The sequence below is a fragment of the Nansenia antarctica genome, assembly GCF_963989245.1.
Source record: "Nansenia antarctica genome assembly, chromosome: 2".
NCBI classification, from domain to species: Eukaryota; Metazoa; Chordata; class Actinopteri; order Argentiniformes; family Microstomatidae; genus Nansenia; species Nansenia antarctica.
In genome coordinates this window covers 44,013,242-44,157,420 of record NC_137675.1, presented here as the reverse complement: position 1 = coordinate 44,157,420, position 144,179 = coordinate 44,013,242, and the positions used below count along the sequence as shown (strand labels likewise).

Here is a 144,179-nt window from a genome sequence, read left to right as displayed (position 1 = left end):
TCAGGTACCACACCCATACTCCTCTCTGTCTCTCTGGCGTCCATCTTTGAACCTGAAATGTGTTGTGACCTCCTCTAACTCTGTGTTGTGACCTGAGTCCTCCTCTAACTCTGTGTTCACCTGAGCCCTCCTCTAACTCTGTGTTGTGACCTGAACCCTCCTCCGCCCCCTTGTGTACCTGGTCATCTAACACATGGTTTATTATGATCAGACCCTGGTCATCTAACACATGGTTTATTATGGTCAGACCCTGGTCATCTAACACATGACAGACAGTCATCACAGCGGTCTGGCTGGCGCAGTGGTTAAGGCAGCCAGCTAGACTTCCAAAGGTTGCGAGTTCGAGACTTGACTAAGTGATTTATTTATTTATTTTTTACATTTAACCGAAGATTTCATGCAAAGGCTTCAAACACCATTGTAATCGTGTCAGTTCTTGTAAATTAGCATTTACAATTAGCACCATAATTTTATAGCCTACATACTTTTTTAGATGAGATTTTAGATTAGATTCAGACAACGAAATGCAGTAAAAAGTGTGTCCGAAGAGGGATTCGAACCACCGTCTAAAAATTACGAATAAATCCTATAGCAGCGGTCGGTACCACTAGGCCTCAAACTCTTGACCCAGGCACTGGTCATCTCCCGCCTGGATTACTGCAATGTACTCCTGGCTGGGCTCCCCGCTTCAGCCATTAGACCTCTGCAGCTCATCCAGAATGCTGCTGCCCGGCTGGTATTCAACCTCCCCAAATACTCGCATGTCACCCCTCTCCTTCGCACCCTGCACTGGCTCCCGATAGCAGCTCGCATCAGATTCAAGACCCTGGTGCTTGCATACCAGGCAGCTAAAGGGACAGCCCCTGCCTACCTGAAGGAAATGGTAACCCCCCAAACCCCTGCCCGCTCACTCCGTTCCTCCACCTCGGCTGGCCGACTGGCCCCACCTCCTCTACACAGCAGTCGGGCTGCCCGATCACGTCTCTTCACAACACTGGCTCCCCGCTGGTGGAATGAGCTCCCCACGGCTGTCAGAACGGCAGAGTCACTACCCATCTTCCGTCGTAGACTGAAGACCCATCTCTTCAGGTTACATCTTAACTGCTCCTCCTGAGACATCTTCTGACCCTCACCACTACGTCTCCTAAAGACACCCGCTTTCCCCTCTACTGTGTCCCTAAGAACTTCTATTGCCCCCCTTGTACTGTTTCTCAGTTTCTCCAGTAATATAAAAAAAAAAAAAAAAAAAGTTTTAGTAGAAGGCGATAATAGGGAGAAGGTTTTTCCTTCTATCAGTGGCCCCGGGCCCGAGCTAGAGTACTCTTCCTGCAACGAATAGTGGACTGCTGATTCACATGCTTAGTATTCAAATGTATTGATTGTAAGTCGCTTTGGAATAAGGCGTCTGCTAAATGCCTAAAATGTAACAAATGTAGGCCATTGTGACTGTTTGTAGCCTGCTGCTGATATCACCACAGTAGTAAATATTCATTTATTAAAATATGAACATATAACAATAACTGGGGCTAGTATGACCTACGCATTTAATCGGTCAGCAATTTCTTGCCAAACCATTTCCCTCGCCTTGTTAATTGCGGCAGTATTGCACTATTTTAATTCGGAATGCTGCGCAAATGTAGGACCCCTGCAGAGTGGAGTATCTTCATTTCGACAGATCGACTCTTCGGGGCTCTTTATGTCTGCGTGCACGCGCCCATATCGAAGATTTGTAAGCCTGTCTTCTGTGAACACTCATCACACAAGCCTGATCCTCGTTCGAGGAATCACCTGAGGCTTGAATTCCAATCCCGAGTTGCCTGATCGCCGCATTTATTTCAATCGCAGATATACTAAGCCACCTATAGTGGAACGGCCCCCTGGTCATCTAACACATGGTTTATTATGGTACCTGGTCATCTAACACATGGTTTATTATGGTCAGACCCTGGTCATCTAACACATGGTTTGAGAAGGTGCTATATCACCTCTTGTTGCTCGCGGAAGTCAAGAATTTCAGCGGGCCTTATGTCTACAAATGAGTTATATTTAAATGTGTCACTTAGGGCTTGCAGCAACATGAACGGTCTTCCATCTATCTCACCTTTTTGCCCTCACTTTTTCCCTCACTGCAGGAAGAGTTGGACTTCTGCAAGCGTTTGCGGTCCGCTTGTTTCAGCGGCCGACAACCTGACGACAACGGAATGGATCGCTGAAATCCTACTGGTCCTCCACCTCTCCCCTCACGCTGTCATTGGCCAGGACATTGGATCTCAGATAACGGTCTCACCATCAAGACCCCCGTTACTGGAGGACGTGGGCTGAGGATGTAGCGCCTTTCAGAGAGCGGGAGTGCTTTTATGATTCAGATTAAAGAAGCCTTGGTTTTGGATGCTGGATGATTCAACCTCAGATGCTTTGCTTCAGAGAAATGTTTCTAGCCATTGAACTAAAATGTCAGAATGCAGCGGACAACCTTCAGCATACTTTGATGATATACTGTATTTTTCAATGTTTTTATTGTTGTGTACTCTCCCATGAAGATTGTTTTCTTTCCCATACAATACATGGCTTCTTGGTGTTTAGTTTACATCATTTCCTGTCAAAGTATTCATCATTTGTAAATGTATTATTGTAAGGTGTCTAAGCAGAAGTCTCTATAAACATATTGGATTCACTTTTGCTGAATTATTTTATGGTGTGAAACATTCTGTAGGATTGGTTATGAAATGTACAGTTTCTTTCCCCATATTTATTATGAATTAATACATTAATACATACATGCTAATTTTGCCTTAATCATATAATTCATCTCACATATAGAAAACACATCAACTTATTTTTAAAGCAGCTTTCAGTGATTTCTTTTGTCATACAAAACAAATGAAATACACTTTTTGGTTAACATGAATAAATACCTTTTATTAGAGTAGTACAAGTGTAGTACCTGATCATAACCAAAGCAATAAGGACTTATTATAGTTTGTCATTGTTGCTATTTTGTTAACAAATGATGTATAGCATGCTATTTACGTGTTAAAATGCATTGTTCCTATTGTTTTGTTGGTGAGCCTGCATGCAGAAATTACTGAGTTGGTTTAAGTTAAACCAAATGTCCTGATGACACCAGGGGGCAGTTTAACTGACATACAGTGAATACAGACTCCTGAAAATGTGGAAGCTTTAACATGGTTTGTGTACACAGCCTGTATTGAGTCCTGACATGTCTGCTAAAAAATAACTGTTGAGGACTTACAAGCCTAGCTCTATCATAATTTAACATAGCTCGATAGTCAAGATTGAGATCCCTCTAAAAGTATGGGTCTATTTGTGTAAAAATAGCCCAATTTAGTGTGCAGAAATGGTACTACTTATAATGTCCTGTCTGATACTGAAATAGTTTTTATTTCCTAGGGCTTGTTGGGGAAATCTTTATAATTCACCTCATTCCCCCTTTTAGTCCCATATACAGTACAGCTTTTAGTTATTGGCCGCTGACTAGCTAGTGGGGTATCCCATAGTCTGGTGTCCTCTTCTGGTTACTCTTTTCTTCATCTGCTGCTGCACAAATAGCAAAAGGAAATGGTTGGACAAAGAAAAATGGACTAAATCCTTTGGGGACGTTGCTTTCACTTCTCCAGTTCTTTCCCATTGGCACCTATGAGCTGTGGCCCAGGCTGCTGACTGAGCCACAGGGATGACCTTTAGGACCTCTTCCACTTGTCCTCGCTCTCCTTTGCCTTGACGTCGCCCACAGCGATAAGCAGCTGCGCTAGGTAATATGTCGTCATGACAACGGCCCTGCCCTGCTCCAGTGGTTCCGTCACCTCAAAGGTCTGTAGAGCAAGCGTTAAGTCAGAGACCATGAAGACCAAGCTACCAAGCAAGGTGAGTGGGCGTCTAGTGCGAATCGCCAGTATCGCCATCAGGATGATGAGAGCTACGTACACGCCCACGCCTGGAGTTAGGACGGCCGCCTCTGGCGTCTTCTGAAGGAAAGGGAAGAGGAAGGTGTACAGTCCGCCCCCCAGCAACAACAAGATCAGGTAGGCGATGTAGGACAAGGAAGAGGAGGATGTGGAGGAGTATCGAGTGGAGAGGAAAGTGAGAGAGTACAGTAGGTGGGCCAAGGCGAAGCAGGCCATACCTGAGGAGGAGGAGAAGAAGGGGAGAGATACAGATGAGTGCATGTCTGCCAACATTAGGTTCAACTCCATAAGGTTGTCCAAACCACATCTACGGTTTACAATTTGACAGGCGTCTTCTCAGTATGAAACCACTTTCTGAGGACAGCTGAATAACTTTGGACTGAACTACAAATGATGTCAGAATTGGTAATGCAGCACTAACCACAGTACTATGGACCCTAATCAGAGATGCGATACCTGCGTTAAGGGAATAATCCACTCCAGGAGGCATGTGGTTTCTGTGTCATCTATATTCAGTAAGTGAGAAGAAATTGTTTTTGAATGGTAATCTAACAGGACACCTTAAGCCAAAAGGAATGACATCACTCAATTCGCTTGGGCCTGCGATTGTACCACTGTTGTTGCAACAGAGCAGCATCTTGCAAAAACCAATTGGTCAGAATTGTCATTTACAAGTCTGTCTAAATCCATCCATAGTTTATTAATAATGTACACTGACACTTATTATGCCGCTGAGTTTTTAGCGGGTTACGTGTCTCTTTAGCAGTTGGTCCAGGCTATTGCTATACTGCAGTGTTTCCTGAAATAGTACTGACAAAGATGTTCCAAAGCTAGTTTTGGTTCAAGATGCTCTGATGCGCAGAAGATGTTGTCCCTAAAACTCCAATACAGACTATCCTGGTAAAATAATGTGTGTGCCTGTATAACTGATAACTGGATTGAATTGGTGTAACTATAGTGGAACTTTCCAACCAATCCAAAGGCAAGATGGAGCTTTTAGGATATTTCTAATATCAAATAATCTCAGATCTAAAGGAGTGGCTGTAGCTGGCAAATAACAGGGCAAAGGCATGACATCTGGACAGCTTCAGTTACCATGAATAAACATCTCCGGCCATATGAGGCAACAGTCGCCACCAGCCGAGAACACTAGACCGCCCGCCACGCCTACGAGACTCCAACCCCCATTGTAGCTTAGCACCAGGAGAGCCAATGAGAGCACAGGTGCGGCCTTTACACCTGCAGCAAGGAGGGAAGGGGAGGAGTCTGGGATCCACAGGTAGAAGTAAGCAGCAGTGGTCAGGAAGAATGGCAGAAGAGAGAGAAAAAGAACACAGGACTGAGAAAGAGAAAGAGTCGAAAGAGGAAAAGGGGAGGTGACATTAATTACTGTATGACATGATGGCAACACTGTTGGTCAATAAATACATAAAAACACACCCATTATTTTGGGTGGATTGCAACCAAAGGAGGCAGGTCATGGTAATGAGAACAATGGGTGATTATCATCACCTGAATGCAAAATTAAACTTAATTAGGAAGAAATCTGTGCAACTAATGCTGGGGATCAGCTAGTCTTGATATTTGCATGTAAATCAAATCAAATCAAAATCAAAATTTATTTGTATAGCGCATTTCTTACAAGATGCAACTCAATGCGCTTCACATAATAAACATTCTCAATCAATCAGTCAGTCAATCAATCAATACTGACAGAGCCGCAAGCAGGCAAAAGTAAAAACCTGTACACTATGTCGCCAGGAAAATTCCCTTGCAGGCCTCTACACATAGAGCGAAATGTAAATTGGCTTTGATTTCAAACAGTGGAAAAAGTAATGTGGGAGGTTCTGTACAAACAGCCATCTGAATGATCAGAAACCAGAACATGCTCCTCTGTCTAGCTGAATGGTTCATGAACATCTATCATCTCAGATAATAAAATAATGGAACATTGGAATCGTTTATCACTAATAAAATCATTTGTAAGGACAAAAATTACATGAAAAGCCTTACATGTAGTCGTTCTAAGCTTGTAAAATTCTAATAGAATGGATTTGATCATAGCCTATTGTCAAATTGTTGGGGATGAACATTTTATAATTAGTTTTGGTGTATTCTATCCCTTGATTAGATTGAAATTGGCAAAAGTATTAAATTGCAATCGTAAAAAAAGTGATATCTTCTGACGAGCTCTGGAGTATTGGAAAGAGGAAGCATTTTGTCTTCTTTTAGATCTATGCTCCAACAGTTTGGATTTGAAATCAAACAATTACTGTGGAGTTAAAGTAGAGATTCTCAGCTTTAATTCAATGGGGTTTTCTCAGATTGGCTTCCCCCTATAGAAATTAAAACATTGTTTAAACATATTCCTTCTATTTCATGACTCCAAAAGTGGAAAAAATCATATAATGCCCAAATGAAGTACTCACACTAAATACTGTATTTAGTTAACAATACTTTGCATGCAATTACTGCCTGAAGTCTGTGACCCATTGACCCCACCAGACCCTGGATGTGTTCTCTGGTGATGCTCTGCCAGGCCTGTACTGCAGCCATCTTCAGTTGTTGCTTGTTTTGAGGATAAGGATATTTTTTGCATAAGATCCTATCATCAGGAAATGAAATGAATGTTGGAAGTTGGATTTAAATCTGATGATCAAGAACTTCCACTTTTTGTGCCCTTGCTAAGGCAGTATGTTTGACGTTCATAGTCTTATTGTATGATTAAGTGCCATCCAATGAATTTGGAGGCATTTGCTTGAACATAAGCAGGCAAGAATCAATTAAGACAAGTTATCCTGTTCTAATGGTAGCTATACATCCTTAAACCATAGCACTCCCTCCACCACGTTTCACAGATGAGGTGGTATGCTGTAAATCTTTCCTCTTGGAATCACTCTGGTACGTTATCTGGTCTTATCTGTCCATTCTTCAGTCCTCTGCAGGCTTCTTAGCTACTTGCTTCCTTGACAGACACCAATAGCAAACTCCAAAGGCAAAAGCCTAATACTAGACATTGTCAGCTTTCTTATGACTGCACACATTTATGGTATATGTGTACATAATTGGTTTCACCATTAAGAAACTCCAACACTTTTTATGCATAGTCCCCCTATTTTAGGGTAGGCAAAAGTCATGGGACAATTGCCTTTTTCTGGTAATGAATGAATGAATGAATGGTCTTTATTGTCATTGATATAGTACAGGTACCATACAACGAAATTTGGGAGGGGGGGCTCCCCTGGTGCTAGGAAAAAAACTAAAAACAAGAAGGGAAAAGAGCAGGTTTACATAAATAAAGGCTATGTACACTATCCACTATACTATACTATACAAATAAAACACTGTGCTGTACTCTATGCTATGCTATACCTATTCTAACATTTCCTATCTCTGAACCTTATGTACCCGAGGGTTGTCATATTGCACATAGTGTTATTGCACATTCATTTAAAGTGTCGCAGTTTGCAGGTTTGAAATGTTCACAGTTGTGTTTCAGTATTGCACTTGATTACAATCTAGTAGCTGCCATCAATTTGTCTAGATTGTCCAGGGCCTAGAACCTAGGTCTTTGCTGTGTTCAGGGCCTGAATGGCCCTGGGGTAGAAGCTGAGCTTCAGTCTATTTGTCCATGCGAACATGGTCCATGTTCCATCACATCTGACTTACCAGAAAAATACAATTGTTTCTGAATGGTGAAACCAATTATGGACACAAATACCATCAAATATAAGCTTAGAATCTCTACTTTAACCTTTATAATTGTTTGATTTAAAATCTATTTGGAGTGTAGAGCCAAAAGAAGAAAACATGCTTCACAGTCCCATTACTTCACTCAATTGTCAAAATTATTTAATTTGATAAATGCTGCAAGATGCATGATTCCCCCAAATGTCATCAACACTGGCCCAGTGGGATAAAACGTGTGATGAATGGACAGAGACTGAATCACAGTCCCCTACTCGATTTCAAACTGACCCAATTTAAAATGTCCACTGGAGGGGGCATGTCACTTGTAAAACTTTGGAAGAAATTAGGATCTAATAATAAGATGTTCTCTAGTCACAGGGGGAATATTGGCTGTAATTAGGACAATCTCTTTCACAGCACATTGTCCCATTCCCCATTTTGGTTGAAATTGAGCTAATTTACTCCAATGAATGGATGGATGAATGAATACACAGCATGATGGTAGCAACAGACTTATATATTTGTAGTACACACATATTTGTGGCTACAGTATATAGTGTGTTGTGTTGTAGTGGCTGTTGTAGTGGCTGCGTAGTTTTATGAGAGAGAGAGTGTGTGTGTGTGTGTGTGTGTGTGTGTGTGTGTGTGTGTGTGTGTGTGTGAAAAAAGAGAGTTGCAGACGTACCGTGTTCCTGCGCTGTCTGCGGTCATAGTCGTATGTTTCAAGGATGTCCATCTCTCACACACAACTCAGAAGCCAGATGTGTGTGTCAGTGTTGTAATGCCTCTGTAGTATATCCTTAATATGTTGTCTTACACTTCCTTCCCTTCCAGTCCTGTCCTCAGTGTATTTATGTCTCTACTCTATCCGACTCTTTCTGACCCTTCCTGTCTCTCCTGTCGGTCTCTGTCAGTGTGTCTCTCTGTCTCTTGGTGTTTGTCGACACTGAACTTTGGAGCAATCATGGTGACACGACAGATTGTTCTGTCATAATCAATCCTCTACCCCCCCCCTGCCTGTTTTCTGAAATAATGATCGTTGACCCCTTCAACTAGACCACATAGGTGACATCATCAGCCGGAGAGCGAAGTTTAACTAGTTTTATGCTAGGTTGCATGTTACTTTGTACACTGTAACAAAATCATCTGTGAACAGTACACCACAATCCAATATCGTGTGTGGTCAAAACCATTCACCAGTGTCTTCTTCAGGTTTGCCCTGATTACCAAAAATATTGATGTATGATCTCAACACATCACAAAACATTTCATTGACAACACATTTACATATTGTTTTTACAATCATTCATATCAACAATAATCCTCCACCAAGAAATCGACAACCAAGTTTCTGAAATGGCCCAGTGAAACTAAGGCATAGAGTAACCAGCAACTCATTTCTTGGCCACAGGCAAGGCAGTTTTACTCAGCTCAGAGAAGAACACGTTGGACCTCAAGGACTAACCAACCTTGAGACCACTTCTGATAAGTATTGAATCACCAGGTGATAAGTAAAGTAAGATAGCATGGGTGTTTATGGATTATAGCTTTATATCCATATAGAAACCAGTGTTGGGTCCTTCCAGAAGTTAGGGAGGGCCTCCACACCACCTGATATTAAAAAAACATTGATGAGAATGAAACATATCACCTTTAATAAAATGAAGTGCTGCATAATGGACTGAATCTAATTCTTTAATGTAGAGCAGGTCACATTCATATAAATATGTCCCCCAAGTCTTTCTACTATCAAGTGACACACATGACCTATTCCTATAGAGGAAACCTAGTTTAACTCTCAAAAAAGTATTTCTTCTTAATTTAACTATATGTGTTTTAAATGAAAGGTTGACATTAATCCAGATGCCAAGATACTTGTAAGTGTATACTTTCTCTATTTGGCAACAACTCAATAACGGACCCAAAATAGAGCCTTGTGGCACTCCCTTTGTGACCTCTAGACATTGAGAATTGAACATTGTCAGCAACTACACACTACACACTACACACACACACACACACGCCGTCGACATATCCTGCATGTCATCTCTCTCAACCGTCCTTCCTGTCTATCTCTACTGTCTCTATCCCAATAAAGCAGAAATGCCCTAAAACACATATATATATATATATATATATATATATATATATATATAAAAGGTTTGGATAGATCAATAAACCGGGCAGTGTAATGTTTTCTCTAATCACTGACACAAACAATATCATTGACTGGGATAAAACTGAGATAGTACAGTGTCCTGGTTGAGAATTTACCAAGGATTCTAATATTTTGGAAAGGCAGGATAGTTTGATATTGGATGATAGTTAGGTCTGAGTCATCACCTTTATGGAAAGGGAGCACATGGGCTGCTTTCCAGATCTTGGGATAATAATCAGGTGTAATGAATGATTCTGCAATCATGCGGGAAGAGATCTGTAATAACTGTTTTCCAAATCACCAGCAGTATCTGAGATAACAGCTTTGTTTCTCAACAAAAGGAGATCAGAAAGATCTTTCTGCCAAAAACCAAGGATTCTTTCTATCCCTAATTCTAAGGTGATTAAAGGGGGCAGATATAAGTATAGATGAAAACATTCTAGAGCCAATTTGGGGTCATGTATGCAGCTGATAAATGAAAGATCACAACAGTAAAGATCATGTAAAAAATATTGCTAGTTAAAATGTTGATACTTCAGAATGTACATGGGAGGATAGAAGTTCAGCTTACGTTATCAAGAGCGCAATGGTGAGCAGATGTAAATGTAACAGGTAGGACCTTAGTAGCAGGGAGGGTGCATAAGGGAGTGGGATCCCATGAGATTTCACAAAATCACGTTTGTCAGGAAGTGATCCTTTGACACCACGGGCCCTATTATGCACTTCATAAGTCTTAAGCAATAAGACGAGGCGGTAGATCTAAACTTAAGACGTGGAGGCGTGGTCAAGGCCACTTTGCTATTATGCGTGCGGTAGTGGGCGCCTAAAACCCGGCGCTAAGCAAAGAAATTAGTCATGGGTGTGTTTTGGGCGTCTTCTCAATCAACCCAATCAGCGTGCCAGGTGCCATTCCCTTTAAGAACCGGCTGCGTTGAGTCTTTAGCGCTATGCTATTATGGAAGTCCTAAGAAGGAGGTCAGCGCGCTTCTCTGCAGAAGAAAGTAACAAGCTCGTGCATGAGGTCATTGCTGACCAAACGACATATGTCAGTTACTGCCTGACGGGTGAAGCGCAGCTCATACAAGCATTGCTGCTCTGTAAACAGAATAAAAGAATATATATATATATAGGCTATATTATACATGTTTTAATAATAGGCTATAATATAATTGTAATTGCAATATATTATAGCATTATTAACACTTGGATCACCAATTGAAAGCGCTAAAATGCTTAGATCACGAATCTAGGATTGATTTGAGATTTGGCCTACGCTGCCGGTATATGCGCTCGGCGCGCCGTCTTCGTCTATCATAATTCCTTCCTAGGATATATTCCATTGTTCTCTCTCTCTGGCTTAACATTTGCCAGTGGTGGCATTTATACTGTGACCGTAATTGACGTCTTGCCGTGGAGCCACGTGCGTGTTCATGTGTGCCCACATGCATGCGCAAACCGCGGAGGCGCGCTCGTGTTTCAAAACGTGCATGAAGTCTAAACTTAAGAACTTTTCAAACCACTTCTTAGCGCTAGGAGCAAAGTCAGATCGCATAATAGCAGGGGCGCCTAGTGCACTTCATTAACATATGAACACTCCCACAATGAGTAATATATGCACGGGAGTTTTACGTCTTATGTGTGGGCGCCTATCGACACCTGCATAATAGCAGTAGCGCGTATGAAGCGCATAATAAGGGTGGCGGTAGGTCTTAACCTGGCGGTGCGTCTTAATTAAGACTTAAGACGGCAAGTTAAGAAGTGCTAATAGGGCCCCACATGTCACTGGTGTTGAACCCTGTGAAGGAACTTCATACTTACCCAGTGATACAGCAGAACATAGTGAGACTTACCTGGTGATACAGCAGAACATAGTGAGACTTACCCAGTGATACAGCAGAACATAGTGAGACTTATCTGGTGTTGCAGCCATTATGTCTGTGCTGGATGTCATGTTTACTGTTGACCACTGAGTGGCGAGGGCATAGGAGTGCACAGGTATATAGGTGAGCTCACCGGTAGCCACAGGTGTTACTGATTGAACTGGTGAGCACACAGTCTTTGACCGTGTTGCCACACGCGAAACTTTGTAGTGTATCATGTTTTTATAATAAAGTAAACAAATGATTGCAACGTACAGAAGTCGTCGGTGTTGGTATCACGAGTCAACTAAAGTTTACAGTTCAACAGTCGCGGTGACTAAGGAGGAAACAGTCACCACATTTAAGTCAAAGACTTGCTCATTTGGGCGAATGGACTAATTGGTGAAGTGTTGCGCTTCAAGAAAGAAGAATTGGAAACCGATGTATGGAACCGAGCGGACCAGTGGACAACTCGACTTCAGTAGGCTATCCATTTCAGATCCACCCGTTTCAGAGCTCTGGGTGAGTGATTGAATTGCTACAGCGGAAATCTGCCGTTGAGTGGTGAGTAGCCAAGTCGCTGGAGATAATTTTTTGAAAACAAAGCGTAAACAAATGACTGAATACAATGGCTACAGCGCAAAGTAACAATTGTGATGACTCACAGCTGGTGGGCGTGGCTACTGCCAGCCCTGTGGAAATGAGCCCAGAGGATTTAAAACGCAAAAGGCAGCTCACCACAAAAGCTTTGCTAGACAAAATAGACACTTTGCAAACAAAAAGAAAATGTCATTTGAACAAAGCAAACAAACTAAAGGAGACTATTAATAAACTGATGTCTAACAGCAACAAGGATTGTAAAGAACCAGTGAAATACGAGTTTGACAAGTTTAAACTGATGTGCCATGACGCACAAAATGCACACACAACTCTATTACCCTTGCTGCCAGCCGATGAAGCTGACAAGCATGAAGTGTGGTATAAAGCCAAAATGTTGAGTGTCAATGAATTTACAGATGTGGTTACAAAATGGTTGGAATGTGAAATGGATAATGAATCGACTGGTGCAGTTACAAAATGGTTGGAAAGCAATAATGATGTTGATGGAGCTGTGAATCACTACAAAATTGACGACGAAGATGAGGTGCATCCTTATGACAGTGTTTCTAATGTGGGAACGCAGGTTTCAAGTAAACGATCACAGAAGAGCCGTGGCAGCTCAAGGAGTGGCCGATCTTCTACATTCTCATTAAAATGCATTGAAGCTGCAGCCGAGAAAGCTGCACTAGAAATGCGCGCTGCTGCTTTGCGTGACAAACATGTATTGCAGGAGCAGGCTGAGCAGCTTCGGAGGAAACAGGAACAGCTTGAACTTAACACCGAGATTGCAGTGTCCTCTGCTAAACTAGCAGTGTTTATGAAATCTGATGGAGGGAGTTCAATTAAAGAATCGTACACAAAGAAAGGTGCAAAGACAAAGGAAAGGAAAACACCTCTCAATCCTGGGGCCAATGAATTCAATCCATTTCCAAGCACTGTTATGAAAAACATGTATGTGCAGCCAAAGCAAAATATAGGCCTACAGTCTCATTCACAATCCAACCAGAAGGCATCAAGGTTAAAGAGACATGGAACAACAAACCAAATGATGGATTCTGGACAGGTCATGGAATCTTCCCACATTCTGGATGCTGCACAGGTCATAAAATCTCCTCACATGCAGATTTCACACAGTCAGGATTCTGAACATGCCGTTCAATCTTCTCACGGTCAGGCTAACCGTGGTGTTGTACCTTCTCCTAACACCCAGGATGGCAATATTTACAGTCTACTTCAATCACAAAATCAAATAACGGCGCTCTTGGTGCAACAGCAAAACATGAATTCCCTTCCAATAAGAGAAATTCCAGTGTTTTATGGAGATCCTCTGTCATACAGAGCTTTCGTCCGAGCATTTCAACACTGTGTGGTAAATAAGACCAACAACAAAGGTGATTGTTTGTACTTCCTACAGCAGTACACAAGAGGGCAGCCTCAGGAGCTAGTCCGCAGTTGTCAACTTATGCCTCCCGACAGAGGTTATGAAAGAGCAATGGAACTGCTGCAGGAGCATTTTGGGGATGAGTTGAAAATTACCGCTGCATATGTGGACAAGGTGCTTGGCTGGCCATTGGTGAAGGCTGAGGATGTCAAAGGACTGCAAGCATATTCACTCCTTTTGCGTGAGTGCTGTAACGCAATGGAAGAATTGAAATACATCAATGAACTTGACATGCCAGCTAACATGCGAGCCGTGATTCAGAAACTCCCCTACAAGTTGAAAGAAAAATGGAGAACAAAGGCGTGTGAGCTTTGGGAGCGCCATCAGCGCAGAGCTCAGTTTTTAGATATTGTTCTTTTTGTTGAGCGCCAAGTGAGAATTGCATCCGAACCTATTTTTGGAGATTTACAGTACAGTAGCTATGAAAAAACAACTAAGCCTGTAGAGAAGAAACCATTTGGTGACAGGAACAGATCACCATCAAGGATCAAGGGAAATGCCTATGCTACAACTATTGTAAACACTGAACAGAGTGATGTTGCAGAGTCTACAAGTAATGACAGAAGCAAGAGACAAAGTGTACAGTACAAGACTACAAAATCAAATCTGTGTCTGTGTTGCTCCCTTGAGCATGGGTTGGAGCAATGCCCACAATTGGAAAAGAAAGCACACACACAGAAGATAAGTTTCCCGAAGGAGAAAGGCGTTTGTTTTGCTTGTTTGCAAACTGGACATATGAGCAAACACTGTGAAAGGCGCATGAGTTGCAAGGTGTGTGGTCAGAAACATCCAAGTGTTCTCCACATAAACATGGAAAAGAAAATTGACACAGATGGGCTACAGGAAAAATCAAGTGACCGCACACACATCTCTACCTTTTCTGGACATACAGGAGCAGGTAGCAGTGACGGCATTCTCTCAATCCTCCCAGTGCAAGTTAAGTCCTCCAAAGGTGACATAATAATTCAAACATATGCATTTTTGGACCCAGGAAGCACTTCAACATTCTGCTCTGAAAGCTTGATGACAAGGTTGAAAATGACTGGAAGGAGAGTAAAGGTTCAGTTGCGTACCATGGCGCCAGATCAGGAAGTTTCTAGCTTTATTCTTCAAGGTTTGGAGATTGCTGGCTGTAACGATGGACAGTTTTACAGCCTTCCTGAAGTTTTGACCCAAGAGAAAATGCCTGTGTCAACATCTAATATAATCTCAGATGAAGAAGTGGCGAAGTGGTCATATTTGAATGGCATCTGCATCCCTCACATCCAAGCCCAGGTGGAATTGCTGATTGGCACCAATGCCTCCAGGCTAATGGAACCCTGGGAGGTGGTGAACAGTGTTGGAGAGGGGCCGTACGCTTTTAAAACCCTGCTGGGATGGGTGATAAGTGGACCCCTCCAAGGAATCTGCATCGAGCAAAATGACTGCTCTCCGGTGGTTGTGAATAGAATTGCAGTGGATAAGCTGGAGGAGCTGCTTGTCAATCAGTATAATACAGATTTTAACGAGAAGACCTCAAGTGAACAAGAGGAGATGTCCAGAGAAGACAGGAGATTCATGGATGTCGTATCCAGCTCAGTCCAGTTGCAAGATGGACATTACAAGATGAAACTCCCCTTCAAGAGAGATGTTGTTATGCTTCCAAACAATCTCAGTGTGGCTAAACAGAGAATCTGTGGATTACGGAAGAGGTTTCTGCGGGACCAAGCCTTCCATCGTGAATATGTCGTTTTCATGGAGGATGTTATCAGCAAAGGATACGCGGAGAGAGTACCCCAACATCAGTTGAATCAGCCTGATGGTAAAATGTGGTATATACCCCATCATGGAGTACGTCACCCCAAGAAGGGAACACTGCGGGTCGTTTTTGACTGTGCGGCCGAGTTCAGGGGAACATCGCTAAATCAGCAGCTGGTGCAAGGGCCCAATCTGACCAGCTCTTTGGTGGGAGTGCTGACCAGATTCAGACTGGAACCAGTGGCAGTCATGGCAGATGTGAAAGCCATGTTTCACCAGGTCAAGGTTGCAGATGAACATACTGATTTGTTGAGGTTCTTGTGGTGGCCAGCAGGTGACATCAAACAGGAGCCGGTGCAGCACCGTATGACTGTTCACCTTTTTGGTGCGGCCTCCTCACCCAGTTGTGCGTGTTACGCCCTTCACAAGACAGCGGAAGATAACAAACACAAATTCCCTGCCGAAGTGATTAACACCCTTACACACAACTTTTATGTGGACGATCTGCTTAAGAGCTTGTCAACGGAGGAGGAGACTGTGCACATGGTTGAGGACCTAATGGCACTATGCAAAGAAGGAGGATTCCAGCTGACAAAATGGACTAGCAATAGCCGTAAAGTGTTGCAGGCCATTGCCAAGGAGCACAGGTCAGCACCTATGCATGACCTGGATCTTGACCAAGACAAGTTGCCATTGGAGAGGGCTTTGGGCCTACACTGGTGTGTTGAGACGGACACATTCACATTCAAGCTCGCCATCAAAGAGCAGCCGCACACAAGACGTGGAATCTTGTCCATGGTCAGCTCTGTGTATGATCCTTTGGGATTTTTAGCACCACTTACACTCGTGCCAAAAATGATGTTGCAGGAGCTTTGTCGCATGAAGTATCAGTGGGATGATCCAGTGCCTCAGGTTCTACAAAAGAAATGGAGAAAGTGGTTGACTGACCTTGAAAGGGTGACAGACTTCAGAGTCAGTCGATGTTTTAAGCCAAAAAGCTTTGGACAACCAACAAGTGTTCAGTTGCATCATTTTTCTGATGCCAGCCAGGATGGATATGGCACTGTCAGCTACATCAGGATGCAACATGAAGAGAGCAGTCACGTCGCCTTCGTCCTTGGCAAGGCAAGGGTGGCGCCCCTGAAGCAAATGACGATCCCTCGCATGGAGCTCACAGCTGCTGTTGTCGCAGTCAGAGTTGACCGAATGCTTCAAGCAGAACTGGGCCTTGAACTGGAGAAATCTGTATTTTGGACAGACAGCACCTCAGTTCTCAAGTACATCAAAAACGAGGATAAAAGGTTCCACACATTTGTTGCCAATCGAGTGTCCACCATCAGGGAAGAATCTGACATATCACAGTGGAGATATATCCCTACGGCACAAAATCCGGCAGATGACGCCTCAAGAGGACTGAGAGTGGAACATCTTTTGACACAAAACAGATGGATTGAAGGACCAGAGTTTCTGAGAATGTCAGAGGGGAAGTGGCCAAGTGAAAGATCAGACTCAGTCATTGTTGAAGGTGACCCAGAGCTAAAGAGGGATCTCATGGTAAACGCTGTTGTGGTTGCCGACAGCCCTAATGCCACTCACCAGCTAATGACATACTTTTCAGACTGGAAGAAGCTAAGAAACTCTGTTGCATGGTTCATGAAGGTGACAAGGACTCTACTAAAGTTGAGTCAGAGGAGAAGGCTTTTACAGGAAAAGGCCCAAGTGAATCCTCATGTTCAAGTGGAGGATGAAATGCAGCAGCTGAACTCTTGGTGGACAAAGTCTGTCGGTGAAGGATCTTCAGGAGGCGGAAACAGCCATAATGTACTTCAGCCAGCAGGAAACGTTCCACAAGGAAATTGAAGCATTGACATCTGGTAGTTCTGGAGTAAAACGGGACAGTGCTATCTACAAGTTGGATCCTGTGCTGCAAGAGGGGTTGCTGAGAGTCGGAGGGCGTTTGGGCAAGGCGGCAATGCCTGAAACCACAAAACATCCCGTCATTCTCTCCAAGGAGCATCATGTGTCCTCTTTGATTCTGAAGCACATCCATAACCAGCTGGGTCATGCCGGACGAAATCATATGCTCTCCAGGTTGCGCAGAAATTACTGGATTACAAATGCCAATACTGCAGCGAGGAAAGTGATTTCAAACTGTGGAGTCTGCAAGCGACAAAGGGCACAACCAGGTGAACAGAAGATGGCCGATTTACCGAAAGAGAGGATTTCTCCCGATCTTCCTCCTTTTACAAATGTGGGAGTGGACTATTTTGGACCAGTGGAAGTGAAAAGAGGACGCAGCAAAGTGAAACGCTACGGGGTCATTTTCACGTGCATGGCAAGCAGGGCAGTCCATCTGGAGTGCGCCTACTCATTGGACACAGACTCGTGTATCAATGCTCTACGAAGATTCATCTGTCGGCGTGGGCAAGTTGTGCACATGAGATCGGATAATGGAACGAATTTCATCGGAGCAGAGAGGGAGTTGAGAGAGACGCTGGCTTCTCTGAACCACAGCAAAATCCAGAGAGCTTTTCTGCAAGATGGAATCGAGTGGAGTTTCAACCCACCTGCTGCGTCCCACCACGGAGGTGTGTGGGAACGAATTATCCGGATGATAAGGAAGATACTTACCTCCGTTTTTCAGCAGCAGACATTGGATGACGAGAGCTTTCACACAGTGTTGTGTGAAGTTGAGGCCATCTTAAACGATAGGCCTATCACAAAGGTATCTGATGATCCAAATGATCTTGAAGCTCTTACTCCCAGTCACCTGTTGACAATGAAAGGACTGCCTGTATTACCACCAGGATTGTTTAAAGATGAAGACTGCTATGGCAGGAGACGCTGGAAACAGGTGCAATACATCTCAGACTTGTTCTGGAAAAGGTGGATGCGGGAGTATTTACCTTTACTCCAGGAGCGTTCCAAATGGAATAGAGAGAAGAGGAATCTTGTTCCAGGAGACGTGGTTTTGGTAGCTGACTCTACCGCTCCTCGCAGTTCTTGGCTGTTGGGCCGAATACAGGACACGTTTGCGGACAAGCGTGGATTTGTACGTTCTGTGAGGGTCAAGACCAAGACTAGCGTTCTGGTCAGGCCCATCACCAAGCTGTGTCTTCTGCAAGCGGCACAGTAACTGTCGTTTTTTTGGGATTATGGACTATGATTTTTTTAAGAAAAACCTCTTGCTACAGTATGTATGGTGTTGCTGCATAATGGCTTTGTTGTTTGAATTGTATTTGTTAGTGTCTCTAGCCAATGAACAAATAGGAGCCGGAGTGTTGCAGCCATTATGTCTGTGCTGGATGTCATGTTTACTGTTGACCACTGAGTGGCGAGGGCATAGGAGTGCACAGGTATATAGGTGAGCTCACCGGTAGCCACAGGTGTTACTGATTGAACTGGTGAGCACACAGTCTTTGACCGTGTTGCCACACGCGAAACTTTGTAGTGTATCATGTTTTTATAATAAAGTAAACAAATGATTGCAACGTACAGAAGTCGTCGGTGTTGGTATCACGAGTCAACTAAAGTTTACAGTTCAACCGTCGCGGTGACTAAGGAGGAAACAGTCACCACACCTGGTGATACAGCAGAACATAGTGAGACTTACCTGGTGATACAGCAGAAACCTGATCAGCCACACAGCCACTGTTTTCCCTCTGTATAAAACAAATCATTTTAATTGCTTTATTCAGCTTTTTGTCGTTAACCTCTGGTGCCTGGGCAAGGTTTTGTGCAAACAAAATGTTTATGTTCTATTTCCCTTCTTCTCTTTTCACAATAATAGCCTCTGTACACCCCTTAACCCAATATGTGTAATATGTGTATAACCCAGTGTGTAGTATATAACCTAGTGTGTAGTATATAACACAGTGTGTAGTGTATAACCCAGTGTGTAGTATATAACCCAGTGTGTAGTATATAACCCAGTGTGTAGTGTATAACCCAGTGTGTAGTATGTAACCCATTGTGTAGTATGTAACCCATTGTGTAGTATATAACCCAGTGTGTAGTATATAACCCAGTGTGTAGTGTATAACCCAGTGTGTAGTATATAACCCAGTGTGTAGTATATAACCCGGTGTGTAGTATATAACCCAGTGTGTAGTATATAACCCAGTGTGTAGTGTATAACCCAGTGTGTAATGTATAACCCAGTGTGTAGTGTATAACCCAGTGTGTAGTGTATAACCCAGTGTGTAATGTATAACCCAGTGTGTAGTGTATAACCCAGTGTGTAGTATATAACCCAGTGTGTAGTGTATAACCCAGTGTGTAGTATATAACCCAGTGTGTAGTGTATAACCCAGTGTGTAGTGTATAACCCAGTGTGTAGTATATAACCCAGTGTGTAGTGTATAACCCAGTGTGTAGTGTATAACCCAGTGTGTAGTATATAACCCAGTGTGTAGTGTATAACCCAGTGTGTAGTATATAACCCAGTGTGTAGTGTATAACCCAGTGTGTAGTATATAACCCAATGTGTAGTATATAACCCAGTGTGTAATGTATAACCCAGTGTGTAGTATATAACCCAGTGTGTAGTGTATAACCCAGTGTGTAGTGTATAACCCAGTGTGTAGTGTATAACCCAGTGTGTAGTATATAACCCAGTGTGTAGTGTATAACCCAGTGTGTAGTGTATAACCCAGTGTGTAGTATATAACCCAGTGTGTAGTGTATAACCCAGTGTGTAGTATATAACCCATGGATGTTTGCCGTCTTTGTCCTCTGTCACTCTATAAACCTCTTAGGGAAAACAACAAATTTGCTCCACATGTTTTGACTGAGACGAAAATCATATCTGAACAGCCCCTTATACACTGTAACAATCATTGTCCATGCCAGCTTTGACCACACAATGGCAGTAGAAAGCCACAGTTACATCACAGTGCATCAGAGATAGAAGTGTCAATGAGAGCAACTCCCAAATATTGCAGGTCAGCCCAGCATATGACATCAAACCCATAGAAACAGATACAGACAGACAGATGGATAGATAGATAGATAGATAGATAGATACTATAGATACTGCTACTGGGTGTGATGTCATAATGGATGATGTTACGTACCCATTTGGTTTTATGTGTTTATTTGTGTTGAAGTAGGCCTATTGGTTGGTTTTGTGTATTGTGTTGTGTTTTTGTCTCCCTCTGTTGTCAATTCTCCTAAGGCCTTGTCCACACCAATACGTTTGATAAATGTTTTTTGTATATAAAAATATTACCGTCCACACCATGTTCATAAAAATGTCTGTATCCACATGCATATGCATGAACACAATATAAACACTGTCATTGAGCATTCTACACCAGTAGTCGGCGATATCATTTTAACCCCATAGGCCCTCTGGCCAATCAGACGCCTCTGTCTCTCAATGTTCTCGGTCATTAACTGTGCATTTATCTGTAAACAGGTTAAAAGTCCAGTTAACAGTGAAAGAACTAGAAGCACTTTGTACACATCCATTTTCCTCGCTTGTGACCACCGTTGCCTGTTGTAAACAAAGTAGTTACTGGTGCCAGGATATGACGTTGGAGGGAACAGCAAACAGCTGCAGTGCGCATGATCATAGAAATCTACGCGCATGATGACGTGACGAATACAAAAAACTCTGTCTATCTCGTCCACACTTCAAAAATATACGCCGTTTTTAAAAATCTTCACTCTGGCCGGAGTTTTTCAAAATGTACGTTTTCAGGGGGCAAAAACTTGTTTGCGTGTGGACGAACCCCTCAAAACGAATCTAAAAATCCATGTTTATCAAAAAAACGTATTGGTGTGGACAGGGCCTCAGATGCATGCTTGGTTCAAGTCCCATCATTCCACACCTGTTCCTGATCATCAATCAACCTGTTCCTTCACTATAAATACCTCTGTGTCCTTAGTTCTCTCTCTCTTGTTTGAGCTGTGGCAGGGCTCTGGTGGGTAGAGATCTTGTTTGGTTTTGGTTTCTTCTTTGTCTTGTTAATTTAGATGTTTATAGATGTGAAAGCTTCCACGTGTTATATTACTTTTTGTATGACTATAATGATAATGAATTCAACCAATTGTGTTTAAGACTGGTTGTCATGGTAATAATGCTCAGAGGCTAACATGGTTATTATTGCTATGAGATGTACAGTACAGTATGTTTTAAATACAGTATGGTTGGCATGGCTACCACTGTAATACAGAGTGGTTGGCTTGGCGTCTAGGTGACTTCTGAGTGGTATGATTTGTCAAAACCATAGAAACAGATGCAGATAGATAGATGGGTAGACGGACGGACATACGGACAGACAGACAGACAGACGGACAGACGGATAGATAGATACTGTTCTCTCCATAGAGATACTGTTCTAGCTCTATGGTCAAAACTGGAAAGCGTAATGTCATAATGCATGATGTCACAGGACATGGTGTCACACAGTTATCAGTGGTATTCTAGAAGGTTTGAGGGGCTATGGGTTTACATATCTTAAAAATATATATATATATTACACATCTAGCAGGGCATTTCATAACGTTTTGGATCAACACTCAATTGGCTGCTTATTGTATCATCAAACTGAATGTTCACGCTGTGAATGTGTTATGCCTTGTTGCTATAGCATTCCGTTCCTGTAGTAGCAGCCACAAACAGGCTTAACTTACACTCAAACAACCTCTTTCTCACCAATAACAGTCACTATGGAGGAGTGGAGTAATGACAGTCACTATGGAGGAGTGGAGTAATGACAGTCACTATGGAGGAGGAGTGGAGTAATGACAGTCAGGACGACTGGTGCTTTGGTGACAAGGTGGCCCTGCTACAGCAGAAGGAGAGCAGGATCGGGAAACTAGACAAACTGTTCAGGAAAGTGGCACTCAAGATCCAGAGCTTCATAAAATATATAAGGAGACATAGAGAGAGAGGAAGAGAGGAGGGGTATGAGAGGCTGGCCGAGGAGCTCCCAAAGAGGGAGGTAGAGGAGAAGGAGATAGAGGAGAGGAAGAGAAGAGACAGGATGAGGAAGGGAGTGTGAGGAGAGATGGGAGATGGAGAAAGAGGAGTTGATGATGGAGGAGAGGAGCGTGAGCAATCGAGAGAGAGAGCTGAAGGACGAGAAGAATAGGATCGTGAAATTGAAGATGATCCGGAAGCAGAGAAAGGAGGTGTATGAGAAGGAGAGATTGGGATGGGTGAGTGCGGAGGGATGGAGAGACTGGAGCAAGGAGGAGAAACAGAGGTAGAGGAACGAGTGAAAGCTAAAAGACGAGAGAAGGGCACAGACAATATTTAAAGTAAGCAACACTGTCTACAGGAGAGAATGAGTGATGAAAAGAGAAGAGAGGGGGAAGAAAGGGAGAACAGTGTGGAAAATAAGGAAGGAGTGTCCCTTGAAATGTTAATGGCACAAAAGACTCAGAGCGAAGGGATGGAAAGAACAAAGAGAGAGCTACAGAAAAGAAAACAAGAACATATGCAGAGAAAGACTGAGTTGGAGAGATTGAAGCCACAGAGGCAGAACCCGAAAGGGGGGTGTGGAGCGGAGACGGAGCAGACAACCATCCCGAAAGGGGAACAGCTGGGTCTGGCGCGCAGACGCGGCCGCGCACCAGCAGTATTGTCTGCCGGACTTTATTATTATTATTTGAGAACTCTCTCTCCAGCACGCCGACGGCGTTGCGGGACTGTGCGACTGAAATAAAAGGTGTTGCTTACACCGTTCCTCTGTGTCGACCTCCCTCTGTGCCTAGAGACCTTTACATCTGGCACCCAATGTGGGGCACAGTAGAGGAGGTCGGCACACAGAGAGGATGACGGATCCAATGCTAGGCCAGGTGGTGGCGCACCTGGCCCGTATGCAGCAGTCTCAGGAACACATGTTCATGGAGCTGACGCAGGGACCGGCAGAGCAGGCCATGCTCCGGGAGCTGCTCGACCGGACCGAACCACTCTGCCCCGACCGCTGGCTTCAGCCCCGGGCCCAGCCCCGGCCCTGCGCCCTACCCCGCACCCTACCCCGCGCCCTACCCTGCACCCTACCCCGCGCCCTACCCCGACCCCGGCTCCGTGCCGATGGGCCGGCAGGGCGCGGCCTGGGGTACGGCCTGGGGCGGAGCCACCAACGCCTGCCCCGAGGACGGGGCGGGCCACCGGCGGGAGGGACGCACACAGGGGGCCAACCTCCACCCCACAGACGGCCCCACGAACGGTAGAGGAGGGATGCTGGCGATGCGGACAGCCTGGACACATCCGCCGGGACTGCCCCGGGATGGAGGTGGGCCAGGTAGTCCGCGGCGGCGGCGGTCCGACCCCTCCCCTGTGTCCAGGACAGGCGTTTCGCATCCCAGTAAGGGTACAGTGCGAGACGCACCAGGCGCTGTTGGATTCTGATTGCTTACAGACCATGATCCACCAGCGCCTGGTTAGACCCGGGGCATTGTTAGAGGCATCGCGGGTTTTGGTGAGGTGTGTTTATGGGGATATTCACGAGTATCCGGTAGTCTCCATCGAAATTCGATATGGGGGGAAAAAGCATAGTGTTCGGGCGGCGGTTAGCTCGCCCTAATTTGGGGATTAGATTGGGCTGGGTTTCCACAGGTATTAGGGGAAACTACGGGGGGTGTGCACGACTATTGATCGTGTTCTGGTACGGCCAGACGCTGTGCGTGCCCACCCGTATTTTGTAGTGATTAGGGACAGACTGTATAGAGTGAGTCGTGACACTCGCTGGGACGAGGAAGTAACCCAATTGTTGGTACAATTGTTGGTATAACCCTATGGCAGGCCATTTAGGATACGACAAAACACTCAACCGGATAATGGCTCGATTCTATTGGCCGGGGATACGGGTGGAGGTGCGGCGGTGGTGCGCCTCCTGCTGCGAGTGTCAATTAGTCAATCCCCCAGCAGTGCCCAGGGCGCCGTTGCGCCCCCTCCCCCTGGTCGAGGCACCATTCGATCGTATTGGCATGGATATTATCGGGCATTTGAACGTTGCTCACAGGGCTATTGGTTCGTGTTAGTCCTAATAGACTACGCGACTCGATACCCCGAGGCAATACCGCTTCGTACTATCTCTGCGAAGAGTGTAGCACAGGCGTTATTTCAGCTCATCTCCCGGGTGGGGATCCCGAAAGAGATCCTCACCAACCAAGGCACTAACTTTATGTCCGGTACGGGAGACAAAGTCCTCGTACTACTGCCCACGTCTACCTCTAAACTACTCACCAAGTGGCAAGGGCCGTTCGCGGTCATACGGCGAATTGGGGATGTAGACTACGAGGTAGGGCGGTTGGATAAAGGGGATAGCACACAGATATACCATATTAATCTCCTAAAAAAATGGAACGACGTGGTCCCTGTTTCCCTGGTTACGCTACTTCCCGAGAGAGACATTTTTGGGACCTCCGGCCCGAACTCATCTCTCTCGGGAAGTAGCGTAACCAGGGAAACAGGGACCACGTCATTCCATTTTAATACTAGCGCCCCGACCTGCTTAGGCGACCATCTCTCGGCGAGCCAGTGGGCGGACGTTGATAAATTGCAACATAGCTTCGCGGATGTGTTCTCCCCTATACCCGATCATACTCGCCTCATAGAGCATCATATAGATACGCAACCGGGTGTTAAGGTACGTACGCGGCCATACAGGCTGCCGGCTCACAAACGAGACGTAGTGAGCCGGGAATTAGATTCTATGCTAAAACTGGGCGTGGTCGAGGAGTCGCACAGCGACTGGTGCAGCCCCATCGTGCTGGTGGCAAAGCGCGATGGGACTGTACGTTTCTGTGTGGACTATAGACGGGTGTATTCTGTTTCAAAGTTCGATGCCTACCCTATGCCCCGGATCGACAAGCTCCTGGACCGGCTTGGCACGGCTAAATATTACACCACATTGGATTGCACGAAGGGATACTGGCAGATATCATTATCGCCGGTATCCCGCGAAAAAACTGCATTCTCTACCCCGCAGGGTTTATTCCAGTTCACCGCGCTTCCGTTCGGGTTGTTTGGGGTCCTGGCCACGTTTCAGCGGCTGATGGACCATATTCTGCGGCCGCACTCTGCGTATGCTGCGCTGTACTTAGATGGCATTGTCATCTATGCGGACACCTGGCCGCAGCATATGCAGAGAGTGGCCGCGGTACTACAGTCGCTGAGGCAGGCGGGGCTGACGGCTAACCCGGCGAAGTGCATGATCGCGCGGGGGGAGATCCGTTAACTGGGGTACATCCTGGGAGGCGGGGAGGTGCGGCCGCAGGTGCACCTAAAACTGCCGCAATCGCGGCCCAGGACCCGGAAGGACGTGAGGCGGTTCCTGGGACCAGCCCCCTTACCGACCTCACCCAGAAGCGGGCCCCAGATCCGGTCCAATGGACCGAGCTGTGCCAAGTGGCGTTCGATGGGATTAAGAACGCCCTCTGTGGAGAGACAGTTGCTCCTAACTTTAATATTCCTTTTTCTCTGCAGACAGACGCGTCGGATAGAGGGCTGGGGTCGGTGCTGACCCAGCAGGTGGAGGGGGCCAACCCTCCGGTGCTGTACCTGAGCCGTAAGCTGTCGGAGCGGGAGGGCAGGTACAGGATATTCACGAGTATAGCTCACGTGCGCAATGCTCTGGTGGCCGAGTTCCCCCTCGAGCAGTCTCGTGACGCCACTCTACGCTGCGCCTTTGACCAGGTGATTACTTCCAAGGCACTAACTTTATGTCACGAACACTTACAACGAGCTCCTGGACCGGCTTGGCACGGCAAAATATTACACCACATTGGATTGCACGAAGGGATACTGGCTGATACCATTATCACGGTGGAGAAGGAGTGTCTGGCCATTCGGTGGGCGGTCGGCGCCCTCCGGTACTACCTGCTGGAGCGCTCGTTCGCCCTCTACTCCGACCATGCTCCCCTACAGTGGCTCCACCGCATGAAGGATACCAACGCGAGGATCACTCAGTGGTACCTCGGGTTGCAATCGTTCCATTTTACAGTGGTCCATAGACCGGGGGCGCAGATGGTCGTGGCCGACTTCCTCTCCCGTGCAGGGGTGGGGGGGAGTAGGCTATCGGCTGGTTGTGTCCCCGGCCTCGATCTGGTGGTGGGGGTGTGTGGGGAGCATGGCGCGTTCTGGCCTGCAGAGGGAGCCAGACTGTGGTGGGGGATGGATGACGGGCTCCTCACAGGAGTAGACAGGTCAATAGCGGGGATATCATCTGAAATGCATGGATGAGTATCACGAGTTATAGGCTACATAGGGACCACTACATGACCATATACCAAACAAACATTAGCCTACTAAACCATGTGCGCACTACCGACTGGGAAACTAAGGGAGACGCTGCATACCTGAAGTCAGAGTGTAGCCGTGCGTAATCAGTAGGGGTGGCCACAGCTGGTAACGGAGGAGGAGGGGAGCAAGACACAGGCACTTGTCACAGGTAAGCTATTTATAGAGAATATGCCAAGTGGGCGTGATTTACCAATTAACCCCACTGGTTACAAAACATGGGAGGAAAGGATCGTGAGAGGTGTGGAAAGAAAGTGTGAGAGGAGAGAAAGAAAATTGGAGGAGGGAAAAGAGAAGGAGGTAGAGAAAGAGGAGAAAAACATAGCTAAGGAGGAGGAGGAGGTGTGTGATAAGGAGTGGTCACAGACTGACTATGGTGAGAGAGGAGAAAGAACAAGATTCAAAAGAAATGTTGAGAGAAACAACGCTGAGGAAAGGAAAGACAAGAATAATCCGGAGGAATGCACAGACAGTGAGGATAGTGTGAGTGTAGAAATACAGCAAATGGATCACGGGAAAGAGGAGGATGAGGAAACAAAAAGATACCATAGGGAGATAGATAAGTATGACCAAAAATTGACAGATATTCAAGAAAGCAAAACGAAAAGAAGAGAGAGAAACAAGGGAAAGAGGAAAAGAAAGTTGGTCTCCAGACTGGCCAGCGGAGCAGGGATTGGTTCAACAAGCCAGCACAGAGCCAAGGTAGGAGAGGGCTATGGTTGGTTGATAGCCAAGGTAGGAGAGGGCTGTGGTTGGTTGATAGCCAAGGTAGGAGAGGGCTGTGGTTGGTTGATAGCAGTTTGATCTCATTCATGAATTGGTAGACAAGATGATTGACTAGGATGAATATGAACCTGTGGGGAGCATGGCGCGTTCTGGCCTGAAGGTGGAGCCAGACTGTGGTGGAGTGTGGATGACGATGCTGATTGCGAACAGGTGTCGGCAATCAGACTCATCATCCAGCTGGTCTTTTTAACCTGTGTGTGTTTGTTCCCCGGGGCAGTGGGGGAGATCCTGCTGAGACAGGGAGAAACCATACCAGACGGCCGAGCGAGTCCCGAAAGGGAGAGTGATAGAGACAAGGAGATATTATTTAAAAACGTGTAAACGTGACTTTTCAGTTGTTGAGAATACGGCAGCACGCAAGTAGGGATGCTGTGCAGCTGTCAAGAGACAATAAACGGGCAACGCCCAAACTATCTCTCTGTGTCGACCTCCCTCTGTGCCCGAAACCTTTACAGAACCATCAATATTTTCCTCCATCTCTCTCTCTCTGTCTCTCTCTCTCTCTCTCTCTCTCTCTCTCTCTCTCTCTCTCTCTCTCTCTCTCTCTCTCTCTCTCTCTCTCTCTCTCTCTCTCAGATGTTAGTCTTGCTGGCTGGAAAAGGGTCTTAGCTAAGGTCCTGAAGACCATCGTGAGTCAACAGCTGGAGACATCCAGGTAAGACTTCAGTCAGGAAACGTTGAGAATGGACAAACAAAATTCCATAAATACGACTAATTGTCTACTCTTTGTCTTTTTCCCAGATACATTTTCCTGGCATCTTTATGCATAATAATAATTTAAAAAAAAAAAGATCTTCGCATTAAATGTTTCCGTGTGTGTGTGTATATTGGTAGGATAAGAAAAATGAAATGCCATTTTAAGTAATGTAGCTGCCCCCCTTCCCTCTGCACACACACACATGCACACACACACACACACACACACACACACGTGCACACACGCACCCATACACAGACGCATAGGTGTATGTTAGGACACACACACAAACAAACACTAATATCACCATCCATTCCTACAACATCTAGCATTTTCAGTGGAAGCACAGCCCATTATAAAAAAAGTTATAGTATATTATCGTCCAGGCGGGAAAAAGCCAACCCAAAGCTCCACTCACAGTGTGACATTCAACCACAACTCATGTGTGTCCAGGAACTCGTGCAAATTCTGAAAGCACTCATCTTACAGTGCCTTCAGAAAGTATACAGATCCCTTCACTTTTTCCACATGTTGTTGTGTTATAGGCTCCATTTAAAATGGATTAAATTAAAAGAAATGATATGAAGAAGTCATGTCCCGGTCAAGGTTGGCGTCCGAGAGGACGTCTGCAGCACAGAGAGGAGTGTCGCAATGCACTCTGGGTATGTAAGGTGAAAGGTGTAATAACACAATGCACTCTGGGTATGTAAGGTGAAAGGTGTAATAACACAATGCACTCTGGGTATGTAAGGTGAAAGGTGTAATAACACAATGCACTCTGGGTATGTAAGGTGAAAGGTGTAATAACACAATGCACTCTGGGTATGTAAGGTGAAAGGTGTAATAACACAATGCACTCTGGGTATGTAAGGTGAAAGGTGTAATAACACAATGCACTCTGGGTATGTAAGGTGAAAGGTGTAATAACACAATGCACTCTGGGTATGTAAGGTGAAAGGTGTAATAACACAATGCACTCTGGGTATGTAAGGTGAAAGGTGTAATAACACACCATGAGACATACGTTAAGCAAACAGGAGACTTAAAGGATACTGGAGGAACGTTAAGCTCTGGTTTATCTGCATTCGCCACAACTACTAGGCTGGGCTCTGCTAAACTACCGGCAATCTCTATGTGGCGTGTCAGCTTGACAAGTGAAATGCTCTAAGATAAAAACTGGCTGATAAGAAGAAATATCTTGTCAGACAAAAAACAAAGCAAAGCATAGCATTGCCTTGATTTAAGATAGTTTCATATTATTTGAGACAGGTGCAGATCTGCATTGTGGGAATCCACTTTGTTATTGTCTGAGAGGAGCAACACTGCATGTGTATATACAGTATATGAATATTACAAGAAATTAGTATGACAGATGTTTACCAAATTCAACATGATCGGATGAAAAACATGGCTGCAACATGCCACTCAATATTCTGCCTTTCCAGTCATTTTCAAATATAAAGAAATAACACTTAAAAATCTTCTTCTCATGAACCGCATGTCCGATTGACACGAAAATGGTTACATACTAGGCCTATGCTAGTACCAGTACCAGTCCCTGCAAAGTTTGCGGAGGACATGTTCATACTTCTAAAAATACAATGTAGGCCTACCATAAATTATGACATATGCAAATAGGGCTGTCAGTCATTGTTAGTCTAATCAATCTAAAATGTATTGTGCTCTGAGACAGTGCTATAACAGAGATGTGTATTTAGTTTAGTTTAGTTTAGTTTATTGTTTATTTCACAGGGACAGTGCATATTAAAATACATATGAGACACAAATGCAATATGCCGGAGTTAGCCAATAAGGCTAGTTTAAGTCTGTAGTCTTAACCCATGCCTCCTTACTTGCTACTTTTGCTACTGCGGCTATATTTTAGTTTTGAATTTATGAACTAGGATGTTAAATACCACCTTAGTGCTGTGATTCCATGGGCAAGAAAATGGTTTGTACATGTAAAGGAATAGTGGCCTATCGTGATACTGTAAACACGAAATATGATAATTATGTATCCCAGGAGGCAAACTAAATATCCCAAAGCAATGCTATGTGGAAATCATGTTCATTTGGATCTATTTAAGATCCTTGAAAAGCGGGGGTTCAGACACATTCCAGTGAAACAGGAACTAATAATTAACAGATCTTTTCACAAGTCAAACTTTGACCCCTGCTATCCCACAATCCGTTGAGTAGGGGGTCAGCCAGTGTGTAGTGGACATAGGCAAAGATTGGAGAGAAAGAGAGGGTGGTGAGAGAGGGTTGACCGGTGAGTAAAGCTGTAAATGTTGTGAAACGGAGGGTAATGAGGTGTGTGGATGTTAGATCTGATCCCGGACCACCAGAAGAGATAGGGCTTGGGTACAAAAGGAGATGAGAGAAAAAATGTGGACGTTAAACAATGGCGGGACTGTGGAATGAGAGGCGGGGGCGGGGGGGGGCTACTCGTAGGTAGACAACTTCTCCTAATGTTGTCTTTTGTCTTTCTCAGCAGAGACCACGTTAGCAACGATGAGGGTTGGAATTGTGGGATACGGACATCTAGGTCAGTCGTCCATGTCTCCCTCTCTGTCCCCCTTTTATCTGTGTTGATTTAAATAGGCTGCCTACACAAAGCAATGACAAAAAAACGTTTCCTCTAGATTTCACCGTCGCCCTTGTTGCAAGTTGCACTTTGTGTTGCCTCCTGCCTGTGTGTAGGGCAGTACCTGGTGGAGCAGATCCAGAGAGAGGGGGCCAGGGTCGGCTTGAGTTTGGTCTTCGTGTGGAACAGAAACCCAGACAGACTCAGAGGCTTGGTGTCTGAGGAGCTGATTCTACACGACCTCACACGCTTTGCAGACAGGTAGAGAGCCACATAGTCCATGATATGATATGCACATCTATAGCTTGATATGTACATCTATAGCATGATATGTACATCTATAGCATGCAAACACTCACACGCACACACACGGGCACGCACGCACACACGCACACACACGCACACGCACACACACACAACCATATTCCATCCCAGCATATCAGTATGACAGGTAGAAAGCCACATAGTACATGATATGTACATCTATAGCATGCAAACACACACACACACACGCACACACGCACACACACACACACACAAACTAGAACCACATTCCATCCCAGCATATCAGTATGACAGGTAGAAAGCCACAGCCCATAGGCACACACACACATATAAACCCACATATACCCCACACACGTTATATAAAAACCCACACATACTGTACCACACACACACCGCTTACTTGCTTTTATGGCAGTCCATCGTTGATGATGACATTGCTCATATTAATGTTTGCATTATTGTTTTTGCACTAAAGTTCAGCTCTGAATAATTGTGAATGCCATGTTGAAAATGTACAGGACAAATAAATCAGAGGCTGTTATTCCAAACACGTTTTCCAATCGATGGCTACATGCAAAACAAACATACACACACACACACTCAAACTCACAGCACCCAAAAGGCTATATCATGGCCCGAAATGGTCACTAAACAAAAAAACACAGCAAATAAGTTACCCAAAATGTCTGTTCTGAGACAGATATTCTGTAGATAAATTGTCATTTATTGATATCAATTAAATCAGGCCAGCCTCACTGACTGCAAATTTTTCAAGGAAAGCTTGTCCCTTTAAGAGAACCCTTTTTGAGGGGTTCTTTTACATGTAGAATCTTATAAAAAGGATTCCCCCACAAGCACCCTTTTGGTTCTGATTAGAAACACTAGAACGTTTGTTTATGAGTGGATGTGCATGCATGTTTGTGTTTCTGTTTGTGTGTCTGTGTTTGTGTGTGTTTGTGTGTGTGTGTGTGTGTGTGTGTGTGTGTGTGTGTGTGTGTGTGTGTGTGTGTGCTGCAGGGGTGCTGATGTGATTGTGGAGGTGTGTCATCCTCAAATAGTAAAAGACTTTGGGGTGCAGTTCCTCTCCAAGGTTCATTTCCTGGTAAGACCCATTTTCATCCTCTGGTAATAACACCCCCGTTATTAATCCCCTCTATTAAACTCCCCCGAATGCTGTCTTTAGCAGACCACAACACCTGTCTTTAGCAGACTACAACACCTGTCTTTAGCAGACCACAACACCTGTCTTTAGCAGACCACAACACCTGTCTTTAGCAGACCACAACACCTGTCTTTAGCAGACCACAACACCTGTCTTTAGCAGACCGCAACACCTGTCTTTAGCAGACCACAACACCTGTCTTTAGCAGACCACAACACCTGTCTTTGGTACTTAGACCATTTAGCACAAAGTGTCATGGTAAGTAGAATGGTATGGTCCAGCACTGTGCCCCCCCTCCTCCTTCTGCAGGTGGGTTCTCCTTCTGCCCTCTCAGACCAACACCTGAACCAACAGCTGCGTCAGGCTGCAGAGGATCATGGGAGGACACTCTATGTCCCCAGTGGTGCATTGTGGGGAGGCCAAGACATCCAGAGGCTGAACGACAGTGGAGCGTTGAAGGTGTGGGGTGGAAGGCAGGATGTATTTCTTCATCACTATTTCTGACAGCCCATATATTGTTATATATATGTACTATATATGTACTTACAACATTAAAGTCCTGGACAAAAGAGCACAGTAATACAGCAGCAGTACACTAGGTGACCCAAAATGACTGCTTATATCCTGGGGCTGCACAATGTTATCGCACAATGATTAACGCCAGAAAATTACCATTTAGGTCAAAGTGTGTGTGTTTTGGGTGATACAATAGATTTCCGTAGCTCCTCCTAAAACGGTTTACCACATGCCATAGTAAGCTCCGAAGTGTGACATGGCTAGCTTGTAAAGTTAGTGCCCAGAGTCAAATATAACCCTCTGGACACCATGCACCAGCTTTTCAGTCAAACAACCTTTCAAGAAGTTTTATTAAGAATTGTTCCTAGCTACGACTAAGGCTGCCACGATTAGTCGACTAGTCACGACGACGTCGACTACCAAAATCGTCGCCGACATATTTGGTAATCGCCGTAGTCGCACGTTTTTTGGGAGCTGAAATAAGCGTTTTTTTTTTTTTTTTTTTTTTTTTTGCCTAGCACCAGGGGAGCCCCCCCTCCCAAATTTCGTTGTTTGGTACCTGTACTATATCAATGACAATAAAGACCATTCATTTCATTCGATAAGCATTCGTTTTTCTTCCCTGAAGCTGCCACTGGCTAGCGTCTCCCAGTGTCTTTGATGTACATGCGCAGTGTCGGTCATCCGGGGCACACGTGACTTCCCCGGAAAAACAAACAGAGAAATGTCTTCCTGTCCTCGTACCTCTAAAGTGTGGGAGCATTTCAACCACAACGTTGAAAAAAAGAATGTAAAATGTAAAATTTGCAAAGCTGAACTCGCTTATCATGGCAGCACGTCTATGATGCGCGAGCATCTAAAAAGGAAGCACGTTGTGGCAGATGACGAGGAAGACGATGGCTCGTCTCGGTAAGCTAGTTAGCTTGTTATTGGCTAACGATATCGTTACGTTAAAAGCCTTCTTACATTATTTTACGTTGTCATCAAAGCGATACTTATCAAATAGCTAAAAATTTTGTCTTAACGTTACAGTGCTAAGAAGGCGCGTTCTACTATGAGATGAGTGAAGCAAAGCAAAACTTTTGTACTCTGTACAAGTATTTATTTTTGTTTTTGTATTCTTTTGGTTGCCTAGTGCCTAGCCTACCTCATTTTACTCAGCAGTTTGCACCCTCTACTACTCTTTACATTACATTACATGCAAGTGATGCCAGAAATAAATCTGCAAAGTTCATTAAAATATCTATTTTTGAGTGAACAATCATTTTAATTGTCTTTATTTTTAGTTAGCACATGCCTACAACAACAACTAACAACTTCAAGCTAAATTTAGAAGCTGATTTAGAAGATGATAGCTAAATAAGAGCGATTGAGTAATTGTGCGATAAGCTGTAATTTATGATCCGATTAGTCGACTAATCGTAAAAATAATCGGTGACTAGTCGACTATGAAAATAATCGTTTGTGGCAGCCCTAGCTACGACATCTGGTATTACTTTCCCAAATTGCCCCGTGAAGGACTGAAGTCATAACTGGCTGGGGTGGGCCATTCAAAGTAGACTCAGTGATGTAGCCATGAATTACTGAAAGAGATTCAGAACATGCCAAATGGACGACAATTCACCCATCAGCCTTTTTGGCCCACAGCGATCATGTTGCACTCCCGTGTCTATGGAACTACCCAACCTACTGTGGTGGTACATTATGTATACCGGTACTATTATTATACAGTACATCTTTCTCTCAAAACAGCTGATAATGCAGGATAACTTTCAGAATATGGCCTACTAAGAACGTACACTCAGGGTCATACAAGCTTATGATGCCTTATGATGCATAACGACATCATCATGATGCATTACACTTAGTTTGAGTAAAGTAAAGTTGAGATGGGAATCTTCAAACAAGCCAGCATACCTCCAGGGTTACTGACTCCAAGCTTTGTAAACAACTCTTGGACAAAAATGAAAAACAACTGTATGGGGGTGGTGGTGTCCTCTGGCTCAACAGAATTTTGTCCGCAGGGTTTTTCGGGTTAGAGGCAATGGATATTTTGTTGTTGCACAACAGGCGTTGCATTGGAGATATAGCTGCTGTGAGAAGAGGTTACCAATCCTTACATCCACACCTCTTTTACCCTCTCTCAGGCTCTGTTCATCCGGATGTCCAAGCACCCATCTTGTTTCCGGCTGACGGGAGACGTGCTCTCTGATTGGACGGAGAGTGAGGGGAGGCGAGTCTTATTCAGTGGCTCAGTGGCAGAGCTCTGTCCTGTCGCCCCTAACAATGTTAACACCATGGCAGCAGCTGCTATCGCTGCGGAAACGCTGGGCTTCGCTGGAGTCCGGGGAGAGATAGTGTCAGACACAGCGTGAGTCTTTCTTCCTCTCACAATTGCCTTAAATAAGACAGGAAAAACATGGCTGCCACATGCCACTCAATATTATATATGCATTTACAGCCATTTTTGGGCCGGCTGTGGCGCAGGAGGTAGAGCCGGCGTCTAATGATCGCAAGGTTGGCAGATCGGTGGTTTGAAGCCCGTCTAGCCACATGTCGAGATGTCCTTGGGCAAAACACTGAACCCCAAATTGCTCCCAATGAGCAGGCCGGCGCCTTGCATGGTAGCTTGCCGCCATTGGTGTGTGAATGGGGCCGTTGTAAAGCGCTTTGAAATAAGGCGCTATATAAGTCAGTCCATTTACCATTTTAAATATGAAAAAGCCTTCTGCCATATTCATAACAACTGGCCATAACTCTGGTGTCTTTTTTTTTGCTTTTTGGCAGACATGTAGAAGACCCCAGGCCACACCCTCACAAGGCTATTTCGGACATATTTATTTATATTAATTAATGTGAAATTTGGTGAGCCTCAAAACTAGGGGTGGGCATCAATGATCGATGATCGATTAATTGATCGATAAGGTCTTGGTCGATCACAAAATATTTTGATCGATAATCATTAATATTTTTTAATTATTTTTTATTTTTTATTTTTTTAGAATAATAATAATGGAAATTAGTTTGTCCACGTGTCACCAGATTGCGTTCGTCTCTCACCCCTGAACATGTTAACATGATCATCTTTCTGAACAAGAACCAGTAGGCCTGCCGCCTACAGTCTCTCGCTGGAGTTTAAATGTAAGTTAAGCTGGACGCTCTTAAGGACACTAACGTTTTCAGTCATCCTCCTATTTGTGAGTAACACATTTTTTTTACTGCTCCTATGGTGAGTTACTTATTTTCTATATTTTTATTTATAATGTAAAATGTGTTTTTAAGTTAAACAATTTAGGCTACTCACTGCCTTGTTTAAGAGGATTGTTATCTGACTGTAGTGTCTAGTTTGGATGTGAATGAATGAATGTGTGCAATAGCAACACAAATAAAGTTTTTTCCCCAAGGAAAACATGCTTGTTATTTCTGCCCTATTTTTTTTTCCCGATTTTCTTTTTGATTTAAAAAAAAATATATATATATATATATATATATATACAAAAAAAGCTTATTGATTAATCGATAATTGATCGTTAATTCGTTACGATTATCTAAAAAAAATGTTGATCGTTTGCCCAGCCCTACTCAAAACACAGATCTACCAAATTCCAACATGATCGGATGAAAAACATGGCTGCCACACTTACTTACTTAGGCCTTTAAATTCCCTAGGGAGCATAGGCCATCGATGAAGCCCCTCCATCATCCCCGTTCTTATGCTCTCCGATCCAGTTGTTGCCATGACAGCCCTTCTGCCTTCATCTCCTGTTCTGTGGATCTTCTCCAGGTGGTTCTAGGTCTTCCTCTCTTCCTCCTGCCTTGTGGGTTGTGTTAGAGCCTGCTTTGTGATTGATTTGTTTGGTCTTCTGATGTGTGACCTATCCAGTTTCATTTTCTCCTCCTGATATGGTTTTCTATTGTTTCTTGTTTAGTGAGTTCCCACAGTTTGGCGTTTGAGACGGTGTTAGTTCAGTAGCTTCTGAGGAGGTGTTGGAGGTGTTGGAGGCAGCAGTTAATAAATATTTGTAGTTTGTTGGGTATGTTGGTGGTTGTCTTCCAGGATTTGACATTTGCGTTGAAGATTTCTAGTTTGGTCTTGAGTGACAGGTTTTTTGTTTTCCAGATTTCGTTTAAGATGTTAATTCTGTCCTTGCTTTTCCAATTCTGGCTTTGACATCCTCCTCCGATCCTCCGTCCACAGTAATTATACTCCCGAGGTATGTGAAATGAACTACATCCTCTAGCTGGTTTTGGTCCATCATTATTGATGTCTTGTTCTTGTTGTTGATTCGCATTACTTTGGTTTTTGATGAGTTGATTTTGAGCCCAAGTGAAGCAGCTGTTGTCTCTGTGTGATTTTTCCTGCATCTGCTGGTGGGTGTGTGCTTGTAGTACCAAATCATCATACAAATCCAGATCTTCTAGCTGTTCTGTCAGGCTCCACTGTATGTCAGTTCGGCTGTTGCTGGTTACCTGTTTCATAGTCCAGTCTATGCAGAGGAGGAAGAGGAAGGGTGAGAGCAAGCATCCCTGCCGCACCCCAGTCAGGTCCTCAAAGGCCTCTGATATGCATCCTTCATGGAGAACTTGGCATTCCATCCCTTGGTAGGTGCTCTTGATGATGCTGATGAACTATGGTGGGATGCCATAGTGCGTCATCAATTTCCACAGCATCTCCCGATCCACAGTGTCAAAAGCCATTTCAAAATCTATGAAATTCACATAGACAGGAGAGTTCCATTTGATGAATTGGTCGATGATAATCCTGAGGGTGGCTATTTGGTCTCCACAGGATCTGCTATTTCTGAAGCCAGCCTGGTTTTCCCTCAGTTTCTCATCAACCACCTTCTTAAGCCTCTCCAGTAGAATGCGGTTGAGCACCTTCCTTGGTGTTGAAAGCAGCGTTATTCCTCTGTAGTTTTTACACTCCCTGAGGTCCCCTTTCTCAGGAATATTCACAAAGTTGCCATCTCTCCAATCTGACGGGACATTTTCTTCCTCCCAGGTGATTCTCATGAGATGGTGAAGCATGTTGGTGGAGGTTTCGATGTCTGCCTTGAGGGCTTCAGCTGGTATCTTGTCCGGCCCCTTTGCCATGCCTCCTCTCAAGGCCTTAATGGCCTTCTTAATTTCTGTCTTGTTGGGGGGGGGTTACAGTTTATCTTTATCAGGTTTGCGGCTGTTGGGATCTCTAGTCTCCTTACACTGCATGTGGTGTGTGTGAAGTGTAATTGATTAATCACTGGAGAACACCTAAGATCACCGCTTGCTGTGTGCTTGCCGTGTGCTTGCCATGTGTTTGCTGTGTGTGTGTGTGTGTGTGTGTGTGTGTGTGTGTGTGTGTTCATAGATTCACGGTGTGCCTGTCCTGAGACTGCTGTGGTGGTAGCATCCCCCTCTACAGCCAGATGCCCTACCCTTATTTATCCCTACAGCAAGTATTGCCACCACATTTTGTATAGAGTAAACATTTTAAAGCATAGACGTTGGAAATAAAATATTGTTATTTAACCTTAACTCCTTTAAATGGTAAATGGTAAATCCTTCTTTAAATGGTAAATGGACTGACTTATATAGCGCCTTATTCCAAAGCTCTTTACCAACATGATCAAGTTGTTGTCTGCACAAATCTACAGTCGCTACAAATCTTTCTCCATTTTCGCTCATGGTTCCTAGTCCTTGTCTTCCCATTATCAGATTGTAGCCATTATTGTTTCCTCCTGTCTTTGCATCAATGTCTCCCATCAGAATCATGATGTCCCTTCCTTTCTTGGCCTGGAGTATGTGATTATAGTTGGTTGTAGAAGTGAGGCTGTGGTGCAGGAGGTAGAGCCGCCGTCTAATGATCGCAAGGTTGGCAGATTGGCGGTTCAAGCCCCTGCTGGCCATATGTTGAAGTGTCCTTGGGCAAAACACTGAACCCCAAATTGCTCCCAGTGAGCGGGCCGGTGCCTTGCATGGTAGCTTGCCGCCATTGGTGTGTGAATGTGTGTGTGAATGGGTGAATGAGAGGCTGTTGTAAAGCGTTTTGGATAAAGGCGCTATATAAGTGTAGTCCATTTACCAAGTGTTTCATTGTATGCATCGTTGGTGGGGGCGTAGCATTGTACTACTTGGAAGTAAAAAAAAATTGTAGTGAAAGCTGCAACCAAGCATTTCCAACCATTTTAAATATAAAGAATAACACTTCGCAAGTCTTCGCATGTCCGATTGACATGAAAATGTATACGCAGTATGCTTATGCCAGTCCCTGCAAAGTTTGCGAAGGACAAGTTCATACTCAAATACACAGCTATTATACAAATGAATATGTACCATACATGATAACAGTCAAATAGGGCTACGTCAGTCATTGTTAGTCAACGAAGCGTGCTCTGACAGTGCCATAACAGAGATGTACTTCTTATTTGGAGGTTTTTCAAATTTGAGGTTAACCTTTGCGCCCTTAATTGCCGCTTACGCCTATATTTTATATTTAGAAATGGCTGGAAATGCAGAATATAAAGAAGCATGTGGCAGCCATGTTTTTTTTATCTGATCATGTTGGAATTTGGTACACATAGTAAGTGTCATACTACTGTCTTGAGGCTCACCAAGTTTCAGCTTAATTTGCATAAATATGTCCGACAGCCTCATTTGCATATTTTGTAAATGATGGTGCTGATTAGTTTGCATGTAGCGTGGTATTTTTTTGATGTGGGAACTTTTCATTACATACTTCTTATGTACCAACTGTTATGTTGATCACACTTACTGTTATGTATTTTGGTCTGTGCTGTTTGCCGTAGCTGGAAGTGCAATGCATGTTGGGAAACGGGGTTGTTGTCTTTGTATTGAAGTACCGAGTGGAAATAAAGACGCACTATCAGAAGCTCCGTGCTCCGACTACTTTATGGTTTTATGGCAGTCATAAACCTGTCTCCGTATATAACAAATTGGCGACGAGGTGGTTTTAACTCACGCGAACGGTATGTGTGGTGTGGAGTGGAGTTAATTAGGACGTGGCTGTGTTCTTGTTAGCAGTGTGAAGCTAATGCAGCTAGTTTGCACCGCACGTCGTGCCCAGCGTCGGTTGTGATTGACACGGATGTCTGCTGGAGGGGAATTGTCAGCTGAAGAGGACCTGTCAACTGAAGAGGAATTGTCAGAAGGTAATACTGATAACCAGGAGCCTACAAGGAAGATGGCTGGAGTTATTGGAAATATTGGCCCTTTTGATGAACATGTGGAACAATGGAGCGCATACTCTGAGCGTTTTGATTATTTCCTATCAGCTAATGACATTCCTGATGAAAAAAGGGTAGCCACGTTTCTGTCAGTAATGGGTCCAAAGACTTTTAATCTGTTGCGTGACCTACTACAGCCTAACAAGCCAGGGACCAAGACCTATCAAGACATAGTGGATGTCCTGACACAACACTATTCACCCAAACCATTACTAATCGCAGAAAGGTTCAGATTTCACCGACGTGATCAAGAGGAAGGTGAATCTGTTACGATGTTTGTTGCAGCACTGAGAAAATTGTCTGAACATTGTGAATTTGGGCAAGTGCTAAATGACACATTAAGAGACAGACTAGTATGTGGCCTAAGAAATGAAGCAGCACAGAAGAAACTGCTGACTGAGAGTGACTTGACATTACAGAAAGCCATTAACATCAGTGTCTCCATGGAGATGGCCTCAAAGGAGGCTCAACAGCTACACTCAACAGGCAGAGTGCATGCCGTCCAGACAGAGAAGCAGAGTGGACAAGGGCCATGTTTCCGTTGTGGCAGAACGGGACATCAAGCCACGACTTGCTGGTGTAAAGATATGGACTGTCGCAGTTGTGGAAAAAGGGGCCACATAGAGCGTGCCTGTCAAGGCAGAAGAACCATGGAGAAAACCTCGAAGTCTGCCGGCAGACAGGAACCTTGGAAAAACAGGAAGAAAACACAAGTTCACACCGTGAGACAAAAAGAGACAGTGTCCAGTGATTCTTCGGAGGGAGAGCAAGTGATGGAGGTGCATACACTGAGGATAATGAAAGTCGATGGAGACTCAGAGGGTTATTGGGTCAAGCCCATGTTGGAGGGGCATCCAGTGAGTATGCAAATTGACACTGGCTCAAAAGCATCCATCATCTCAGATGGGGTTTACAAACAAGTCTTGAGACACCTACCACTGCGACCTTCTGACACTAGGTTCAAAACCTATCTGGGAGAACCTGTACCCATGGCAGGAATGACAGATGTCATGGTCCAGAGTAACAACAAAGTAAAGAAACTCCCCATCTACATTGTTAGAGGTGACTACCCGGCCATCCTAGGACGGGTGTGGCTAGAGAAAATGAAGCTGAACTGGCACACAGTGAAAATGGTATCACAAACTACCACCAACTTAGCTGCTATCTTGAAGAAACATGAAGAGATCTTCCGGAACGAATTAGGCAGCATGAAAGGCATCACCGTCAGACTAAGCGTTAAGCCTGAAGCAACACCAAAGTTCATGAAGGCCAGGTCGGTGCCGTACGCTATCCGATCGAAAGTAGAAGATGAATTGGATGCCCTGGTTAAGAACGGGGTCTTGGAACCAGTAGCTATCAGCGAATGGGCCACGCCCATAGTACCCGTACCCAAGAAGACTGGAGAAATTCGCATCTGTGGAGATTTCAAAGTGACACTGAACCCGGTGCTGTCAGCAGAACAGTATCCTCTTCCCCACATTGACGATTTGTTTGCAGGCCTGAGTAATGGACAAAAGTTTAGCAAGATAGACCTTAACCAAGCCTACCTGCAGATGCACATGAGGATTCTAAGGAACTGCTCACAGTAACCACACAGAAGGGGCTTTTCAGATATTGCCGGCTCCCTTTCGGAATCACGTCGGCTCCTGCGCATTTCCAACGGGCCATGGATCAAATCCTACATGGTCTCCCTGGAGTGCAGTGCTACCTGGACGATATCCTGTGCACAGGAGCTACGGATGAGGAACACCTTTGCAATTTGGATGCAGCTCTTCAGAGGCTGCAGGATTACGGGCTCAGGGTTCGCAAAGACAAGTGTGAGTTCTTTCAACTATCTGTTGAGTATCTGGGACATGTGATTGATGCTAAAGGGTTACACACTGCCCCATCCAAGATTCGGGCCATCGTGGACGCCCCGCCTCCAGATAATGTGAGCCAGTTACGTTCGTTCTTGGGCTTACTAAATTATTATGGCCGTTTCATACCGAACTTGTCATCCATGCTCAAGCCGTTGCACGACCTGCTTTGTAAGGGCAAAACATGGAAATGGAGTGACGCCTGCCAGGAGGCTTTTCAGAGAGCAAAAGAGACGTTAGTGACATCAGGGGCACTGACCCACTTTGATCCCTCACTTCCCATTCAGTTGGCCTGCGATGCGTCTCCATATGGGGTGGGGGCCGTCATTTCCCACTTAATGCCAGGCGGAGGAGAGAGGCCTATAGCATTTGCATCACGAACATTGAACAAAGCGGAGGCTAACTATGCTCAGATAGAGCGGGAAGCATTGAGCATCGTCTATGGTGTTCGCAAGTTCCATCAGTACCTGTATGGGAGGCGATTCGAACTTCTGACTGACCACCGACCCCTCACGACCATCCTAGGGCCACACACTGGGATACCTTCACTCGCAGCGAGTCGCATGCAACGGTGGGCATTACTGTTGTCAGCACACTCGTATGATATCAAGTATCGCAAGGCTGACCTTCACTGCAACGCGGATGCACTCTCTAGGTTACCACTTCCTGTCACTAGGCCGGAGCCGCGTGCTGCAGACATCTTTTACTTCAGCCAGGTGGATGATGCACCAGTTTCAGCTGCTCAGGTGAGGAGAGCCACTCGCACTGACCCTGTCTTGTCAGTGGTGATGGACGTTGTGATGAGGGGTAGATCAGGCAGCGGCGACCCCAGTGTTCAACCATATCTCTCCAGGAGAGCCGAACTGTCGATGCAAGCGGGTTGTTTACTTTGGGGGAGGAGGGTGGTTATTCCGCCGTCATTACGCAAGCTCATTCTGCAACAGCTCCATGCAGGTCACAGTGGGATAGTTAGGATGAAAGAGATAGCAAGAAGTTACTTCTGGTGGCCAGGAGTCGACAGGGAGATCGAGAATACGGCCAAAACCTGTTCCTCATGCCAAGAAGTTAGGAATACCCCACAACTAGCTCCTCTGCATCCCTGGGAGTTTCCCAAAGAACCCTGGCAGCGAGTACACATTGATTTTGCAGGGCCTGTAGAGGGCCGAATGCTCCTGGTGTGTGTGGACGCACATAGCAAGTGGCCGGAGGTGGCCATTATGAAATCCACCACTACTGCAAAAACCATTGAAAAGCTTGGAGAGATCTTCAGCCGTTTCGGGTCTTCCCTTCAGCTGGTTTCTGATAATGGACCACAACTGGTGTCACAAGAAATGACTACATTCCTACAAGCAAATGGCATCCAACACATCCGATCGGCACCGTTCCATCCTGCGACCAACGGCTTGGCTGAAAGGTTTGTTCAGACCTTGAAGAAAGCACTAAAGACATCTCAAGGCAAAGGAACACTACATCAGAGATTGCATAGATTCCTGTTAAACTATCGCAACACGCCACATGCCACTACTAAAGTTTCACCCGCTGCCCTGATGTTCAAAAGAGATCTACGAACCAACTTCGACCTCTTAAAGCCGACAACAGTGAAAGATGTAGTTCAGCATCAGCAGGAGAAGCAGATCCAACAAAGGATGCTGCGGGCTAAAGAAAGAGCCTTCTCTCCAGATGAGTCAGTACTGGCCAGAAATTACAGTACTGGACCCAAGTGGGTTCCTGCAACCATCGTCAAGCGGTCTGGTCCCGTCTCCTACACTGTCCAAACTGCTGCCGGACTAGTGTGGAAAAGACACGTCGATCAACTTCTGGCAGGATCGCCCAGAGACCAACCTTCGGTGGATGTCCCGGACGAGTCAGAGTTCAGAGCACCCCATCGCCCACCGTCACCACCTCCAGGTGCACCTGAAACCGATGGGGAGACTTCCGTGCCTGAATTCCCATTACAAGGGGCGATGATGGATGTTCCTACACCTGCGGTTGTTCCAGAGTCCCCTCACAGAGACAGTAAGACTGAACATTCTGTTGAGCAGCGTTACCCGGGAAGAGATCGTCGTCCTCCAGAACGCCTGAACTTATAGACTCTAAGTTTAAGACCACCCAAACAACTGGGACAGAATAATTCCCATGGGTATGGTCACGGGATGAGGTAGTCTACCCTCATCTCGTAGTTAGGTTTGTGTTTGGAAAACAGACTGTTTGAAACGATATAACTATACAGTATATTGTTGTTCTTGTGCCTTAAGATTTGAAGTTTAAAGTTCAGTTGTAATTGTTGGGGGAGGGCCTCTGTTCTAAGGGGGGAGGAGATGTTATGTATTTTGGTCTGTGCTGTTTGCCGTAGCTGGAAGTGCAATGCATGTTGGGAAACGGGGTTGTTGTCTTTGTATTGAAGTACCGAGTGGAAATAAAGACGCACTATCAGAAGCTCCGTGCTCCGACTACTTTATGGTTTTATGGCAGTCATAAACCTGTCTCCGTATATAACACTTACGGTATATTTGAAGAAGATTATTTAGTGTTTTTCACAAAATTCTAAATAGCCGAAAATCTATTGGGACGCATCTGTTCAGTCTTACTAGCTTTTTGTGTCTCTAGGACAAAATGATTAAAAAGTTACAGCCTCTCAAAGTTACAAAATTCAACCTTCTGGAATTCTGATGTCAAAATTGTTGTGAGGGTGTGGACAGGGGTCCTCTACGTGCCTGCCAAAAAGGAAAAGAAGTTACCAATATTTGAGGCAGTCATGGCCATTTTTTATAAAATACCAACAGAAGAATATTGCAGGGGATTTGGGCAAATATTTTTGGTCCGCTACTCACACGTTTAGCTGTGTTGCTCATTCCACAATGCATGATCCTTACAAGTTGTACCTCGTTGTATAGGTGACTAATCAGGCTTTCCAACAATATCAAATATAATACCAATTGGTATTATTAAAGGGGAGGAATAATCGACCAAAATAACGTTTCCGAACTTTTTTTGAGGAGTTTATATTTGATAGGTCAAAAATAAAATGTTCACCCAAATCTGCTCACGACAGTCATCATCTCCCTATCCACGAAGCCAAATTCCACCCTCCCACCCACCTCCCTCTCTGACTGTTTGCTGGTAATTAAATCCTGGTTCTCAATCAACTTCCTAAAATTAAACAGTGATAAAACAGAGGTTCTCCTCGTTGGCACTAAATCCACCTTGGCTAAACCTCACAGCTTCTCACTTACCATTGACAACTCCATAGTCTCCCCTTCCCCTCAGGTTAAGAGTCTGGGTGTCATCCTGGACAGCACATTATCCTTCGAATCTCACATCAACAATGTCACTCGGTCTGCATATTTCTACCTACGCAACATTAATCGTCTCCGTCCATCACTTACACCCTCCAGCACCACCATTCTTGTCCATGCCCTGGTTACTTCGCGTTTAGACTATTGTAATGCCATCCTCTTCGGTCTCCCACACAAATATCTCCATAAACTCCAACTGGTCCAGAACTCAGCTGCACGCATCATCACTAGAACTCCCTCCATTCACCATATCACTCCAGTTCTCCAACAACTTCACCGGCTCCCCATCAAATTCCGTATTCACTTTAAGATTCTCCTTCTCACCTTTAAGGCTCTCCATAACCTAGCACCCTCATACCTCTCTGAACTCCTTCTTACTCACACTCCCTCCCGTAGTCTCAGATCCTCCTCTGCTGCCAACCAACTTGTCATCCCTTCTGCCCGTCTTACTACTATGGGGTCTAGAGCCTTCAGCCGCTCTGCTCCCCGCCTCTGGAACTCTCTGCCACCCAACTTACGCAATATTGACACTCTCACCACTTTCAAATCCTGCCTTAAAACACACCTTTTCACAACGGCTTACTTGGTTTGATCTCATGTATTTTGTTTGTTGTTATATCTAAGTTTGCTTTGTTGATTTTAATGCTTTGATATGTGGTTTTACACTGTCTTGTAAGGTGTCTTTGAGAGCCTTGAAAGGCGCCCATAAATAAAATGTATTATTATTATTAATATTATTATTATCATCTCTCCTCCCTCTCTTTCTTTCTTTACTTCTACCAGGCTAAGTGATTACCACGTGGTAGACGTGGAGGTTACAGGTGCTAATGGTTTCTCAGTGCACACAGTGAGGAGAAACCCAGCCAAACTGGGAGCCGTTACTGGGAGTGCCACTTACAACTCCTTCTGGAGCAGTTTACTAGGTGGGTCCTGCTGTTGGAAGCTATACATGACACATGTCTCCAGGGTCTCAGGCAAGGTTTGTGTGTGTGTGTGTGTGTGTGTGTGTATGTTTGTGTGTGTGTGTGTGTGTGTGTGTGTGTGTGTGTGTGAACATGCAGTAGGCCTATACATCTGTATGAGACAATGAAATTGTTGACAATGAAGTTGTGTTGTATCTTAGCATCTATTGCCTTCTCTCCCTCAGTTTGCAAGGGGCACGGTGGTCGAGTTTACTTGTGCTGAGGAGGGAACAATTCCAGAAGAATTATGCTATTACATTATACTATTACACACAAACATGAAGAACATACACAAGTAAACACAGAATAAACACTCTCTCTCACACACCCATGCAAGCAGATCCACACACACGCACACACTCTTAACAGCCTTGTGGAATTGTTGGTGGCTTTGTAATTACTGGACCTTATTTCCCAAAAGTCTTGGAACTTTATGTTTATTGTTACAATTATCATTAGTGCATTGTTATTTTTCATTAATCAGTTTCCCCAAAGTGTTATTTACACTAGAAAGCACTCCTAAATGTAAGGGTGCTCCAGGCTGCTGTAGAGAAGCAACATCTCTACAAGTGAATCCTTTCTCCTTGGAGACACAGCATGTTAGGGCCAAAATTATGAAAACAAATCCACAGAATGGTTTACAAAAACAAATCAAGAGGTGTTTGTGTGTGGATAATTATATTTGTGAGTTGTGTCTTTTTTTTATGGATAATAACAAGCGTATCAAGGAATTATAAATCAAGAAGCTGTTTTAAAAGTGTTGGAACACCGATAATCAATGTATCGGGGAATGAGGCACTGAGTGTGTATGCGTTAGAGAGAGAGAGAGCGAGCGAGCGATAAGAGAGAGGGTGCACATTCATCTTTGCAATGTGTTTTTTTTCTCTGAGTTGTAATAAATCATAACAAATACAGTAAAAGAGACGACCTCTTTGTTTTCATTACTAATGCATATACTTTATTTTCAATTCCTCTGATGTATGATTGTAACACAAACAACAAATTCATAGTACAGGGCGTGTATGTAAGCTCCTGATACATTCACCTCTTCTCTGGTTACACAGAAACCAACCTACCCAGCCTCCCTCTGTGACTCTCCTTAAAACACAGCTTCTCTCTCAGGACCCCAGCATAGAAGTGCTGCCAGATACAGCACAGCACTTTCACAATTCATCACACACATAAATACTCATACAAACACACAAACACACGCACAGTCCCTCTGAGTGATGAAAGAGCTCAAGCCCAACAGCTCTTCAGCAGGAAGTTCAAAGGCATGTTTTCACATTGCACTTCTGATCACAGTTTGGGTTGTTAAAAGCCCCCTGGTACCTGTGTTGAGGGACAGATAACCGTGACGATGCGTAAACTCACACCTGTTGGGGGGGGGGGGCAAACCTGAAAGGGCTGTAAATGAACACTGTGAATGAGGTCTGGCACGGGATAGCACAGCTCAATTGGCCCCATAGAGTGTAATAGTGTGACCAGTTAGGGAAATGCTCAGGTGGGGAAGTGCTGCCATTGGCTAGATTGAGTGAGTCTCAAATAGTATATTATTGTCCTTGTTGGCTAGACAAGTTAGCCTTCATCAGTTTCTTTAGTTAGCCCTACTGTAGCTCTCTTATCTCAGTTTTAGTTGTCACTAATATTAGCCCATGCTAATAGTGATGACTAAGTACAAATTTAGATAAGCAACCCAGGGTAACCCTTGTCTATTCTATATTCAGCCCTATTGTTATCCAGTGTTAGCTCCTTCAGAAAACCAGTATTGGCTATTCGCTTGTAGAGGCAGAGTTTAGCCTTTTTAGTTTTGTCAATATAGTCCATGAACAGTTCATGTCAAAAATCCACAGACTTATGTTAGCTATTTATAAAATTCCCTGTCGGAAAAACAAGTGGGGATTTTCGACTTGAATCAGATGCAAGTTTAACAAACTAGACTGGACTGAGTGCCTATTAGCTCCTGGTTTGACTGCTGGTTTTAATTTGCTTATTCCAAGTAATATGTTTTAGAATACCACAGATATTCTCCACCTCTCTCATCCCTTCCGTTTTTAAATTTATATAAATATAAATTGCTCACACGGGCCTATAGGCACACACAGGCTGAGGCACACACAGTGTATTTTCAGAACATATAATATCATATATAATGCATTACAGATTTTGACATTTTCAAGTGAAATGTGACAACATGAGAGTGGAGTGTTTGTATTGTCTGCTGTGGAGAGTTTCTGTAGAAGCATGTGTACACTGTGAGTCTGCGTGTGCCCTGTTTGCGTGAGTGTGTCTCTGTGTGTGCGTGTCTCAGTTTTTATCGCTGGTGGCACCGTCACCGTTCCCATTGGCAGCACCAGGGAGGTTGTAGGGTAAGGAGGACAGGCCCTTGTTTTTAAACGGCAGGGAGAAGGGCTGGCGGATGTTCACGCGGTCTTTCTCAGCCTCCAGGTCTTCGTCGTAACGTTCCTCCTCATCGTTGTCTTCCGCCTCACTGTGGTGGGGGGAGGAGTGGCGGGACAGGGCCGGGGAGGGAGGCACAGAGGCTGGTCTCGGGTACCGGAAACCAGTGGTCTGAGAGGAAATACAAGGGTGGTGGGATGGCAGATTACAATTAGGGGTGAGGAACTTGGAAGGACATGCACAAGAGAGTTATATAATAATAATAATAATAATAATAATAATAATAATAATAATAATCTCATATCTTATAATATAATATCTTATAGCGCCTTTCAAGGAACTCAAGGATGTTTTACAAATGTACAGAAAGACAGTCAGACAGATAAAAACAGAAAACAGAAAGACAACGCCAAAAAATTTAACTAGGGGCCAAAGGCCTTGGTGAACAGGTGGGTTTTGAAGGCTGATTTGAAGTTGTCCAGGATAGGGGCATTGCGGAACACTGTGGGGAGAGAGTTCCAGAGGGTGAGGACTGCCACACTGCAGGCTCTATCCTCAAAGGTCCGTAGGTTGGTGCGGGGGGTGGAAAGCACACCCATGTCTGAGGACCGCAGGTTCCGGGATGGGGTATGTTGGCAGAGAAGGGGAAGCATGTAGATAGTGAAGAGGAGGGGTCCAAGTACAGAGCCTTGAGGCATGCCATGGTTGACTGGGGCTGAGGGGGCACTAGAGCCGTTGATGGTGACAAACTGTTTCCTGTTGGAGAGGTAGGACTGGAACCAGAAGAGAGCTGTACCGGTGAGGCCTAGGTGGTCAGATAGGCGTTTGAGGAGGATGGTATGGGAGACAGTGTCAAAGGCTGCCGAGAGGTCCAGGAGGATGAGGATGCTGATGCAACCAGAGTCAGCACAGATGAGGAGATTGTTGGTGATGTTGGTGAGGGCGGTCTCCATGCTGTGGTGAGTTCTGAAGCAGGACTGGAGGGTTTTATAGAGCTCATGGTCGGAAATGTGCTGGTGGAGTTGGGGCGGCAGCTGCTTTTTCCAGGATTGAGCACTCTGCGCACAAACTTACGTGTTAATGCTGATATGTTAAAAATGCAACTTAAAACTAAACTGGCAGAACAAAGGGGAAGAGATGAGAGATCTTATATTTCTAGTTCTGGTTTTTCGTCTCAAAAATTGAGGAACCACACACACACACACACACACACACACACTTACAGAGGTCGGGTCATGAGGTTCATACAGGTAGGTGTCAGGGAAGGCTTTAGCCAAGGCCATATGACGAGCAGATATGTAATACTGAAAGAGAGAGAGAGAGAGAGAGAGAGAGAGAGAGAGAGAGAGAGAGCAAATTATTAGATCATAGTAGTTTACCATTTAACAAACAACATACTCTTCAACCTCATTAACTCTGCTCCCCCTTCCTTTGATGCTCTTGAGCCAACTGAAAGGCCTACAACGCAGGATTCTTCAGACTCAGCACAGCCAACTGAATTGTTCACAGTGGATAAATTCCAGGTCTCCCCACAGTCCTGCGACTCATCACAGCCTACAGTTTCTTCTTTTCGTGTCCACAAGAGAGTCAGTTACAAGGCTTGGCTAGATGTGGTTCAACCACAGCTGAACACATTGCTGTCCCTTCTCATTGAACTCATTGAAGCCTACAGTAAAGGGCCCTCCAAACTCATCACAGCTGGCTGAAATGCGCTCTTCAGTCACCAGGGCAAGACAAATCGTTAGACAACTCGTTTAGCCCCCACTAAAGCAACGGTGCAGCCCCTGTTCTCTCCCCCCACCCTCCCAAACCACTCTACCCCAAACTCCCAGAGACACTCATCCACTGAGTCCACTGAGTTCTCCTAACTCCAACTCACGCCGTTCCTGCCTCTCAGATAGGTTAGAGAAAATGGTGAAGACAGGAGTAGAGCTCACCCCGAGAGCTGCTCCATCTCAGCCAACTTTCCATGCTACAACACCTGGCCCCACATTCCCTGTCAACAACACCCGTCGCCCTACCCCGACGCCGCAGGATATTACATCGCCCATCCCCCTCCCCCGGATGACACCCATAGTCAGTTGATGCTCTAACAGTCCCCACTTCCATAGAGTTGATACCATTGACATTCCTGATATGAAGCTGAGACTCTCAATTATTGCTATCGCTGTTCATACCAGTAACAGAACAGTTAATCGCAAGTCAGAATGCTTTATACACCCCTCAAATTTAATCTCTGTACCCTGCCACACACAGCCCACACAGAGACCAAACACAAAACCACTCAAGCTAGCACTTTTCAATGCCAGATCCTTAGCTAATAAGTCTCTTTTAATCAACTTGATTTGCTCCTATGAACTAGATTTTTTATTTATAACTGAGACTTGGTTAGATAAGATAACAAGACCACAATTCTTATTGAGTTAGCATCCCGCAATTTTAGAACCTTAGATGTTGTTAAATCCCATAAGAAAGGAGGTGGAATTGCCTCCTTTTTCAGAGACAGTTTTAACTGCAAACAGACATCATTCTGAGAATTGTTATCATTTGAATATCTTTCAGTAGTTTTTAAATGCCCCCCTCGAATCCTCTTCATAATTGTATCCAGACCACCCCAATACTCTACTATCTTTTTCAATAAACTTACAGAGCTTCTCTCCATCATTACTACTGAACGGTTTTAATCATTGCTGGTGATTTAAATATTCATGTAGATAATGTAGAGGACACCAGAGCCAAAGAACTCTCTTTTAGATGTTTTGAACTTCAACAACATGTGAAACTCCCGACTCATAATCAAGGTCATACTCTGGACCTTATCATCATCAAAGGCCTAGATATTTCAAATATTATTGTAACTGACATTGCCCTATCTGACCATTTTTGGGTTAGGGATCTATTTTCCCTGTTATTCAATCTATGACTGAAACTATTTCCAAACGACTTATAAATGAAACTACTAACGTACTGTTCATCAAGGCCTTTTCCCTAGCCCCCCCCCAAAACTTCTATTTCAACCTCAGAAAACAACCTTCGAAACGATTTCAACTTAAAAATCACAAAAGCCTTTGATGGCATTACATTTACATTTACATTTTTGGCATTTAGCAGACGCCTTATTCCAAAGCGACTTACAATCAATACATTTGAATACTAAGCATGTGAATCAGCAGTCCACCATTCGTTGCAGGAAGAGTACTCTAGCTCGGGCCCGGGGCCACTGATAGAAGGAAAAACCTTCTCCCTATTATCGCCTTCTATTAAAACGTTTTTTTTTTAAATTTTTTTTTTTTTTTTTTATTACTGGAGAAACTGAGAAACAGTACAAGGGGGGCAATAGAAGTTCTTAGGGACACAGTAGAGGGGAAAGCGGGTGTCTTTAGGAGACGTAGTGGTGAGGGTCAGAAGATGTCTCAGGAGGAGCAGTTAAGATGTAACCTGAAGAGATGGGTCTTCAGTCTACGACGGAAGATGGGTAGTGACTCTGCCATTCTGACAGCCGTGGGGAGCTCATTCCACCAGCGGGGAGCCAGTGTTGTGAAGAGACGTGATCGGGCAGCCCGACTGCTGTGTAGAGGAGGTGGGGCCAGTCGGCCAGCCGAGGTGGAGGAGCGGAGTGAGCGGGCAGGGGTTTGGGGGGTTACCATTTCCTTCAGGTAGGCAGGGGCTGTCCCTTTAGCTGCCTGGTATGCAAGCACCAGGGTCTTGAATCTGATGCGAGCTGCTATCGGGAGCCAGTGCAGGGTGCGAAGGAGAGGGGTGACATGCGAGTATTTGGGGAGGTTTAATACCAGCCGGGCAGCAGCATTCTGGATGAGCTGCAGAGGTCTAATGGCTGAAGCGGGGAGCCCAGCCAGGAGTACATTGCAGTAATCCAGGCGGGAGATGACCAGTGCCTGGGTCAAGAGTTGCGCTGCCTCTCTGGTAAGGAATGGTCTTATCCTTCTGATGTTGTAGAGGAAGAATCTGCAGGAGCGAGCCGTTGCTGCAATGTTCTCCGCACAGGAAAGTCGGTTATCCAGGATCACTCCAAGGTTCTTGGCTGTCAGGGAGGGGGTTACAGTAGAGTTCTCCACTGTGATGGAGAAGTCTTGGAGAGGGCAGGCTTTCCCGGAAATGAAGAGGAGCTCGGTCTTGTTAAGATTGAGCTTGAGATGGTGGTCAGCCATCCAAGTTGAAATGTCAGCGAGACATGCTGAGATACGGGTTGCCACGTGTACATCAGACGGGGGGAAGGACAGGAAGAGTTGAGTGTCGTCTGCGTAGCTGTGGTAGGAGAGCCCATGTGAAGAGATTACCGAGCCAAGAGACTTGGTGTAGAGGGAGAAGAGTAGGGGCCCTAGGACGGAACCCTGGGGTACTCCAGTGGAGAGGGTTCGTGGAGAAGATAGCGATTCTCTCCAGGTCACCTGGTAGGAGCGGCCCGCCAGGTAGGAAGAAAACCAGGAGTGTGCGGTGCCAGAGATGCCCAGGTCTGAGAGGATGGAGAGAAGGATCTGGTGATTGACTGTGTCGAAGGCAGCAGACAGGTCAAGGAGAATGAGAACAGAGGAGAGGGAGGAAGCTTGGGCAGAGTGGAGGGCTTCCGTGACAGCAAGGAGCGCAGTCTCAGTGGAATGCCCAGCCTTGAAGCCGGATTGGTGGGGGTCTAAGTGATCCATCTTCCGGAGATAGTCAGTCAGTTGTTTAGATGCCGCGCGTTCAAGGGTTTTGGAAGGGAAGGAGAGAAGGGATACAGGTCTGTAATTGTGGACAGATGATGGGTCAAGGGTAGGTTTCTTGAGGAGAGGCTTGACTCTGGCTATTTTGAAGGCCGCTGGGACAGATCCAGTGGATAGGGAGGAGTTGATTAGGGTGGTAAGGTAAGGAAGGATGTCGGCGGAAATGGATTGGAGAAGGGGGGAGGGGATGGGGTCAAGAGGGCATGTGGTTGCCCGCTTTGATGTGATAAGTGTGAGAATCTCATCGGGGGAGAGGGGGGAAAAAGATGACAATCCAGAGATCGAGTGTCGAGGGGAGAGTTTGGAAGGGGTGTTAGCATTGTTAGTGGGAACAGTGTTAGCATTGTTAGTGGGAGGAGGGAGCGGTGGGGGGAAAAAGGTGCTGCTGATGTCGTCCACCTTTTTTTCAAAGTAGGTGACAAAGTCATCGGCGGACAGGGAGGAAGGAGGAGGGGGAGGAGGTGGATTAAGGAGTGAAGAGAAAGTGGAGAATAGTTTTCTAGGATTAGAGGCAGAAGAATGTATTTTTGAATGATAGTAGGATGTTTTAGCAGCTGATGCCGAGGAGGCGTAGTTGGCAAGGAGAGAGTGATAGAGGTTAAGGTCATCAGAAAGGCCAGTTTTTCTCCATTTCCTCTCAGCTGCTCTGAGCTCTAGTCTACAAGCATGTAGCGTTTCAGAGAGCCAGGGAGCTCGAGGAGAGGATCGAGCTGGCTTCAAGGTTAGTGGACAGAGGGTGTCGAAGGATGAGGTGAGAGCGGACAGGAGGGTTGAGGATGCCGCATCAGTGGATAGAAGGGAGAAGGATTCGACAGAGGGTAGGGAGGATAGGACAGAAGAAGAGAGGGTGATGGGGGACAGGGTACGTAGGTTACGACGAGAGGGTCTTAAGTGGTTAGAGGCTGAGAGGGAAGAGGAAGTTTTGAGGGGAAGGGAGAAGGATATAAAGTGGTGGTCAGAAACTGGAAGAGGGGTAACGGTAAGGTTGGAAGTGTGGGAAGATCTGGTGAAGACAAGGTCGAGCTGATTGCCTGCCTTATGAGTCGGAGGAGAGGGGGACAGGGTAAGGCCGAAGGAGAGGAGAAGGTCAAGTACTCCAGATGAGAGAAGCTTCTCAGATTGGAAATTGAAGTCACCTAATAGTACGAGCGGAGTGCCATCATCAGGGAAGGAGCTGAGAAGGCCATCCATCTCGCCTAGGAAGTCACCGAGCTGGCCTGGGGGGCGATAGATGACGACAATGTGGAGTTTGACCGGGGAGGAGACAAAAGCAGCATGAAATTCAAAGGAGGATGTAGACAAGTGTGCCAGGGGAAGGACAGTGTGTGACCACTTGGGCGAGATGAGGAGTCCTGTGCCTCCCCCTCGACCAGAGGGTCTAGGGGAATGAGAAAAGGAGTAGGCGGCAGAGAGGACTGCCGGTGTAGCTGTGTTTTCTGGTGTGATCCAGGTTTCAGTGAGAGCAAGGAAATTGAGGGCCATAAGAGATAGATAAGCTGAGATAGCGTCAGCTTTCCGGACCGCCGACTGGCAATTCCAGAGACCGCCTGCGGCGATAAAGTCATGGTCAGTAGAAAGAGGTGGGTAGATGAGATTGGAAGGTTTGCGAGGGGGGATGTAGCATCTAGGTGTCCTCCTGAGTGTCAGAAGAACAGGGATAGGGAGAAAGCACATTGTGACAAAAGTCTGTAGAGGGGAAGAGGGCTAAGGAACCAACAGAACTAGGAGTAGCTAAGCGCACTCAGTAGACCGGAGTGACTAGAGAAGACAGCAGCAACACTACAAACAACTGGAAGAGAAGGTACTTAGTACCCTGGCTTCTGGCTTCCTCTCAGGCCTTCCTCGATGGACTCCCACAGATAGACTCCCGTCTTGTTGTCAGGAGTCTTAGACTCCCACAGATAGACTCCCGTCTTGTTGTCAGGAGTCTTAGACTCCCACAGATAGACTCCCGTCTTGTTGTCATGAGTCTTAGACTCCCACATAGACTCCTGTCTTGTTGTCATGAGTCTTAGACTCCCACAGATAGACTCCCGTCTTGTTGTCAGGAGTCTTAGACTCCCACAGATAGACTCCCGTCTTGTTGTCAGGAGTCTTAGACTCCCACAGATAGACTCCCGTCTTGTTGTCATGAGTCTTAGACTCCCACATAGACTCCTGTCTTGTTGTCATGAGTCTTAGACTCCCACAGATAGACTCCCGTCTTGTTGTCAGGAGTCTTAGACTCCCACAGATAGACTCCCGTCTTGTTGTCATGAGTCTTAGACTCCCACATAGACTCCTGTCTTGTTGTCATGAGTCTTAGTGTCAGGAGGCTGTCGCAGAGGCTGTCGCTCTCAGACAGGCCAGATATTAATGGAGACTCAGTAATTGCTTACAACTAGCAGGCTTGTAGCCCCTCCCACTAACGACCACTAATGCGAACGACTGACAGGTGTTCTCACTAGTCGCATGTATGAGGCAAATGTCCCCTGGTCTATTCAATATATACAGGACAGAGGCTCCTCCTACTTGCAGATTAGCACCTACTTGGGTCAGGGGGGCTAGTGGTTTCACTAGACTTATTCTGCCAGGCTTTGTCTTTTAAAATAGACAGTTACAACACTATCACTTAATAAACAACTTACAACTTTAAACTATTAAACTTAATAAACAACACAGGTATCCACTATAAGTAGTCCAGGTTAAGTAGAAGTAGTCTTACTTACTCAGAATGCAAAGAGATGAGTCCACTGCTTTAGGTTTCAAAATGTAATGCATTGCACCCTTAAGGTCCAAACACATCTATGATAAACCAAAAGCTCCCTGGAGAACTGTCCCATCCGTAATGACCCAAGAGGTCAGGGTCAGAGGTCAGGGTCTAAGGTCAGAGGTCAGGGTCTGTCAGAGTCTAAGGTCAGGGTCTGAGGTCAGGGTCTGAGGTCAAGGTCTAAGGTCAGGGTCTGAGGTCAGGGTCTGAGGTCAGGGTCTGAGGTCAGGGTCTGAGGTCAGGGTCTGAGGTCAGGGTCTGAGGTCAGGGTCTAAGGTCAGAGGTCAGGGTCTGTCAGAGTCTAAGGTCAGGGTCTGAGGTCAGGGTCTGAGGTCAGGGTCTAAGGTCAGGGTCTGAGGTCAGGGTCTGAGGTCAGGGTCTAAGGTCAGGGTCTAAGGTCAGGGTCTGAGGTCAGGGTCTGAGGTCAGGGTCTGAGGTCAGGGTCTAAGGTCAGGGTCTGAGGTCAGGGTCTAAGGTCAGGGTCTGAGGTCAGGGTCTGAGGTCAGGGTCTGAGGTCAGGGTCTAAGGTCAGGGTCTGAGGTCAGGGTCTGAGGTCAGGGTCTCACCCTCCCCAGGTATTTCCAGTCCAGCAGGTCACTCAGGCGCTCAGTGCGGTTCCTCTGGATGATCCGCTGACGCCGGCTCTGCTGGCAGAACTGGAACAGGAAGGAGGTGAGCTGGTTACACGATTCGTCAACCCCCCGGTACCGCCGGTCCAGGATGTAGATCCCTGGAGGAAGAGAAGAAGTGGGGAGGGAGAGGACACCAGCATTAGTCAAATCAAATCAATGAAATCAAAGGATTGTTTTGATATTTAAATCATATATTTATATATATCATATATATATTCAGGCCTCTGCAGGTCAGTCAACAACCGCGACATGGAAACAAAATACAAAGCGAACAAAACCACGGCCGGAGGAACGACGGACGCACCGTATGCAGAGGGATCTGCTATGTGTTCCTCCATGAAGCAGCCGAACCCAGACAGGTTAGTGGAGATGGAGGGGATCCCCATGACGGTGCACTCAGCTGGAAGGGAGAGAGACAAGGGCTGGGTAAATACTGGATGTACAGTGGGGGGAAATATAAGTATTCAAACAAATAAATAAATAAAAAGTTCATTCAACATCATTCTATTGCAGCTATTCACATGAAATTTAGACCAGACATAACCAGTTTTTCTGCTCGAAATCACATGCCCACAGTGTATATATAGAATCGAGCAGAGGTGGGGAACTTTCGAGGACCAATGATATGGAAATTTGGGCGTTGCAACCGAACATGATGCCTCCGAGTTGTGTGTGTGTGTGTGTGTGCAAACCTGCTAGTGACGTCGGCTGTGTTTACCGGGCAGCGGAAAAAATGGTGCCGTCGTTTAGAATAGAGTCTTATCGAAGTTTTGCGATATGGATGAAAATAATTCATAGAGGTAAGCACTTTATATCTCTTACATTAAACATAGACCCTATTCTTCCCCCCTCGAGGGGGGCGTGGATAAGATGTGATAAAACAAAGAAATTGCTTCAGAAACATGTATTGTGTGCATGTCATCTGCTCTTTAGGTGTTTAATGAGTCTTACCTGGTGTGTATCCCCAGGGTTAATGAGTCTTACCTGGTGTGTATCCCCAGGGTTAATGAGTCTTACCTGGTGTGTATCTCCAGGGTTAATGAGTCTTACCTGGTGTGTATCCCCAGGGTTAATGAGTCTTACCTGGTGTGTATCTCCAGGGTTAATGAGTCTTACCTGGTGTGTATCTCCAGGGTTAATGAGTCTTACCTGGTGTGTATCTCCAGGGTTAATGAGTCTTACCTGGTGTGTATCTCCAGGGTTAATGAGTCTTACCTGGTGTGTATCCCCAGGGTTAATGAGTCTTACCTGGTGTGTATCCCCAGGGTTAATGAGTCTTACCTGGTGTGTATCTCCAGGGTTAATGAGTCTTACCTGGTGTGTATCCCCAGGGTTAATGAGTCTTACCTGGTGTGTATCCCCAGGGTTAATGAGTCTTACCTGGTGTGTATCCCCAGGGTTCATAGTAAGACGGGAACACTCCAAGATGGCAGCCCCTCACAAACTCCTCGTAATCCATAGGCAGCAGCGGAGAAGTAGAGGAGAGGAACTCTGGGTGGAAGATCACCTAAAATGACATGAGGAGAATACAAAAGATGATACTGCATTGTTGCACAAAAATGTATCATAAAATAGAAGATAATTGGTTGATCCTGTGTATCTGATTAAAGGAGTGGAGAACCCCAGGAGGTGGAAGGTGTGGGTGTGGGGGAAGGTGTGTGATCACTGTAAGGCTGCCACGATTAGTCGACTAGTCACGACGACGTCGACTACCAAAATCGTCGCCGACATATTTGGCCACGCCGAATATGATAGCACATAGCAATATCCATTTGGCCACGCCGTAGTCGCACGTTTTTTTGGAGCTGAAATAAGCGTTTTTTTTTTTTTTTTTTGCCTAGCACCAGGGGAGCCCCCCCTCCCAAATTTCGTTGTTTGGTACCTGTACTATATCAATGACAATAAAGACCATTCATTTCATTCGATAAGCATTCGTTTTTCTTCCCTGAAGCTGCCACTGGCTAGCGTCTCCCAGTGTCTTTGATGTACATGCGCAGTGTCGGTCATCCGGGGCACACGTGACTTCCCCGGAAAAACAAACAGAGAAATGTCTTCCTGTCCTCGTACCTCTAAAGTGTGGGAGCATTTCAACCACAACATTGAAAAAAAGAATGTAAAATGTAAAATTTGCAAAGCTGAACTCGCTTATCATGGCAGCACGTCTATGATGCGCGAGCATCTAAAAAGGAAGCACGTTGTGGCAGATGACGAGGAAGACGATGGCTCGTCTCGGTAAGCTAGTTAGCTTGTTATTGGCTAACGATATCGTTACGTTAAAAGCCTTCTTACATTATTTTACGTTGTCATCAAAGCGATACTTATCAAATAGCTAAAAATTTTGTCTTAACGTTACAGTGCTAAGAAGGCGCGTTCTACTATGAGATGAGTGAAGCAAAGCAAAACTTTTGTACTCTGTACAAGTATTTATTTTTGTTTTTGTATTCTTTTGGTTGCCTAGTGCCTAGCCTACCTCATTTTACTCAGCAGTTTGCACCCTCTACTACTCTTTACATTACATTACATGCAAGTGATGCCAGAAATAAATCTGCAAAGTTCATTAAAATATCTATTTTTGAGTGAACAATCATTTTAATTGTCTTTATTTTTAGTTAGCACATGCCTACAACAACAACTAACAACTTCAAGCTAAATTTAGAAGCTGATTTAGAAGATGATAGCTAAATAAGAGCGATTGAGTAATTGTGCGATAAGCTGTAATTTATGATCCGATTAGTCGACTAATCGTTAAAATAATCGGTGACTAGTCGACTATGAAAATAATCGTTTGTGGCAGCCCTAGATCACTGCCCAACAACCTGCTTTCAAACAGGTTTTTCTCTCCGCTGCAGTCAGAACATTGAACTCCCATGCCCACTAGCCCCCTCAGACATGCCATACACAATAGATTATGGCTCTTGTATAAATTGTAAACTGTGAATGTCCTATGTATGCATGTTTATTTATTATATTATATGTTGATTACTTTATCAGAGTAGCTAAGAATGCTGTACAGAAAGCAATTATCACCTACTTCAGTTGTGTGGCGAATACATTAACCTGAATATGACTTATAAAGGCCTAATAAACTTAGTACAACTGTCTTACCTTATCCTATCCCAAAACATATGATTGTTTTACTTCATTGTTTTGTAATCAATGTCTTTGTAATAAACAAAGTATAGCATGTTTAATATAGTATGTTTTCAGGAGGCTCATCCAGACTCATCATAGTCACATTTGAACAAATGTCGCTGCGTCATTGACATCGTTGAGCAACGACAGGGCATGGTATATTGTGTCACAGTTGTGCAACTGTCAAAACACTAACCAAACTGACGTTGCCCAACAGTTGAGAGTGAGAGTATTGTTTAAAAAAATGTAACATCAAAATGCAAACGTTGGAGATCTGTAGCTTTTGTTGGATTGACACTGTTATTTGTTAGTTGTTGGTTAGTCACATGTTGGTTGGAATGAATAGTTTATAGTTAAGTCAAGTCATTTGTTGACGTTAGTTGGCTAACGTTGATGCATGATTGCACACGGTTTTCTTAACATCGGCAGTTGATGGTCAGCATCAGACCATCTCACGTGAACTTCCTAACCAAATGGATACTATAAGAAAAAAAGAAGAAAGAAAAGGTTGATCTGTTCTAGTTCTCCCCCCTGTATTTCACTTACCTAAGGAATGATGTCATTGATATGTTGGCATCTTTTACAATCAGACATTTGAATTCACTGTGCTGACTTTCTGATGCGTTTTACTGTGCGTCACCAGGTCAGTGCATATTTAAAATGACACCCTCATGACTACATTTTGGGAAGACCACACATCTGCACTTTGCTCTAAATTGGCCTGAGTACTCAGGCATGTGTAATTTTACACTGCGATCTCACACGCTGTATCGGCCAGGATAGCGGTTGAACACAGACGCAGTACCTGCAATCTCACGTGGGAAGAGCAGCGCTTGAATACACTTTTATCTATATTTTTTATCTATAACACTTTTATCTATATCTTTTTATTCATTGTCTTATTATGTTGTTAAATGTTTATCTATTTATTTTCTATATGTCTATTCTTGCTATTTGATTATTATTTTTTTTTTCTTACTATCCTTCTTTTTCTGTATTTTTTTATGCTGTATGTGAAGCACTTTGAATTGCCCCTGTTGTATGAAATGTGCTATACAAATAAACTTGCCTTGCCTTACTCTTATCTAGAGTTTTAGTTAATCTACACTTTCACTTGAATTGACTTCTACAGAGTATTTCAACAGCTTCAGTGTTTCTGTGTCACTGCATAGTTCTCTTAGGCTCACAAATGTTGAGAAGTTTTAAGAGAAAGAATTAACATGATACATAGCCAATATTAATATTAACGAAACTAGACACCCCATGCACATGAGGTTAAAAACAGAACTAGAATTAAAACATTAAAGAAAACAATATTTATTTAAAGAGTAAAAGAGGGTTAGTAAGTTCAGGCCAGGCAAAAAAAAAGAAAGAAAACATTTTCTTCAACATGTCTGTGTTACAGAATATCTCATACCTCAAGGACAGTATTTCCCCAAGTTTCTCATTTCTCTGATGCACAATCTGAACCCCAAATTCAATGTAATGAAATAATTAGGTTTTATTTGTTTTCCTCCCTTTGGTTAGGAATCAATGGGCAACCTTGTTATGGATCATGACTGTCAAATAATGACATGTAGAACACGTTCCTTTAAAAGGCCACATGCAACCATGAACCATATATATATGGTTCTATATATGGTTATAATCAGTATATATAACCGATAACTAAAAATCAATGTTAATACAACAAGTATTGCTGGGCTTGGCTGCTAGCATTAGCCATGCTAGTGGATATGGACTGGGAATAACACACAACCTCTCCCTGTGACCTACCTCTCCCTGTGACCTACCTCTCCCTGTGGCCTACCTCTCCCTGTGGCTGTGACCTACCTCTCCCTGTGACCTACCTCTCCCTGTGACCTACCTCTCCCTGTGGCCTACCTCTCCCTGTGGCTGTGACCTACCTCTCCCTGTGACCTACCTCTCCCCGTGGCCTACCTCTCCCTGTGGCTGTGACCTACCTCTCCCTGTGACCTACCTCTCCCTGTGACCTACCTCTCCCTGTGACCTACCTCTCCCTGTGGCCTACCTCTCCCTGTGACCTACCTCTCCCTGTGACCTACCTCTCCCTGGGGCTGTGACTTACCTCTCCCTGTGGCCTACCTCTCCCTGTGGCTGTGACCTACCTCTCCCTGTGACCTACCTCTCCCTGTGACCTACCTCTCCCTGTGGCCTACCTCTCCCTGTGGCTGTGACCTACCTCTCCCTGTGACCTACCTCTCCCCGTGGCCTACCTCTCCCTGTGGCTGTGACCTACCTCTCCCTGTGACCTACCTCTCCCTGTGACCTACCTCTCCCTGTGACCTACCTCTCCCTGTGGCCTACCTCTCCCTGTGACCTACCTCTCCCTGTGGCTGTGACCTACCTCTCCCTGTGGCTGTGACCTACCTCTCCCTGTGACCTACCTCTCTCTGTGGCTGTAACCTACCTCTCCCTGTGACCTACCTCTCCCTGTGGCTGTGACCTACCTCTCCCTGTGTCTGTGACTTACCTCCCTCTGTGGCTGTGACCTACCTCTCCCTGTGGCTGTGACCTACCTCTCCCTGTGACCTACCTCTCTCTGTGGCTGTGACCTACCTCTCCCTGTGACCTACCTCTCCCTGCGGCTGTGACCTACCTCTCCCTGTGACCTACCACGGCTCAAGCTCCCCCCCAGCCCCAGTCAACCAAGGCGTCCCCCAAGGCGCTGTACTCGGACCCCTCCTCTTCAACATTTACATGCTCCCCCTCGGCCAGATCCTCCGTCGTCACGGCCTTAACTACCACTGCTACGCCGACGACACCCAAATCTACCTCAGCTCCACCCCATCCTCTCCGCTCCCCCCCCAGTCCCTCATCAACTGCCTGCTCGAAATAAAAACCTGGATGACATCTAACCTTCTCAAACTCAACACCAAGAAAACAGAGCTCATGGTTGTGGCACCCAAGGTGCTGCTCCGGAAGGTTGGGGACTTCATCCTCGAGGTCGACGGCTGCTCCATCTCCCCATCCTCCGAAGTCCGAAACCTGGGCGTCATCCTGGACTCCACCCTCTCCTTCCACTCCTACATCAAATCCATCACTAAATTCGCCTTTTTCCACCTCAGAAACATCGCCAGACTACGACCCTCCCTCACCATTGCCGAAACCCTCATTCACGCCTTTGTCACCTCCCGTCTGGACTATTGTAATGGAGTCCTGTTCGGGGTTCCCAACAAAGCCCTGGACAGGCTCCAGTACGTGCAGAACTCAGCTGCCAGGGTCCTCACCCACACCGAGCCCTGGCAGCACATCACCCCTACCCTCATTCACCTCCACTGGCTCCTGGTCAAGTCCCGCATCACATTAAAAATCCTCCTCCTCACCTACAAATCCCTTCACGCCTGCGCCCCCTAGTACCTAACTGACCTCCTCCCCCAGCATACCCCTTCCCGGAACCTGCGGTCCGCAGACATGGGCCTGCTATCCACCCCCCGCACCATCCTACGGACCTTTGGGGACAGAGCATTCAGCGTGGCTGCACCTACGCTCTGGAACTCCCTCCCCTCAGTGATCCGCAACGCCCCCACCCTGGACTCCTTCAAACTAGCCCTCAAAACTCATCTGTTCTCCAAGGCATTTGGCCCCTAATCATTGTTTTAGTTTTTGATTTGTTTGTTTTCTGTTTTGTCTGTCCGTTTTCATCCCCTTGTACAGCGTCCTTGGGTTTGTGAAAGGCGCTATATAAATTAAAGTTATTATTATTATTACCTCTCCCTGTGACCTACCTCTCCCTGGAGCTGTGACCTACCTCTCCCTGTGGCCTACCTCTCCCTTTGACCTACCTCTCCCTGTGACCTACCTCTCCCTGTGACCTACCTCTCCCTGTGGCTGTGACCTACCTCTCCCTGGGGCTGTGACTTACCTCTCCCTGTGACCTACCTCTCCCTGGGGCTGTGACCTACCTCTCCCTGTGGCCTACCTCTCCCTTTGACCTACCTCTCCCTGTGACCTACCTCTCCCTGTGGCTGTGACCTACCTCTCCCTGTGGCCTACCTCTCCCTTTGACCTACCTCTCCCTGTGACCTACCTCTCCCTGTGGCTGTGACCTACCTCTCCCTGGGGCTGTGACTTACCTCTCCCTGTGACCTTCCTCTCCCTGGGGCTGTGACCTACCTCTCCCTGTGGCCTACCTCTCCCTGTGACCTACCTCTCTCTGTGGCCTACCTCTCCCTGTGGCTGTGACCTACCTCTCCCTGTGACCTACCTCTCCCTGTGGCTGTGACCTACCTCTCCCTGTGACCTACCTCTCCCTGGGGCTGTGACCTACCTCTCCCTGTGGCCTACCTCTCCCTGTGACCTACCTCTCCCTGGGGCTGTGACCTACCTCTCCCTGTGGCTGTGACCTACCTCTCCCTGTGGCTGTGACCTACCTCTCCCTGTGGCTGTGTTCTACCTCTCCCTGGGGCTGTGACCTACCTCTCCCTGGGGCTGTGACCTATCTCTCCCTGTGGCTGTGACCTACCTCTCCCTGGGGCTGTGACCTACCTCTCCCTGTGTCTGTGACCTACCTCTCCCTGTGTCTGTGACCTACCTCTCCCTGTGGCTGTGACCTACCTCTCCCTGTGGCTGTGACCTATCTCTCCCTGGGGCTGTGACCTACCTCTCCCTGTGGCTGTGACCTACCTCTCCCTGTGGCTGTGACCTATCTCTCCCTGGGGCTGTGACCTACCTCTCCCTGTGTCTGTGACCTATCTCTCCCTGGGGCTGTGACCTACCTCTCCCTGTGTCCGTGACCTACCTTGACACGGTCGGCAGAGCTGTTGAACAGGCCGATGCGGCGTATGCAGGAGAGGATGGGGTCACTGCTGTCCTCCAGCATGTTATGAGTGCAGATGGGCGGCTGGCACTGCCTCTGCGTGGCGAATATGGCCCGCTTCATCATGGTGAAGTCCTCCTTATCCAGCATCTTTGACACATCCGGTAACTGGCCACTTAGTCAAACAGAGGGACACTGACAGTCATCCATACAGTACATAGGCCTACAACTTTTCCTACAATTGAGGTTCTAGTAGCGTCACTTGTGCATTCCATGGTCAATACTGATCATGTTGTTAACCATTACATCACTATGAAGCAAACTTTGACGCTATTTTCACAAAGCAAATACATCCATTGGGACATGTAGGCCAAGTTGTTCTCTTGTGTATTTAGATACACGTATGCTGCCTTCTTGACCAGGGTTTCATTAGAAAAAGAGATGTAAATCTCAATGTGAAGGATAAATACAATGTAAAAAGTGTGATATTAGTTCAATTATAGGAATGGGATTCACAGTTCCACTTACACCAGCAGTGATTCATAGAGTTTCTTTCCAAAGCGTTCTTTCACAGTCTGAGCTGTATCCCTGTCACGAGAGAGGATCAGAACAATGCATTAGTCCCATTAATATGTACCTATCAATTATACAGGCTAGCATTGTTATAAATGGAGGAAGACATACATCACAGCGATCAAATAGGTAATATGGCAGGATGGGTTACCTTTTCGGTGCAGTTAGCATATGGGTAGGGTTGGGTATCGTTTGGGTTTTATCCGGTACCGGTACCTAACCGATACTTTAAAAACGGTACCGGTACCAAAACGGTACTTAATTCGGTACTTTTGATTTTTTTAAATGACATATATATATATATATATATATATATATATATATATATATATATATATATATATATAATAATAACACGGTCGACAACATTAAACAGCTTTTCACTTTTTTATTGCTGAGGCACAATATATATTAGTTAAATATACACTCAAATTAAAATAAATGAAAATAAAACTCCTGCTGACTGAGGCACAATATACATATAATATATATAATATTACAGTTAAATATACACTCAAATAAAAAATAAATAAAAATAAAACTCCCACCTCAGCAATTCTTTTGCAAAAAGATCAGCATATTTGCCTTCTCTGGCAAAATACGACACCTCTCTTGACTTTTTTATTGTCATTTTGACTTTTGTTTTGTTTTGACATAATTGTCTAATGGCACAGAAAGTAAACAAATATTGTTTTCACGTCACTTTACCTGAAACTGAACGACACAGCGCGGAGCGAATTCCCTGGTAAAACGTTTCTCTCCCCCCGCTGTCAACGGGAGTCGTCAACCAGGAAGCGGTGCTGAGAGAGCAAGACACGGATCTACCGGCATTTGACTGCCGCTGGACTGAGGAACACCATAGGCACAGCACATCGCCATAATAGCGATAAAGTGCGAATGATTTTAAGCATTTTGAGCACTTCGCGTTGTTTTCGTCGAGTCGGGTGAAATGCAGCCACACTTTAGAACGCTGCTTCATTAGGGCCTTCGGCATTCTCGGTGACCTCGTAGCTAGGCTAGCTAGCGAAATTCGATAATATTATTATGATTATGATGATGATAATAATAATAATAATAATACAATAATACAATCACTAACTATATTACTACACTTAGTACTATAAACTCACTCTTCTTAAGTTCTCAACACAACTGCTCACCTCACTACCACGACACGCACTGATTGGAAATGTAACAGGCGATGTCACGTCACGACTCAAGTCACGTGTGGTTGACTGTTGCATGACACCGGACACCAGGGGATTTTTTTTTTTTTGAAAAGTACCGAAATGAGGTACCGAAATCTCCTTTGCGATTCGGTACGGGTACATACCGAATGTAAAGTAACCGGTACCTACCGGTACCGATTTTCGGTACCCAACCCTACATATGGGTATACTTTGTCAGACGCTAATAGAAAGGCATTTTAACAGCTATACAAGTCTGTGTCCCATGCGATCGTTTCTGTAGATCTGCTGTTTTCCTCAAATGAATGGAAAATACAGTATTGGCCAGGAATAAGATCAAGAAATAATACAGTGCCAATCTTCTCCAATCATTTAGAGCTGAATCATAAACAGCTGGATCTAAACAGCCAACGATGTGGGACATGGACTGACATTAGACTATCTTTGAGGTCTGAAAACACCTGACAAACACCTGGAGTGTGATGTCACTGATGTCACATCAGCAAAATACTAGTACTGAAGACATGTAGTCACCACAAGTGCTACCCTAGACTACATATACTGTAAAGGTCAAAGGTTAAACATGGTTATGGCGTATCATGTTACTGTTTGTTATTGTTGAGTTCAGCTCAATTGGAGCTGTCCAATTCATTTGTGAACTCAGAGCTAGGAGATGCATTAAATCAAATTCTGGTTGTTACCAAGGTTACCAATCTTGTGAAACACTGTCAAGAAATGACCAGACAACACCAAATGTTAGCTAGTTCTTCAAAAAGTAAATACCAAATGAATACCAGCGAGAATAGGATGGTGGAGTTAAAGAGGCAATCTGGGATTGGTACATACATTTGTTTAGCATTTTAAATGAATTCTTGAAGAATATCACTTATAAATACCCTATGCGGATCATTCAACTGTCTTCAACCCCCCTCATAGCCCCAAATATAATATTGTACACAAACATTGTATAGATTCTAAACATGGTTAATGTATTTGAGAGGTTTAAGTGACATTTGTAAGAGGTTTAAGAGGTAACTTTTCTCCAGCCCTATCACTCAGTTGTTTAACAAAAGAGCCTTTTCTGTTGTTGTTTGAATCCCAGATTTCCCCTTTTAAGAGTTACAGAGAAGTTCACGCAGCTCTGTTATTCAATATGTTTTCTCCCGTTTCACGCCTACTGAACCTAACCTTGGTCTTTGTGTTTACTGTAGAGCAGTAACACGTGGTCACCTAAGTAATACTTATTTCCCTCTGTATCCCTCAGTATGAGTGGACAGCTGCCATTTTAATAGTAGCATTACCATAGCTGCTTCCTGACAGCTTGGCCTTTCAAGGTCTCCACGTTGAAGTTGTTTGTCCGTGCGGGCATGATGAAGAACACAACTACGGTCACATCACTGTGGTTGACCTGAGAGAGGAGGGGGGGGGCGGGGGATATGTTATGGTCAGCTTGTAGAAAACATCCCAACCAAACTCACTCACTCACACTCAACATAAAAAGTAGTCTCACAAAATCATTGAACTGTATTGTGAATGAAGTCGGGCTGGGAAGCGGATGCATCAAGTGAATTTCTACCAGTGCCAAGAATTCTATGGATGAATAGAGAGGAGGGGATTTCAACCAGATTTCTTTTCCAAACTGGGAATTTTGCGCACACTGCTCGTCTCCGAAACGATACAATCAAAAACATATTCAGCTAACTCCATGTTTTTATCTTGTGCAAATGCGTGCAAGTTTGGATTAACATGAGGCTCAGGTAAAGACTTGTCCCCGGTGTTTACTTCCTATGCCTCCAGGGACTGAATGATGAGAGATGAGATTCTAGGTTCCCAGCTTACAAGTAACACATGAAATAGCACCTGCGGTTAGGATCCTCTCAGAGAGACAAGTGGAATCATGTTAAGTGCAGTTAACTGGAACAGATTCTACACACTGAGCTTATCTTACCCTCAGCAGGTAGTTGAGTCTGGCTAACGCCTCCAAGAAAATATCAGCCCCTTTGTTGGAGAACTCGTACCTCCCAGCGATAAAGAGGAACAGACATTTATCCAGGTTGAAGTCCAAGTGCCTGATAGGGAGAGCAATATGATTCAGAATGAGAGAAACATGAAGAAAACCTGAAACCTTAACTACTATTTCAACTAGTCTGCAGTGTCAAGACCAGTCCAAACAACGCCACAAACGTAGAAGCTACGGTACTTTTAGCATTTCGTTGCATGTGATTCTCTTCGCTCCAAGACATGAGAGCTCCAGAGAGAATGATCGCAAGAGTTCGACACATACCTTCAACTATTTATTTACAACAAAGGTTTTGTTCTTTTATTCATCTATCCATAACTAGCTTCCCAGTGAAAATTAAAAAGACACACTGCTCTACACAAGGCATGTCCCATTTTTCGGAAAAATTCTAAAACTATTGAGAGAAACAACACAACACTGTACGGCAAAAAACAAAACAATGAATGGTTCCTCTGACCCATAGAAGTGGCCTCTGATGAACTCCTGAATGCGGTTCTTGCTCTGAGCGTGGAGGTTCTGGAACTCGTGCATGGCTGAGAACTTCTTCACGTTCAGCCCGTTAGGAGTGATTATGTCTGTGAGAGGGGAGAGAGAAAGAGAGAGAGGTGGGTATGAGGGAGGATAGAAGGGAGAGAATGACAAATTGACAGAGAGAGAGAGATGAGAAGACAGGGCGTGAGTGTGGGAACCATTCACTCAAACCATTTTTTTTTTTATACTTTATTGCAGGACTTTACATTACATTTCACAAGTTCATTTCACACACTTTACAAGTTTTCTTCACTTGTTTAAGTTCATCCTGCATCATTTTTGTTTGTTTTTTAATTTTTTATAGAGAGAACAAGAAATAAAGAAAATAAAGAATAGAGACTAGAGAGAAAATATAAAAAAAAGAAGAGAGAAATTATAGGGATAGAAATAGAAAAGTAAGAGACAAAGGGAGGGGGGTGGGGGGGTTTATATTGTGTTGGCTTTATTCATTTTTGACTTGTTTGCATTTTGAAAGCTTTCAGTTATTCAAGTTTAAAAGGCATTATACAACAGTTAGTTCCGACCAAGTAATTTGATTGGACAAGAGGCATTCCATGAGTGCTGATATACAGTATAACAGCACTGGGACCTTTAAGTATCACTCCGCCGCACAGATGTTCTACTAAATGACCGTTAATTAGACTACATGTTTGTGTTCAGGTTACTAGGCAACAGTCCATTTGAAGTTCAGTTGTGGAACTATGTTTTGTTTATTTTTCTGATTAAATAAACAAACACATCATAATCTGTTGTCGCTTATTACTGTTAACTAATAAATCGCGGTGTAGAACTGTTGTATAAAAGCAATATCACACTCGAGGTCGTGCTGTTATACTGAATATCAGCACGGCTGTGATTGTCTTCGGTAATCACAGCCGTGCTGATATTCAGTATAACACACTCCCTCTCGTGTGATATTGCTTAAATATGGTGACTAAATGTCTGCTCTCAGTAAAATGTCCACTTGCTGCCAGTAGGCTACTGAAAAGCCATGTCGCTGCTGTGGAAGATGTGATCACGAAACCTCTGGACATGATTGTGTCCTTGTGTTCTGTGATATCATTTAAGAAATGTGAAAATGAAATGTCATCAGTATGAATGTCATCAGTATGAAATATATCGACAGTATGACTATTTAGTGTCTATTCTGTTTGTGACTGCCGCTTCTGTTTCCCGGTCCTGTCTCCTGTCTTTTTGTATCCTGTCCTGTCTTTTTGTATCCTGTCTTTTTGTATCCTGTCTTATCCTTTTTGTATCCTGTCCCGCCGACCTCCGCTGCCTTCCCCCCCGCCATCTCCCGCCTCTCACCGCCTTCACTACCGGACTGCAATACTCACCGCCTTCACTACCGGACTGCAGTACTCACCGCCTCACCGTTCCTGTCCCCCGGCTCTGTGTTGCCGACCGACCCGCTGCGCGCCGCTCTCAGACATCGCTGGCCTGGCCGTGCTGTGCTACTACCCTCGTCCCGGGAGGTAGCCACCGCTCCCTCCCCGGTTCGGGGGTTGCCATCTCCGCAGGTGAGTGTCGGTCCTTCCCAGCCTTCACTCACTGCTGCGCGATTTGGTCGCTGGCATGGCACGGCTAGGCTGGCCGGCCGCGCGGGTTCGGTCCCAGGCTGGCAATACAGATGACAACGGCAACGGCGGCACCGCGCTGTCGCTCTGGTTCACTGCCTGTCGTCTTGCCCTGGACTCCCGGCCATCTCACCTGCCCCCCACCTCCCTCTGCCCTTCTCTCGTCTCACCTACACTCACTGAACCACAACCATCGCCTCACTGCTGCTGCTGCCACCAAGGCAGGCATTCTCCGCTGCCGCCGCCACACCCATCGAGGCTCCCAGCAACATCAACACCGGACTCTACACCACCCCCCCCCCCTCCCCGTTCGCTGACTCTGTGTTCCATGTTACTTGTTGTTGTTACTTGTTGTTTTTGTGTCTCCCCATGTGTATCCTATATTGTCAGCGTCTTTGAGCCTTGGAAAAGCGCTATATAAATTTAATAAATTATTATTATTATTATTATTATTATTATTATTATTCTGTTGTACCAGACAACAGTGATTGACAGAGACTAGGAAAGGGTGTTGCATTACAGAACAGGTTCTACAGCAAAAAGAAGAGATTTTGTGAGGCTGCACAACCTGGTCTCACACGGCAGACGTCAGGATTCGACGTCTGTCCATCGCATCCAAACGTCGAATTCCGACGTGTCCAAACGTTGAATTCCGACGTGACATTGGGGTAGCTCGTTCTGAAAGCGCAGGGGTGCGCCTGTTATGTGCGCCTGTCGGGGCTTCTCTCGGGATTATTTTGAGATACAACCAACGGAGAACAGATTTTAATAGGCCACATTTTGAGATACAACCAATGGAGAACAGATTTTAATAACAACAGCAGAAACAATTGTCATCTTCACTGTTTTATTCGCTGTCAATAGGCCTATCAAACTAGGCTATTTTACAACCCGACGGCAGTGCGCTTCAACGTTCATTCATTTGGAACTGCGAGAATGAGTAACGTTAGCCCGATTGCACTAATTATAGGCTAAATTTTGAGACGAGTCGGATCTATTCATACAACAAGGGACACAGCACTTTCCCGTTTTCCTCATATTGTCAGGGTATTTGAGCCTCGGAAAAGCGCTATATAAATATAATTTATTATTATTATTGCGGCACCGGAAACACGTCACGATTTAGGGGTGCGCCTAATATGTGCGCTCTCGGGATTATTCCATTTTGAATTGCACTTGCATTAATTATTAGTTAGGCCACATTTGGGATTATTCCAATTGCACTTGCAATAATTAGTTAGGCCACATTTTGAGATACAACCAACGGAGAACAGATTTTAATAACAACAGCAGAAACAATTGTCATCTTCACTGTTTTATTCGCTGTCAATAGGCCCATCAAACTAGGCTATTTTACAACCCGACGTTATGGTCAGTGCGCTTCAACGTTTATTCGGTCGGATCTATTCATACAACAAGGGACATAGCACTTTCCCGTTTTGTTTCTGCTGTTCTCCGTTGGTTGTATCTCAAAATGTGGCCTATTAAAATCTGTTCTCCGTTGGTTGTATCTCAAAATAATCCCGAGAGAAGCCCCGACAGGCGCACATAACAGGCGCACCCCTGCGCTTTCAGAACGAGCTACCCCAATGTCACGTCGGAATTCGACGTTTGGACACGTCGGAATTCGACGTTTGGATGCGATGGACAGACGTCGAATCCTGACGTCTGCCGTGTGAGACCAGGTTGGGCTGCATTCTCATTTTATGCACCCAGATTGTGGAATGCACTGCCAGTTTACATTAGGGATGCAACCTCAGCAAATATGTTCAAGTCAAGACTAAAAACCCATCTTTTTAATATTGCCTTTAAATGACTAAATAATTAAATTAAGATTATAAAAACCCATCCTTTTAATATTGCATTTAAATTACAAAATAATTAAATTAAGATTATATAATGATTAAAGCACTTTGAGCTGCAACGTTTGCAGGAAAAGCGCTATACAAATAAAGTTATTATTATTATTATTATAACATACACACTATTGAGTGTGGGTCAATTGGTCCATTCTATTTCGGGCCATTCGGGATATATTGTTTGTAATGTCCAGCATTAATATTATTTTATTCATCAGTGAATTAATTTGAATAAACCTCATCAAAAACCTAAATACCACACACCTATACACATAAATACTACACACACACACACACACACACACACACACACACACACACACACACACACACACACCTGGCTTCCTCTTGAGGAGATGCTCAGCCTCGACGGCTGTGATCTGAGACACGGTGGTGAACACGTGGGCACAGCGCGCTGCAGACCTCTCCAGACAATACCGGTGGTAGATCTGTCTGTCCCCTGCCTCCTTATTCACGTTGAACTGAGACAGAGAGAGAGAGAGAGAGAGAGAGAGAGAGAGAGAGAGAGAGAGAGAGAGAGAGAGAGAGAGAGAGAGAGAGACAGAGAGAGCGAGAAAGAGAGAGAAAGAGAGAGACAGAGAGAGAGACAGAGAGAGAGAGGGCGGGGTGGATAAGCAAGACTATAAAGAGGAGAAAATATCATCAGCGAGATGGTCAATATTGGAAATGATATCTATTAGAAGATAGAATTTGTGTTCAATGTTTCGCAAATAATGACAGATGACATACTCTTATGCATGAAAGAGCACGGTTCTCCTAGTTTCGATTTGGCTGATGTTGAGCAGCTAAGAAAGAGTGCATGAAAATCAATAGGAGTTCCTAGACGTCAATTAGGGATTGGTTGGCTGTACAATGACTAGGGAGAGAGATCTGAGCTTTAAATAACCTACAATGGCTGGCAACAACACTTGTCATTCTAAACAACAACAAAATGTCAATGGATGCACACACCCACACAAACACACACACACACACACACACCCCCCTACACACACTCACACCCACACCCACCTACACACACCCACACCCACACACACACACCACACACACACACACACACACACACACACACACACACACACACACCTCGGAAAGGTTGTTGTAGAAGTCCACGTTGCCTGCGCAGAGGTACCGCCCCAGCAGAGTGGCGTGGGTGGTGAAGATGGTCGCCACGGGCAACTTCCTCTGTCGGCATAGCACCAGGCCCAGGCCGGCCAGCCACTCATGGAAATGGGCCAGGATGTGGGGGGGCTCTTCACACTGCGCTGCATACTGGAGAGAGAGGGGAGGAGGGGGTTCATTGTGTGTGTGTGTGTGTGTGTGTGTGTATGTGTATGGGGGGGCTGGGGGTAAGAGCAGTGCAGTTCTGCTGGGGGGAGGCAAGGAAGCTCCGTCTGCCAAGTAAAAAGTACAATGAATCATTGTTTAAGTCTCCTCATTAAATGTTCTGTAATTAAGTGTCGTGTTACGCCGCTTGGAGCAGTAGTAGCGACGACTGTAAGGAGAATAAACCATGGCTGCTTATGGTTTTTAGTGGAAGCTAATCGAGTGGAGCCCGCACACACACTCGCCAGCGTCTTGTTTTCCTATTTAGGCACTAAACACATTTTGAAAAAGTAAGTAGATACCAAAGTCAGAATTTGTCCGACACAGATTTTTCCTTTTCAGCTCTAAAACATGTTACTACATTATGCTCTAATGCACACAACCCCCGCTGTCCTGGGAATGGATCCTCCAACTGTTAGGTCCATCTAATCATCACCACAAGCCTGAAACTAGCATAATCTCTCCTCACTTCTCCAGCGCAAAATATATACGATGGTGAGTGTTCCAGCTACAAACTGGGCATCCAGGTGGAATGTGAAAATGAAATGTCAGGTGCCCAGTAGAAATATACCCACGACTCCAGTAAGTAAGTAAGCCTTGAGAAGCCTATCTCCTGAGCGTGAGGCGGCTTGATGTACAAGTACTCCCCCTGGACATGACGCTGGTATGTCGCAGGGTCTTACCTCCCCCCAATCCAACCCTTAATGCTGAGTGCCAAGCAGGGAGGCATCGGGTACCATTTTTTTATTTTATTTTTTATTTGTTTTTCAGATTTTATCCCTTTTTTCACCCAATTTGGTAGCCAATTGAACCCAACCTAGCATCCAATTATCCCCTGCCTATTGCGAAGGATCCGCCGCACGACCCCGTGGCCAGCAGTCCCAGAAGAGGCCGCCAGGCAGACTAGCTGACTGGCTCCTTGAGCCCAGCACCTGTTATTCCGGCACCCCGGGGGCGCTGTTGCGCGACGGATCCTTGTCCGGAAATACTCCTATACCGCCCTCGGGAGCGGCCGCCCAATATGCCGCTCCCCGTGTGTGCCCCAGCCATATCCGGATCTGGCGAGCTGGGATTCGAACCCAGTCCCCGGTGGGCAGCATGCACTAGTGGCCAGTGCTTAGACCGCTACACCACCGCGGGGCACTCGGGTACCATTTTTATAGTCTTTGGTACGACTCGGCCGAGGATCGAACTCACGACCTCCCAGTCTCAGAGTGGACACTCTAACCTCAAGGCCACTGAGCCGGCTCCAGTACGTGAATGCAAACACGGTGAGATGTTGGCTTCGCCAGACTACGCGCTTCAATGAATGACTTGGACTTATGTAGCCTGAGGTATTACTATGGTGACCCACCTCCCCCAGCAGCCAGGCGGTCAGGAAGCCGAAGAGCACGGCGTCGTTGGCTTCACGGTCGAACCAGGGCACCCCGATGGCACAGTTCTCCCACAGCTCGCTCTTCCAGCGGTCCAGAGACCAGGCGGTGAACGCCACGTCGATCAGCACCACGTACGGGCTGCCCTCGATCAGCCAGCGGCCAAAGTACACCTGCAGAGATGACGGAGAGAGAAAGAGAGAGTGTGTTCTAGAGGGAGAGGGTAGGATGTGTGTTTTAAGTGAACAGTGAGTGAGTGAGTGAGTGAGTGAGTGAGTGAATGAGAGAGATCCAAAGAGAGGTGTATGAGATCGAACAAATGAGAGATTAAAAGGGATGGTTCAGCCTATTTTCACGATTAGGAGAAAGTGCATAATACCCTGAGTTGTCCTCATACTGTAGGCCAGTAGTTAAAGAGTCCCCTCTAATCCTTTCTCTACTTTGGTATCGTCAGCACAGACTAACAGTTAGCAACACCCTCTGCAATACACTGTGTTTCAATGTACTGAAGTTAGCATTGTCTGAATCAAATGCCGAAGTAGCCAATCAAAATTTAGGTTTTTATTTTACAATAAATAGTTACTAGACACTTATCCAAAGCTGCTTACAGTACAGTGGGTGCATACATTGTTTGTATTCCCAACCATGGGAATCGAACCCACAACCTTAGGATTGCAAACTGTTGAAATACACTCTTTATTAGGAACACCTTTGGAATGTGGTAGAGCTGGAGATTCACAGCTTGAAAGTGCACCTGAAAATTCTGCAGGATCTGCAGGATACCCAATCAAGTCATTATGGACCAGAATCTCAAAGGAATGTTTCCAACATCTTGTGGAATCAATGCCATGAAGAATTGAGGCTGTTGAGAGCAAAGGGAGGTCCTACCCAGTAGTTGTAGTGCTCTGAATAAAGTGTCCAGTGAGTGTACAGTTGAAGTCAGACGTTTACATACACCTTAGCCAAAGACTTTAAACTCAGTTTTTCACAATTCCTGACATTTAATCCTAGTGAACATTTCCTGTCTTAGGTCAGTTAGGGTCACTAAATTAATTTTCATAAGAATGTGAAATGTCAGAATAATAATAGAGAGAATCTTTTATTTCTTTCATCACATTCCCAGTGGGTCAGATGTTTACATAAATGTAATTAGCATTTGGTATCATTGCTTTTAAATTGTTTATCTTGGACTAAACAGTTTGGATAGCCTTCCACAAGCTTCAACAATAAGTTGGTGGAATTTTGGCCCATTCCTCTTGACAGAACTGGTCTTGGGGTCATGGGGCGGCAGTGGCTCAGGAGGTAGAGCCAGCATCTAATGATCACAATGTTGGCAGTTTGGTGGTTCGAACCCCGGCTGGCCACGTGTCGAGGTGTCCTTGAGCAAGGCACAGAACCCCTGTCTTGTGTGTTTTCCAACAAGGACCACAGTGGAAACAAGCGTTTCACACTTCCTTGTGTTATCCTCTGGGACAGGTAGCCTACTCTGTGCATCTGTGTTTTGACAAAATTAATGTATAAATGTATCAATTGATCAAATAAACTATTTCAGTCGCTGGAGTCACTTCTTTTTTTTTTTTTTTACTCCTGCCTGCCGGCTGTGAACAGATAGAATGCATAGGAAGTAAAGAGAGTATTGCAGATGTTATTGCAAATACCACAGAATTAATGCAAGAAAGTCAGCAACCAAACGTATGTTTCAATCTGAGAAATGGAAATAAGAGAGATGACCAACAGTCTGAAAACTAAAAAGCGTGTTTAAAGTTTTACATTTAAAATCGGGTGTGCTCACTTGTGATACGACCTGTCAGTAATTTCATTTTGAACACCAACAGCCCACCCACTTCTGACTGATCAGTAAACATTGAACAGTGTTTGGCAGACTATGGGGTTTGGAGGGTAAACATCGAGTTTCTGTCATCGAGAGACTATATTTTTATTTCATACTTAAGTATACTTATAATAGTTATTTGCAAAGTACTTTCAACCATAAATATAGAACAACAATAACAACAACAACAACTGTTCTCTCTCTATGCTTTCAATAGACTTAGGTCATGTTCTCACATGAAAATCTGAATCATGTCCAGGAGCAAGTGGATGATATTGCAACATTGTTGCATAACTTATTTCTCTGATTTGCGTTCTCACAGCCCTTTATGTGAACTAAGTAACATACGCAATCGAAGCAACAGACATGGTAGTTGATTGGTCAGAAAATTACGGGCAATAAATTGCCCGTTCATCCCGCTCTTATCCAGATTAACACGCATGCGCTGTTGTTTTCCTATGGACAGCCTCGATGCGTCTTTTCTAATCGGGGCGAAACCACCCTTTTCAAGCGGAGCATCCGTCGGTTGTTTGCTCCGGGAGCGACTTCGAATGCGCGTTCTCACAGCTCCAAACAACTCAGAGCAAAGCGAATTTTAACCTAAACTCCGATTCCAAGTGAAGCAAATGTTCTAGTGAGAACACACCCTTAGGTTGTAATCTTAGTCAAATGTAAAGCTACTGTCAAATAGTGTGGTGTATAATTGAAGTGTGTTAGTAATGTGTCATTGGCATATTAATGTACACTAAAACTACATTTCAACAAGATTATAAATACATGGGTATTTAAGCTTCTATGTTTTTAATTGAATATTGAACGTTTCCATGAAGTTTCATTGAGGTTGAAGGTTTGGAGATATAGCAGGTTGCCATCAGTTACTGGACTCTTGCAGCAGATCAACCACCAATCATAGGAGCCCACCTTTGATGTGTGACCACCTTGCATACCTTCATACAGGAATGCAAATGAAATATACTTAAAGTGTTTTAACCTTATATTCTAAACCTACTTCCTTTGATATATTTTTTTATAGGATATTCTACATGTCATTGTTTTATATACTATTTTGTAGGCATACTGAAGTACAGATTTTAGGATACGACAATCAAGAATACTGTTTTCATGGAGGTTTCTCTGGCCTCTGAATGAACTTACATTTACGTGATTTAGGATTTAGTGACCTAATAAATTGGGTTTTTTCCAAGGACATGATGACCGTGGCCTAAAACACTAAAACACACACGCACATGTGCACGCGCACACGCACACACACACCAGAAATAGACGCCAGTGTGTGTGTGTGTGTGTGTGTGTGTGTGTGAGAGAGAGACACTGATACAGCCTCTAACCTTTAGACATAAATGCCAGAGACCAAAGGGATCAGAGATAGAAAGAGGGATCAGAGAGAGAGAGAGAGAGAGAGAGAGAGAGAGAGAGAGAGAGAGAGAAACCTTCTGTGCATATTTTTCAGTCTGCGTGAATGAACCAGTTTGTGTGTGTGTGTGTGTGTGTGTGTGTGTCTGTGTGTGTAGGTTAATACCTTACACCCACTGGCATTCATCTTGTCTATAGTTCTCTTGAGGGCTGGGTTGGTGGGCTCAATCAGCTCCACCTGGGTGCGCACGTTACTCTCCACGTAAGGGCCCACCAGGAAGTAGTTCTCCCCATACTCCTCCGCCGTCAGACGGGCTTTGGTCTGGATCACAGTGTAGATCCCACCAACTACACACACACACACACACACACACACACACACACACACACACACACACACAAAAGGGTAGTTTTACACAATCACCGGTCATCTGCCAAATACTCAGTATCACAACTCTCCATCTAGTAACATCAGTCTATTAGGTGAGTACAGGAAAGGCATGGTTTTGAATATCTATATGCCAATGCTATTTTCATTTGGCTGGCTACTACTACTGCTCCTAGTGGAAACCTCTTTTAGTTTAATCAAAACCGTTTATTACCCTTCGCTAGTCGTACTCTAGCATAGCATCAATGTGCAGCCAACTGCTGATCTTTATTTGACCTTTATCATTTTGTGAGTTTAGAGAACAGCACATATACGACAGCATAAACACTGACACATGTCCACACAACACACACAAAGTAGGGAGGGGATTATCGAGTGTGCAAGTAAGGCTACCTCTTAGCTTATGACTATTACACCAAATGTAGAGATATTTGGTTACAATCGTCTCGGTCTTTCAAACAGCCATTTGCATTAAAACTCAAAGGAGCGCTGACCGCCACTTGCATTCTAAAGCCCCCACACACACACACACACACTACATGGATGCAGTGTTTACCTTTGTTGGCCACTTCCCATGCGATCTCGAACAGGACGGCATCCTCCAGGTCAAACTCCTCATCCCACTCCTCCAACCCTGACAGGGAGGTGACAGACAGGCTGCGAGCCAGCGGCATGCTGCAGAACACAACATCATAGAATAGAATAGAATAATCATATAATATAATAATATAATACAATACAACATATCATTCGGTTGGTAGGATTAAGCAATAATGCCTGAGAGGCTGAGAGGTGATGTTTCGTCAATATTGTCACAGGTAGGGGAAGATGTAAGACAGAAGAAGAAGAAGAAGAAGAAGAAGAAGAAGAAGAAGAAGAAGAACCTGCACTCAATCCCTAGAGGAAATGCCTAGATTTTAGCTCAGTGGGCTGAACACTGAGGGCCACAGACAAGGCTTAAGCCTAATCCTGGACTAAAAAGCATCTTCAATGGAGATTTTACATTGAAAGTGTGATTTAGTCCAGGACTAGGCTTAAGCCTTGTCTGTGAAACCGGCCCTGAGTCTTGTAGCATGTGGAAGACTTGAGTTTGAACCCAATCAGTCACTCCAGCAAAGTCTATGGCTATGGAAGGCTATAGAAGTACCATTTGAGCTGCTCAGTTCGTGTATGGGCCAGATATACTGAAAGTACACATGGTTGGGTCAATAAATTGCATTTAAATTCTGTCAAGTGAAGAGAGGAAAGAGAGAGAGAGAGAAACACCAATATATGTTAAGTAGTGTAGACTAGAGTCGTACCTTGTGATCCAGACACTAGATAGCCTACTGTAGATCTACTTTTGAAGAGAGGCTAGGTGTGTGTGTGTGTGTGTGTGTGTGTGTGTGTGTGTGCACACGTGACAGATGCCAAGAAAAGACCTCTGAAGTACCACAGATTCCACTGAGAGCAGACAGAACACACACACACACACACACACACACACACACACACTCTACACACTCTACACACACACACACACACACTCTACACACACACACACACACACACACACACACACACACAGACAGACAGACAGACACAGACAGACAGACACAGTTGGGCAGCTGGGGTTGAAAAATAACTTTGGGGTGTTTAAAGTAGATCCTCTGACCCCTGTATGTATTTGTGTATAGTTCGCCTGGTATAATGGAATAGACTCAAAAGTGTAAACACAAGACAGTGATAACGAGTGTGTGTGCGTGTGTGTGTGTGTGTGTGTGTGTGGGACAGGGTATGGGTAAGAAAGTTGGTCCCAATAATCTTTCCTCTATCCTGGATCCACTCTCCTTACTCGAAAAAAAGAATGTGTTTTCAGAAGGACGTGAGGAAGGATGACATGAGGAATAGAGGGCAGACTAGTCAGACACCCAACAGGAGAGGCATTAACAACAGGAAGTGAACAAACACACTGACTGGGTTCAGTTATTCAGACACAACATTCTCTCTTAGTGTCATGGTCCCACATGATGTTCTCTCCTCAAGCTGACACAGGAACAAAACCTCACGCACACGCACACACATAGCACTGTGTGTGTGTGTGTGTGTGTGTGTGTGTGTGTGTGTGTGTGTGAGTGTGTGTGTAAGAGCCCATACTTAGACCAATCCTATGCCTTTAAATCTGTATGGGGATGTTCATACTTACGGAAGAGTGTGGAGAAATGGGAAACACAGAAACTCTCACTCAGACACACACCGTGCATCTCACTCCTCTGACACACTATCCACTGTTGTGAAATTACTTGGCCAGTGTACTGTGACATGTAGAACTGTGATTAAATATTGCTGGCTGATATACGACACTGTTTACGCCTACCTACAGTTGGTTAGTCCAGGTAGCAGAGAACTGACGAAAAAACCTACTGTTACCTGTAGAGCATGTAAGGTATAAACATCTAACTGTAATGATGACACTGCATGAAAACACATTCCATCTCTCTCTTCCTGATCTGATCCTCTCTCTGATCTGATCTGATTCTGATTCTTCTGTGTGCACACACTCGCACGCGCGCACACACGCACACACGCGCGCGCACACACACACACACACACACACACACACACCTAGAATTAGGCGACAGAGGAAAGAGTAAAATCCTATATGCAACGTCACACACTGCTGATGCCTTATGACTTTTCTGCGATGAATGGAATCCCTTATTGAGACTGGAGGAGACCGTGAGGGGTGTCTGTGTGAAGTTTCATACTCCTGTGAGTCTCTCTGGACTAGTGCAGTCACCACTGACACCCTTCACCGACTGCGTACGTGCGTTAACCCAACAGCAGACCCAACATCTGGCGTTCCATTACACCACAAAGCATAACACACACAACACACGCACACGCACATACACGCGCACACACACACGCACGCACGCACGGTCTTGGAGGCTGTACAAATGGTTAAATTAATTAAATGGCTAAATGAGGCAGGCTGATATGCCTGTTACGCAATGAATGTTTCAGGAAATGCACGCTTGTGAGCAGACGTGACAGCACAGGCATTGCAATCCAATGGATACATTCAGTCACACTCGCGTAAATCGGCAACAGATAACACAATGATCTTCATCACTGCCATAATGTTGGCGACTTACCTTGCGGCGGAGTCGTCCGAACTTCGACAAGCTATAGCAACATTTGCATCTGTTTCAGTCCATCAAAAAAACAAAACACAGGAAAACGGGGTGGAAGCCTTTTTCGAGCGCTGGCGATTCACATTGGTTGGCGCAGTGTGTCATTTAGATTGACGAAACACTCGTGTAGATTGCTGCAAGGAAGAAGGCGGGGTTATGCATATTGCTCTCCGCCCTAACACATATTATTCATGAGACAGTTCTTGGTCCGCGTTTCTCTGAGCTTTGTTCCCCGCCCATAACCACCTAAATTAACTGGGGCGTTTCCCCAAACTAAGGGACACAATTGGTTCATCACATTTACTGAGAATGACTGTGATTCGTGAATTACACCGTCAATCAAAAGAGAAGGACTCGTGAGCAACGTGAGCAACTGGATAGTTAAAAAAAAAAAAAAATTGTCATAGAGGGGAGAAAAGGGCAAGTAAGTTATTTATAATACCTGTAGAGGGTCAGAGGGGGAAATGGCGAAAAATACAACGTGACTACATAAGTAACATTAAGACATAGCCATGCACTCACACAACCAAATCCACGATTTTATGTATGTATACATTTGGAAATTAAATGTGTTATTATGCAATATGGCAACATTATTATGTATGGAGTCTATTTCAGACTAGAGAAATGTAGAGAAATTATGTATTTATCTGATTAAATGTGTATCTGTTTATTTATTTAATTCTAAGTGATTTCGTACTCCATATCGCTCTCTCATTTATGCATTATGTATTATGATTGATATACATAACATGATGCTTTGTTACCGAATAGCTATTTCCCCATGCATCTGGCAGGGGGTTCAGCACATGACAAACTTCAGAGCCAACAGGCTCACAGCCGCAGAGGACGACCCCCTGCTGGCGGAAAAGCTGAACTCCTTCTACGCCCGGTTCGACGAGGGGCGAACGGAGGTAACCACAACACAAACACCACTCTCTCCAGCTCTCAGCAGCCTCACCCTCACAGAGCATGAAGTGAGACGCGTGCTGAAGGCGGTGGACCCCAGGAAAGCCTCGGGGCCGGATGGCGTCCTGGGACGGGTGCTGAGGGACTGCGCCGACCAGCTGGCCGGGGTTTTCACCAACATCTTCAACCAGTCCCTGTCCCAGGCCACCATCCCACCCTGCCTGAAAACCTCAACTATCATCCCAGTCCCGAAGAAAAGCACGGTGAGCTGCCTAAACGACTACCGCCCGGTGGCACTCACACCAATCATCATGAAGTGCTTCGAGAAACTAGTCCGGGCCCACATACTCACACGCCTCCCGCCCAACCTGGATCCATACTAGTTCGCCTACAGAGCCCACAGGTCCACAGAGGACGCCATCGCGACGACTCTCCACGCCACTCTATCCCACCTGGAGAGGGGAAACAGCTACGCGAGACTGCTCTTTGTGGACTTCAGCTCCGCCTTCAACACCATCCTTCCAGACAGGCTAGTGACCAAACTACTAGACCTGGGACTATCACACTCTATATGTGCATGGATCAAGGACTTCCTGACCGACCGCCCCCAGAGGGTGCGGGTGGGCTCCCACACCTCCACAGCCCTCAGACTCAGCACTGGGTCCCCCCAGGGCTGCGTGCTAAGCCCCATCCTCTACAACCTCTACACCTACGACTTCACCCCCGTCCACCCCAGCAACTCCATCGTAAAGTTTGCAGACGACACCACCGTGGTGGGATGCATCTCGGGGGGGGACGAGGCGGCGTACAGGGATGAGGTAGAGCAACTGAGCAAGCTGTGCAAGGTTAACAACCTGCTGCTGAACAAGTCAAAGACCCAGGAAATCATCGTGGACTTCAGGAGGAAAAAGTCCGAGATCCAGCCCCTGCTCATCGACGGAGAGAGCGTGGAGAGAGTCTCAACCCTCCGATTCCTGGGGGTGCACATACAGGATGACCTGTCCTGGAAGAACAACACAACAGCCACCATCAAGAAGGCACAACAGCGGCTCTACATTCTGAGAGTCCTCAGGAAGGAACACAACAAGCAGGAGATACTGGTGGCCTTCTACCGCGGCGCAGTGGAGAGCATCCTCACCTACGGCATCTGCAACTGGTTCTCCAGCTGCACAATCGCGGAGAGAAATGCGCTACAGAGAGTCGTGAGAACAGCCCAGAAGATCACCGGCGCCCCCCTCCCCTCTCTGGAAGAGCTGTACAATACACTCTGTCTCAGGAAGGCCTCCAAGATCTCCAGAGACCCAACCCACCCTGGGTACGAACACTTTACCCAGCTGCCCTCGAAAAGGCGGTACAGGACCATGGCCGCAAGGACAAACAGACTGAAGAACAGCTTCTACCCCAGGGCCATCCAGGCCCTGAACACAGCAAAGACCTAGGTTCTGGGCCCTGGACAGTCTGGACGGATTGATGGCAGCTGCTGGACTGAAAAAAAATTAAAAATAAAAATAAATCAGGTGTAGTGCTGAGGCACAAATATGTACATCTCTAGCCTGCAAACTGCGACACTTCAAATGAATGTGCAATAACACTATGTGCAATATGACAACCCTAGTCGTCTATCTGTACAGTATAGTATAGTGGATAGTGTACATAGCCTTTATTTATGTAAACCAGCTCCTTCCCTTCTTGTGTTTTTGTTTAGTTTTTTCTTTCCTAGCACCGGGGGAGCCACCCCTCCTAAATTTCGTTGTTTGGTACCTGTACTATAGCAATGACAATAAAGACCATTCATTCATTCATTCATTCATCTCTCCCTCCAGACACACGCACGTACACACACGGGTTTCTTCATTTCACTCCAAAACAATGTATTTGAAAACATCTGGCACACCCCGTGGTAGGAGGTTCTAGCCAGTAGAATGAATCCTCTGGCTCTGAATAGATTAACTGAGGGTGACTTCTTTGTTGTTATTATTATTATTTATTTATTTTACGCACAATGGCAAATATAGCCGCCTCTTCCGCCCTTTCTGAAACCAATCACCATGCACGTAATCACGTAATGACGCAATTTACCGGAAAACGGAAATCGTTTGCTCTTTACGCGCCAGTGGTGGACAAACGTCAGTGGCGGGAGTTCTTGTTAACTCAGGTCCTGATCTAAAACAAAGGTAAATAGATATCTACAACATTTTGTTAGGTGTTACTCGCCAGGGACTGTGTATAATTGCTACTAGTCCACTTACTCTCTTCCCTTCACTGCGTTACTAGTCAACACGTGTAGCTACAATGGAAGTTGGTGGTAGGGGCTGTAGTGGAAGAGTAGTTGAAGTCGACCATAATTGTAATGACAGATTACGTATCGGGTCGCCGATGCCTAGTAATGTAATGACTTGATGACTAACTAACTTGGCTAGTTTTCTCGTCAGTCTGTTGGGTGAAGGCTATAGCATCCTCCTCTATCAGTGCCTGTTGCTATGGACAAATAGTAGTGTCGTACTTTGTCATGTATGAAATAATAATGTCCCAGCCAAGACAGTAATACAATCCTTCTTTCACTCTCTCTGATGGTTCGTTCGATAGTTGTCTCATCACGGGTATCAAGCTTGCCAAATGTCCATTACAAAGTAATATCGAGCTATCGAGGCGTTAACTGACCAAATCCCAAGTCTGAGCTAAAGCTAACTCGCTTCGTAGATCTGGGGGGTAATTCCATCAATGTCACTAAAGGAAAGTCCAGACTTAGAGTCTCGCGAGACTTATACAAATCAGCCTAGATTTTCCTTTAGCGACGTTGATGGAATACCCCCCTGATCTGTGAAGCTCCACCGCCCTGCCTTGGTCTAAAACAATTTGTTTTTCTTCAAAATAAAAGCACCCACGTTAAACTTGTTTAAGCGTTTAGAAATACTAAAGCTGGAAATGTCAACCGCTCAATGTAATATTGGTGTTTTTAAGGGTTTGACATTTCATTTTAAACAATGAAATATCTCTTGGAACAAGTGTGCTAATATTCCTTTTCAATAGATGCCTTTCATTCTTTTATTTGTCCTTTAGGCCTAATCACTAACTTTTTTGTTTACCTTCTGTCTCACAATGCACATTTTAGACTAGCCATAGACTAGCCAACTTAAAGTTTTGTTTAATTTTATAATTAATATTATGTACAGTTTCTATTTTCTTTTCTTCTTGACAAGCTCCCCTCATTTGTCATTGTGTGTGGGCAAATCCTAATTAATTACATTACCCTGATGAGACTGGACTACATAGAGACTGTTGGACTATATTGAGACTGTTGGACAATTTCAGATGCTGAATTTGTGCCAGCGGCTGGTGGACCAAAGTCCTAGCTCCCGGCCTTTCTGTGAACCAGCTTGAACACTTTACACGAGCAGTGCTGAAAAATGTGCTAAAAAAAGTAGTGAGACTATGGTGGGACAAATTAGACTATGTATGGGAAACACTGCCAACACTCACCCCAGTACAAAGCGCAGACCAGTGTTACAGCAGACCAGTGTTGCATCAGATCAGTGTGACACCAGACCAGTGTGACACCAGACCAGTGTGACAGCAGACCAGTGTGACAGCAGACCAGTGTGACAGCAGACCAGTGTGACAGCAGACCAGTGTTACACCAGACCAGTGTTACACCAGTGTGACAGCAGACCAGTGTGACAGCAGACCAGTGTGACACCAGTGTGACAGCAGACCAGTGTGACACCAGTGTGACAGCAGACCAGTGTGACAGCAGACCAGTGTGACACCAGTGTGACAGCAGACCAGTGTGACACCAGTGTGACAGCAGACCAGTGTTACACAAGTGTTACAGCAGACCAGTGTTACACCAGTGTGACAGCAGACCAGTGTTACACCAGTGTGACAGCAGACCAGTGTTACACAAGTGTTACAGCAGACCAGTGTTACACCAGTGTGACAGCAGACCAGTGTTACACCAGTGTGACAGCAGACCAGTGTGACAGCAGACCAGTGTTACACCAGTGTGACAGCAGACCAGTGTGACAGCAGACCAGTGTTACACCAGTGTGACAGCAGACCAGTGTGACAGCAGACCAGTGTTACACCAGTGTTACACCAGACCAGTGTTACACCAGACCAGTGTGACACCAGTGTTACACCAGACCAGTGTTACACCAGACCAGTGTTACACCAGTGTGACATCAGACCAGTGTTACACCAGACCAGTGTTACACCAGTGTGACACCAGACCAATGTTACACCAGACCAGTGTTACACCAGTGTTACACCAGACCAGTGTTACACCAGTGTGACACCAGACCAGTGTTACAGCAGACCAGTGTTACACCAGACCAGTGTTACACCAGACCAGTGTTACACCAGACCAGTGTTACACCAGTGTGACACCAGACCAGTGTTACACCAGACCAGTGTTACACCAGACCAGTGTTACACCAGACCAGTGTTACACCAGTGTGACACCAGACCAGTGTTACACCAGTGTGACACCAGACCAGTGTTACACCAGTGTGACACCAGACCAGTGTTACACCAGTGTGACACCAGACCAATGTTACACCAGTGTGACACCAGACCAGTGTTACACCAGTGTGACACCAGACCAGTGTTACACCAGACCAGTGTTACACCAGTGTGACACCAGACCAGTGTGACACCAGACTAGTGTTACAGCAGACCAATGTGACACCAGACCAGTGTTACACCAGACCAGTGTTACACCAGACCAGTGTTACACCAGACCAGTGTTACACCAGACCAGTGTTACAGCAGACCAGTGTGACACCAGACCAGTGTGACACCAGACCAGTGTGACAGCAGACCAGTGTTACACCAGACCAGTGTGACACCAGACCAGTGTTACACCAGACCAGTGTGACAGCAGACCAGTGTTATTCTAAATAGTATATTTGGACAGGTTATTTATTTGACAAATGACGATGTTAACAAAAAGTTCTGTCATCACTTTCATAGCGTCTTCAACTGCACAGACAGTGGTTCTGAACAAACACTCTTCAGGTGTTTATTATAGGCTATATATGCTTTTTTATGACGGTGTTGAAACGGACACTGTTGCTATTTTCAAGACAGTGCTATACGGTATTACTGCCCAACCCTAACACACTGCAATGTAGGTTACCTTGCATCAAATATATATAGGGCACACACAAATATTTTTCCATAGCTAAACATGATTGGTACCAACCTACTATGCAACACTTAATATGAATCAAGTGAGATTTAACCATGAGCGGTGTCATACAAAGTACCATTTAGCATTTTTAACAGTATGCATTTGCTCCAGATTATTTAAATTGGTGGCTCACCCCACTCTATGAAGGCATGTTGGGGGAACGTGCATGGTGCAGGATGTTGTCTTCAGGTAGTGATGTATCGTGCAGAGCAGGTAGGCTATGGATGTTTGTCATGCAGCAAACCATGTCAGTTTGCAGGCTTGGTTCTAATTTGCAATACTGTGTAATGTTTCACCTCCACTTTAATATCAGATCAGCACTGAAGCTGAGAAAATGTCCTTGACATTTGACAAACATCTTGATTACTTGTTGCTCAAGCGGTACTGTTTGTTTTCATCCATCTGTGTTTTATGTTGTGTTTTATGTGACTTCCAGACACATGGATGCCAAAAGGCGTAACGGCGGCCCTCTGGTTGGGGCGTCCCAACCCAAACGTAACGGCGGGCCTCTGGGTGGGGTGTCCCAGCCCAAACGGGGTAAACCTGCCGGGGACTGGGAAGACAGCCCATCTGTGTTTGAGGAGGAACTGGCTCTGTTTGAAGCAGATATGGAGACAGAGGAGGGAGAGGGGCAGGCTGGGCACGATGTCATCCCCGTAGGTGAGTGGATGGCATGTTGCGTGTTAGTCACGCATGTTGCGTGTTACTTACTTTACTTATTATTATTGGGATATTGTATCTGAATGCTGCAATGCCAATGTTGAGGAACCAAGCCAAATCATTTTACTCTTGTGTACAACGAAAAGACATTCTGAGGTAGATCATTTGTCAATGCTATCTGGCAAACTCCTTAGTTTTTTATGGCATGTTGCTATGACATGTTGCTATGGCATGTTCAAGGTCATTGTGTTGCTTTATGATTACATATGGAGCACCATCCAATGAGATTGGAAGCCTTTTCTAGTACTTCAGCATGCAAAGGATTGTTGACCAAATACTAAGCATGAGTGCTTTATTTGGACATTATAATCAGGGGTGCACATAACTGGTGCGCCAGTGCGCATGCGTCGCCAAAATGCATGCTGCGCGGCAGATCAGGCGCATGAAGGCGCTTTTGCGCACCAACAGCTGGGTCCAAGAAGCAAGCCCCACCAAGTAAGTAACTATTTGCCGTCCCCTCAGCCGAAGGCCCGACGAGTAATCCATCACGACGACCACGGCGACTCCCCTCACGAAAACATTCGGAAAGTATCGTAACTCGTACTTTCATTCCGCGTATCTCGTATCGCATGGTTATCATGCCGACACGTGAAAATTCAGTCCCGAACGACTCGTCGCTAAAAGGAAAAACAACACCAAGGGACTTCACGTTTCTTTTCTCTGAAGCTTTCAGACGTTTGTTTTACAGCTTCATTATCGCACCTCGACCCCCGACCCAGGGAATATGGTCGGGAATTCTATTAGAAAAAATAAGAAAAAAAAGACTTTGTTGCACAATCAAAATAACGAGCTATTTAAAGTGATGGCCTACAACATCCTCTACCATGGTTGAAATTGAGGACAGTGATAACTTACAGCAGTCAAGAGAGCAGTGATGATGATTACCGTGAGCTTGTAGCATAAGTAAATGCTTAGGCTGTAACTTTTTGTTGAAAAGTTGATTTCAGTGTTTACAGAACAGAGCAGTGCTTAAAGAGATGTCAGTTGATTTCATTGTGTTTAAAGGAGTCTGACAGACTTTCATGCTTAAAGAGCAGTCATTTGATTTTGCATTTGTTTATTTTGTTTTGCACACAATCATTTGTTCGTTCATCTTTATTTATGAATAAATGTCGTTTTGCTAATATAAGTTATCCATGTATCCCTTTTTCATCCATCCTGTGGGTAGGGATGGGACGATTATCGTGTTTATCGTTAATCGCGATAAAAACACCCGCGATAACTTTATCGTGGAGAATTTTAATTAGTTGAATAATCGTCATAATCGTCTTTTTTTTAATTTTTTTTAATTTTTATTATTATTTTTAAATGACTGGACTTTTTAAATAGGCACTACATTTTATAAACACTGCTTTGTCTGACTGGTGGTCCCCAGCTGATGACCCAGTAAGGCCCACATAGGTGTTCAGTGAGGTGTCACAGCACACCTGTTCTAAAGGCACTGTTGGAGGTGCGTCAGGCAGCAATGCCCAGCAGGAGTACCATCACCTGTATCATGATTTGATCTGTCTGTTTTTATTGTATGTATTAATGTATGTGACCTATGTGTTTTTTTGTTTTTTTGTTAATATTTTTATTGAGTTTCACAGAGACATGAACACAACAGGACATAACAACAACAACTAGTATCCGTGGGGGAGGTTATTGTCCCATTAATAGTAGAAAACTAGTTTTGCACTTTGTTATGCAGTACATTGTCCATAAACAATAACAGAAAATGTTCTTTCTCTCTTTTTTTTTTTTAAACAAACTAACAAACAAAAAACAAAGACAAACAAAACAAAACAAAAACAAAAAAACAGGGGGGGAGGAGGCCATGTCACATATCAGAAATAAACAGAAAAGAAAATGACAACAAATGCCATAATATATGGGGGGGATCACCTCCATCGGAGACAGCATCCATGTCTTACAGTCCTAAACACAGCGGCAGCACAACACCAGCACAGTAAATAATATTGTGACCCATACATTGTAGATCTGTTACACATTAGTCTTGTGTACTTTCTTGAGTGTAATCCACCAAACCTTTCATTACAATGGCAGCCAGTCTGGGACCAATATAATCTAAGAACGGAGACCAAATCTTATAGAATGTCTTTATCTTACACTTATACCTATATGTCAGATATTCCATAGGAATCATATAAAAAATTACCTTGTGCCATCCAGCTATTGTAGGCGGTTTGCAGTCTATCCATTTCAGCAATATATTTTTCCTTGCACAAAAAGTGAGGATAAACAGAAGTCTTTTGGAATGCATACTTTTAAGTTGTTTGTCTGGCAACCCAAACAATAGACACATGGGGTCCTTATCCAATGTAACATCTAGAATTAGATGAATTTTATCCACTATACCTTTCCAGTAATCATCTATATATCTACAAGTCCAAACACAACGAACAAAGCTCCCAACCTCGGTAATACACTTTGTACACATTTCCGATTTGTTATGATCCATTTTATGTCTAAGTTGGGGAGTAATCTGCAAACGTTGTAGTCTAAATTGCGTTTCCTTCGTCCTATTACAGATTGAGATGTCGTTTGCCGATTGCCATATTAGTGACCAAGTTGCTGCATCAGTATTAATGTTCAGGTCATTATTCCAGTCTTTGGGCGTAAATGCAGGTTTGCCTTTATCATATTTCGAAAGTGCTCTATACCCAAGCCCCAGAATGCCTCTCGTCTTTCCAGCAGAGACTATCTCCTCCAGCGGAGAGGAATGGTGACAGAGGCCAGTGTCTTTTTGGCTATTTAAAAAACTTCGTATCTGAAGGTATCTGAAAAACTCATTTCGTGGTAGGTCATATTTCTTACATAATTGGTCAAATGAAAGTAGTATTTCCGTATCATATACATGTCCGATAGTAACCATCCCTTTGCTGTCCCACCGCTTGAAACCCCTATCCGTGGCACCAGGGGAGAAGTCTGTTGCCCCAAACTGGCGAGAGGGAGGATGTAATAATCGTATGTTATAAATAAATAGTAATATAATTGAGATTTCTCACATGAGCCGCGCGCGAATAAACGTATGCTAGCCTTCTCACCATGGCTGCATCGGCCCCGTGTCCATTGCCTCACCTTTCCAGGGTTGCACGCAGGCTTCTATGCATACCTGCAACTAGTGTTCCTTCAGAGAGAGTGTTTAGTGCCAGTGGGCACATACTCACACCTCTCCGAGCACAGCTAAAGGCAGAAAAAGTGAACATGTTGACATTTTTGCACTTTAACCTATCTTGAAGCTTTCAAGTCTCTAAGCCACAAGGCTAGCACTCAGTTTGATGACAGAAAAGTGTCAGTGTTCAAGTTTTGTTTGACAGTATTTTTTTCCTTTATTTATGCAGTGATACCTTATAATTTATCATTACCTTATTTAAGATTTTATTAAAGATTTTTATTTTTGTCAAGATGTTTTTAAAATGATGTTAATGTTATTAACATGATTCAATACAAATACAACAAAATCTAAGTTAAAGTGATTACAGTGTGTTTTATTGGCATTCTAAAAAAAAGTTTTTTTTTTTTTTTTTTTTTTATTCTCGCGATAATATCGTGGATCGCGATTATTTTGCCCACGATAATCGTGACATGACATTTTCTAATCGTCCCACCCCTACCTGTGGGACGGGTCGTGACTCGCGAGCTCGGGGAGCACCAAGCAGCATCCCTAGGTGCTCCTCTGAGCACTGGCCCCAAAAAGTTATGTGCACCCCTGATTATAATACAATGCTTTTGAAATAGGGGGAGAATATTTTTTTTTAAATATTGTGCTTTTTAATTGGTGAACCTGATCAGAAACAAATCTGTTGAATTAAAGCTGAGAATCTCTACTTTGGCCCCATAGTAATCGTTTGATTTCAAATTCAAACTGTTGGAGCATAGATCTTGAGTAGTTGAGAAGTTGACAAAAATGCTTCCCCTTTCCATTACTTGGATGTCGGCCTAGCTAAAAACAGTTTGTAAAACTAGATTACAACTGAAACATACAAGTGAGGTGTAGCCTAATGTTGTATTTCGTTGACATCACATAAAAGTTGTAGTTAAACACTACAATGCGCTTGAGACGCAGATTGCCGACAGCAAACGGCTATGGTGTGGTTTTATTGTCCGAAATGCCTAGGATTTCCTCTATTATACCTAGCTGATGTATTCATAAACGGCACTGACCACTCTGATCTGTCTGTCTTTGGTGTTTGACCTCTGACCCTGTGGCAGGTGACCTGTTCTCTGCTGACATCAACCCTCGATGGCGCCGACCCAATGCCCCCCCTCTGGACCCCAGCTCAGACACCCTGGTCTTCCAGCAGATGGACCTGGACTACTATTTAGGTAAGGCAGTGTTCAGTAGACTTGGGCAGCTCCGTAGGTGTGTATGTTCATGATGATGACCACGATAATAGTAGTGGTAGTTATGATAATAATAGTAGTGGTAGTTATGATGATGATGATGATGATGATAGTAGTGGTGGTTATGATAATGATGATAATAGTAGTGGTAGTTATGATAATAGTAGTGGTAGTTATGATAATAGTAGTGGTAGTTATGATAATAGTAGTGGTAGTTATGATGATGATGATGTTAGTTTGATAATAGTAGTGGTAGTTATGATAATAGTAGTGGTAGTTATGATAATAGTCATGGTAGTTCTGATAATAGTAGTGGTAGTTATGATAATGATGATAATAGTAGTGGTAGTTATGATAATAGTAGTGGTAGTTATGATAATAGTCGTGGTAGTTATGATAATGATAATGATAATAATAGTAGTGGTAGTTATGATGATGATGATGATAATAGTAATGGTAGTTCTGATAATAGTGGTAGTTATGATAATGATGATAATAGTAGTGGTAGTTATGATAATGATGATAATAGTAGTGGTGGTTATGATAATAGTCGTGGTAGTTATGATAATGATGATAATAGTAGTGGTAGTTGATGATGATGATGATGATGATGATAATAGTAGTGGTAGTTCAGATAATAGTGGTAGTTATGATAATGATGATAATAGTAGTGGTAGTTATGATAATAGTCGTGGTAGTTATGGTAATGATAATAGTAGTGGTAGTTAGGATAATGATGATAATAGTAGTGGTAGTTATGATAATGATGATAATAGTAATGGTAGTTATGATAATGATGATAATAGTAGTGGTAGTTATGATAATAGTAGTGGTAGTTATGATAATAGTAGTAGTAGTTTGATAATAGTAGTGGTAGTTATGATAATAGTAGTGGTAGTTATGATAATAGTAGTGGTAGTTATGATAATAGTAGTGGTAGTTATGATTATAGTCGTGGTAGTTATGATAATAGTAGTGGTAGTTATGATGATGATGATGTTAGTTTGATAATAGTAGTGGTAGTTATGATAATAGTCATGGTAGTTCTGATAATAGTAGTGGTAGTTCTGATAATGATGATAATAGTAGTGGTAGTTATGATAATAGTAGTGGTAGTTATGATAATAGTCGTGGTAGTTATGATAATACTAATGACACGCACAGGCCAAGGAGAACGGACCTTAGAACAGCAGTGGGCAGGAGCCCCAGTACCCCTGAACCCAATTCCCCAGATTCACTGCCTATGTCCCCCATTGATACCCCCCCCATTGATACTCCCCATTTCCCCTATTCACCACCCCAAGTCCCTGCCATACAGCAGGGTAGTCCCACTCAACGGGCGGAGCCGCCTGTGTCACTACCAGGACAACGACCTCCGAGGCTGAGGCGGGCCCCGGGTCACCTCAGAGACTTTGTTTAGCCCTCGGGGCGAGGGCCTTTGTAAGGGGGGAGCAGTGTAGCAACCCTGTTACTGTGTTGTGTGCGAATGCACCCCTGTGATTGGTGGAGGTGGGCGCATGCGTGTGGGGTTGTTGAGACCGTGGAGAGAGGAAGAACTCCGGTGATTTGAGAAAGTTTGTATGCGAGTTAAACAATTAAACAATCAGTTACATGAGAGAAGCTATCTGTTGTTATTCCACCACTGTCCAAGTTGGGACGTTACATTGGTAAATGACACCCTATGGCAGGAATATGAGCATGAGGACCTGGAACAGTACACGTCGTCGGTTCTGAACCACATAGTGAACTGCACCAACTCAGTCACCGTGGACAAACGGGTCCGGGTCTACCCCAACACGAAGCCATGGATGACTGGGAAGGTCCAAAAACTGTTAAATGAGAGGGACAACGCCTTCTTCGCAGGGAAGCGCACACCGCTGTACAGCTCCACCAGGGCCAACCTAAAGCGCGGCATCAAAGCGGCCAAGGCAGAGCACAGAGAGAAGATTGAGGAATGCCTCCTGAGCAACGACTCCAGGCGGATGTGGCAGGGGGTTCAGCAGATGACAAACTTCAGAGCCAACAGGCTCACAGCCGCAGAGGACGACCCCCTGCTGGCGGGAAAGCTGAACACCTTCTACGCCCGGTTCGACGAGGGGCGAACGGAGGTAACCACAACACAGACACCACTCTCTCCAGCTCTCAGCAGCCTCACCCTCACAGAGCACGAGGTGAGACGCGTACTGAAGGCGGTGGACCCCAGGAAAGCCTCGGGGCCGGATGGCGTCCTGGGACGGGTGCTGAGAGACTGCGCCGACCAGCTGGCCGGGGTTTTCACCAACATCTTTAACCAGTCCCTGTCCCAGGCCACCGTCCCACCCTGCCTGAAAACCTCAACTATCATCCCAGTCCCGAAGAAAAGCACGGTGAGCTGCCTAAACGACTACCGCCCGGTGGCACTCACACCAATCATCATGAAGTGCTTCGAGAAACTAGTCCGGGCCCACATACTCACACGCCTCCCGCCCAACCTGGATCCATACCAGTTCGCCTACAGAGCCCACAGGTCCACAGAGGACGCCATAGCGACGACTCTCCACGCCACTCTATCCCACCTGGAGAGGGGAAACAGCTACGCGAGACTGCTCTTCGTGGACTTCAGCTCCGCCTTTAACACCATCCTTCCAGACAGGCTAGTGACCAAACTACTAGACCTGGGTCTATCACACTCTATATGTGCGTGGATCAAGGACTTCCTGACCGACCGCCCCCAGAGGGTGCGGGTGGGCCCCCACACCTCCACAGCCCTCAGCCTCAGCACTGGGTCACCCCAGGGCTGCGTGCTAAGCCCCATCCTCTACAACCTCTACACCCACGACTTCACCCCCATCCACCCCAGCAACTACATCGTAAAGTTTGCAGACGACACCACCGTGGTGGGATGTATCTCGGGGGGGGACGAGGCGGCGTACAGGGATGAGGTAGAGCAATTGAGCAAGCTGTGCAAGGTAAACAACCTGCTGCTAAACAAGTCAAAGACCCAGGAATTCATCGTAGACTTCAGGAGGAAAAAGTCTGAGATCCTGCCCCTGCTCATCGACGGAGAGAGCGTGGAGATGGTCTCAAACCTCCGTTTCCTGGGACACATCATGCGGGATGACCTGGCCTGGAAGGACAACACTAAAGGCACCATCAAGAGGGCACAACAGCGGCTATACACCCTGAGATGCCTCAAGAAACAACACAGCAAGCAGGAGATGCTGGTGGCCTTCTACCACAGCGCAGTGGAGAGCATCCTCACCTTCGGCATCTCCAACTGGTACCACAGCTGCACGGCAGCGGAGAGAAGCGATCTACAGAGAGTCGTGAGAACAGCACAGGGGATCACCGCCGCCACCCTCCCCTCTCTGGAGGAGCTGTACAAAACACGCTGTCTCAGGAGGGCCTCCAAGATCTCCAAGGACCCGACCCACCCTGGGCACGAACACTTTGTCAAGCTGCCCTCGAACAGGAGGTACAGGACCCCGGCCGCTAAGACAAACAGACTGAAGGACAGCTTCTACCACAGGGCCGTCAAGGCCCTGAACACAGAAAAGGCCTAAGTTCTGGGCCCAGGACAAGTCCGGACGGATTGTATGGCAGCTAGTGCTGAGGCACAAACATGTACATTTTCAAGCCTGCAAACTGTGACACTTTAAAAAAATGTGAAAAAATACTTTCTTGTGAAATATGACAACCCTAGTTGACTACCTGTGCAGTATAGTACAGTGGATTGTGTACATAGCCTCTATTGATGTAAACCAGCTCCTTACCTTCTTGTGATTTTATGCATCTATGCTTTTTCCAAAATGTGTTTCTTTTTCCTTTCTTAAACACCAGGGGAGCCTCCCCTCCTAAATTTCGTTGTTTGGTACCTGTACTGTAACAATGACAAATAAAGTCTATCTATCTATAATGATAATAATAGTAGTGGTAGTTGTGATGATGATGATGATGATGATAATAGTAATGGTAGTTCTGATAATAGTGGTAGTTATGATAATGATGATAATAGTAGTGGTAGTTATGATAATGATGATAATAGTAGTGGTGGTTATGATAATAGTCGTGGTAGTTATGATAATGATGATAATAGTAGTGGTAGTTGATGATGATGATGATGATGATGATAATAGTAGTGGTAGTTCAGATAATAGTGGTAGTTATGATAATGATGATAATAGTAGTGGTAGTTATGATAATAGTGGTAGTTATGATAATGATGATAATAGTAGTGGTAGTTAGGATAATGATGATAATAGTAGTGGTAGTTAGGATAATGATGATAATAGTAGTGGTAGTTAGGATAATGATGATAATAGTAGTGGTAGTTATGATAATAGTAGTGGTAGTTATGATAATAGTAGTAGTAGTTTGATAATAGTAGTGGTAGTTATGATAATAGTAGTGGTAGTTATGATAATAGTAGTGGTAGTTATGATAATAGTTCGTGTTGTTCCGATACCGATACTAGTATCGGCATGGCCACCGATACGCACAAAAATGCTGGTATCGGTATCGGCAAGTACTAACAAATAATAACACCCGATACCAAACTTGTGATGCGCGTTTTGCACAGGCTGCATTCGTAATTCGCTCTTAGAACGCTGGAGCGCACAGTGGTATCAACGTCATAAAGGGACCAAGCAATTTGATTGGACAAGAGGCATTCCTTGAGTGGTGATCAGATTTCCAGAGCGAATTTACGAACGCACCCACAGCGTCCCGCAACTCGGTGAATGAATTGTCTCCGGTGACGGTGTGAAGACACGAGAAACATTCCATTTTTAAAGTTGAGCAAAGTAAATAGGATTTTACAAGTCCCGTTAACAAGTATATCATCACCTGTGATCGGCAAGCATGGCCCCTAAGGATTATGTGGCAGAGAAAGGTACGTTTTGTTTTACCGGCGTTACTCATACAGACAGTGTGTGGTTGAGTTGCTGCTACTGTTCAATGAACAGAACATGCAAAGCGACAGGCACTGCTGGGGATGAAGAGCTATGTAATGTTATACGCGTAACTAATAACTAGCTATCGTTCTTGACTTTTGATTTCAACAATGGTGCCACGTTTGCCCACTTTTCACCAGGGTAACTAATTCTGTTGGCCAATGCATGGTAGCTAAAAAAACAACCCCGTTTCATGAAGCACACACCGGACTGTCAAAGTTATAAAAACCAGTGTCTAGAACTTTTAAGTCTACTTGCGTTTAGCTAGAAACTTTGCTAGGAGTCTCCGACTAGAAGGTTTAAACCCTAGCAGCATTCTTTGCTTGTCAGGCTTCAAAACTACCCGGATGGAATAACTCGGAAGAAGTCCGGGCCAGTCTCCGTGTCAAACCTAGTCGAATATGGAAGTGATTTCACAAATTCATTGAACTGCACTTTGACAAATCGTGTGCCTTCACATATATTAGTACCTGGCCACATTCTTCTTTTGATGGGCGACACCGCCTTCACTCCCCAGTCCCACAGGCCGGCCCTGCTGTTATGATTAGTTACAGAACCAAATGGTACCTTGATTGAGTTGGTTAATTGATTTTTGTTGATACTTTTCACGATACCAAACACCCGATGCCAGACTAAGTGTTAGCAATAATTTTACATCGAGGTGAGTATGCGGCTCAAAAAACATGTTTTTTTGTTTTGTTTTTTCAAACGCCGTGGTATCGGATCGGTACTCGGTATCGGCAAGTACTGCACGGTCAGGTATCGGTATCGGGATCAAAAAATGGTATCGGAACAACACTAATAATAGTAGTGGTAGTTATGATTATAGTCGTGGTAGTTATGATAATAGTAGTGGTAGTTTGATAATAGTAGTGGTAGTTATGATAATTATGATAATAGTAGTGGTAGTTTGATAATAGTAGTGGTAGTTATGGTAATAGTAGTGGTAGTTTTGATAATAGTAGTGGTAGTTATGATAATAGTAGTGGTAGTTATGATAATAGTAGTGGTAGTTATGATAATAGTAGTGGTAGTTGGATAATAGTAGTGGTAATTCTGATAATAGTAGCGGTAGTTATGATAATAGTAGTGGTAGTTATGATAATAGTAGTGGTAGTTATGATAATAGTAGTGGTAGTTATGATAATAGTCGTGGTAGTTATGATAATGATAATAATAGTAGTGGTAGTTATGATGATGATGATGATAATAGTAATGGTAGTTCTGATAATAGTGGTAGTTATGATAATGATGATAATAGTAGTGGTAGTTATGATAATGATGATAATAGTAGTGGTGGTTATGATAATAGTCGTGGTAGTTATGATAATGATGATAATAGTAGTGGTAGTTGATGATGATGATGATGATGATGATAATAGTAGTGGTAGTTCAGATAATAGTGGTAGTTATGATAATGATGATAATAGTCAGGGGTGCACATAACTGGTGCGCCAGTGCGCATGCGTCGCCAAAATGCATCCTGCGCGGAAGATCAGCCGCATGAACGCGCTCTTGCGCACCAACAGCTGGAAGCGCTGGGAGAGGAATTTACTTCCTCAAAATCCACCTGCTGACTGCTGACTGCTGCATCACTGCAAGCCCCACTAAGTAACTATTTGCCGTCCCCGACGAGTAATCCATCACAACAGTCGACCGACGACGACCACGGCGACTCCCCTCACGAAAACATTCGGAAAGTATCGTAAATCGTACTTTCATTCCGCGTATCGCGTATCACACGGTTATCACGCCGCGGCGCCGCCACGTGAAAATTCAGTCCCGAACGACTCGTCGCTAAAAGGAAAAACAACACCAAGGGACTTCACGTTTCTTTTCTCTGAAGCTTTCAAACGTTCAGACGTTTGTTTTACAGCTTCATTATCGCACATAGACCCCTGACCCAGGATATGGTTGGGAATTCTATTAGAGAAAAAAAAAAAGACTTTGTTGCACAATCAAAATAATGAGCTATTTAAAGTGATAGCCTGCCCTACAACATCCTCTACCATGGTTGAAATTGAGGACAGTATTAACTAGGGGTGCAACGGTTCTCGGTTTTTTTACGGACGGTACGGTTTGCGTTCCACGGCTCAATTCACTAGTGAACCGTGACGGTTTTCGGTTTATGCTGCGATTTGGCTGCGTTCGTAAATTAGCTCTGAGAGCGCCGCAACAGTTTGAGGAAGCCCCAGATTCCTACAAGTCTGCGGTGTGGGGTCATTTCGCTTTTCCCGTTGAATACGACAATAAGGGGGGGAAAACAGTGGACAGAAATATTACTGTCTGCAAGCTCTGCTTAAAGCGTGTGCCATATGCAAATGGTTGCACCTCTAACATGAACCAGCATATTCGCCGCTACCACTCAACGATAACACTGACTGGGAGCAGGAAAGCCAGTCAGGTAGCTTCAGTGAGCAGACAGCAGTCTCTCTCTGATGCGTTCGGACAGACGTACACTACCACTTCAGAGAAACACAAAAAAATAACCAATGCAGTGGGGATGTTCATTGCAAAGGATTTGCAGCCCTTTTCGGTGGTTGGAGATTTGGGTTTTCGAAATCTGATAAAAAACTCTCGAGCCCCATTACAGTGTCCCCTCCCGTACATCATTCAGCACCAAAATAATCCCCGGTATTTACCAAACAACGCGCAGAGGCATTGAAGACGATTTGGCAAAAACACAGAGCTTTGCACTGACTACGGAGGGTTGGACCTCCCGGGCAACGGAGAGTTACCTCACTGTCACGGTCCACTACATGTCACCGGATTGGGAGATGAAGAGCGCAGCTACTGCAAACTCGTCCACTATACGAAAGCCATACCAGCGCGCACCTGGCAGAGGAACTAACAAATGCAGTGACTGAGTGGAAGTTGGAGAGGCCAAACATAACAATTCCCGTAACAACAGACAACGCAGCAAATATCGTAAATGCGATCCATGAAGCTGGTGGACTGGGGCCACAGATCGTCTGCTTTGCGCACGTCGTAAATCTCGCCGCCAAGAAGGCAGTGGCAATAACCCCGGTGTCCCGCCTCCTGGGTAAGATCAGACATGCAGTCACTTTCTTCCACAAAAGCACCACAGCCCACCATATTCTGACAATTAAACAAGATATGTTAGACTTACCAAAACACAAATTAATCCAAGATGTCGCAACTCGTTGGAATACAACACATGACATGTTGGAACGCTATGTGGAAAGTGTTACTTTTGTAGTGTGAATTTGTTTTCCTCCTGTTTGTATACGGGCTACCAGCTGTCAAGGCTAAAGTGCACTTTTACTTTCGAAAGTGTTTATTTATTTTTGGACATTTGAAAGTGTTTTTTGTTTATATACAATTATATATACATTATATACATAACATATACATGTGTATGTTAAAGTTCCATATTATGTATAAGCAAAATAAAGTAAAGTAACAGTTTGTAAATAAATAGTAGCATTTGTTTCTGAACCGAACCGTACCGAAAACCGTGACCCAAAATACCGAACCGTACCGAACCGTGGGCCAACTGAACCGTTGCACCCCTAGTATTAACAGCAGTCAAGAGAGCAGTGATGAAGATGATTAAGCTTGTAGCATAAATAAATGCTTAGGCTGTAACTTTTTGTTGAAAAGTTGATTTCAGTGTTTACAGAACAGAGCAGTGCTTAAAGAGATGTCCGTTGATTTCATTGTGTTTAAAGAACAGACATTCAGTTAGTGCTTAAAGAGATGTCAGTTGATTTCATTGTGTTTAAAGGAGTCTGACAGACTTTTTGATTGATTGAAAACTTTATTAGAAGATTTGCAGAAGTAGGTACATGAAAGTACATATTACATACAAGGTCAACTAACAGGATAAAAACCCAAGAAAGCCACTGGCTTATTTCAATTGGGGTCCTTGATACTGAATTCATCGTTACATGTAAGACAGACAAAAAACTAGTACTATCTACAAGATAATACAGACAAATAACTAGTACTATCTACAAGATAAACATACATCCAACATGGGAAGAACAATACAACAAAACATAAGGTATGTACAGCGGGTAGGACAGGTGGGGACATACACCACAGGTGGGGGCGGGGGACAAAACACAAAGTATGTACAGTGGGTAGTTCGGGCAGGGGGACAGACATATAATATGTACAATGGGTAGTTCGGGCGGGGGGACAAAACAACAAGTATGTACAGTGTGTGGTCATGGTGGGGGGGGGGGGGGTACAAAAACACCAGTAGATTTAGGCGGGGGGGAGGGGGGGGGGGCGACATAATAACATTGCGTTTGCTCAGAGTGTAGACCAGGTAGGGGGGTGGGACAAAACAACTAGTATGTGCAGAGGGTATTTCAGGTGTGGGGAGGGGGGGTGTGGGAGACATAACAACAAAACAACAAGAATATATAGAGGGTAGTCCAGGTGGGGGTGTAGTCTTTTAATTTGATTTTTAAAAGACTACACCCCCTTTCATGCTTAAAGAGCAGTCATTTGATTTTGCATTTGTTTATTTTGTTTTGCACACAATCATTTGTTCGTTCATCTTTATTTATGAATAAATGTCGTTTTGCTTCTATAAGTTATCCATGTATCCCTTTTTTATCCATCCTGTGGGACGGGTCGTGACTCGCGAGCTCGGGGAGCACCAAGCAGCATCCCTAGGTGCTCCTCTGAGCACTGGCCCCAAAAAGTTATGTGCACCCCTGATAATAGTAGTGGTAGTTATGATAATAGTCGTGGTAGTTATGGTAATGATGATAATAGTAGTGGTAGTTAGGATAATGATGATAATAGTAGTGGTAGTTAGGATAATGATGATAATAGTAGTGGTAGTTAGGATAATGATGATAATAGTAGTGGTAGTTATGATAATAGTAGTGGTAGTTATGATAATAGTAGTAGTAGTTTGATAATAGTAGTGGTAGTTATGATAATAGTAGTGGTAGTTATGATAATAGTAGTGGTAGTTATGATAATAGTAGTGGTAGTTATGATTATAGTTGTGGTAGTTATGATAATAGTAGTGGTAGTTTGATAATAGTAGTGGTAGTTATGATAATGATGATAATAGTAGTGGTAGTTTGATAATAGTAGTGGTAGTTATGGTAATAGTAGTGGTAGTTTTGATAATAGTAGTGGTAGTTATGATAATAGTAGTGGTAGTTATGATAATAGTAGTGGTAGTTGGATAATAGTAGTGGTAATTCTGATAATAGTAGCGGTAGTTATGATAATAGTAGTGGTAGTTATGATAATAGTAGTGGTAGTTATGATAATAGTAGTGGTAGTTTGATAATAGTAGTGGTAGTTATGATAATGATGATAATAGTAGTGGTAGTTATGATAATCAATGTAGTGAAGACAGAACAGATAAACATGAGGTGTTCATAACTAGCAAGATGGGTAATAAGGAAGCACCAAGGACAAGTACACCAAAATAACACCAAAATGAATAGCACAGAAAGGTTGGGAGAGGTTACTATGCAAATGTGTTATTAAAATGTTTTTTTATAAATGTTTGAGCATGTGTGGAATTGTATCTTCTGCTTAGAAAGTGTCCAGTAAGCAGCGTCACCGGGGGGAAAAGAAACGTCATTTAATGTATTTCACTTTCAGTCTCTGAGGCAACGATGTGTGTGTGTGTGTGTGTGTACTGTGGAGGATGTACCCTGCTCAGCCAAACTCCTGTCCTGAGGTCAGTCTGTGATGGGTTCTCTCTGCAGGGGCGGCGCTGGCCGGCATGCCTGGTCAGTCTCAGGGGAACGTGCCCATAGTCCGGATGTTCGGGGTGACGGACGGTGGGAACAGTGTGTGCTGCCACATCCACGGCTTCGCCCCCTACTTCTACACCCCGGCCCCCAGTGGTGAGCCCCCCCCCCCGACCATTTTTCTGATGTTTTATGATTACACTAATTGTGTCGGGACACCAGATAACGTTGGGTATTGTTACTGTAGATAAAAGCTCACTCAGCCTAATCGTAACAACGTTGTGTGGCCACATCAAGACGTTTGGAAGTGAATCAAATTGACATTCAGAACTGAAATCATGGCAGATAGATAACCAATCATGTGACCATTGACCACATAGAGCCAAAAAAATGTTTTTCTTTCTTTTATTCTTTATGATGGAATATTTGATGTAATGTTTTCTTCAGTGTAAAGTGTGATGTTTTTATGTCCTGTAGTTCTGTTTTAAATTGTTTATAACACCTGAGGCTGTATTTCCCCAGTGGGTTTACCTGCCCAGGGACTGCTGATGCAATTTAGCTACCCAACTAATTCAGGGAGAGTCAATGGCCGTCCATTGTCCCTTTTTAAATAAACAAATAAATAAAACATTCTGTGATGGTTATGTATGACGACCAATACGTCCTTCCGATAACCGTAAATGGTATCTGAACTCTACTATGGCATCGATAGGTCAACACTGATGCACAACGTCAAATCGACATTGTTAATACTGTCATTTCAATAAACTGAACCGTTTGAAGCCCCCCCCCCCCCCCACACACACACACTTTTTTGAATTGAAGAAATGACTTCCGCCCTTCCCTCCTGATGGTCTCTCCCCTCCCTCCTGCTCCCAGGGTTCACCAGCGCCCACTTGGGGGATTTCCAAAGGGAGCTCAACTCTGCGGTGCTGAAAGACATGCGCTCCAACAAGGACAACATCTCAGTCACCGTGCTGGCGGTGGACATCACACGCAAAGAGAGTGAGTCCCAAGTGTCCAAGTGTCTCCTCCTAGGGTCGGGTGGCTCTATGAGACATTATCCAATCGGTTTAGAGGATGTCCATGCAGTGCTTTGGTATTCAGTGTAGCTTCTGTCGTTTCTCAAGGTATGTATTATTATAACGGGAAACAGACTCAGGACTTCCTGCGCATCACTATGGCCAACCCTCGTCTCGTCGCCCCTGCAAAGAGACTCCTGGAGCTGGGCTTTAAGTTTGGACCCTTCGCGCTCCAGTGTTACTCGTCCTTCGAGGCCAACATCGACTTTGAAATCAGGTGTGCGTGTGCCCCTCCCCCCATGAGGAATAATCATCATGTAAGACATGTTGCCAGTTGTTGTCCAGGGTTCGACATTAACGGTTGCCCGATTGCCCGCGACATATTGAACATATTAGTGAACATATTATTAAAGCGTACGCGCCTGTCCACCTGTCTGTCGATCAGCACGTATGCTTTAATAATATCTTCACTCCACGATCATCTAGTCTGGTCTGGCGCCTGCGCCGTCCGCTGTTCTTCCTGCAGGATCCAGCAGCGTCGTCGCTGTCGCGCAAACAAACCCGGGGAATTTTTTACTTGCCCCGGGCAATCGGGCAACCGTTAATGTCTAACCCTGTTGTCTGTCTTACGACTTACTTAATGCATGAGTGAAGTCACAGGGAAGTAAGTGTCTTGATACACTCTCTCTAAATCCATAGATGGCGTTTTACTCTACTTCTCTCTCTTCCTGCAAAAGGTGCAAATCGGAATGAGCGAACCTAGCTATTAGAGTAGATTCATGAAATGAAATGAACCCACCCTTAAATCGTGCTAGGTTCCTAGCCGGGGGTGGTCCAGTGGTCTAGCGCCACGGCGTACAGTACATATGCCCATGTCGGCATGAGTTAGAATCCGGCCCATGCCCTACTTGGCCTACCCTCTCCTCCTTACTTTCCTGTACCTCTGCACTGTCTCTATCCAATAACAATGAAACATATAAGAGTGGGACTGCCCCACAAAGAAAATCCAACCTTCAAACCATTGTTAAACCTTTAAAATGTTGTGCAATTGTGCTAGGTTCATGGTGGACACTAATATGGTGGGGTGCTGCTGGATTGAGCTTCCCAAAGGGAAATACAGAGTACGGGAGGAGAAGAGCACAGGGGAGGTGGACGTCCATCACCCTGGCAAGGTAACCAAGAGACTTTATTTATGTGGAATAAAGAGGATGTTCTATCGGTCGAAATTTGTCCCAACTGTTGAAATCGCTCAGGATTTCACTTCATCTCGTCCCTCTGTTGTCTTTCTCTCTGCCTCTCTCTCTCTCTCTCTCTCTCTCTCTCTCTCTCTCTCTCTCTCTCTCTCTCTCTCTCAGGCGACCCTGTGTCAGTATGAAGTGGATGTGGGATGGACAGACTTCATCAGTCACCCTGCCGAGGGAGAGTGGCAGAGGATCGCTCCACTCAGGGTCCTCAGCTTTGACATCGAGTGTGCCGGAAGAAAGGGTGAGTGTGTGAAGTTAAAGTAATGACCACAGAATTATTCCACATACAGTGTCCTCCATAAGTATTTTGTCTTCTTTTGGCTATATATATATATATATATATATATATATATATATATATATATGTATATATACGTACTCCCAACAGTTTGGATTTGAAATCAAACTGGTGTATTCAATTCACAAAATAAATCGAGGTTGTGTTCTGTCGATTTGCTGTTCTGAAAAGCTGTTTTTACTGCGACTAGTCTCTGCATTGCTAACATTTGATCATTCATGTTGTTGCAGGGTAGAATAGCATCTCAAATGTGTACTGTTTTTACGTCAGATTTCCATGATTCATCCGCGTTTTCTGCATTGTGGACATGTTAGGGCCCTCCAGAATACTGGACATGTTAGGGCCCTCCAGAATACTGGACATGTTAGGGCCCTCCAGAATACTGGACATGTTAGGGCCCTCCAGAATACTGGACATGTTAGGGCCCTCCAGAATACCTGGCAGACAATTGTAATGGAGGATTTTACTGTAATCTAGTTATTCAAAGGTGTCGTTTCAGTTCTGCTATGGAGTGCTTTGTCTTGTCTTGTTTCTCTCAGGTATATTTCCAGAGGCAGACAAAGACGCTGTGATTCAGATAGCCTCCATGGTGCAGCGCCAGGGAGAGAAGGAGCCCTTCATCCGCACTGTCTTCACTCTTCAGTCCTGCGCCAGTATCGTAGGCTCCCAACTACTGTGCTTCACCCAAGAGAAACAGCTACTTCAGGTACACACACACAACACAAACACTCCAGCTCAGTTCAAACATCCGTTGAAGTGGACATTTTTCCCCTCATTGTCCGTTATACACTGACCACGTCCACAGAGCTGGGCGGAGTTTGTGAGGACCGTAGATCCAGACATCATCACCGGCTACAACATCCAGAACTTTGACTTCCCTTACCTGTTGAACCGAGCAGCTACCCTGAAGGTGAGTGAGGGGGGTCTGATTTGAATCACACCCAAAGCCATGTTCATTTTAGTTTTAAAAGAAGATACAGTTACAGAGAGAGTTCTTTGACCTCCACGTCTTACTTGAGATCTAGAGGCAGACGCTCCTTGTCTTCATTGTCAGCTGTCAGTGAGGTTCCCACGGGTCCTTGAAATCCTCTGAAAGTCTGAATTTGAGAAAAAGAAATCAACGTTTTTGAAAATAGACATGGGTCATTGAAAGTGCTTGAATTCTCTCTCTCCCTCTTTTTAATTGTTGTCTGTGAGCGGATAGTTCCTATTACATGAATTCTCATCTAGATCTGTCTCAAACTATGCCGTGTTGGGTCCTTGAATTTGAGGGAATTGAGTCTTGAAAGTCCTTGAAAGGTTCTTGAATTTGATGTTTCAGAAGGTGTGGGACCCTCCGTATGTTTTGGTTTGCCTCCCTCATTACAAGAATGCAGCACGGATGCATGTAGCCTAGACCACAGAACATCGTATCTAAGGTACCTACCACTGCTGTTGTGCCATTGAGCAAGGCACTGGCAACGGCTGACCCTGTGTCTAGAGCAAAAAATACATTCCCTTGTACTCTGTGCAATGACACAAAGGTTGAATCTAATCTAATCTAATAAACACCCAGTGTTGTCCAGTAACCTTGGATCTGAATTGAGTCCCTAGTGTTGGAGGATAAGGCTCTGTCCCAATTCACCCCTAGCCCTTCGTTTTCACCCCTATGGCTCGATTTGCGCGTTCACGTTTAGGGGGAGGGCTATCCCAATTCATATTTCATCGAGCCATGGCTTCATTTCGAGGGCTAACTATGACTTCGTTTCGAGCGATTCCAGGACCAGACTAGCTTCGGAGCCATAGGGGTAAGCTACCCCTTGATTCCAGGATGCATTGCGAATCATCTACAGAAATCTTATGTCGCTCTATTCAATGCGGAAATGTCATTTTACTTTCTCTGTAATTACTTGTTAATAAAGATTTGAAAAATTATGATAACCATCTTATTGTCTTAGTTTAATATCATTACAATGCATTATAGACCTTTTATTTATAACAAGCATAACCCAAAAATCTAACGTGACAGTAACGCAACGCTGCATGACAGTCGAGCATTTCAGAGATGTACAATCATAAATCAATTATTACCTGTGGCGTTTGACAGCGGATGATGGTACACATATGTAAAGTTATCTATCAAACGTTAGTTTAATGTCATTACAATGCATTATAGACCTTTTCTTTATAACAAGCATAACACAAAAATCGCTGTTATGCCTGATCACTTCCACATATCTGCGCGTTTGTCACAGGCTGACAGTCACTGTTCCTCTGCCCCGGCAACTGACCGATAGAAATGTGCGCGATTAACATTTCAGAGATGTACAATCATGAAATAAATTGTGGTGTTTGACAGCGGATGATGGTAGACATATTTAATGTAAAGTTATCTATCTAAAGTTTTCTATCCACAGGCTGATATGTGCATGATAGGCGCGAATTCCCCACCCCCTTGGTGGTATAAATTGTATTGCGGCATACCAAAACAACTCGCAATCTAATCCGAGCAGTTGTTATTATGTAATATTATTAATGGGTTGTATCATTCATTTAAATGCATTATAGACCTTTTCTTTATAACAAGCACAACAACAAAACTTTATTATGCCGATGTGCTGTGTGTCTAACGTTACAGGCTGCATGACAGTCGAGCATTTCAGAGATGTACAATCATAAATCAATTATTACCTTTGGCGTTTGACAGCGGATGATGGTACACATATGTAAAGTTATCTATCAAACGTTAGTTTAATGTCATTACAATGCATTATAGACATTTTCTTTATAACAAGCATAACACAAAAATCGCTGTTATGCCTGATCACTTCCACATATCTGCGCGTTTGTCACAGGCTGACAGTCACTGTTCCTCTGCCCCGGCAACTGACCGCGATTAACATTTCAGAGATGTACAATCATGAAATAAATTGTGGTGTTTGACAGTGGATGATGGTAGACTTATTTAATGTAAAGTTATCTATCTAAAGTTTTCTACCCACAGGCTGATATGTGCATGATAGGCGCGAATTTCCCCCTAAAGTTCAGCCGCGAAGTTGTTGCACTGTTGTCCTAAATCAGTGCAGACTGGCAGGGTAGGAGCACAGGTTTCATACAGGTTAGAGCGCCGTTATTCTGTCATGGTCTGATAATGAAGCATTGTTCTTTTTTATTTGATGACTTGTTTGATCGATTGATAGCGTAAAAGTGAAGTTGTGAATGAGTCGCGAGCGTCAATGCTTTTCTACGATACTCCTGATGACGTATTCAGTCTTGAAGGGCTGTCCCATTTCATAGGGGTAGATTTCAAGGGGTATGGCTTGTGGCTCTGTTCGAAGGCCTTGGCTTCGAATCGAGTCACACTCGAAAACGAGCCATAGGGGTAGAAAAGGGAATCGGGATTGGCCCTAAGTCCGAGCTGAGTCACAAGTCACCAGTGTTGGGTCCCAGTCGAGTCATGAGCTCCAAATCTGACTTTTAAAGTGAATGAAAAAAGGCCAGAGCAGTGAACAACAGCTGGTCCTAACAATGCCTCTGCTGCCATTGGTTGGGGGTTTAGCCCAGCCCACGTTTTGTCGATGGGGGCAGAGGTGTTAGCAGAGTTTCTGGTTGAGGAGTGAGGGCTTGCACTAAATTGATGGCAATTCGGTAGATGGCGACTTTTTTTTTAAACAGGATCCGGGGCTATTCATAAAACATTCGGGGCTAGAGTTGTACGGGGCTAACGTCGTCACTGGTTGGCAGGCTGTTCCAGAGTGACATGGCTCTTTATTCCAAATGATATTTGTAGAGATCCTGCGGGTGGTCAAAGTCTCCTGTCCCGCTAGATGCAGGGATTAAAGTTCTCCGTCGCTACGACGGATTTCCGTCAATTTATTCCAAGTTGCGACGGATTTATTCCAAGTTGTGACGGATTTTACCTGGTGTAATATGATTTGTAGAGGCAGACAATCTATTTTGATGTCGGTATTAGGTATATAAATGATATATAATAGCCTACATATAGGCCTTTATTGGCTACAACTATACGACAGTAACAGAGCGGGGTGCACTGACGCTGAACCCCTCATAGTGATAAGTAGGTGGACATGGTGCGTGGTGCTGAAATAGCCGACATGCGGTGTGTAGTTTGAAAAAAGTAACGCCAGCTCAGTAAATCATTCAAACTTAATGTTTACTTATAGGCTATGTGACTGCACCACACATGTGAACAGTAACAAAGCAAATGCAGTTTAATTTGATGAAAAACATTGACAACAAAATCGGCGCAAAAAAAAAAAAAAGCTGAATCCGCTTGATCATGGAGGGCGAGGGGTGGTGGTGCATAGGCTGCCTATATGCTCCTGAAACGACAGAGCAAACACGCTACCTTACTAGGGATAATAATTACAATGAGCCATTCATTAAAAATAGAAAAAATAATATTAGGCTATTAAATCTCACTTAATGAGAAAACTGGCATCTCCCATCGGTCTAATGTATTATTATTATTTATTATTATTATGGACGTCACTTTAATCCGACAGTTCTCAAGGTTTTTATGCACCAATCGATTCCTCTAGCGCGTCTTTATCACATTCATTGATGAAAAGGACGACTCGCATGTATAGGTGGAAGGGAACATTCATTGTGAGCACGTAAAATGTGAGTCTCACAACGGCTTTGCTTTGATGAAACCAGGTAGGATGAACGCATAGTTCGCTGTCCATTCCTATTTAAATGCCCTGTTTTCACCGTCAACTTTCCTCTTTAGACCTTTGGAGAGTGACATTATGTTTCTCTTGCTAGCTAGCAGGTTAAATGTTTAGCTAACTTCACCCGATACGCAAACAACCAATCCAATAATAATGTGACCTTGTCTGGGAGGAGGGGGGAATAATTATCACAATAAAAGTATGTTAAATAATTATTAGAATAAGTTAGGCTGCGCTACATTGTCAGTCCACACATTTATTATTCAAAAATATGGAAAAGGGCGAAACTACGTTTCAACGTTGTTGAGAATCACAACACAAACTCGCTATTCAAGTCCAAAACACTGCAACAAAATGGATTGGACTGCTACCTAGTTAACTATAACACTACTGTACATTGTTTAGCAGGCTCACAAAACAAGCTGTGTTAGTTGACTAGCGATGTGTCATTGATTTTCTACAACACGGAAATGTATTTACATTTTTCGAAAGAAAAGTCAAAGCATTAGAACGTAGAACGGAAAAATGCACGCGCGCTTTGCGCACGGAAAGCCACCGCACCGGCCCCGATTTGGCCTGATTTTTTTTCCCCGTCAGGAGATTTTGTTTTTGCTTTAATCCCTGTAGATGGAAGAGCAAGGGAAGGTTGTGTTATGTACAGTATGCATGTGTGTATTTCTGTCCAGGTGAATCTATTTCCCTACTTGGGCCGAGTCCGGGGCATCAAGTCAATACTGAGAGACTCCAACTTCCAGAGCAAACAGATGGGCCGCAGAGAGAACAAGACCGTCAACATGGAGGGAAGGGTTCAGTTTGACCTGCTGCAGGTGAGACAGTCAACATGGAGGGAAGGGTTCAGTTTGACCTGCTGCAGGTGAGAGGTTTCCTCTGACCTTTTGGAAATGGCTGTTGTTGCAGCTTGTATTGTTGCTGTACAATGTGAACTCCGGTTGTTAATGAGGTGCCCATCCCTAGGGGTCAGCCAATCCTAAGGGGTATGGCTTAGGATTGGTCATTTTAAATTGTCTAACTCAAATCTTTTCAGAGAATTTGGGATGATTTAGGCTTTTCAAACATGCTAGTTTGACTTCCGTAGTTTTTTGGTTGAAAATGCAAAAACACAGTTAGTGAAGTGCCCAGATAAACAAAACCGAAGTTCCACCATGTCCATACGCCCATTTCAGGGTAAGTTACCAAATATATGATTTTGTAATATGGGTGAACTATCCCTTTTTTAATAAGTTTGTCTTATAAAGTCTGCTGCATTTCCACCCCAATGGAGGTTAGAGGAAGCGAGTGTTTGAGAGTCCAGCACCTGGACATTCCTGACTGTCAGTCATTCTGTCTGACTGTCCGTCATTCCTGACTGTCTGTCATTCCAGGTGCTTCTGAGAGACTACAAGCTGCGCTCCTACACGCTCAACGCTGTCAGCTTCCACTTCCTGCAGGAGCAGAAGGAGGACGTGCAGCATTCCATCATCACAGACCTGCAGGTAGAGCTGCTTTATTACATCACAGACCTGCAGGTAGAGCTGCTTTATTACATCACAGACCTGCAGGTAGAGCTGCTTTATTACATCACAGACCTGCAGGTAGAGCTGCTTTATTACATCACAGACCTGCAGGTAGAGCTGCTTTATTACATCACAGACCTGCAGGTAGAGCTGCTGTATTACACCACAGACCTGCAGGTAGAGCTGCTTTATTACATCACAGACCTGCAGGTAGAGCTGCTTTATTACACCACAGACCTGCAGGTAGAGCTGCTTTATTACATCACAGACCTGCAGGTAGAGCTGCTTTATTACACCACAGACCTGCAGGTAGAGCTGCTTTATTACATCACAGACCTGCAGGTAGAGCTGCTTTGTTACACCACAGACCTGCAGGTAGAGCTGCTTTATTACATCACAGACCTGCAGGTAGAGCTGCTTTATTACACCACAGACCTGCAGGTAGAGCTGCTTTATATCTTGCACCTCAGATCAAGTTACGTTAAACAGAAATACTTCCGGCACACATGATTTACCTTTGCTTATTTATTGTTTTAACGTTTCGGTGTCTTACCTTGTCAAGACGTTGGAAAAGGGGTAGCTGATGAGTAATTTTTAGGGATGCACCGAAAGTTCGGCCACCGAACAATTATTTGGCAAAAGAAAAAAGCACATTCGGTGTTCGGCCGAATGTGTGAAAAGACCGTCTGTTTACCGAATACGAGACGCTTTTTTGATGACACGATCAAACAGTGGAAGCAACCCATGCTGTTCTGTGAATGAGACGAGCATCGAGTGATGACTGCCTACTGCCAAGTCATATAATTACAGCAAACATGTCGGCAGTTCGGCATCTGTTTTTTATATATGTTACGGTACATGTGGGAATGCGGTACATGTGGGAAAACTAGGGTTAGGTGCTACGGTGCTAGGGTTAAGGTTAGGGGTAGGGTTAGGGTTAGGGTTAGGGTTAGACATGCCAGCATGTACCATTTCTTTCTTTTTATTTATTTTTATTATTTTTTTTAATGAGAAAGTCAGGGGGATGTGGCAGCTATAAAAGTGACACCACGCGAAAAGCGTGCATTGGGACTCATAGGGCCCTATTATGCACTTCATAAGTCTTAAGCAATAAGACGAGGCGGTAAATCTAAACTTAAGACGTGGAGGCGTGGTCAAGGCCACTTTGCTATTATGCGTGCGGTAGTGGGCGCCTAAAACCCGGCGCTAAGAAACCTTTGTTTGCAATTACAGAGATCAGACGTTTCCTGTAGTTCTTGACCAGGTTTGCACACACTGCAGCAGGGATTTGGGCCCACTCCTCCATACAGATCTTCTCCAGATCCTTCAGGTTTCGGGGCTGTCGCTGGGCAACACAGACTTTCAGCTCCCTCCAAATATTTTCTATTGGGTTCAGGTCTGGAGACTGGCTAGGCCACTCCAGGACCTTGAGATGCTTCTTACGGAGCCACTCCTTAGTTGCCCTGGCTGTGTGTTTCGGGTCGTTGTCATGCTGGAAGACCCAGCCACAACCCATCTTCAATGCTCTTACTGAGGGAAGGAGGTTATTGGCCAAGATCTCGCGATACTTGGCCCCATCCATCCTCCCCTCAATAGGTGCATTCGTCCTGTCCCCTTTGCAGAAAAGCATCCCCAAAGAATGATGTTTCCACCTCCATGCTTCACGGTTGGGATGGTGTTCTTGGGGTTGTACTCATCCTCCTTCTTCCTCCAAACACGGCGAGTGGAGTTTATGCCAAAAAGCTCTATTTTGGTCTCATCAGACCACATGACCTTCTCCCATTCCTCCTCTGGATCATCCAGATGATCATTGGCAAACCTCAGACGGGCCTGGACATGCGCTGGCTTGAGCAGGGGGACCTTGCGTGCGCTACAGGATTTTAATCCCTGACGGCGTAGTGTGTTACTGATAGTTTTCTTTGAGACTGTGGTCCCAGCTCTCTTCAGGTCATTGACCAGGTCCTGCCGTGTAGTTCTGGGCTGATCCCTCACCTTTCTTATGATCATTGATGCCCCACGAGGTGAGATCTTGCATGGAGCCCCAGACCGAGGGAGATTGACCGTCATCTTAAATTTCTTCCATTTTCTAATAATTGCGCCAACAGTTGTTGCCTTCTCACCAAGCTGCTTCCCTATTGTCCTGTAGCCCATCCCAGCCTTGTGCAGGTCTACAATTTTGTCCCTGATGTCCTTAGAAAGCTCTTTGGTCTTGCCCATTGTGGAGAGGTTGGGGTCTGATTGATTGAGTGTGTGGAGAGGTGTCTTTTATAAAGGTAACAAGTTCAAACAGGTGCAGTTAATACAGGTAATGAGTGGAGAATAGGAGGGCTTCTTAAAGAAAAACTAACAGGTCTGTGAGAGCCGGAATTATTACTGGTTGGTAGGTGATCAAATACTTATTTCATACAATAAAATGCAAATTAATTATTTAAAAGTCATACAATGTGATTTTCTGGATTTTTGTTTTAGATTCCGTCTCTCACAGTTGAAGTGTACCTATGATAAAAAATTACAGACCTCTACATTCTTTCTAAGTGGGAAAACCTGCAAAATCAGCAGTGTATCAAATACTTGTTCTCCCCACTGTATATAGGCTATATTATACATATTTTAATAATAGGCTATAATATAATTGTAATTGCAATATATTATAGCATTATTAACAGTTGGATCACCAATTGAAAGCGCTAAAATGCTTAGATCACGAATCCAGGATTGATTTGAGATTTGTCAGCCCGAGGTAACAAAGTCGTTGCCGGTATATGCGCTCGGCGCGCCGTCTTCGTCTATCATAATTCCTTCCTAGGATATATTCCATTGTTCTCTCTCTCTGGCTTAACATTTGCCAGTGGTGGCATTTATACTGTGACCGTAATTGACGTCTTGCCGTGGAGCCACGTGCGTGTTCATGTGTGCCCACATGCATGCGCAAACCGCGGAGGCGCGCTCGTGTTTCAAAACGTGCATGAAGTCTAAACTTAAGAACTTTTCACACCACTTCTTAGCGCTAGGAGCAAAGTCAGATCGCATAATAGCAGGGGCGCCTAGTGCACTTCATTAACATATGAACACTCCCACAATGAGTAATATATGCACGGGAGTTTTACGTCTAATGTGTGGGCGCCTATCGACACCTGCATAATAGCAGTAGCGCGTATGAAGCGCATAATAAGGGTGGCGGTAGGTCTTAACCTGGCGGTGCGTCTTAATTAAGACTTAAGACGGCAAGTTAAGAAGTGCATAATAGGGCCCATAGTGTTCACATACCGTATAATTGTTCTAGGTTTTCATTCCTTCCTTCCTCCCTCTCCTCTTTGTGTTATTTGTTTCTGTCAGAACGGCAACGAGCAGACCCGCAGGAGGCTGGCGGTGTACTGTCTGAAGGACGCCTACCTCCCGCTGAGGCTGCTGCAGAAGCTCATGTGTGTCATCAACTACATGGAGATGGCAAGAGTCACCGGCGTGCCCCTGGCCTACCTGCTGTCCCGGGGCCAGCAGATCAAAGTGGTGTCTCAGCTACTGCGCCAGGTGAGGGGACGGGACAGACACACACACGGACGGACGGACGGACACACTGACACACGGACACACGGACAGACAGAGAGAGACAGACAGAGAGAGAGAGACAGACAGAGAGAGAGAGAGACAGACAGAGAGAGAGAGAGACAGACAGAGAGAGAGAGAGACAGACAGAGAGAGAGAGACAGACAGAGAGAGACAGACAGAGAGAGACAGACAGACGGACACACTGACTGACACACTGACTGACACACTGACTGACACACTGACTGACACACTGACTGACACACTGACTGACACACTGACTGACACACTGACGGACACACTGACGGACACACTGACGGACACACTGACGGACACACTGACGGACACACTGACGGACACACTGACGGACACACTGACGGACACACTGACGGACACACAGACCGACGCGCACAGACCGACGCGCACAGACCGACGCGCACAGACCGACGCGCACAGACCGACGCGCACAGACAGACGCGCACAGACAGACGCGCACAGACAGACGCACACAGACAGACGCACACAGACAGACGCACACAGACAGACGCACACAGACAGACGCACACAGACAGACGCACACAGACAGACGCACACACAGACGGACACACAGACGGACACACAGACGGACGCACACAGACCGACACACACGCCACACGGACACGCACACGCACACAGACACACACACAGACACACAGACAGACACAGACACACAGACAGACACACAGACACAGACAGACAGAGACACACAGACGGACAGACACAGACAGAGACAGACACAGACAAAGACAGACAGACACAGACAAAGACAGACAGATACAGACAGAGACAGACAGACAGCCACAGATGGACAGACTGACAGCCACAGACGGACAGCCACAGACAAAGACAGACACAGACAGACACAGACAGACACAGACAGACACAGACAGACACAGACAGACACAGACGGACACAGACGGACACAGACGGACACAGACGGACACAGACGGACACAGACGGACGCACAGACGGACGCACAGACGGACGCACAGACCGACGCACAGACCGACGCACAGACCGACGCACAGACCGACGCACAGACCGACGCACAGACCGACGCACAGACCGACGCACAGACCGACGCACAGACCGACGCACAGACCGACGCACAGACCGACGCACAGACAGACGCACACAGACAGACGCACACAGACATGCACACGCACACACAGACACGCACACAGACACACACACAGACACAGACAGACACAGACAGACAGAGACACACAGACGGACACAGACAGACAGAGACAGACAGAGACACAGACGGACAGACAGACACACAGACAGACACACAGACACACACACAGACACAGACACAGACAGACAGACAGAGACACAGACGGACAGACAGACAGAGACACAGACGGACAGACAGAGACAGACAAAGACAGACAGACACAGACAAAGACAGACAGACACAGAGAAAGACAGACAGAGACAGACAGACAGCCACAGATGGACAGACTGACAGCCACAGACGGACAGCCACAGACAAAGACAGACAGACACAGACACAGACAGACGGACGCACAGACGGACGCACAGACGGACGCACAGACGGACGCACAGACGGACGCACAGACGGACGCACGGACGGACAGACGGACGGACAGACCGACGCACAGACCGACGCACAGACCGACGCACACAGACAGACGCACACAGACAGACGCACACAGACACGCACACACACAGACACACACACAGACACAGACACACACACACACACAGACAGACCGACACACAGACCGACACACAGACCCACACAGACACAGACACAGACGGACACACAGACGGACACACAGACACACACACACAGAGAGACACAGACAGACACACACAAAGACAGACAGACACAGACAGACAGACAGACAGACAAAGACAGACACACACACACAGACACAGACAGACACACACAGACACACACAGACACACACAGACAGACACACACAGACACACACAGACAGGCGCACACACACAGACAACATGTTTGGAACATAGACTTGTCACACAAGACGATTGGCACAGTCAGGAGTTGTTGTCATTGCTGTGAGTTTAGGCCATGAAGCAGGGCCTGGTCATGCCTGTGGTCAAGCCAGAGGGCGGAGAGGACTACACCGGGGCTACCGTCATCGAGCCAGAGAAAGGGTGTGTGTACCGCTGCTTTTGTTTGTGTGTTTGTAATTGTTTTGCTCTTCCTCTCTGCGTACGTGCCATCTGGGTTTCGGAGCGTCTCCTTCAAACCGTGTCGTGTTACCCACTGTGACCCCTGCAGGTACTACAGCATTCCCATCGCCACTCTGGATTTCTCTTCCCTGTATCCTTCCATCATGATGGCCCACAACCTCTGCTATACCACCCTATTCCAGAAGGGTTCAGCGGAACGGCTGGGGTGAGAGTTCCTTCTCTACTGTGAATAGTAGTTTCTGTTGCCAGTTACATCATCTCTGTGTTGTAACTGGACACGTCGTCACTTTTATTTTTAGATTGTGATTTTTCCATTATGCTGTGTGTTGGGTACGAGAGGTGCTTTTAGATTTTAGCATTCTTGTTTTAGTTATTTTTCCGTCTTCTGATGTGTGTGTGTGTGACGCGGATCTTTCCACAGTCTCTCTCCAGAGGACTTCATCAAGACTCCCACGGGCGATTTGTTTGTCAAGAGTTCCGTGAGGAAAGGACTTCTGCCTGAGATCCTGGAGAACCTGCTCTCTGCTAGAAAACGGTGAGCCCACTCCTTCGTTTAGACAAATGCCTCAATGGACAATCATTTTGATGAGATCATTTTGATGAGAAATCAGGACAAGGGCAGGGGGGCGGGGGATGTTAACGTGAGGAGGATGTTAACTCATTTGAAAAACCAATAAAAAACTGTTAAACCAACAAAAAGAAAGCGGTGAGCCGTGAGTCTGCCAAAAAGACGCACCTTTCTACTCAGCCTTATGTAGCGTGTCCATCACACCCTCCTCTCGCTGCCCCCAGGGCCAAGGCAGAGCTGAAGAGTGAGACCGACCCTTTTAAGAAACAGGTTCTTGATGGCCGACAACTTGCCCTGAAGATCAGCGCCAACTCTGTCTACGGCTTCACAGGGGCTCAGGTGGGGAAGCTGCCCTGCGTGGAGATCTCACAGGTGAGCTCCCTTCCCTCTCCTCATACCCAGTAGCGAGGGCTCATGGAGAGGACAGCGATCCTCTCCACGTCACCTCACCTGGTAAGAGTCGATCGGCCCGGTAGGACGCAAACCGGGAGGGCAGAGCCAGAGATGCCCAGTTCTGAGAAGATGGAGAGAAGGATCTGGTGGTTTAACTGTGTGGAAGGCAGCAGACAGTGTCTAGGAGAATGAGAACAGAGGAGAGGGAGGAAGCTTGAGCAGAGTGGAGGGCCTCCGTGACGGCAAGGACAGCAGTCTCAGTAGAATGCCCAGCCTTAAAGCTGGATTGGTGAGGGTCAAGGAGGTTGTTCTGAAGGAGATAATGAGACAGTTAGATACAGCACGTTCAAGGGTTTTAGATAAGAAGGAGAGATGGGATACCGGTCTGTAATTGTGGACAGAAGGCGAGTTAGTTTTTTTGAGAAGAGGCTTGACTCTGGCTTGATAGAGGAAGAGAGAGCGGTGGGGGAGAGGGTACGTAGGTTGCGACGAGAAGATACAGTGTGGGTATGGACTGACTGGGAGGCGGTGGATTTGAGGGCAAGGGAGAAGGATACAAAGTGATGATCAGGAACTGGAAGAGGGGTAACAGTAAGGCTGGAAGTGTGGGAGGATCTGGTGAAGACGAGGTCTAGCTGATTGCTCGCCTTATGAGTCGGGGGAGAGTGGGACAGGAGTAAGGTCGAAGGAGAGGAGAAGGTCAAGTACTCCAGATGAAAAAAAGCTTCTCTGACTGGATTTTGAAGACAGCATATCACTTCATAATCATCCGTCCACATGACATTTTAACCAGTTTTTGTTGTCGTGTTGTGTTTTCGTTTCCCCAGTAAGTGTTAATGCAATGTCATGCTGCATTGTTTCTTCAGAGTGTGACTGGGTTTGGCAGACAGATGATTGAACAAACCAAACAGCTGGTGGAATCCAAGTACACCATTGCCAATGGTTACCAAGCTGACGCCAAGGTGAGGATTAAGTATGATGTCAGCTGTTGGGAGTCCACCTATTTTATAAATACCAGGCATGCATTTGTTTTGACGGAGGTGAAGTTTAGAAAACAAACAGAGGAGCTTGTTAAAAGGCTAACTGAAGAACGCCGTAACTCTTACACACACCACTCTTCCATTCTTTGGCAGAACCCTGTGGTAGATTGCATCATTATTCAGTACGAGTGGAAAAAGCAGCATCCGCACACATCTGTGCAAAAATCATTATTTTATTAGACCTGCCTGAAGAAGGTCTATGACCGAAACGCTTGCAGTAAAATAAAGATTTCTGCACAGATCTGAGTGTGCAGATGCTGCTTTTTTCTACTCTATTTGATACTCTTCAGCTCCAGCAGCTCAGCTATGTCTGATAATGGATGAGCGGTGGTATTTTCACTATTATCATTATTCAATACACCTTTGTGTGTACAACGCCTTTCTTCATAACCTCCCGGTTTTCTTAACCTTGCTATTAAAGTATAAGAGAACATAAGTCACCAAACTCGTTCTCAGGGTTCGTTAACTCTCCTCAGGTCTCCTCACTGTTGGAAAAGAACTACAAAGAACATTACAGTTGGTTGTCATGGTGCCGCTTGGGCAATTTAATATATCGATTGACGACCTCTTTGATGGTTGTTCTTGTTCCTCTTCTTCAGTTATCATGTTTTATGATGAATGGTTGTAAATTGTGTAGATGTAGGGTAAAAAAAAGACTTTGGTCTCAATGTGACTAACCCTAACCCTGCCTAAATAAAGGTTAAATAAAAAATAAAAAGATTCTATGACCACCACCTTGTTTTTGGTACTTTTAGCTCCCTTGTGATTGGCCTGGTTAGAGCTGCCTCCTCTCTCTCCTACTCTGATTATTCTCCAAATGTTCAGACCAGAAAGTCCCTCTAATAGTGTGTGTGTGTGTGTGTGTGTGTGTGTGTGTGTGTGTGTGTGTGTGTGTGTGTGTGTGTGTGTGTGTGTCTCTGTGTGTCTCTGTGTGTCTCTGTGTGTCTCTGTGTGTCTCTGTGTGTCTCTGTGTGTGTGTTTTTCTTTTGTGTCAGGTGATCTATGGGGACACAGACTCCGTCATGGTGAAGATGGGCATGCCTACGGTGAGGGAGACCATGGAGGTGGGCAGGGAGGCAGCAGAGTGGGTCTCCTCCCATTTCACCCCTCCCATCAAACTGGAGTTTGAAAAGGTACCCGTTTACCATGACAACTGACGCTTCTCATATAGCTTTTCATATAGGTTTGGTCTAGCCTGTGTTTTTGGATCAGTAAAGTTAAAGGACAGGAGACAAGCGATGTATTTCATGCTTAGATGTCAGCTTGGCTTTACAACAGCCACTATTCCCAAAAGGGAATTTATCCTACAGATGCCGCGTGTGCAAGCCTTTAAAAAAAGCACTGTCCGCCTGTTATAAGCTCAATTGCACATGCCCATTATAATATCACCTCTCTTATAAAGATACACGTATGAAGATATAACTTATACCATCACTAGGGATGGGACGATTATCGTGTTTATCGTTAATCGCGATAAAAACACCCGCGATAACTTTATCGTGGAGAATTTTAATTAGTTGAATAATCGTCATAATCGTTTTTTTTTTTTTTTTTTTTATAATCAATTTAATCTAAGAACGGAGACCAAATCTTATAGAATGTCTTTATCTTACACTTAGACCTGTCAGATATTCCATAGGAATCATATCAAAAATGACCTTGTGCCATCCAGCTATTGTAGGCGGTTTGCAGTCTATCCATTTCAGCAATATATTTTTCCTTGCACAAAAAGTGAGGATACACAGAAGTCTTTTGGAATGCATACTTTTAAGTTGTTTGTCTGGCAACCCAAACAATAGACACATGGGGTCCTTATCCAATGTAACATCTATAATTAGATTAATTTTATCCACTATAACTTTCCAGTAATCATCTATATATCTACAAGTCCAAACACAATGAACAAAGCTCCCAACCTCGGTAATACACTTTGTACACATTTCCGATTTGTTATGATCCATTTTATGTCTAAGTTGGGGAGTAATCTGCAAACGTTGTAGTAGTCTAAATTGCGTTTCCTTCGTCCTTTTACAGATTGAGATGTCGTTTGCCGATTGCCATATTAGTGACCAAGTTGCTTCATCAGTATTAATGTTCAGGTCATTATTCCAGTCTTTGGGCGTAAATGCAGGTTTGCCTTTATCATATTTCGAAAGTGCTCTATACCCAAGCCCCAGAATGCCTCTCGTCTTTCCAGCAGAGACTATCTCCTCCAGCGGAGAGGGTTGGTGACAGAGGCCAGTGTCTTTTTGGCTATTTAAAAAACTTCGTATCTGAAGGTATCTGAAAAACTCATTTCGTGGTAGGTCATATTTCTTACATAATTGGTCAAATGAAAGTAGTATTTCCGTATCATATAAATGTCCGATAGTAACCATCCCTTTGCTGTCCCACCGCTTGAAACCCCTATCCGTGGCACCAGGGGAGAAGTCTATGTTGCCCCAAACTGGCGAGAGGGAGGATGTCATAATCGTATGTTATAAATAAATAGTAATATAATTGAGATTTCTCACATGAGCCGCGCGCGAATATCCTCACAGAAATTTGTCTCGCGCGATTGTTCAGCCTGCATGGGTAACGTGACTGTCAAGTCAGCCTTGTCAGTCAGTCACTAACGTATGCTAGCCTTCTCACCATGGCTGCATCGGCCCCGTGTCCATTGCCTCACCTTTCCAGGGTTGCACGCAGGCTTCTATGCATACCTGCAACTAGTGTTCCTTCAGAGAGAGTGTTTAGTGCCAGTGGGCACATACTCACACCTCTCCGAGCACAGCTAAAGGCAGAAAAAGTGAACATGTTGACATTTTTGCACTTTAACCTATCTTGAAGCTTTCAAGTCTCTAAGCCACAAGGCTAGCACTCAGTTTGATGACAGAAAAGTGTCAAGTTTTGTTTGACAGTATTTTTTCCCTTTATTTATGCAGTGATACCTTATAATTTATCATTACCTTATTTAGGATTTTATTAAAGATTTTTATTTTTGTCAAGATGTTTTTAAAATGATGTTAATGTTATTAACATGATTCAATAAAAATACAACAAAATCTAAGTTAAAGTGATTACAGTGTGTTTTATTGGCATTCTAAAAAAAAAGTTTTTTTTTTTTTTTTTTTTTTAATTCTCGCGATAATATCGTGGATCGCGATTATTTTGCCCACGATAATCGTGACATGACATTTTCTAATCGTCCCACCCCTAACCATCACTGTCATCATTAATATTCTTCTATTGCTAATCAGTGAAAGATCCGTCTGTATGCTCTATGTTTTGTTCTACTTTAGATGTTTTTGTTTTGTCTGTTTTGTTATTTTGCTTCATCATGACTTGTGGAATGGAATGGAATGGACTTTATTTGTCATTGCTACAGTACAGGTACCAAACAACGAAATTTAGGAGGGGTGGCTCCCCTGGTGTTAGGAAAGGGATTTTTTTTTTTTTTTTTTAGAAAAAGCATAAAATCACAAGAAGGTAAGGAGCTGGTTTACATAAATAAAGGCTATGTACACAAACCACTGTACTATACTGCACAGATAGTCAACTAGGGTTGTCATATTGCACAAAAGTATTTTTTCACGTTATTTTAAAGTGTCACAGTTTGCAGGCTTGAAATGTACATGTTTGTGCCTCAGCACTAGCTGCCATACAATCCGTCCGGACTGTCCTGGGCCCAGAACTTAGGCCTTTGCTGTGTTCAGGGCCTTGACGGCCCTGTGGTAGAAGCAGTTCTTCAGTCTGTTTGTCTTAGCGGCCGGGGTCCTGTATAGGGCTACACGATTTGGGGGAAAAATCGAATTGCGATTATTTGGACAGATATCGCGATTGCGATTAATTTGCGATTATTATTTTTTAAAATAGCACAAAAAAAAGAAAGAAAAAAGGGAGTTTTTGTAAAGTGTGGCCATATCTCCGGCTAGGAAGGTCGTATCAACGTGCAGTTTGTTTGTACGTCTTCAGGGGACTTAGAGGCTCCCTCCTCTAGCACCCCCACAGCCCGAGCTACGAGTGAAATAACTAAACTTACATTGGGTTGCTTTAAAGTTGGGTTGCTTTAAAATCAAGCTTCAGATTAAAACATGTGATGGAGCATTACTAACCTGACTCAGGTGGTTTGTTTCACACAACCATCTAGGAAAGCTTAATTGGAAGCTGTTTGGAAAAGGGCAGGTACTTTCAAAAAATACTTGGCAGGTGATTGGATGAATCTATCTATCACCTATTTTCAGAGAGCATTACCACATGATACCATCAAACTATTAACTGCTCTAATTCTAATGCAAGGATGAGAACTTAAAATATATGAATTGGGACAACATATTTATTTATGTTTTTTTTAAACAGCAACACCATTTTGTTTCTCTCAACAAGTGTCTTTTTTTTTTTACGTTCATTGACGTTGAATCCGACGCGCTGTATGACGTATCCCATACGGGTAGTGGTGTTTCTCAACCCTCTCCTCGGGGCGCCCCAGCCGCTCCACATATTTGATCTGTTCCACCACCAGCACACCTGATTCAACTAATCAAGTCCAAAGCAATCAAATCCAACCCTTTGGACTTGATTAGTTGAATCAGGAACAGATCAAATATGTGGAGCGGCTGGGGCGCCCCGAGGAGAGGGTTGAGAAACACATAGTGAGTTGGACTTGTGATCGGAAGGTTGTGAGTTCAAATCCCGCCTGAAACCACACCACTACTAGTGTGCCCTTGAGTAAGGCACTTAGCCCTCAGTTACTCCAGGGGGAATGTCCCTGTAATTCGTAATTGTAAATCGCTTTGGATTAAAAAAGCGTCTGCTAAATGGCAAAAAAAAAAAAAAAAAAAAACGCAGGCAAATCGCAGGCTTTGCGATTAGCTAATCGCGTCATTTCAAATCGCGATTTTGATTTAAAATCGATTAATCGTGCAGCCCTAGTCCTGTACCTCCTTTTCGAGGGCAGCCTGATAAAGTGTACATGCCCAGGGTGGGTCGGGTCCCTGGAGATCTTGGAGGCCTTCCTGAGACAGCGTGTGTTGTACAGCTCTTCCAGAGAGGGGAGGGGGGCGCCGGTGATCTTCTGTGCTGTTCTCACGACTCTCTGTAGCGCGTTTCTCTCCGCTGTTGTGCAGCTGTGGAACCAGTTGCAGATGCCGTAGGTGAGGATGCTCTCCACTGCGCCGTGGTAGAAGGCCACCAGTATCTCCTGCTTGTTGTGTTCTTTCCTGAGGCATCTCAGGGTGTATAGCCGCTGTTGTGCCCTCTTGATGGTGCCTTTTGTGTTGTCCTTCCAGGCCAGGTCATCCCGCATGTGATGTCCCAGGAATCGGAGGGTTGAGACTCTCTCCACGCTCTCTCCGTCGATGAGCAGGGGCTGGATCTCGGACTTTTTCCTCCTGAAGTCTACGATGAATTCCTGGGTCTTTGACTTGTTTAGCAGCAGGTTGTTAACCTTGCACAGCTTGCTCAGTTGCTCTACCTCATCCCTGTACGCCGCCTCGTCCCCCCCCGAGATACATCCCACCACGGTGGTGTCGTCTGCAAACTTTAAGATGTAGTTGCTGGGGTGGACGGGGGTGAAGTCGTGGGTGTAGAGGTTGTAGAGGATGGGGCTTAGCACGCAGCCCTGGGGGGACCCAGTGCTGAGGCTGAGGGCTGTGGAGGTGTGGGGGCCCACCCGCACCCTCTGGGGGCGGTCGGTCAGGAAGTCCTTGATCCACGCACATATAGAGTGTGATAGACCCAGGTCTAGTAGTTTGGTCACTAGCCTGTCTGGAAGGATGGTGTTGAAGGCGGAGCTGAAGTCCATGAAGAGCAGTCTCGCGTAGCTGTTTCCCCTCTCCAGGTGGGATAGAGTGGCGTGGAGAGTCGTCGCTATGGCGTCCTCTGTGGACCTGTGGGCTCTGTAGGCGAACTGGTATGGATCCAGGTTGGGCGGGAGGCGTGTGAGTATGTGGGCCCGGACTAGTTTCTCGAAGCACTTCATGATGATTGGTGTGAGTGCCACCGGGCGGTAGTCGTTTAGGCAGCTCACCGTGCTTTTCTTCGGGACTGGGATGATAGTTGAGGTTTTCAGGCAGGGTGGGACGGTGGCCTGGGACAGGGACTGGTTAAAGATGTTGGTGAAAACCCCGGCCAGCTGGTCGGCGCAGTCTCTCAGCACCCGTCCCAGGACGCCATCCGGCCCCGAGGCTTTCCTGGGGTCCACCGCCTTCAGTACGCGTCTCACCTCATGCTCTGTGAGGGTGAGGCTGCTGAGAGCTGGAGAGAGTGGTGTTTGTGTTGCGGTTACCTCCGTTCGCCCCTCGTCGAACCGGGCGTAGAAGGTGTTCAGCTTTCCCGCCAGCAGGGGGTCGTCCTCTGCGGCTGTGAGCCTGTTGGCTCTGAAGTTTGTCATCTGCTGAACCCCCTGCCACATCCGCCTGGAGTCGTTGCTCAGGAGGCATTCCTCAATCTTCTCTCTGTGCTCTGCCTTGGCCGCTTTGATGCCGCGCTTTAGGTTGGCCCTGGTGGAGCTGTACAGCGGTGTGCGCTTCCCTGCGAAGAAGGCGTTGTCCCTCTCGTTGATCAGTTTTTGGACCTTCCCAGTCATCCATGGCTTCGTGTTGGGGTAGACCCGGACCCGTTTGTCCACGGTGACTGAGTTGGTGCAGTTCACTATGTGGTTCAGAACCGACGACGTGTACTGTTCCAGGTCCTCATGCTCATATTCCTGCCATAGGGTGTCATTTAGGCAGATCTGCAGTGGAGCGGACCCTTCTGGCCAGGTTCTGACAGTCTTAGTGGTGATGGGAGCACTTTTCCCCATTGTAGTGTATGCAGGAATCAGGAGGATTGACACATGGTCAGACATGCCTAGATGAGCTAGCGGACTAGCCTTGTAAGCACGTTTGATGTTGGTGTATACCTTATCCAGTGTTTTTTCTCCTCTCGTTGCACATTTCACATGCTGATAGAACTTGGGTAGTACTGCCTTCAGGTCGACATGATTAAAGTCCCCCGCTATGATGTGAATAGCCTGTGGATCAGTGCTTTGTTGGCTACTAATGACTTCATATAGTCGCGCCAATGCTACTTTGCTATCTGCGCTAGGCGCTATATACACACATGTAATTAGCACCGCGTTAAACTCCCTAGGGAGGTATGTGGGTCGGCATTTAACAGTCAAGTATTCCAGGTCTGGGGAGCAGTGGCTACTTACAGTTTTCGTGTTTAAGCACCAGCTGTCCTTCGTAGATATAATGAGGCCGCCTCCGCGGGTCTTCTCACTAAGCAGCGTTCGGTCAGCGCGGTGCAACGTACACCCCTCCAAGCTAACAGTAGCGTCCACAATGTTGTCATTTAGCCAGGTTTCGGTCAGAATAATCACACAGCTATCCCCTACGATGTTGTTTTTGGCCACCTGTAGTCTCAGTTCATCCATCTTGTTCGTCAGGGATCTGACGTTAGAGAGGAAAATGCTTGGCAAAGCTGGTTTGTTTGGGCTTCTCCTCAGCCTTGCTAGCAGGCCTCCCCGGCGGCCTCGCCGTTTCCTACGGTCTCGCCGCCGGCGTTTCCGCCTCAGGGAGGGGACTGTGAACCAGGGCTCTCCCGGTAGCCTGGCGATGTCCTTGTCAATTCTGTATTGCTCCAGGAAATCCGCCGTAACTATCTTGTCGTTTTGCGTGCCGACTTCTAATAAGTCGAGCCTGCTGTAGGTACTATATACATAACTGTTCCCTATAAGTACTAAAAAAAAAAGTGAACATACAAATGTTCTTAAAAACACAATGAAACACCAGTGTGGTAGCCCCCCCAGCTGCGGCGACTAAGCGCGCGGCCATCTTGGGACGTATGTGTGGTTCAGTTGTCCCGTTGTTACTTTAGTTTGAGTTTATTTTTATTTTATGTTTATTTTTTCTCTTGTTTTTTGTTAAATTTGTTGTCTAATTGTCTTGTTATTTTATTGTTGTCGCATAGGACCCCCTCGAAAACGAGATATCATATCTCAAGGGGTTATTCCTAATAAAGCAATTTCCTCAAGCCTTCTGTTCTGTTACTATAAAGGATTGTTGTTGCCCTCCTCCTCAGGTTTACTACCCCTACCTGCTGATCAATAAGAAGCGCTACGCAGGCCTCTATTTCTCCTCCAGCCCGGACACGCATGATAAGATGGACTGCAAGGGCATAGAGACAGTCCGCAGAGACAACTGCCCCCTGGTGGCCAATCTCATCAACACCTGCCTGCAGAACATCCTCATCGACAGGTATGCTCAGAGCCCGTCTACCTGACTCAATGTCCCATGAAATTACTGGAATTAGAGTCTGAGGAATGTCTTGATCACCTGTCCCGTGACATCATTCCCCTGTATAATCAATTTATATTTATTTGAGCGTGGGATATCTTGTCGCCAGAACATCTCAGCGCATGCATATCCTAGCCTAGTGTTTGATACTGTAAACAAGTCAGTGGCTCTGTTGAAATAAAGCCATTTAGACCTAAAAGAGTTAATGTTTTGCGAGCCAAATTTGGTCATGTAAAAATGAAGAATGAATTGAATGAGAAAATCTTGTCCACGCTCTGATTTTTAGAAACGCTGCGTGACTTCCTGCTAACAGACATTTAAGAGATGTTCTACCTTTTGAACATGTTGTCCTGGTTTGGTCCTGACCTCGGTGTAGTTGATTTGCTCAGACTGTCTTTAGTTACTGTGGGGAGCATGCAGCACCTGGCCTGTAGAGGGAGCTATAGGACTGTGGTGGTGGACGCCGGCAGGTAGCAATTATCCCATCACCTACACTCCACCACGGTCCTGTAGCTCCCCCTACAGGCCAGGTGCTGCATGCGCCCCACAGTTACATACCATTAGCCTCGTAGCATAATTGTCGAAGTCATGCTTAACTTGTGGTCAGCCGAGCCATCTTTGGATGTTGTGTCAAAAATGCCATGAGATGATGATAAAAATGTCAAAGAGATGACTTGGGCAGATAGTGATTTTGGAATGTAACAAGCATTCTGATAGGCTGATGGTATCGGCAATAACAGCAGTGTTAGGAGAGTAGAGTTGGGCAGATCTCAATTTGGCTAAAATATCACTTGTTGAGTTGCTAGGTTGATTCAAAAGTCAACCCCGAATTCCACAGATTATGGCGGATAGTGATTTAATGCGGACACTAGGATCCTTTTTTTTTAAAATATGATTTCTGATAGTTTGGTGTGGCCCAGGGTCTTAAGCGTTTTGTTACCACGGCAGTGGAAATGCAAATGTCTATTACAGTGCCAACGATTTCAGAGAAATAATGCGGATAACGTTTTCAGGGAGGGAATTTGTCATCATATGAGTTAGATTGTAGCGTGTGCAAGGTGTTCCGGATTTTTCCACATGAATGGAGCACTACAGGGCATTCCCAAAATTATCTAAGGAAGCGACGTGTGTAGCTGCTCAGGCTAATGAACGTCTGGCCTCACGCCCACGCTCCCCGTGCTCTCTCCTCAGGGACCCTCAGGGGGCGGTGGCCCATGCCAAAGAGGTGATCTCTGACCTGCTGTGTAACCGCATAGACATCAGCCAGCTGGTCATCACCAAGGAGCTCACCCGCACGGCCCAGGAGTACGCTGGGAAACAGGCACATGTGGAGCTGGCTGAGAGGTGAGGAGGGGAGGGCAGGGGAGGTTGAGGGGACAGGCCCACGTGGAGCTGGCTGAGAGGTGAGGAGGGGAGGGGAGGGGAACAGGCCCACGTGGAGCTGGCTGAGAGGTGAGGAGGGGAAGGGAGGGCAGAGGAGGGGAGGGCAGGGCAGGGCAGGGCAGAGGAGGGCAGGGCAGAGGAGGGGAGGTTAGGGCAGGGGAGGGGAGGGCAGGGCAGGGGACAGGCCCATGTGGAGCTGGCTGAGAGGTGAGGAGGGGAGGGGAGGGGAGGGGAGGCTTCTGGTTCCAGGCTTAAACAAGTCTGAGGACTCTCAAAAGTGGTTGATATATAAAATATATAGTATCTCTCTCTATATATATTGTCTCTCTCTCTCTCTCTCTTTCTCTCTCTCATCTCGTTAAGATGACCTGATATTTAAACCATTTCACTTATCATCTCTGAGATTCATGAGCTGCTGTAATAAACTTGATTTCGCCGATCTATCTGACAAGCAAGCTGATAAGACAAACATCCTCCACAGCTCTGGTCAACTCCCCTGCAGCCCTTCACACCTCCTGTCTGCTTCAGCAGCGTAGACCACCGCTGCCATGGGAGCTGCATGTGCCCTTGAGCACGGCACTTGACCCCTAAATGCTCCAGGGGCGCCGACTATGGCTGACCCCTGTGCCTTGAGCAAAAAATACCAAATTCCAACAATCGATTGATGAGTGTTGTAACATTTTGAAACCTTCTTCTTCTTCTTCGATGGCGGTGTGAACCATTAACCGCATGCCAGCAGTCGTGAAACATCATTTTACAAAATCATTTGGGTGGTCCTATTTTAAAAAAAATCTGCCATGGTCACAACTGTGAAGTGTCCTAGGGGATTACTGTTTTGATTAACTGTACCCCGTTTCATTTGTCAAGCTGTGCTGGGTAAACGCTTACGCCTACACTTTTTACATAAAATAAAAGTCATTCTTTGGTAAAACATTGCTTGTTTGCTGTACACAACAGATATTGTGTGTGAAACACCTCAGATGGTGTTACGTCAATTTGGGCAACCGTTGCTCTGTGTCTTTGTGCACCAAATCTTCCATAGTCCTCCTTCTCTAGATGACTCATGCTTGTAGATCTGTTAAGATTAGACCAGTGAAAAACAGCAGAGACTACCAAAGACCTTGGTGTCGCGTCTATCATATTCATTACAACCTCCTCAACCCTTTCAGACTGGTCACAAGGGTTGTTAGTCGCTGAGAGGAGGATCCTGGGTAGGGAGAAAAAAAAAAAGCTAAAAAGAAAAAGGTCACCATCTATCGCAGCGCTGTCGATTTAACAACTCTGCTAATGCTGCTACCAAGCTACCAACCCATCAATCAACAACTCTGCTAATGTTGCTAACAAGCTACCACCCATCAATCAACAACTCTGCTAATGCTGCTAACAAGCTACCACCCATCAATCAACAACTCTGCTAATGCTGCTAACAAGCTACCAACCCATCAATCAACAACTCTGCTTAATGCTGCTAAAAAGCTACCACCCATCAATCAACAACTCTGCTAATGCTGCTAATGTCTCTTCAGGATGAGGAAGCGAGATGCCGGCAGCGCCCCCAACTTGGGAGACCGAGTCCCATACGTCATCATTAAAGCTGCCAAAGGAGTGGCCGCATACATGAAGTCTGAGGTTAGGCACTGTTGTTTTTTGTTTTTTTATTGCCCGGAAGTGGGTTGATGATAAAGTTATATTGATTTGAAGCTCTGTCATGAACATTCGTGAAAGTATTTTGTGTGTGTGTGTGTGTGTGTGTGTGTGTGTGTGTGTGTGTGTGTGTGTGTGTGTGTGTGTGTGCAGGATCCAATCTATGTACTGGAGAACAACATCCCCATCGATACCCAGTACTACCTGGAACAGCAGCTCTCCAAACCCCTGCTCAGGATCTTTGAGCCCATCCTGGGAGAAAGTAAAGCTGAGAGCGTCCTTCTAAGTGAGCATGCGTACATACGTTAACAAACACACACTCACTGGCCAGTGTTCAATCATTGCAGATAAGTGCCGTTACTTTTGTCCACTTTTACAGACTTTCGTTTATTCTGCTTGTTTATAAAGCATGGCACAGCATGTTTATAAATGTTGTTTATAAAGCATGGCACAGCATGGCACAGCACCAGAATATCTGAGAGACCTTTTGCTAGCATATCAGCCCAATAGAGCTCTCAGGTCTTCTGACGCTGGTTTTCTCTGTGTACCACATGTACAAAAGAAGAGATTTGTTGAGGCTGCGTTCTCATTTTATGCACCCAGATTGTGGAATGCACTGCCAGTTTACATTAGGGATGCAACCTCAGCACATATGTTCAAGTCAAGACTAAAAACCCATCTTTTTAATATTGCCTTTAAATTACTAAATCACTAAATTATGATTACAAATACAGTACAGTAAAAACAGTGCCTTTTCCCCCATAATTGATGACCTTTAAGGGCTTTATAATATTTATTTGATACATGTCACAAACTTCTGTCAGTCTAACTGTCAAGACCCAACAAGCTCGGCATGTACATTAATCAATAATCAAACGGCTCGTTAGCATACAGGGCCGAGGCCTGACACAGAAGCGGAGGTAACCTCAGTTGGCAGGTTGAGGGTACCTGGTAACGGGGCGGGGCTAACCTTAGTTCCTGCCAGAGTTCGGTTGCGTTCTCTCGTGGTTCAAGAGAGCCCCAGCTTGGTTGCTAGAGTACGGCTTCCCATTACTTTACTTTTACTTTACTTTTGTATGTAACATATAGGACAACAACACTCGTTAGGAAAGACAGACCAGACAAGACGAGGGGGGGGGGGGTGTGTGTCACAGTCCCAACTGAACATCTCAGGGGTCTAGAACCGGCTTCTATCCGTCTGTCTCTCAAACAGAGTCTCCCCCATCCTCCCCTCACAGGTAATCAGCTCTTTTCACGATTCCCGCCAACAGACAAGCCACTCCCCCAATTACCCTGGGTAGACAATCATTTACATTACATTTTACATGGCATTTAGCAGACGCCTTATTCCAAAGCTACTTACAATCGATACATTTGACTAAGAAAGTGAATCATCAATCCACCAGTCGTAGCAGGAAAAGTAATCTAGCTCAGGCCGGCTGCCATTGGCAGCCGTCGTGATAGAAGATGTTTTGTTATTTATTAACTTTTTTTTCAATCACCATAACGCACAGAGCTCACGTCAACGGACGACACTATCAACCATGACAGTGAAACCGTGACACTATCAGATCATATCAAACTGTCTCCTCCTCCTCCTCCTCCCTTCTGGTCCCTCTACGGCCTGGCATGTTCATTTGACCAGGAATCTTTTCTTAATTTTTTATAATAAGAAAGTGTGACTGTAAATGGTAAATGGACTGCACTTATATAGCGCCTTTATCCAAAGCGCTTTACAACGGCCTCTCATTCACCCATTCACACACATTTACACACCAATGGCAGAAAGTTTCCATGCAAGACGCCGGCCCGCTCACTGGGAGCAATTTGGGGTTCAGTGTCTTGCCCAAGGACGCTTTGACATGTGGCCAGGAGCCGGGGCTCGAACCACAACCGCCCTGCAATCACCCTGTATCTGGGTAGTAGACAACATGGACTCAGTATTGAACTTTATGAACAAGGTTCTTTATTCACTGTGCTTCCCTGTTCCCGCCTAAACGACTACTTCCCTTTTTTTCCCCTTTACTGCACTCCCTGTGCACCCGTACGGTGTACGTGACATCACTGTTTTGAATAAAACAACCTTATTTTCAAGTCGTCATACTTTACCGTATAGCAGTGGTGTTAATCTGTTATTATTAACCATTGTTTTTCCCCACCTTCTGTCGACCTCTCCGTGTTTCAGAGGGGGACCACACACGCTGTAAGACTGTCCTCACCTCCAGAGTCGGAGGCCTCATGGCATTCGCCCAGAAAAGGAGCACCTGTATTGGCTGCAGAGCAGTGCTGAAGACAGACGGTGGGTGGGTGTATGTGTGTGTGTGTGTGTGTGTGTGTGCACGGCTCAAAAGGCCACAACAAAAGGGAGATGCACCGCAGTTTTAAAAGTGTAACAAAAGTATTTATTAACTCAAATGTATGACACAACAGAACACTAACTAAATAAAAGACTGTGCTATGAGGTGTGAACGTCAGTGATCAGTGGTGATGCATGTTGGATGGGTGAGTGGATGGATGGATGGATGGGTGAGTGGATGGATGGATGGATGGATGGATGGATGGATGGATGGATGGATGGATGGATGGCTGGGTGAGTGGATGGTTGGATGGGTGTTGAAAGGTGCTAAAAGCAAACTACATGAACTGTAACATAACCCAAACAAAGGATGTCCTCTGGGCCGTGTGGGGGTTCTGCCACAGGACGCGTGGTGTGTTTGTCTGACCTGACCTCTTTCCCTCCAGACGCCGTGTGTGACTTCTGTAAGAGGAAGGAGTCTGAGCTGTACCAGAAAGAGGTGAACTAGTTCATGTGTTGTGATGATGGGAGGTGTGTGAGTGTACGTGTGTGGTGATAGGAGGTGTGTGAGTGTACGCGTGTGGTGATGATGGGACGTGTGTGGTGATGGGAGGTGTGTGAGTGTACGTGTGTGGTGGTGATGGGAGGTGTGTGAGTGTACGTGTGTGATGATGTGAGGTGTGTGAGTGTACGTGTGTTGTGATGATGGGAGGTGTGTGTGTGTACGTGTGTGATGATGTGAGGTGTGTGAGTGTACGTGTGTTGTGATGATGGGAGGTGTGTGTGTGTGTACGTGTGATGATGATGTCAGGTGTGTGAGTGTACGTGTGATGATGATGTCAGGTGTGTGAGTGTACGTGTGAGGTGTCAGGTGTGTGAGTGTACGTGTGTGATGATGATGTGAGGTGTGTGAGTGTACGTGTGTGATGTCAGGTGTGTGAGTGTACATGTGTGATGATGATGTGAGGTGTGTGAGTGTACGTGTGTTGATGATGTCAGGTGTGTGAGTGTACGTGTGTGATGATGTGAGTGTACGTGTGTGAGGTGTGTGAGTGTACGTGTGTTGTGGTGATGGGAGGTGCGTGAGTGTACGTGTGTGATGATGGGAGGTGCGTGAGTGTACGTGTGTTGTGATGTCAGGTGTGTGAGTGTACGTGTGTGATGATGTCAGGTGTGTGAGTGTACGTGTGTGGTGATGTGAGTGTACGTGTGTGATGATGTGAGGTGCGTGAGTGTACGTGTGTTGTGATGATGTCAGGTGTGTGAGTGTACGTGTGTGATGATGATGTGAGGTGCGTGAGTGTACGTGTGTTGTGATGATGTGAGGTGTGTGAGTGTACGTGTGTTGTGATGTGAGGTGTGTGAGTGTACGTGTGTGGTGATGTCAGGTGTGTGAGTGTACGTGTGTGGTGATGTCAGGTGTGTGAGTGTACGTGTGTGGTGATGTCAGGTGTGTGAGTGTACGTGTGTGATGTCAGGTGTGTGAATGTACGTGTGTGATGTCAGGTGTGTGAGTGTACGTGTGTCATGATGTCAGGTGTGTGAGTGTACGTGTGTTGTGATGATGGGAGGTGTGTGAGTGTACGTGTGTGGTGATGTGAGGTGTGTGAGTGTACGTGTGTTGTGATGATGTGAGGTGTGTGAGTGTACGTGTGTAGATGGTGATGATGTTTGTGTGCGTTGCAGATCTCTCATCTAAACACGTTGGAGGAGCGGTTCTCTCGCCTGTGGACACAGTGCCAGCGTTGCCAAGGCTCCCTCCACGAAGATGTGCTCTGCACCAGGTAACACACACACACAGCCCCCCCCCCCCCTTCCAACACACACACACACACACACAAACCCCCCCAACACACCACACCTAGTGTGTGCATGCACCATTTGCACAGATGAACACACACCAGGCCAAGCTGGTGGAGGTAGACATTGGAGGCTCATTGTGATTTCTACCTCCACCAGCCTCCCTCTGACAACCACACCCCAGACCTCTGACAACCACACACCAGACCTCTGACCACCACACACCAGACCTCTGACCACCACACACCAGACCTCTGACCACCACACACCAGACCTCTGACCACCACACACCAGACCTCTGACCACCACACACCAGACCTCTGACAACCACACCCCAGACCTCTGACCACCAGACCTCTGACCACCACACACCAGACCTCTGACCACCACACCCCAGACCTCTGACCACCACACACCAGCCTCCCTCTGACAACCACACACCAGACCTCTGACCACCACACACCAGACCTCTGACCACCAGACCTCTGACCACCACACACCAGCCTCCCTCTGACCACCACACACCAGACCTCTGACCACCAGACCTCTGACCACCACACACCAGCCTCCCTCTGACAACCACACACCAGACCTCTGACAACCACACCCCAGACCTCTGACCACCAGACCTCTGACCACCACACACCAGACCTCTGACCACCAGACCTCTGACCACCACACACCAGCCTCCCTCTGACCACCACACACCAGACCTCTGACCACCAGACCTCTGACCACCACACACCAGCCTCCCTCTGACAACCACACACCAGACCTCTGACAACCACACCCCAGACCTCTGACCACCAGACCTCTGACCACCACACACCAGACCTCTGACCACCAGACCTCTGACCACCACACACCAGCCTCCCTCTGACCACCACACACCAGACCTCTGACCACCAGACCTCTGACCACCACACACCAGCCTCCCTCTGACAACCACACACCAGACCTCTGACAACCACACCCCAGACCTCTGACCACCAGACCTCTGACCACCACACACCAGACCTCTGACCACCACACCCCAGACCTCTGACCACCACACCCCAGACCTCTGACCACCACACCCCAGACCTCTGACCACCACACCCCAGACCTCTGACCACCACACCCCAGACCTCTGCAGTACATGTGTGGCCCGGGAGCAGCACACATCAGGTTGTTAAATGTTAAACAATAATGTGTCTTTACTTACAATTTATACTGGAGTATACAGGCCAACATAGTTTGGCTGTTCTCTCTCACGCACACTGGGGGGGGGGGGGGTGGTCTCAGGGATAGTGAGGTGGACTGGTGATCAGAAGGTCATGAGTTCAAATCCCACCTGGGAACATCACCTTGTGTGATGTGTGCCCTTGAGTAAGGCACTCAGCCCTAAATGACACCAGGGAATATGTCAATGTGTAACCTCGAATTGTAAGTCCCTTTGGATAACAGCGTGTGGATAAATGGATAATTGGATAAATGGTTGTAATGTAAATGTTAACACTGAGCTCCTCCCTGCAGCCGGGACTGTCCCATCTTCTACATGAGGAAGAAGGTGCAGAAGGACCTGGACGACCAGCAGAAGCTGGTGGGGAGGTTCGGGTGGTGAGACGCCCAGACACTCCACCTTTCTCTCATGGGAAGAATTAGTAACATCAGGTGCAGTAGGACCTGGAGGCTGGGATGGTGAATTAGTAACATCAGGTGCAGTAGGACCTGGAGGCTGGGATGGTGAGACGCCCAGACACTCCAACTTATGTGGGTCTTTCTCTCATGGGAAAAATCTGTTACATCTTAGGGCTTGTAAAATGTGATTTGTGATCTCTTAGGGCTTGTAAAATGCAAATGTACAACTTATTTTCTATTATCATGAAAAAAATAAAGGCATCTTCTTTCTTTTTTTTTTCTTTTTTAAAAGAATGCATGTTAATTGTTTTAATTAAGAGCCAGACCAGGGTCATCGTCAACTCATTGATTATCAGCCTATGCAAGAAGGGCAGATTTGTAATTACTGACTATCATTGTCATTTGGGTACCAAGATATAAAAAAAAGTACAAGTGTCCACAATTATTTTCCTGAACTGAAGTATGAAGTATCCCTGAAATTGTGCTTTGAAAACTTGCATTCAGAGTGCCCTCTGTAAGTATTGAAAAGAGGAAGCATTTTAGCTCCATACGCCCAACACTTTGAAATGAAATAATTACTATGATGTTAAAGTACAGACTCGCAGCCATAATTCAATCTTCTTTTTTTCAGATTGGTTTCATCATTTCACAAAAGTACATTTCTATGTACACAAAAATACATCTTTTTATACATAGTCCCCCTATTTCACAGAACCAGCAGTATTGGAACATTGCCTTGACAGGTGTTTCTGGTAGTCAGGTGTGTTGCGTCACATCATTTGTGCTGACATAAGAGAGCTGTGTCTAGTACTAGTATGTCTAGTACTGATTCTACCCTTAACAGTCTTTGGAGTCTGTCAGCATGACCAAGATCAAAGAATTGTCACTGCATGTCAAGGAAGACATTATTGGGCTTAGAAATCAGAAATAAACTATCATAAACATAGCCAAAACCTTAGGCTTGTTAACAACTGTTTGGAACATCATCCAAAAGAAGAATAACGGAATTGGGCTCAGTAAACGGTGTGGTCAGCCAAGGAAGACTTATACAGTGGATAACCAAAGAATGCTCACCATAATAATTATTTATTATTATTTATTATTAAGGAAACCCCCAAAACCACTGTCACAAATCGGAAACACTCAGCAGGTAGTTGTGAATGTGTCAGAGGTTACGATGTTACCAACGAAAGAGGCTACACTGTAAGGTGGAAACCACTGGTTGGAAACAGAAACCGGATGGCCAGATTATAGTTTGCTAAAAGTGCCTGCAGAGTTCTGGAAAATCGTCTTGTGGACAGATGAGACAAAGATAAACGTGTACTAGAATGATGGCAAGTGTGGAGAAAAAAAGGAACTGTCCAAAATACCCGTCATACACCTCATCTGTGAAATATGATGGGGGTCATCATACAGCAAGACAGTGACCCCAAACATACTACCATAACAACTAACTTATGGAGGGCCCTGTATACAATCAGTAAGTATTCACCCCCCTTGGACTTTTTCCACATGTTGTGTTGTGTTACAACCTGACTTTAAAATAGATTGAATTGTTGTTGGGTTTTTTGTCACTGATCTACACAAAATACCCGATAATGTTAAAGTGAACTTAAGGTTTGTGGTGTTCCTTGGAATTCAATTGTCTTCACATCCGAAATAAGACAAAGGGATTGGTTTCCATAGTGTATAACTATATACTTATAGTATTCTTTAAAACTACCTCTTGATACATTATGGGAAAAGCATGAGTTGGATCCAGACTTTGAATGGAATAGGGTATGATCAAACATTCAACAATCCTCAAGGATTCCTGACCACCAACAAATTCACTATAATTGTATCCATAGGACTTAATGGAAACCAATCCTGTTGTCTTATTTCTATGACGAGTTGGTAGTGACGAGTTGGCCACACTGTGTCGAAGATGAAGAAAAACTATGTTCATTCCGAAATCACATTAACTATTATCCTTACACTCGATTCAACTTATTGAGTGACTTGTTGAAGACAAAATATGTGTCTCCCATTGCGAAAAAAGATCTCCTTTCCATTACCACTGTTTCCTCTTGACGCAGAAATACATTTTCATGTCGCCGTATTAAAGGATGTAGGTGTTTGAATTTGAATAAAGGAAGTTGCATTTGAGTGTGGGTGGATGTCATACTGAAGTAAGAGTTCTATCATCGGTGTCCACATTTCCAGAAACAGATGGGAGCGGTTGTGGTATTTATGCGTGTTTGTTCTCTAAAGCAGTCATATTTGGAGAAAACATTAACAAATGTGTCCACAATCGAATCTGAAACAATCTTGTATGAGTTGTCAGCAGCACAATTACTTAATTCATAGAATTTAAAGACGTCTGGCGTAGTTAAATGAAGACTAATGATTTTGAATGAAATGTATACTAAATCAGTATTTAAATAAATATATGTGTAAATATACAGTATATAGTGCCCTGTGTAAGTAATGAGACAGTGAAGCATTATTTCCTCTTTTGGCTCTACACTCCAAAAGTTTGGATTTTAAATCAAACATTTACTGGGTTACTGAGGTTAAAGTAGAAGAAAGAAGCTTTTATTATTTGTGTACATAATCATCATCACCATTCTGAAATCACAACACTTTTTATGCATAACCAAAACTAATGGCACAATTGGTCAGGTGTGTTCCATCACATCAGTGCAGGCATGAGATGTCAGTGTCTAGTATTGATTCTAAGCCTTGCACTCTCCAGGAGGTAGGCGTGAATGAGTCAGAGACTACCATCCGCAGAATAAGTTACCAGCCCAACTACAGGCGCTTCACTGTTAGGTGCAAACCACTAGTACTCAAAAAGTCTGCAGAGGTCTGGGAAAAGGTATTTTGGACAGAGTGATTGCAGGAGGAGTTTGTGGGGGAAACAACATCTGCCCAAGATTTACAACATGCGTACGTCCTCTTCAGGTTACACCTTAACTGCTCCTCCTGAGACATCTACTGCCCCCCAGCACTGCTCCTCCTGAGACATCTGCCCCCCAGCACTGTCTCCTGAGACATCTACTGCCCCCCAGCACTGCTCCTGAGACATCTACTGCCCCCCAGCACTGCTCCTCCTGAGACATCTACTGCCCCCCAGCACTGTCTCCTGAGACATCTACTGCCCCCCAGCACTGCGTCTCCTGAAGACACCCTCTTTTCCCCTTTACTGTGTCCCCTAAAACTTCTATTGCCCTTTGTGTTTCTCTGTTTCTCCAGTGTCTATATATATATATATATATAAAAAAGAAGAAAGAAAAAAAAGTCTAGGTTTAGAAGATGGTGATAGAAGAAGGTTTTTCCTTCTATCACAGAGACTGCCAATGGCCCGGGCCTGAGCTGGATTACTCTTCCTGCTACGACTGGTGGATTGATGATTCACTTGCTTAGTCAAATGTATTGATTGTAAATCGCTTTGGAATAAGGCGTCTGCTAAATGCAAAAAAATGTCATGTAAATGTCCTCGTGTGAAACATGGTGGATGGTTGTAACTGCTAATGGCAGCAGCAGCATGTGTCTGCTCGAGGTCAAGCAAATGCCCCCAAACTCATTCGATGACCCAAAACATGCTGCCATAGCAACTAGGGAGTTTTTCAGGGCAAAGAGTGGAAAGGTCTTGACTGTGGCCAAGTCAATCTTCAGATTTAAATCTGAAGTTCTGTGATAATCTAAACTTTGTTCACTGATTGTCATGAACACATGTATGCAGAGTGGATCTCAGATTATTTTGTCTATTCAATGGTTGTGGGGGTTGATGATCCTCAATAAGACATGACTGCTGGAAAGGAGTGAACCTACTTGTTCCTGGAGCAGACCCTTGGTCATGAGCAGTGGCTTTGCCTGGACTTTAACTAGACCACCGAGTAAATTCTTTGTGAATTTCTTTCAAGCGCTTAATAGCCAACTGTTGTTGAGGATTATATACTGGGGAAGTATTTGTTATTATTCAGGGGTAAACAAATAAATACAAATATCGGATCGGTAGCTGTATCGCAGATACCTTAAGCCCAGCTGCCCAGGTATTGGAATCGGGACATCCCTACCTGCAATGGTGGTGGTGGATGCAGTCGAAGAAATGAGAGATGAGATGTGCAAGGAGGCAGCAAGGAATATGTTAAAAAGGATTAAAGATGGGATGCCAGTGGAGTAGAGGGCAATGGTGGTGTTACGAACTCCCAGATTGTATGGCTCTACGTCTAGGGGGTGTAGGGGGAGCCGTAACATAAAGGTGTAATGTTGCCACTTGTTGTGGGAGGGAAAAACGACTAAATGCCACAACACGAACAAACTGAAGTGCAATGATTTAATAAACAAATGGTGGTGAAGTACAAAACACAAGTCATAGGACAACAGGTAGACTATGAGCAGTGTCAACCCAAAGAAACAAATTAATAAAGTGAGACCCTACCAGTGATGACAATTCTACATAATGACAGCCGCTCCTTTGCCTAATGTATTTAACATACTGTAGATGAGCCTACGTGATTGTAATGTATACCCAAGGGTATCTCACCTACACCTGTTTCCTATGGCTAGTGTGTGACAATATAAATAGGAAATAAACTGTACTCAATGGTAAATCCAATATAGGAACAAACCAAACTTAATCATTAATCATAATCACAACAAACTGTCGACTAACAATGAGACACAAGGAGGAACATTTAAACAGACGGGCAGCCCTCTGATTGGAGGATGGGCAGCCATCTGATTGGACAGGATTGGAATGATGAATGAGGGACAGATTGGCCAATTGATGACACCTGAATGTAGAATGACAGAGGAGAACACAGAAGGGAAGGAAACACAACAAGGACACATGTGGATGTAACAGGTGGATAGGGAAGTGGAGGAGGAATGGGAGAGAAGAGAGGTGGAGTTCTCTATAGGTGAGGGGGATGTCAAAATTAAAATGGTAGGTGAGGAGGCCAGCTTCAGAGAAAGTATGGGGGAGAGTATTTCCAGTATTTCTTAGAGGGAGAGGGAGATGAGGGTGGGAAGGGTGTGGGAGAACTTGAAGGTGAAGTGGAGAATGTGAGGAGATGGATTTTTTACTGAGGCACAATAGGATTTTTAACAATGTAATTATAAGTAAGTTTGATGCAAATGTTGATAGGATGTGTAATGTATGTGGGGAAGCAGCGGAGACATTTCTGCAACAATATGTGGAGTGTGGGAGACTGGGGTTATACAGGTGCATCTAAAATATATATATATATATCGTGGAAAAGTTCATTATTTTCCGTAATTTAAATCCCTGAGTGAGGAACTATCTAAGGTGGGGACATGGCTGTCAGATAATAAACTGTCTCTTCATTTAGGGAAAACAGAGGCCATCCTGTTTGGATCCATGAAAAGGCTTAATAAGAATACAGACATGAAGGTGAGAGTAGGGGAAAAGGTCATTCCAACCAAGGATGCGGTGGTATACCTTGGCTGCATCCTGGACAAGCATCTCTCAGGAGAGGCCATGGCAAAAAAGGCCCACTCAAAGATTTGCCAGAAAACTAAATTCCTAGCTAGGAAAGCAGAGCTTCTAGACAGGGCAACACTTAAGATGTTGGCAGGGGCTCTAGTTCAAGGGCATTTTGACTACGCTGCCACCTCCTGGTACAGTGGAGCTCCTCAGGAAATGAAGAATAAGCTGCAGACAGCACAAAATTAATTAATGAGGGTTATTCTGAAGGTACCTCCACGGACTCATCTGGGACCAGCCTCTTTCCAGCAGCTTAACTGGCTTCCAGTTGAAAAGAGGGTCACTCACATCAGGTTAGGCCTGACACATAAGATAGTACTAAATAATGGCCCAACGTATTACTTTAGCCGTTTCAGTGACAGGCACAACTATGCAACCAGAAGAGGGAATACAGACTTTATTTTACCTAAATTCCGAACAGCAATGGGTACTAATATTTTTTTATTTACAGCAGCTTCAGAATGGAACAAGCTTCCAGTGGCCCTAAAAAGCTTAGAGGGAGAGGTAAGCTTTAAACGTGCAACAAAGAACTGGCTAGTCAGTGAAATGACAGAGTAGAAACACGTCATAGGTAGGGAGTGCAGGGAATTTGTGTAACTATCTATGTTTGTTTTTTTATGGTTTTTATCATGTTCTGTAAATTTGTTTTATGGTAACTGTCTGTACTGTCCTCAATCAGGGACCATGATGGAAACATGATGGAACATAATTTACCATGTGTTTTTATCCCACTGTCTTTTTAATTCCACAATAAATCAAATCAAATCAAATCAAAAAAAGTGAAACCTTTATATATTCTAGATTCATTACACATAAAGTGAAATATTTCAAGCCTTTTTTGTTTTAATGTTGATGATTATGGCTTACAGCTCATGAAAATCTAAAATCCAGTATCTAAAAATATTTGAATATTACATAAGACCAATAAAAAAAGGATTTAAATGTTGACCTTCTGAAAAGTATGTTAATTGATGCACTCAATACTTGGTCTGGGCTCCTTTTGCACGAATTACTGCATCAATGCGGCGTGACATGGAGGCAATCAGCCTGTGACACTACTGAGGTGTTAGGGAAGCTCAGGTTGCTTTGATATATGAAAAATATATGATTTTAATAAAGTTTAACTTTTTGAATTAAATTACGTAAAATAATGAACTTTTCCATGATATTCAAATTTTGGGAGATGCACCTGTATGTGCTCTCCTTGAATCAATGTTATACAAACAACAGCCTCCACTCATAATCTGCTCTTTGTTACTGTAGGTTGACAGCATAAAGTGTCACTGTCAAAAGAGCACCCACAGGAAAATACCTTGTTTACCCGTCAAAAAACTACATTCCAATGCACTTTTATTTTACCTGACAATAATTACCTGATAACCTGCCACAGTCACCATTGCCTGCAGTTTTGATGATAAACTTAAAAAGTCAATTGATTATTGTTGTGATATCATGGTGATCATAACTTGAAAGGATTATAGACTTTTAATAAATGTGACACAGCCCCCAGCCCCCTCCTCCCCCATCTTGTCTTATTGCCACATATCCATACATAACAAAATCTAGGTTTGGTTTCAACCTTGAAGTCGAAACAATGTGCAGTGCTACTGTATATAGAGCTATGGTTGAATGGAACGCCCTACCAGGTCATATCTCAAAAACCCAGAATAAAATCAGT

The 144,179-nt window shown here is 45.0% G+C and overlaps 5 protein-coding genes across 6 annotated transcripts in view; 3 read left to right on the top strand and 2 right to left on the bottom strand.

Moving 5' to 3' along the window:
* The window catches only part of hspbp1 (HSPA (heat shock 70kDa) binding protein, cytoplasmic cochaperone 1), a 14,116-nt gene extending 11,442 nt beyond the window's left edge, over positions 1-2,674 (top strand). The window contains exons 7-8 of the mRNA XM_080524399.1: positions 1-4; positions 2,133-2,674. The exon at positions 1-4 is cut by the window's left edge and continues 108 nt beyond it. Coding sequence (XP_080380525.1) covers positions 1-4; positions 2,133-2,213 — 85 coding nt within the window. The 3' untranslated portion in view covers positions 2,214-2,674. The remainder of the gene's footprint in view (positions 5-2,132) is intronic.
* A 128-nt stretch (positions 2,675-2,802) lies between these two features.
* Positions 2,803-8,514, bottom strand: tmem86b (transmembrane protein 86B). Its single transcript, XM_080524400.1, has 3 exons — positions 8,302-8,514; positions 5,022-5,265; positions 2,803-4,144 (listed from the first exon to the last, which is right to left on the bottom strand). Exons 1-3 carry the CDS (start codon positions 8,350-8,352, stop codon positions 3,702-3,704), a joined length of 738 nt encoding a protein of 245 aa, XP_080380526.1. The 5' UTR covers positions 8,353-8,514; the 3' UTR covers positions 2,803-3,701.
* Positions 8,515-30,341: 21,827 nt separating this feature from the next.
* Positions 30,342-46,952, top strand: aspdh (aspartate dehydrogenase domain containing). 2 transcript variants are annotated; one of them, XM_080524318.1, is made up of 8 exons: positions 30,342-30,423; positions 30,646-30,699; positions 30,855-30,999; positions 32,041-32,125; positions 32,495-32,644; positions 34,849-35,072; positions 45,860-45,999; positions 46,224-46,952. In XM_080524318.1, exons 2-8 carry the CDS (start codon positions 30,666-30,668, stop codon positions 46,259-46,261), a joined length of 816 nt encoding a protein of 271 aa, XP_080380444.1. In that variant the 5' UTR covers positions 30,342-30,423; positions 30,646-30,665; the 3' UTR covers positions 46,262-46,952. The 2 variants fall into 2 exon arrangements, with proteins under 2 accessions (XP_080380444.1, XP_080380445.1); XM_080524319.1 differs by having other exon boundaries at positions 30,356-30,423; positions 30,649-30,699.
* An 80-nt stretch (positions 46,953-47,032) lies between these two features.
* gys1 (glycogen synthase 1 (muscle)) lies at positions 47,033-81,707 on the bottom strand. The gene is made up of 16 exons (XM_080523674.1): positions 81,650-81,707; positions 79,069-79,187; positions 78,291-78,472; positions 74,901-75,092; positions 73,307-73,492; positions 72,537-72,681; positions 68,690-68,807; positions 68,161-68,281; positions 67,514-67,620; positions 64,981-65,040; positions 64,435-64,627; positions 57,921-58,047; positions 56,845-56,940; positions 56,475-56,638; positions 49,662-49,742; positions 47,033-48,609 (listed from the first exon to the last, which is right to left on the bottom strand). Exons 2-16 carry the CDS (start codon positions 79,184-79,186, stop codon positions 48,346-48,348), a joined length of 2,154 nt encoding a protein of 717 aa, XP_080379800.1. The 5' UTR covers position 79,187; positions 81,650-81,707; the 3' UTR covers positions 47,033-48,345.
* Positions 81,708-84,735: 3,028 nt separating this feature from the next.
* Positions 84,736-137,267, top strand: pold1 (polymerase (DNA directed), delta 1, catalytic subunit). Its single transcript, XM_080523818.1, has 27 exons — positions 84,736-84,771; positions 88,225-88,448; positions 92,724-92,837; positions 103,498-103,638; positions 104,362-104,487; positions 104,613-104,781; positions 105,562-105,676; positions 105,860-105,989; positions 106,586-106,752; positions 106,852-106,956; positions 111,406-111,546; positions 112,102-112,212; positions 115,570-115,761; positions 117,878-117,966; positions 118,094-118,210; positions 118,427-118,540; positions 118,798-118,945; positions 119,833-119,928; positions 121,002-121,139; positions 128,050-128,225; positions 129,456-129,608; positions 131,174-131,276; positions 131,445-131,577; positions 133,477-133,590; positions 134,034-134,086; positions 135,274-135,371; positions 136,903-137,267. The coding sequence occupies exons 2-27, from the start codon at positions 88,229-88,231 to the stop codon at positions 136,988-136,990; spliced, it is 3,351 nt and encodes a 1,116-aa protein (XP_080379944.1). The 5' UTR covers positions 84,736-84,771; positions 88,225-88,228; the 3' UTR covers positions 136,991-137,267.
* Positions 137,268-144,179: the final 6,912 nt, after the last annotated feature.

Excerpts from the sequence above, each read along its gene's own strand:
- tmem86b (XM_080524400.1), bottom strand. The coding sequence starts at position 8,352 with ATGGACATCCTTGAAACATACGACTATGACCGCAGACAGCGCAGGAAC. Across the intron at positions 5,266-8,301 it reads GCAGACAGCGCAGGAACACG|TCCTGTGTTCTTTTTCTCTC; the intron begins GTACGTCTGCAA and ends TCTCTTTCTCAG. Across the intron at positions 4,145-5,021 it reads GCCGGAGATGTTTATTCATG|GTATGGCCTGCTTCGCCTTG; the intron begins GTAACTGAAGCT and ends CCTCCTCCTCAG.
- aspdh (XM_080524318.1), top strand. The coding sequence starts at position 30,666 with ATGAGGGTTGGAATTGTGGGATACGGACATCTAG. Across the intron at positions 31,000-32,040 it reads CTCACACGCTTTGCAGACAG|GGGTGCTGATGTGATTGTGG; the intron begins GTAGAGAGCCAC and ends TGTGTGCTGCAG. Across the intron at positions 32,126-32,494 it reads TCTCCAAGGTTCATTTCCTG|GTGGGTTCTCCTTCTGCCCT; the intron begins GTAAGACCCATT and ends CTCCTTCTGCAG.
- gys1 (XM_080523674.1), bottom strand. The coding sequence starts at position 79,186 with ATGCCGCTGGCTCGCAGCCTGTCTGTCACCTCCCTGTCAGGGTTGGAG. Across the intron at positions 75,093-78,290 it reads TGAATGCCAGTGGGTGTAAG|GTGTACTTTGGCCGCTGGCT; the intron begins GTATTAACCTAC and ends TCATCTCTGCAG. Across the intron at positions 68,808-72,536 it reads TCTCCTCAAGAGGAAGCCAG|ACATAATCACTCCTAACGGG; the intron begins GTGTGTGTGTGT and ends CCCCTCTCACAG.
- pold1 (XM_080523818.1), top strand. The coding sequence starts at position 88,229 with ATGGATGCCAAAAGGCGTAACGGCGGCCCTCTGGTTGGGGCGTCCCAA. Across the intron at positions 112,213-115,569 it reads CCATCATCACAGACCTGCAG|AACGGCAACGAGCAGACCCG; the intron begins GTAGAGCTGCTT and ends TGTTTCTGTCAG. Across the intron at positions 134,087-135,273 it reads CTGAGCTGTACCAGAAAGAG|ATCTCTCATCTAAACACGTT; the intron begins GTGAACTAGTTC and ends TGTGCGTTGCAG.